The sequence below is a fragment of the Dasypus novemcinctus genome, chromosome 2 (assembly GCF_030445035.2).
Source record: "Dasypus novemcinctus isolate mDasNov1 chromosome 2, mDasNov1.1.hap2, whole genome shotgun sequence".
Classification (NCBI taxonomy): domain Eukaryota; kingdom Metazoa; phylum Chordata; class Mammalia; order Cingulata; family Dasypodidae; genus Dasypus; species Dasypus novemcinctus.
Genome location: NC_080674.1, coordinates 186,024,503 through 186,168,065, shown reverse-complemented (window position 1 = coordinate 186,168,065; position 143,563 = coordinate 186,024,503). Strand labels below are relative to the sequence as shown.

Here is a 143,563-nt window from a genome sequence, read left to right as displayed (position 1 = left end):
ACCAAATTTTGTAGTAAATGGAGGCAAAGAGCTTTGATCTGGATTTTGTCAAACATTAAAGATATTAAATAAAATTAGTGATATCCTATGTTTAACAAAACATAGGTCATAATTGAAATTCTGTGCTGATATGAAGGATAAACAAGAATTGAACCAAGTATTGAATTTTTTGAGGAAGTGCATTTTTTTCCCAGTGAAATTGTTGGACAGCTCATTATGACATCTTTATTTTTCATTTTACTTTTGCTGTACATTCATCAAGGGAAACATTTTTTTTGTACAAATATTCATTAACTTTAAAAAATGTCTCAAGGGCCTCTCAAAATACTTTGATATCAACATTACGCCTTTTTTGAAGTGTCTTTGCATCCATTTGCATGGTATTCCAGTTACTTTTGTTACATAATAAACCATCCCAAAATTTAATGACTTAAAGAAACAAAAATCATCTATTTGGCTCACAGATCTGCAATTTGGGCAGGGATTGGTGGGGAAGACTAGTCTCTGCTTCATGGAGCATCAGCTGGGGATATTTGCCTGGGGCTGGCTCATCCACTTCCAAGATTGCTCACTCGCCTGGCTGGCCAGTTGGTGTTGACTGGGAGCTGGGAGCTCAGCTGAGGGCTGAGAACTGGAGGCACGTCAGCTATTCTCCAGCCTGAGTCTGTCCATGTGAGCCTCTCCATGGGTTGGTTAGACTTGGGTGTCTGGGTTCCAATATTTAGCATCCCAAGAAAAGGAGGCAGACGCTTCATGGCCTGTTTTAATCTACTCTCAAAATCAAATAGTGTCACTTCTGTTATACTCTAATGGTCAACCATTCCCTAAGGTGGTCCAAATTCAAGGGGAGTGGACATAGACTCTACCTCTCGAGGGAGGAATGTCGAAGTATTTCAGGGCCATGTTTGAAAACCACCACAGTCCACTCTCTGGCTATAAATTATTTATGTTTTTCCCATGTGAAAAATACACTCACTCCTACTAATATGTCCCAAACTGTCATCTCATATGTCATCGGGTGCAGGCTCAATGTGTAGAATCTTGTTACTTAAGTCAGGTTCAGGTGTGGGTAAGTCTCCTTAGGTGCAGTTCCTTGGGCACGGATCCTTAAATACCATTCCTCTTCATCTAAAGACCAGTGAATAAAAGAGGCAAGTTATGTGCCCCTCCCCAACCCAACTGACAAGCACAGGAAAATTTCTATGTATACTTTCATTCAAAAAGGGAGAAAACAAGTCAGTCCCTTTCCATTACCTTGAAAACCCATATCCCGTATTAAGCAGTTGACGCTGAGACAGGAGATGTGACCCTATTTGACATTTGGCCCCAATATGGAAGTGTTTATTTTAGAGGTCCCATCTTTGTTTGGAATTCCTTGATATATTTGCTATTTTATGCACATCCAGTTAACCAAAGCTCAGAAGTTTCTCTTAAGACCAGCGTGCTCCCCAAGTCTTGGCCAAGTTGGTTGAATTTCCCCCAGTTCCCATCATGCCTATAGCAAAGATAAGGCAAATATCAAGATGATACGAATCTATCTTATGGAAGCAAAGGATGGGGAAAGTATGCTATTTATTACTTTGTTTTTAACTCTTTATTTGGAAAGAATTTCAAGCTTAAAGAAAAAAAAAGCAAGAATAGTACAAAGAACTCCAAAATACTCTTTACCCAGACTCAAGATGGAGAATTTCAACTAATCACCTCCCAATTCTAAAGGAGAATTTAAATAAGGAGAGAGGGAAAGATGTCTCAGAGAATACAAGACAAATTTGGGCTCATCTCCAAGTACAATTTGAGTATGACTCTTAAATCTATCTATGATAATGGGCATCTTTTGACAGCTATCCAGGAAACTTTCCCTTATTAATGGTAACAGGATCCCATATTGCCCTTGTGAAACCATCTCTCTCCATTTTCAGTCATTTCGTTTCCTTGGGGTTGACTCTAACATGATTCTCATGGACTTGGACTTAAAGTGGTTCAATCAGATATAATCTGTTAAAATTATGCTAAGAATTCTGGATCAAAGAGCTATTCTTTCCTGCTGGACATAAAAGTGGAAGCTCTGAGAGCTTCTAGAAGTCATCTTGGTGAAAAGAAAGCATGCACTCTGGAATAAAGTCAACACTGCAGAAGACAGAGTTAACAGAAGGAAAGAAACCAGATCCTTAGTGATAGCATTCAGATATTGGATCTAGCTTTTCCTGAAGCCTGAACTACCTCTGGTTTGTTTTTTTGTTCATTTGCTTTTGTTTTAGGACTTACTGGGGATTGAACCCAGGACCGTGAACATGGGAAGCAGACGCTCATCCACTGAGCTACATCCACTCCCCATTCCCCTGGGTTTTTAATACTCATCTGCCAACAAATTCCTTTTTATCACATAAAGTCAGTTTGAATGAGGGCCTCTGTTATTTGCAATCAAAGTTTGCTGTTAAACTTACTCAGTGCAGGTAGCCAGATAGGGTCTCAGGATATAGGGTCAAGGTAGATTCCAGTAATGAAAACAGGTCCCAATCTCAGGACTAGAAGAATGGTATGGTAGGTGATGAGCCACAGAAAAAGGGGCTGGATTTCTTTCAAACCTCCTACTTTTGTCCAGAATTAGGGCAGGACTATATCTGCAAAGAATGGCAGTCAAGGGGCCTCAGCTATGAGGAGATGAGGAGGGTAAATGTACTGATACCAGGAGAAAGCAGAGACCAGGCACGGAACAGCTGTATCTTGGAACAGAGATGGAGGCAGTGTCTGGACAATTTCATGTGTCAGTCAAGCAGGGGAGACTCAGGCTCTTAGGAACCGTGCCTGTCCCAGAAAAGTTCTTTTCTAGGCACAAAATGGTTGTAGAAGAGGCCACAAGGAGAGTAGTGATGCATAGGAACCTACAGGTACAATTTATTACTCATCTGTGATGATGATGTGATGGCAATGTTGATGATGAATGTGATGATAAGAATCATGCAGATGCTCACGAAGCTGGTAAATCCACCCCTACGCATATTTATCATAGATGTCTGTTGTTTTCACATGCATTCCTCCTTTTATCTTTACTGACTTTCCTTTGGACACTCTCTCCTCCCTATTCTTCTGTGTTATTTAGGTGGGGATGAGCTAACCTTGATTCCAGGGTTCCAGACACAGATAAACAACTCAACTTAGCCAACGGGAATATGGTATGCCCTTGTCAAGTGATTGGTTGAAGAGTGGGCATATGACCTAAAGTGAGTCAATGGGGGGCAGTCTTGATAATATCCAGAAAGAAGTATTCTCTCTCTGTTGGTAGAATATAAGCCTAGAGCTGTTGGTGGCCATTTCGTTACCTTGAAGGGAAGATGTGTCTGAAAATAAATCCATCCCAGCCAGAGGAAAGGGGAAAGAGAGAGAGACGGAGAGGGAGAGAGAGAGAGAGAGAGGGAGAGGAAGAGGGAGATTTATTTCTGATGGTGTTTGAGCACCTGGTTTTAGCTGTGCTTGAAGTTAAATCTACTTTTAAACTTCACTTATACTTTGAACCAATAAGTACCCCTCCCCCTCATCTTTTTAGCTTAAGCTGACATGAGATAGGTGCCTGCCACTTTCAATGAAAAGATTTCTAATTGTGTATATCCTAACACAATCCTCACAATTATCCTATTATATATATATATGTATATATGTCTATCTATCTATCTATCTATCTATCTATCTATCTATCTATCTATAATCCTTTTTTTCCACAGATTAAAAAACTAAGGCTCAGGTTGAAAAGCAACTGCCCAAAACCATGTAGTTAGTAAGGGGCCAAGCTCTGCCCAAATCAAGCCATTTTCTGGCTCCAGGTCCAGTGAGTTGTGCACTCTCTTCCCTGGTTGAATTCCACGCTCCTTTCCAGCTCTCAGATCCTCTCTCTCTGTCCTCACCACCTCGGAGTTGGACAGGAGCCTGGTCGGGGGCAGCAGGTAGTGGACCAGCTGCTGCCTGGGTCAGGAGCCCAGCATGTTCTCAAGGACACAGATGGGCTGGCAGCCTTGTGCATGGGCAGGGAGCCCGAGGCGGGGGTGGACACTGGATCCTGGAGAAAAAGCTCATTCAAGACTCACTGATGCCCAGCACTGGGCTGTGAGCCTCCAGGGCCAGGTTTGGCTCAACTCCTCTCTTTGAACCCAATGCCTAGTGTGGAATGTCTATTTGACTCGCTTCTCAAGGAGTTCCTAGGCAATTGGGAGGAGGCCCCCTTGGAGAGTGTGACTTTCTATTTGGATGTGTGTAGGGGTAAAGTATGGCAATCTCCACAAGATCCTTTTGAGTTCCCAGGATCTGTCACTGGCCTGGGCACAGAAGGGCAAGGAAAGTCTCATGGAATTGAGATGAATACATTTTTGTCTCTCAGATCCCCAGTGGTCACTAGACCCTCCCTTCCAGGATTATAATTCTTTGATTTTTGTAGTATTAATAAAATAACAAATGTCATTTTATAGATTAAAAAGAACATATTACTACTAATTACTATCACCAGGCACTTTACCTCGATTGTCTCATTCAACACTCATGATAGTCCATGACAAATGTATTATTATTTTTTTCCCACTTTCTGGATGAAGAAACGGATGCTCAGAGAGATTAAATCACATACCCAAAGCCGCACAGGACTCACATCAGCAGAGCTAGGAATTTTTACACAGATCTGGGTGGCTTCAAAGGCTTTGCCTCTTCTGCTGCCCATTATTAGATAGAGTCTCAAGGCAGAGGAAGTTTTCACCTGGTTCAAGGAGCTAGAAGAGCTCTGTTTGAGAAGGAGCCAGTGTCCATCCTTGTGCTGGTGACAGAAAGCTGTAAGAACATATGCTGTGAGTGGGTGCAAGGGAGGAGGGCATGGGGGAAGAGGAGGCTGGAGAAATGGGCAGGCAGCAGTCTGTGAAGGTCTTGAGGGTTAGGCGAAGGCATCTGGGCTTTATTCTATAGGCAATGAGGAGTAATTGGGGTTGAATCTGCATTGAAGATAGGAGATTTGGGCAGCTGACATGGAGGATGGATCAGAGAAGGATGGAGCCAGGGAGCCAAGAGAGGCGGTAGTCACTTGGGCGAGAGGAGATGAGCCTAAACTAACACGGGGAGGGCTGGAGATTGAATTGTGTCCCGCATCTTCAAGCGCTGGTTCTGTGGGGGTGAATCCATTTGTAAATAGGACCTGAGCATGTTATTATTAGTTAGGTCTGGGCTTATTTGTAAATGGGATCTCTGAAGTTCCTATTTAGAGGAGGCCAAATTGACTCAGGATGGACCTTAATCCATATGACTGGGTCTTTTAAGGCAGAGGAAATTCAGATGCAGTGAGTCAATAAAAGCCAGAAGCCAGAAGTAGCCAGAGAATGAAGCCAACCGCCCTGTGACAGAGGCAGAGCTGCAAGTCAAGAAACCTCCAAGGATTACATCAAGCTAGCCCCAGAATGCCACAGACTCTGGGAGAAAGCATGGCCTTGAGACCTTCGGTTTGGACTTCTAGCCTCCAAAACCATGAGACAATAAGTTCCTGTTGCTTAAGCCAACCTGTTTGGACTATTTATCATAGCAGCCCTGGCAAACTAAGATAGGGAGCTAAGGTAGGGATAGGGTGGACGGGGGCAGGTGCCAGACTTACCAATGGACTAGACACGGGGAAGGACAAAAAAGTCTTTCATGATGCTTAGGATTCTTTCTTGGTCAACTGGCCCAATTCAGTGAGATGGAGAAGACAAAAGCAGGAGCAGGTTTTGGGGGCAGGGAGATGACAGGTTTCTGTGTTGACCATTTGAGATTGTGCTGCCTGTGAGGTGTCCCAGAAGAATTCTGGAAGCCACAGACCTAATGAGGAATTCTCTTGCCCAGGTGCCTCTGCAGGCCCCTTACACACTCCTTCCTTGCCGCCCCCTTACAATATATGATCTTGCAACTTTCTATCACAGGTACGAGTCAGGAGACAAAAGACGAGAGCTCTGATGAGTGAGAGAAATGGTTGTGACTACAAGCTGCCCTTTTTGGGCACAGCAACCCTGCACACTGGTAGAGAGAGTCTCGTCAGTGCTATAGAATCTGGTGGTTAGAACTGCACTCCCTCCTCTTGGGAGAACAAGAGGGAATGGGGGGAAAGCCAGGGCGTGGACAGGTCTCCAGCCCACACAGATGCTGCTCGGGGACTCAGAAATATAAAGTAAATGTAGTGACGTTTTCTAGCTGGTTTCCATGTAACCATTTCACCGAATAAATGGCTCTTTTCATCTGTGAACCATTGCCTGATGCTGGTGGGTAGGCCGAACCCCAGGGAGCTCTCCAGTTGGGTTGACCCAAGTCTTACCCACCTGCCAGTTGAGTTGGGGCTCATAAGGGATCAGCTGTAATTGTTGGCACACAACAGCTCATTTTTATGGAGTCTTTCCAAAGCACTGAACTCACCTCTCTCTTTTTTGTGCCCACATTTCATTTGCTTGCATCATATGTCATTAAACAACATAATTACAATAACAAGTTCAGCACAAGTAAAGGAAAGAAAGCTCTATTTCTTTGAGAACTAAGTTGAACGCTTTGGAAATATTCCATAAAGGTCAGTTGCTAAAAAAAATATTTCTGTCCAGTCATGTGTGGGTGAGAGACCCATAAAGTATTACAGGGGAAAAAAGCATAAAACCCAGAAGGATTCTGTGTCTTGGTTGCTTTCTCTTGCTCTACTTTAAGGATGCCTGAAACATGAATCTCATGAATCTTAGACACAAGACGGCTGTAGTTTATGGGAAAATAAAAAAGCAAAAACTCACAACTCCATCAAGAGATCTATTCTTAAAAGTCTCAGAGGCCTCCATCCAAAAGTTGTCCTGATACCTGCACATTTACATGCTGTAAAGGTGAAAATTAGATGTTCAGGCAGGATGTTTCATTATTTAAAGCATTTCTTGCTTTAATGGACTTTTTTTGATTCTTCAATCAACTCCTGGCCCCAGATTATGTGGATTCAATTATAATCATCACACAGAGCAAAGAATGGATCAACAGTTTAATTAAGGGAAGCCAGGAAATGAGAGACCAAATTGTAGATATAAATTTAGCTATAGGTGTGGAGACAGTTATAGAGATATAAATACATGGTCATCATTCTACCATGCTTCCCTCATGAGAACTCTCCTCTGGGATGTTTTCCCCAAGAGCATTCACTCCCATTTTTACTCTTCTATCTTTCATTTCATATTACATGGTAGCTGTTTTCTTCAGGCTTTCGGCATCACCAACAGAGATAAGGCTTGACCAAATGGAAGGAGCCCAAAGCTTTGAGGTCACACGGACTTGGCTTTGATTCTCACTCCACCCCTTCCCGGCTGTGTGCCCTTGGGCAATTCTCATGACCTCTTTGAACTTAAACTGTGGCCTCAAATATATAAACCACCGAATAAATGGCTACTGATACGATTCTTGTTTCTTGGGGGACATCCTAATGTGTTGTAAATTTCTGTGGCTGCATGCTTTTCTCTGGAGAGCCCCAAGAGCAGGGACTGGGTCTTCCTCAACTTTGTATTCTTGGTGTCCCTCTCTCCCACCATCACGCTAAGGGTTTGTAGAATGAATAAACCACCTTGTCCTTTTTTTGATGTTGTTAGTAATTTTCCAATCATTCCCAGAGGTGAGGAGCTGCCGCCTGGAATGTTTTGGGCAGGAGGAGGTGAAGGAGAGAGGAGTCACAGAGGCGAGTGGGACAGGGGAAAGGGAGAAGGACGAGAGAGGGAGAGCAACTGGGAGAGTCAGGGCTGAGAAACGCCTTCCTCCCCTACGGACTCTATAGCTCCGGGCGTCCTGGTGGTAGGACGCTGCCCCGGGCAGGTGCCTGGGAGGCGGGGCCCGGCTGAGGGAGACAAAGTTCCTCTGTCAGCCAGAATGTCAGGGCACGTCAGTCACTGGAGCCCTCTGGCGGGGAATGAAGCTGGTGCCAGGAGCCCCCGGCGAGTCAAGGGCAGATGCACCGATGGGGCGGGAGAGGAGACCTGGAATTTCCGGCACACCCGCTGTGTTGCTGGCATGGAGCTGGGCACTCTGACACTCATCCTCATTTCCTGCGCATACCAGCCCTGAGGAGTGAGGCTGGTTACTGCCAAGTCTGAGAGGAGAAACCCAAGCCCAGAGAGGCTAAGCATTCCAGCCAAGGTCACACAGCTGGGGAAAGGGTGTGGCCGGGGTTTGAAAGCACTGATGTAGTGAGTTTTTACTGAGCCCTGTTCTAGGACCTCCAGGGCTAAGTATTGGGGTTTCTGAGACTCAAAACAAAGCAAACACAAACACACAGCTTTTGTACTCAAGGAGCCCATATTGGATGTGGAGTGGTGGACGTGTGCACCACCAGATCAGGAGCCTGTCCAGGAAGCAGCCACGAAAGGTACAGAAGAGCTCAGGGAAGGAGCGTTTTTCAACCTGCCTGGGCGGGTTTCACGAGGCGTCTTCCAGTTTATTCTGATGGGCAGAGCTGGCCAGGGCTGCAGGGTTGTGCTGAATGAACAAACGTTGGGACCCCTATCATGGAAAGTGCACTGGTTTGGAGAAAGGAACTGGAGCAAAGCTCAGACTCTATTTCCTGGCTATGGAATTTCGGTCAAGCCATGTCACCTCCCCGAGCCTCACTTTCCAGGACTGTGATAACGATCCGAGTAGGCCCCAAGTAGGCATTTGGGGAGATGGGAAACAGTCTTAACAGTTAACGGGTGCATCTCCTGTAGCAGTCTCTCTGTGTGGCAAGCCTCTGCTCGCACCATCCCATTTGAACTCTAGGTGGTAGAAGTTAAGTTATTGCTGTTGTTTTTCTTTAAAGATACTCTTTTTTTTTAAGAGCAGGAGCTGGGCTCTCCAGGGCGTGCCGGTGCATCCTCACTCACCCCACCTTAAACTATGTAAAAGGGCTTCATAGAAAGTGAAAGGAGAAAGGAAAACTATTGTTTCTTGGGCCACGATGTGCCAGGGCTGCTTCTTATGGCTCCCACATAACCCCCAACTGCCCCTGGGAAAAGGGGGCCCTGGACACTGCGCCTCCGAGAGGTTAGTTTACCTGTCTAAGGTCACACGGGGGAGCTGGGGTGTGGCCAGGTGTGCCCGACCCCCGAAAGGCCGGGGGTGATGCTTGCTAGATGATGAACATGGGGATCGGGGGTCCCGGGTGGGGTTGGGGGGTACAATCGAGCAACCCCCACCTGCGGTGTGACCCCTCAAGGGCCAGGCGCGAGGCTGCGCCTTCCGCCTCCCCAGGTCCCCGCTGACGCTGCTGTTTTGTTTTCCTTTCTGTATTTTCACTGATGTTTCAGCTCGGCTTTTCAGTCCCCAGGCGCTTTAATCGCCCAGGGCCCGCTTCCAAACGTGCTGCGCATAAATAAACAAATAGCTTCCACAACAAAGCCAGCTCAGCCAGGCCCCGGGGGCGGCTGCAGGGGGAAAAGCCGGGGTGCTGGGGGGCTGCGGCGACAGCCGGGGTTTGGAGCCCAGCCCGGCCTCCGTCCTGCCCTGTGACCGCCCACGGGCCTGCTCAACTCTCCCTGCTTCCATTTCCCCAGTGGGCAGTCCCAACGGAGAGCGCCACATCAAACAGTTCTGCAGAAACGCTTTGAAAACGGTGAGAAGGTGAGCGAGGCGGGGGGAGGAAGTGACAGCGATGACCTTTTACCCCTGTGGCAGCTTATTTCCACGACGTACCATTCGCTCCTTGCCAGGAGCCAGCAGGGCAGGGGGAGGCGCGGTTCCGGCCTCCGCCTGGTGACTTGGCAGCCGGCCCCGCAGTCACTCCACCCCCTGGAGGGAACCCACGAGGGCAGGTGCCTCAGGCTGCGCTTCCCCACCTGCCCTTCTCCAGGGGAGACTGTGCTCTTGGGAACAGGCCGTGCAGCCGGGAGAAGCTCCTGCCAGCTGGAGGGTAAACAAGGCGTGGTCGACTTGCAGTGGGAGGGGACTCACGTGTGCTCAGCAGACACCCCCGGGGACCAGGGCGTGGCCTCAGAGGGAAGGGCGCTGGGCCAGGCCCGCTGAGAAAAGAGCAGCCGCCACCCAGGACCTGGGAGCTGGGATCGTGCAGGGGCGGGGAGAGGCCCCAGGGGCGCTTCCCCGGGCTGGCGACTTTGGGCCTCAGCATCCTGGAGTCGTCACCCTCCTCTGCGCTGCCAGGACCCTGGGCTCTGGAGGCACGCACACCTGGGGTCCAGTCCCGTCCTCGTTGCCTCCTGTCTGTGACCTTGAGCTTCTCTTCCTTCCTGACGGCGATGCCTCACAGGCTGCTTGTGACAACTGAGCACATGGGTACACAGGGCTTGACTCACGCTCAGGGAATTCCAGCTGTTATTTGCGTTTGCCACAGCAGAGTCTGTACGTCTGTCCATCCATCCATCTGTCCTTCCCTCCATCCACGGGCCCATCTATCTGTTCTTCCCCTACCTTCGCTGAGCCCTGAGGATATTCCAGGTTCTACCGGTGCTGACCATCAGGATTTCGGAGATGAAAAACAAAACGCATGAAAATACAGCTCTTGTGCTCAAGGAGCCTGGGCCTGAGTTTGGGGTATGGGTGTGCGCGTCATCTCAGGGACCTGTCAGGAAAAACGGTCCAGAGGGCCGGGTGAAGAGACCACGTACAAGGAGACACGTTCAGGAGCTGACGCAGGTGCTGCAGCTGCAGGGAGGCTCTTCCCACCCCAAGCCTCAAGGGACACAGGGAAGGAGCAGTTCCCAGAACCCTGCGAGAGCCACCCTGCGGCTGTGGAGGGGGCTGCCCAGCAGCGCTGTGCCAAGACCCTGAGCCCCGCTCCTCTCTGTCCACTTCAGATCCTTAGCTGGTGCCCCGTATTACTGAGCCAACCAGACTGCAGAGGGCCAAGGAGCCGGCCTCTGGAGAGCAAGGTGGAGAGGAGTGGCCGTGGGCACAGCGCACAGAGACGGCTGCCGTCATCGGTGACCAGCCCTGCCTGGGGCCTGTGCTGTGGTGGAGGATGCCCAGGATTCGCAGCGATCCGGGACCGGGGGCCATCTAAATGCGGGCAGGATGGGATGGAGGTTTCCTGAAGAACGGGAGGGACATTGTGGGGTCAGTGGAGGAGGACCTTTCCAGGCAGAGGCAAAGCGGGTTTGGTCCGGAGAGACCTGCAGGAGCCCCGAGGTTATGGGCCAGGGCACGGCGTCTGGAGGGGGTGGTGGAGCGCGCGGCCTGAGGGGCGCTGTGGAAGAAGAGAGGAAAGGGGAAGGAGAGGGGAAAACAGGTCCAGGGAGGGATGGGGCCTGCTGGTGCTCCTAGAGCGAGCAGAAGGGGTGAGGTCAGATACCCCAGAGGAGCTCCTCTTCCCACTATCCTGGGCAGGCCCCTCCAGGACTGCGTTTCCCAGCCAGAGCCATTTTTGAAAAATTAATTTTTAATGACACGAGTTCAGCCCTGAATACATTCTCCTTGTCAAAAATGCAAGCACTACGATCCATCACTCCCAGTGCGCACCGCACCCGCTGCTGGGGCTCGGTGTGTCACTTTCCCTCCTGGTTCTCCATCGGGTGATCATGTCCCTCAGGGGACACTGGGCAATGTCTGGAGACATATTCGGTTATCACAATGGAAGTTGTGTGTGTGTGCGAGGGTGCTACTGGCATCTAGTGGGTAGAGGCCCGGGATACCGCTGAACGTGCGAGAATACACGAGCACAGCCTTCCGAACAGGACAGAGAGATCCCGCCCCACGTCAACAGTGCTAGAGCGGAGGAAAGCTGCTCCGAACTTGTTTCCTTATCATCCCCCTCAGGAGGTTAGACTTTTTTTTCCCTAATGCCTCCTCCACCCACATGTAGTATTTTAATACTGCAGATATACTGTATTTTAAAATTATTTTTATTAATGTTGATTAATATTTACTATTTTAAATATTTTAATGTTTATGTGCTGTACGCATACCTGTGCTTTAGACGTAAGAGGGGTGAGATATTTTAGCCCACCAAGGACCAATTTTCACCCCCTTGGGGGCGATAGCTGAGAACGCATGGCCCAGGCATTTTGCACAGGAACTGAATTGTGTGTGTGCATTTTGATATCAAAGATACTATGCTGGGTATAGAATTCTGCAAAGTAGTTTTCCAGTCAGGACAGTTTTTGTTTTCCACTCTATCCAGTATTCCATTTTTGGTGCTGACATTATGCGGGACCTACTAGTGAACACTTAGGCTATTTCCAGTACTTCTTCCTGAATACAAACAACGCTGTAATCAATTACATAATTAATTACAGGTTTGCATGCGGTTGTAACAATGCAGAGAGCCCATGTACCCTTTACCCAATGTCTCCAATGGTGATATCTTGCCTAAGTAGAGTACAATCAAGAGACAGAAAGATGCATTGTCAAAGATTCCCTCAGGTAGCCACTTTACAGCCACGCCCATTTCCTTCCTTGCCCCCATCCTTTCTTTAAACCCTGGCAATCACTAATCTGTTTTTTATTAATAAAATGTTGTCATTTCAAAAACAAAATGGAATGTACAGTCTGTAACTTTGGGGAATTGACTTTTTTTTCCATTCAGTAAAATTCTCTGGAGATTCAGCAGGTGGTTGAGTATAGCAGTAGTGTGATCCTTTTTACTGATGAGCAGTTTTCCATGGTATGGATATACACAGTGTATTTGGCATTATTTATGAATTCCAAAAATAGATATTGGATTATATTTGTAAACTGATCTGTTCCTCTGGGCATATTAGATTGTATTAGATTCAGAGGTTTTACTTTTACTTGATTAAATTATGATTAAGGCTTTGATTGGGTCATATCAGTAGGACATTGAATTTCCCCCCACTCCTTGGTGGGTGGGGACTCACAGAGAAAACCACACAGCAGAACAGAGAATGGAGTTTTGAGCTGGAGTCCTTGGAGAACACAGAGGATTAGAGATGGCTCTGTAGACTGCAGAGGCCCCGGGAAAAGAGAGAGCCTGACAGTCTATAGCTGACCTTGTGGAGAGACCAGACCAGCAGAGACCGGAGAGAAATGAGCCTCAGGAGAGTCCTGAGACTTATCCCAGCCTACAGCTGATATTGGAAGAAGCTGGGACCACGGAGCCTTAAGGGAAGAGGAAGGCTGAACCCTGGCAGACGTCGGCAGTCATCTCGCTCCAACACGTGGCAACAGGCTTTGGTGAGGGAAGGAACTTCTGCTTTATGGCCTAGTAACTGTAAGCTCCTACCCCAAAAGACATGGCAAAGGACAGAGTTGGAGCTTTTGAGGGAAGGTTTTTGAAGTTGGAGTTTGATGCTGAAGACTTAGGCTGGAGCCCCGGGAAGTTAGCATGCAGAGGAAAGACAGGCCAGCCCCAGGAAGGAAGGAACCTTGAACCCAGAGTAAAGCAAGCCCCAGGAACGTAGGAACCCAGGAAGCCTGAACCCTCGCAGACGTCGGCAGCCATCTTGCTCCAAAAAGACTTTGGTGAGGGAAGGAACTTATGCTTTATGGCCTGGTAGCTGTAAGCTTCTACCCAAAATAAATACCCTTTATAAAAACCAACCAATTTCTGGTATTTTGCAACAGCACCCCTTTGGCTGACTGATACATTACCCTTTTATAAAAGCCAACAGATTTCTGGTATTTTGTCTCAGCCCCCCTTTGGCTGCCTAATATGCACAGTTTATTTAATTGTTTGCCCATTGAGGACTATCTGGGATGTTTCTTGTTTGGGACTATTATGAATAAACATTCATGTACAGATTTTTACATGAACATAAGTTTGAACTTTTTGGGAATATTTGCCCAGAAGTGCAATTGCTGGGTCGTATTCTGGTTTTTGAAGAAATTAACAAACTGTCTTCTGGAGTGGCTGCCCCATATTTCATTAAGAGCGGCCCAGTTTCTCCCCATCCTCTCCAACATTTGGTGTTGTCACTATTTTTTCATTTTGCCATTCTGATAGGTGTTTAGTGACATCTCACTGTGGTTTTAATTTGCATTTTCCTAATGGCTAATGACGTCGCACATTGTTTCATGTGCTAATTTGCCATCTGTATATCCTCTTCAATGAAAAGGTCTCTTCATATCTTTTGCCCATTTTCTAATTGATTTGTTTATTGTTTTGCAGTTGAGTTTTAAAATATTTTCTAGATACTAGTCCTTTGTCAGATGTATGGTTTGAAAATATTTTTTTCTTCCAGTCTGAATCTTTTCTGTTTCATCTTGTTAACCAGTCTTTCAGGTCTTTCACATAGAAAAATTTTAATTTTAATGAGGTTCAATTTATCAATTCTTTTGATGGATTGTGCTCTTGGTGTCAAGTCTAAAAATTCTTTGCCTAGCCCTAGATCCTGAAGATTTTCTCCTATCTTTCTTTTAAAAAGTTTTATAGTTTTACATTTTACACGTAAGTTCATGATCCATTTTGACTTAATTTTTTGTATAAGATGTAAGGTTTAGGTTGAGGCTTTATTTTTCCCCCCACTGATGCCCAGTTGTTTCAGCAACATTTGTTGAAATCAATGTAATTGCTTTTGCACCTTTGTCAAAAATCTGATGGGCATATTTATGTGGGTCCATTTCTGTGTTCTCTATTCTTCTCCATTAATCTATGTGCTTATCCCTATTCCAATACCACAGGTATTGATTACCAGAAATCAGACAGATGGGTTCTTTCCACTTTGTTCTTTAAAAATGCTTTAGTTCTTCTGGTTCCTTTGCCTTTCCACATAAATTTTAGAAAAATCTTGTTTGGATTTTGATAGTAATTGTGCTAAACCTGCCAAGGTTTGGGAGAATTGACATCTTTGCTATGTTGAATGTTCTAATCCCTGAACAGTGTGTCTTTCCATTTATTTAGATTGTCTTTTGTCTTTTACTTTTTTCCTCAGTGTTTTGTAGTTTTAGCTTGTATACTTGTGCTAGTTTCCATGCTGCTAAAAAACGCCATGGAATGGGTTGGTTTCACAACAGGAATTTATTAGCTCATTGTTTCAGAGGCTGGAAGGCTTGCTTCCTCCTGGGGCCAGTTCCTCTGCTGGTCAGCAATCTTCGAATTTCCTTGGTTTTCCCCATCTCATGGCAATGCACCTAGTAGCATCCTCCTTTCCTTTTTGTGTTCCATTGACTTCCTGCTTCTGACTGCTTCCTGTGCTTCTCCTTAGGTCTACTTTCCCTTTCTTATAAGGACTTCAGCCATATTGGATTAAGCCCCCTGCTCATTCAGTTTAGACACACCTTAAACTATTAACATCTTCAAAGGTCCTATTAACACACGGGCTCACACCCACAGGGCCAGGCATTGTGACCAGAACTTGCGTTTTGTGGGAGACATGATTCAAACTCAATAGCACCTAAATATTTTTCTTTTTTGAATGAGTGTAAATGGTACTGTATTTTTAATTTTGGCATCCATAGGTGCATTGCTAGTCTATAGAAAGCAATTGATTTTTGTATGTTTATGCTGTATCCTGCAACCTTGCTAAACTCACTAATTAGTTCAAGGGAATTTTTTGGATAATTCCTTGGAATTTTCTACATGTACAATCATGTCATCTGTAAATACTGCAGCTTTATTTCTTCACTTCTAATTGGGAAGCTTTTTATTTCCTTTTATTCTCTTATTGCACTGGTTGTAACTTCCAGCACTGTTTTGAATAAGAGTGGTGAGATTAAACATCTTTGCCTGTTTCTGGTTTTAGGGGGAAAACATGCAACCTTCACTATTAAGTTTAATGTTAACTGTAGATTTTTTGTAGATTCTTTTATCAAACTGAGGAAGTTCCTCCTCATTCCCACTGTTCTGAGAGTTTTAGTCATCAATGGGAGTTGAATTTTGTCAAATGCTTTTTCTATCAGTTGAATGGTTGTGTGATTGTTCTTTTATAGCCTGTTAACATGATAGGTTACACTGACTGATTTTCAATATTGAAATAACTTTTAGCTATGGTGTATAACTCTTTTCATATATTGCTAATTCTATTTGCTAATATATTTTTTAAAGATTTTTGCCTTTATATCCATGAAGAATATTGGTCTGTAGCTTTGGTTTTTTTTATTTTTATTTTTTTATTTTGTACTGCCTTTGGTTTTGTTTTGTTTTGATATCAAGATAATACTACTCTCCTAAAATGATCTGAGACATGTCCCCTCCTTTTCTATTTTCTGGAAGAGATTGTGTAGAATTGGTGTTAGTTCTTTAAACATTTGATAGATTTCTCCACTGAAACCCTCAGGGCTCCTGGAGGCTTCTTTTGTGGGAATTTTTAAATTATGAATTCAATATCCTAAGTAGTTATAGGGCAATTCAAATTCTCTGTTCCATGTGTGGTGAGTTGTGGTAGTTTTTGTTTTTCGAGGATTTGATCTATTTCATGTAAGCTGTCAACTTTATATGTGTAAGTTGTTTGTAGTGTTCCATTATTATCTTTTGATATCCACTGGATCTATAGTGACATCTCAGTTTCATTCCTTATATTAGCAATTTGTGTCATTTCTTTTTTCTTTGTCACTCTTATCAAAGATTTGTCAACTTTATTAATATTTTCAAGGAACTAGCTCTTTCTTTCATTTATTTTCTCTGTTTTCAATTTCATTGATTTTTGCTTGTTTTTCCCCAAACACTCTCCCTTCCCCCATACCCCCAAACACTGGGTAACATCTAATCTACTTTCTATCTCTGTGGCTTTGTGATTTAGAGTCATCACTTATAAGGGATATGTGGCAGTTTGAGATTATTTATGAATACCAAAAAGAGAAAGATTAAGCTTGCAAACAAATCTGTTCCTCTGGCTGTGATTCCCTTTGATTGTGTTAAATTCTGTTGAGGGGCATTTGATTAGATTATCTGTTAAGATTGCTTTCCGGGCTTTTGATTTGGCTTCATCAGTATGGAGTTTCTACCCTCTTGCTGGGTCTGATATAAATGAACTGCAGGATCACTTAAGCTCAAAGCCTCAAGAGGCTGGGCCCATGAAGCTCAAGAAGAAAGGTTGACGTGTGGTGAGCTGGCCCATGCGCAGTGCTGCCGTGCACAAGGAGTGCTGTGCCACGCAGGGGTTCCCCTGTGTAGGGGTGCCCCACGTGCAAGGTGTGCGCCCCGCAAGGAGAGCCGCCCCGTGTGTAAAAAGCGCAGTTTGCCCAGGAGTGGTGCTGCACACACAGCGAGCTGACGCAGCAAGATGATGCAAAAAAAAGAGACGCAGATTCCCAGGGCAGCCTGATAACGCAAATGGATGCAGAAGAACATACAGTGAATGGACAGAGAGCAGATGGAGGTGGGAGGAAGGAAGAGAAATAAATAAAATAAACCTTAAAAAAAAAGAAGAAGAAGAAAGGGTGAGCCTGGACGGGAAGGTGAGACCAGCCAGAGACCAGAGCCCATCTTGCTTCGACATGCGGCAACTGACTTTGGTGAGAAAGCACCTCTTATGGTGCCTTGAATTGGACTTTTTATGGCCTTGGAACTGTATGTTTTCACCCAAATAAACTTCCTTTATAAATGTCAACAGATTTCTGGTACTTTGCATTAGCACCCCTTTGCCAGATTAATACATAATATCTTATAGTAACTGTCTTTATGTGCCTTGCTTATTTCACTGATCACGATGTTTTCAAGGTTCTTCCGTGTTGCATCATGTTTCATAACTTCACTCTTTCTTATGGCTAAATAGTATTGCAATGTGTGTGTGTTCCACACTTTGTTTATCCATTTATTTGCTGATGATATATAGTTGTTTCTACCTATCATCTCTTATGAATAATGCTGTTATAAACATTGGTATACAAGTATCTGTTTGAGAACCTGTTTTCACTTTCTTTGGGTGTCTAGCTAGAAGTCAAATTGTGGGGCCATATGGATAATTCAATATTTAACTTTTTGCGAAACCACCATGTTGCTTTCCACAGTGCTGCACCATTTTATATTCTCACCAACAATGCATTAGAGTTCCAATTTCTTCACATCCTCTCCAACACTTGTTGTTTTCCAATTAAAAAATTAACAACAGTCACCCTTGTGTGGGTGTGAAGTGATATCTCACTGTGGTTTTGTATTTTCGTTGCCCTAATGGCTAATGATGAACATCTTTTCATGTGCTTTTTGGACATTTGTATAGCTTAAAAAAAAAGTCTATTCAAGCCATTTACCCACTTTTAAACTGAGTTATTTGTGTGCTTTTTTTGTTTTGAGTTAAAGGAGTTCTTTGTATATTCTAGATATTAAGCCCTGATCCAAGATATGATTTGCAACTATTTTTTCCCATTCTGTAGTCTGTCCTTTCACTTTTTTTTATAAGATTTTATTTGTTTATTTCTCGCCCCCCTCCAGTTGTCTGTTCTCTTTGTCTCTTTTGCTGCGTCTTTCTTTGTCTGCTTCTGTTGTCAGCAGCACAGGAATCTGTGTTTCCCCCTGTTGCGTCATCTTGCTGCGTCAGCTCTCCATGTGTGCGGCACCATTCCTGGGCAGGCTGCACTCTTTTCGTGCTGGGCAGCTCTCCCTACAGGGCGCACCCCTTGCATGTGGGGCTGCCCCATGGGGGGGGACACCCCTGCGTGGCGTGGCACTCCCTGCGCGCATCAGCACTGCGCATGGGCCAGCTCCACAAGGCTCAAGGAGGCCCAGAGTTTGAACCGTGGACCTCCCATGTGATAGCCAGGCCAAGTCCGCCACCTGTCTTTTCACTTTTTGATGATTTCCTTTGATGCACAAGAGTTTTTAATTTTGACAAAATCAAATTTATCTATTTGTTGCATGTGCTTTTAGTTTATTCCTAAGGATTCATTGGCCAAAATTCAGGACAAATTTGCCCCTATATTGCCTTCTAAAGTAGTTTTAGCTCTTATGTATAGGTCCTTGATCCATTTGGGGTTGGTTTTTGTTTATGGAGTGAGGTTGGGATCTACCTTCTTTTTTTTGCGCATAGATATCTAGTTTTCTCTGCACCATTTCTTGAAGAGACTATTCTTTTCCCATTGCAGGTACTTAGCACCCTTATTGAAAACTAATTTGCCATAGATTTGTGGTTTATTTCTGGACTTTAAATTCTGTTCCATTGATTTATTTATCTTTATACCAGTAATCACTGTCTTGATTGCTGTAGCTTTGTAGTACAATTTGAAATCTAAAAATGTGAGTCTTCCAACTTTGTTCTTTTTCAAAATTGTATTGGTTATTCAGGGCCTTTTACAGTTCCTAATGAATTTGAGGCTTGTTTTTTCCATTTTGCACAAAAGACTGCTGGAATTTTTATGGGAGTCTATAGTTGCTTTGGATAATAGTGACACCTTCCTTTTTTTTTTTTAAGATTTATTTTATTTATTTATTTCTCCCCACCCCCTTGTTGGTTTGCATTTGCTGTGCCTATTTGTTGTGTGCTAGTCTTTTTTTATTTTAGGAGACACAGGGAACCAAACCCAGGATCTCTGATGTAGGGGGAAGTACCTAATCACTTGAGCCACCTCCAGTCCCTGCTTTGTTTTGTTTCTCATTATGCTTTCCTTGTGTCTCTTTTTGTATCGTCTTGTTGTGTCAGCTCTCTGCACCTGCCCCTCATGTCAGTTCACTCTCTTGCTCATCTTCTTTAGAAGTTACAGGAAACTGAACCTAGGACCTCCCATGTGGCAGGCAGGAGCCCAATCGCTTGAGCCACATCTGCTTCCTGATGTCTTAATATTATGTCTTCCAATGCTTGAACAAGGGATGCTTTTCCATTTTCTTAGGCATTCTTTAATTTCCTTCAGTAGTGTTTTACAGTTTTCAGTGTACAAGACTTTTATATCCTTAGTTAAATTTTTAAAAAAGATTTATTTATCCCCCCTCCCCCACCACCACTGTTTGCTCTCTGTGTCCATTTGCTGTGTGTTCTTTCTGTGTCTGCTTGTATTCTCATTAGGTGGCTCCAGGAACCAATCCTGGTACCTTCTGGAGTAGAAGAGAGGTGATCATTCTTTTGTGCCACCTCAGCTCCCTGTTCTGCTACGTCTTCTTATTGTCTCTCCTCTTCTTGGATCATTTGCTGCGCCAGCTCTCCATGACAGCTGGCACTCCCGCATGGGGCAGGCACTCCATGTGGGCCAGCTTGGGGCACAGGCCAGCTCGCCTTCACCAGGAGGCCCTGGGCATTGAACCCCGAACCTCCTGTATGGTAAACGGGAGCCCAACTGCTTTAGCCACATCTGTTTCCCTCCTTAGTTTATTCCTAGACATTTAATTCTTTTAGATACTGTGATAAATAGAATTGTTTTCTTAATTTCCTCTTCAGATTGTTCATTGCCAGTGAATAAGAACACAGTTGATTTTTGTTTTGATCTTGAACCCTTCCAGTTTGCTGGACTTTTTTATTAGCTCTCGTAGTTTTCTTATGGATCTGTTTTTATTTTTATTATTTCTTACCCTCTGCTTACTTTGGGTTTATGTTGCTCTTTTATTTTTAGGTTCTTGAGTTGGGAGTTTCAATTATTGATTTGGGACATTTTATCTTCTGAGGTATGCATTCAGTTCTGTAAATTTCCCTCTCAGCACAAATTTTGATATGTAGTATTTTTGTTTAAATTCAGTTCAATGTGTTTTTATTCCCCCTGAGGCTACCTCTTTGACTCATGGGTTATTTAGAGATATATGTATGTTTTAAAGTGTTTGGAGCTCTTCCTATTACCTTTCCTTTTTTGATTTCTATTTTTATTCCATTTTTGTCGGAGAACATTCTCTGTAATTTAGCTTTTTTTTTTTTTTTCAGTTTGTTGAGGTTTTTATCAATGAGGCTGTAGTCTACCTTAGTGTATGTTCCAACGGCATTGAAAATAATTTGTATTCTGCTGTTTTGGGGTAGAGTGTCTCATAAATATTGATTAGATTCTGCTGACTGGTGGTTTTGTTGACTTCTTTAACAATTTCTTGCCAATTTCTTCCTAGTTTTCTATAGGTTGTTGAGAGGAAGTGTTAAAGTCTCTAAATATAATGCTAGGTTTGTCTATTCCTCTTTTCGTTTATGTCAATTTTTGCTTCATATATTTTTCAGTTCTGCTGTTTGATGCATACATATTTAAAGTAGGGGGAAGGAGACTTGGCCCAGTGGTTAGGGCGTCCGTCTACCACATGGGAGGTCCGTGGTTCAAACCCCGGGCCTCCTTGACCCATGTGGAGCTGGCCCATGTGCAGTGCTGATGCGCACAAGGAGTGCCCTGCCACGCAGGGGTGTCCCCCGCATAGGGGAGCCCCACGCACAAGGAGTGCACCCATAAGGAGAGCCACTCAGCGCAAAAGAAAGTGCAGCCTGCCCAGGAATGGTGCTGCACACATGGAGGGCTGACACAGCAAGATGACACAACAAAATGAAATACAGATTCCTGGTGCTGCTGATAAGGACAGAAGCGGTCACAGAAGAACATACAGTGAACGGATACAGAGAGCAGACAACTGGCGGGGGTGGGGGGGGGAGAAATAAATAAAAAATAAATAAAAAAATAAATCTTAAAAAAAAAAATAAAGTAGGTCTATCTTCTCAGTGGATTGATTCTTTTGTTTTACATAATGCCCCTCTTTCTAGAGTAATATCTGTGCTCCGAAGCCTCCTTTATCTGATATTGATATAGTCATTCCTTCTTTTTTTGATGACACGTTTGCACACTATATCTTTTCTCATTTTTTGCATTTGGCCTGCCTGTATCACCATATATGAAGTGAGTTTCTTACAGACGACATACAGTTGTGTCAGTTTTTTTTTTGTCTGTTTTTTTACCCTACGCAAACTGGCCTTTATTGTTTACAGTGGGATTAAAGAGAGGAGGAGCTACAGCCACGCCAGCCCTGGGGCGTAGTCCAGAAACCCCTTCCCTCTGTCAGGCTTTTAATCTACTCTGTCAATTTCTGCCTTTTAATTGGTTTATTCAGAACATTTAAATTTAATGTAATCATTTATGTTTCAGGGATTAGGTCTGCCATTTTATCTTTTGTTTTCAGCTTATTTTGTTCTGTTTTTTGTTTCTCTGTTTTCTTTCTCTTGCCTTCCTTTGGGTTACTGGAACAGTTTTTAGAAATGCATTTTGATCTATCTATCGTATTTTTGAGTGCACCTCTTTATACAGCTCTTTTAATGTTTGCTCTGTTGTTGTATTAGGTGTATATTACTTATCACAATCTATTGGTATCTACTGAAATTATCATTTTACAGCTTGAGGCAATATTATTGCCTTAAATATTTCTTCTGCAAACATTTAGAACCACATCCCACAGTGCTTTAATTTTTGCTTCAACCATCAAATATAATTTAGGAAACTCAAGAGGAAAAGGAAAAGCTATTGTATTTACCCATATTTTGGCTTATTTTATTCTTTCTTCCTTCCTGGTGTTTCAAGATTCCTTTATTTCCTTTCTGTTTAGAAAACTTCCTTTAGTCATTCTCTTAGGGTAGTTCTACTGGTGACAAATTCTTAGTTTTTCTTATCTGAGACTGTCTTAATTTCCCCTTAATTCCTGAAGCATATTTTCACTGGCTATAGTGTTCTAGTTTGACAGCTCTTTTAGCACTTGAAAAGTGATTGCTACCTCCCTTTGGCCCCCATGGTTTCTGTTGAGAAATCTGCTGTTATTCAAATTGTTTTTCCCTAATGGGTGTCACTTCTCTCTCATACTGCTTTCTTTTTTTTTTTTAAAGATTTATTTTATTTTTATTTCTCTCCCCTCCCCCTCACCCCAGTTGTCTGTTCTCTGTGTCTATTTGCTGTATCTTCTTTGTCCTCTTCTGTTGTCAGCAGGGTGTCAGCGGCACTGGAATCTGTGTTTCTTTTTGATGCGTCATCTTGTTGCATCAGCTCTCCATGTGTGTGGCATCATTCCTGGTCAGGCTGCACTTTCTTTCACGCTGGGCAGTTCTCCTTATGGGGCACACTCCTTGTGCGTGGGGCTCCCCTATGCAGGGGACTCCCCTATGTGGGGGACACCCCTGCGTCGCAGGGCACTCCTTGTGTGCGTCAGCACTGCATATGGGCCAGCTCCACATGGGTCAAGGAGGCCCGGGGTTTGAACCGCGGACCTCCCATGTGGTAGACGGACGCCCTAACCACTGGGCCAAGTCTGCCGCTTCATACTGCTTTCAAGCACTGTCTTTAGTTTTCAGAAGTTTGACTATGATGGGTCTTGATGTGAATTTCTTTAGTTTTATATGATTTAGGGTTTGATCAGCTTTTTAAATCTGTAGGATTATGTCTCTTGCCAAATGTAGGAAGTTTTAAACCATTAGTTTTGTTTTTCAGCCTATCATTTTTCTCCTCTCCTTCGGGGACTCTGATGGCATGAACGTTAGATATTTGTGATAGTCTCTTATATCTGAGGCTCTGTCCATTATTTTTCAGTCTATTTTCTCTCTGTTGTTCACATTGGATCACTCCAATTCTTCTTGTTCTTTTTTTTTTTTTTTTAAAGATTTATTTATTGATTGATTTCTCTCCCCTCACCCCCCCAGTTGTCTGCTTTCTGTGTCCATTCGCTGTGTGTTCTTCTGTGACCGCTTCTATCCTTATCAACAGCACTGGGAATCTGTGTTTCTTTTTGTTGTGTCATCCTGTTGTGTCATCTCTCCGTGTGGGTGGCACCATTCTTGGGGAGGCTGCACTTTCTTTCACGCTGGGCCGCTCTCCCCATGGGGTGCACTCCTTGAGAGTGGGGCTCCCCTACGTCAGGGACACCCCTGCGTGGCACAGCACTCCTTGTGCGCATCAGCACTGCGCATGGACCAGCTCACCACACGGGTCAAGGAGGCCCGGGGTTTGAACTTTGGACCTCCCATGTGGTAGGCGGATGCCCTATCCATTGGGCCAAATCTGCTTCCCTATATTATCTTAGCATTGGAATAGGTTGATTGTCCTTTCTCAATTAGTTTGAGATCTTCTTGGTTCTTGGTATGATAAGTGAGTTGTATAGAAACTTAGACATTTTTGGCATTATTTTATGAGATTTTACATCTTATTTAAATCTTCCATTTTAGTTGGCTTCTTCTGAAACTGCTCTAGCCTGAGAGGATGGAGTGTCCTCTTGTTACTGTCAGATGAGGTAGAAGTCCACATTTCCCATTTGGCCTCCTTTGACAGCAAAAAAGGAAGATCTACTTCTGCAGAAACTTCTGCTGATATCACTCTGGCTGAGAGGGTAGGAGTGCCTTGATCCCACTCCCCACGTGGTCGCTCTGACACTGTAGGTTGGGGCTCATTACTGCCTGGTGGCGTGAAGGTCCCTGATACCTACTCAACCCTCTCGTTGTGGGGGTGGGGTGATCTTTTCAGCCCAGTCTAGGCTCCCCTTTGGCCTTTGCTGGTATGGGTAGGGGTGGGACGATAGTTTTCTGGAGTAGAGCAGTTAGTGTCTAAACATTTCTGACTTGCTAGGTTGCCCATTTCCTGTTCCTTTGACTAGAGAGCACAGGCTTTTTTCTTGGACCTTCTTTTTTTCTTCTGACCCATTGGCATTTCCAGGTTGCTGGTTTCTTAAGGTCCAAGTCTGGAATATATGAGGCTAAAAGAAAACCCAGGGCACTCACCATGGTGCTGTTTCTTGATCATTGGCCAGTCTGCCTTTTTCTCTCCAGAGTTATGTTTTATTTGTTTTATATAGAATGTCCAGGGTTTTTAGTTGTATTTTTGTGGAAGGAATATGGAAAAGTACATTTGCTCCATATTTCCAGAAGTGGAAGCCCGTTTTTATTATTCTATTTTAACATTGCTTCTTGTGCAAATATGGATATGTTTCTCTAGGGTGCATACTGAGAAGTGAAATGGTTTGGTCTTAGGCAATGAGTATTTTAAATTTTGAATTACCCTTCAAGAATCTGCGCCAATTTACATTTCCACCAGCAGGGTGTGAGTATACCCCTTTCCCCCACACTCTTGCAATATGTGTCATTGTCAACATTTAAAAATTTTACCAACTTGGATGAAAAAATGACATCTTGTTGTTTTACTTTGTGATTTCTTTGATTACTTGTGATGGCAAATATCTTTTTTTTCACGCACTTATTGACTGATTTCATGAAATATACACTCTAGTTGGGGAGAAAGACAATAAGCAAGCAAACAAATTAATGAGGAAATTGCAGAGAGTGAAAAGTGTTATGAAGAAAGTAAACCAGGGTAGTGGGTGAGGAGTTAGGGGAGTGAGAGGACAATTGTAGATGAGGTGGTCAGAGGAGGTGACATTTGAGTTGACACCCAAGGAATGAGAAGGAAGCAGCTGTGGGAAGATACAAAGACCTTGGATGTAGGACAAAGCTTAGCATGTGTGTTTAAGAGCTAGAAAGAAAACGAGGGGAGCTGGAGCAGACTGAGCCAGAAGGACAATGGCTAATAAGATGAGGTGAGGAGGAAGGCAGGGGCTAGGTGATGCTGGCAGGTCAGGATGAGAATTGGATTTCCTTTCTAATCACAATATAAAGCCATTGGAGAGTTTTGATTTGCATTTTAAATATCCTGATTTATATTTGTAAAAACTCAGACTGCCATGTAGAAGGAGGATTACGGCAGTGGAGTGGGCAAGTGGAAACAGGGAAACCAGTGAAGATGCAATAGATAAAAGACGATAGAGGCTTGAGTTGGGAGGTGACATGGCAGTGGATAGAAATGGGCAGATGACAGCGTTGGTGATGGATGGGAAGGAAGAAGCAGGAAAGGAGATAATCAACGATGATTCCCGGTAGTATCATCTCATTTAGGTCTTTTCCCTAAATGGAGTAGACCAGGAGAGGAGCAAGTTTTGAGGAAACCAGGAGTTATCAGTGTAAATGTCATAATCTCTGCAGGGCAGGGACAGATGGGCAAGGTGTCATCTGGGGACTTTGCTTCTCCACTCTCAGAAAGGTGCAGCAGCTGGAGGAAGCTGAGCTGGAATTGGGCTCTCAACTCTAGAGATGACCTGTCCTGCTTGCACATTTCACTGGGGCTGCCTGACTCTGTGCAGAAGATTCCAAGGGACTCTATGTAGGCCGCCAAGAAAATTAGAAACCAGACTTTCAACTGTCATTTAATCCAGAAGCAAAAATAAATTCTTAATTAGCCTTTTCTGTCTGCATACAACTAGAGTTCCTAAATGCAGGATGATGGGGCTGGCTGGGATGGGGAAAAGAGGACAGAGGGAGAAAGACCATCTTGTGCCATGTAGCACGTAGGGCGTTTCTCCTTTATAGCCGCACTTCTATCCCCCCTGACAACCTCCTGATGTCGGCGCTGTTATCCTCATTTCACAGAGGAAGGATGAGACTCCAAGAGACGAGACCAAGTCTCACGGCTTGTAGGCAGAAGAACCAGGAACAGAATCCTGCTCTTTTAACTCCAGAGCTTCTTGCTTTGTTTTTCCCTGTTTGTCATGTGCATGCCATAATATATGTCTTTAAATAAACTTTAATAGAAATCCAAACTCCCATCCTGTACTATAGACCAGATAATCAGTGTCAGTCATTACAGGAGCAGCCAACCCCGTGGTTTAAGGCAAAGGTCAAGCATTCTTGGGCCTTGCCGAAGTGTCCAAGGGGTCCCCTCCTTTGCTGGACATCAGTGCCCATTGGTCACCATGGAGAAGTTCCCATGCTTAGCTCCAGTGGCCCCTGTGAGCTATGGCGCTGGTGGTTTCTGTGTGGTTTCTATGCCACTCTTGGGGCTGGAGGAACTTGGCCAAGGTGGGAAACTTCTCCCCCTCCTCTCTTACTAACCTCAATCAAATTTTCCCTCCTCTTTAGGGAAGACTCATGATCATCAGGCAGCGGCTGCTGCCCAGCCTGCCTCTGCAGTCCCTGGAAGTCAGGGAGCACCAGGCTGCCAACGTGTTTGAGATGATGGCAGAGGAAAAAAACACAGGAAGCACAAAGCATCCTCCACTAGTATCTCCATCAAATATCCTGGCACACTTCTTCTCACCTGCCTTCCGTTGGGCCTGTCTCGGGTTCTGGGTGGAGCATGTCAAAACATATCAGCAGCCCACACTGAGAGCAGGCCAGGGGGTTTGTCTTTCATTAAAAAAAATTTTTTTTTATTATGGAAACTTCAGACTCACAGAAGTAGAGAAATAGTATAATAATCCCTCATGTATCTATCACTCTGGTTTCAACAACTCCCAGCCAATCTTGTTTAATGTATTCCTCCACCCACTCTCCCCCCTCCATGTATTTAGAAGCAAATCCCACACATCATATAATCTCATCCATAAATATTTCAGTTGGTATCGTTAAGAAAGAAGGACAGATAGAGGTTTAAAGGCAGAAAAACGTCCCATCTGAAAACCTTTGCTTATTTGGAAAGGGGAGACTGTGAACTTCTGGTGTGAGACGAGGGATTCTAAGCTATTTCTGGCCCCGTTAACAAGTCTCTCCACCTCCCATTTCCCTTTCCTCCCCAGCAAAGTGCAAAGGGGAGTGCCCACTTTGCAGAAGAGAACACTGAGAGCCAGAGAGGGGGCAGGGTTTGCTCAGGGTCATGAGACTTGGTAGTACCTGGGCTAGCCGTAGACAAATGAGTCACTTAGGCAGGCTAATAATTTGGATCCCTTAAATTCAGGATACTCTAAATGCTTGGCTAAAGTTTATTTAGAAGCCCAGTCTGTGTCCCGCACTGGGAAAAGTGGAAAAGGGAGCTCTGGTGGCAGCCTTAGCCTGTTCTCTACTCTGGCAATTCAGTTCTGATCTCGATTTGCACAACCCATGTGGCCAAACCGAAACCCTGCGTTTAACCATCCCACTCTCCTTGGAAGGCAGTTTAGCAAAACGTCTATTGTTATTCAAGTTTGCTTTGGGGGTTCTTACACTTTACTCCAAAGCAGATTATTCAGTGACTTCTCGCAACCCCATAGGGTTTTCTCCTTGGCAGGAAATGGGATGAACCAACCAGGGCTATTTCAGTTGCAAGTGACAGAGAACCCAACTCAGTGATGTCATCCGGAGAGAAATTTATTGGTTTTTGTAAGCCCAACTCATTCTACCTCAGGATTGGTTGGATTCAGAGGATATCTGTTGTTCTCCCACTCCTGCTTTTGCTTTCCCCAAAGTTGCCTCCCTGCTCAGGCAGGCTCTGCCCTCGTGGTGGCAAGATGGCGGCCGAGTTCCAGGCCTGAGTTCTCTCCTTTTAGCAACCTTCCAGAAGGGAGAGACTGTCTTTCCTCTCAATGGCTTATTTTGGGTCACGTGTCTGTGTCAGAGCCAATCAACATGGCCAGGGGTTGGGACATACTGTCTGGATTAGATCTGGGTCATCGGGGGGGGGGCAGGTCATCTCACCCAAACCCCGTGGAGTGAGACTAGAGGAGTTTTGGTTCCTCCGAGGAGAGTCAGTTGGCTGTTACTAAAGAATGGATGCTGAGCAGGCAAATAACAGATTCCGCTTCTCTCTTGGTTATATTCCCAGGGATATTTATGTGTCTCTTAGAGATTTGTGCCCTGGGCAATGGCCAGATGCTCTGCTCCTTTTTGCGGCCCTGTTAGGCCAGAGTTATAATTAAGACCAGGACTCTCAGCTCTTAGTCCAGTGCTCTTCACAGTCTCTCCCTCCCTCTTTCTACAGGTGTGGTTAACAGGCAGCTGCCCCTGCGCTTACCTGTGCAGAGCCACCTGGGGCAGGCCTGCCTCTCCTTCCTTGGGTTAAGAGGCAACCCTTAGCCTCAGCCTGAGAATTCAGAATTGGGGAGCTCTTCCTACTGGACCAGCCATCTAGTTCTCCGATGAACTTGAGCAACCCTCTCACGTCTCTGAGCCTCAGTTTTATATTTTAGGATGTGCGTAAGATGGAGCTAACAGCAATGTTCACCTCTCAGGCTGGGAGAGGCTGACCAAAACGAGCTTCATGGATTGTACGTGATTGTAAAATGGAAAAAAATATATATATTTTTACTATGCCTACCTGCTTCTTCCTCCCAGAAATGTTCTTGCTCGGTTCCCCCCCTCCTTCTCCCCCTCTCCCCCAGGGGAGCAGGAACTCATTCAGGGCTTTGATGGAGATGAGTGTTGATGGCTTGGAAGCGCTCAGAGCCGCCCACTCCTCCTCCCACCACTGAGCTGACAATTTCACATGACATCAATTCCTCTGACAGCCGTGTAAACAGATGGTGGTCCCTGCTGCCCCGGTGCTGGGGAGCGATACCATGGTAACCCGCTAAACTGTGACAGGTGCCAGGACGGTGGGAAACCCAGGACCTTCAGACACAGGCACACACACACAATTCGGGTGGCAGGCTGTGGGTTCAGCTCACACCCAGTTGGACCAAGCCTGGCTGGTGAGGCAACAAGGATGGGCTTGGGGGCAAGTCCTGCCCATTCCTAGCTGTGAGGCCATGACTGAATGACCTCCTCTCTCTGGACCCACGGGGGTCATCAGCCCCACTCCAGAGTAGCCAGGGTTCTGGACCTCAACGTGTCTAGGCTGAAGATGGGTACGTTGCTGGTGGTCGGCAAATGTTTGTTGAATGAATAAAGAAATGGGTGAAGAAGACTTGGGGGGATCAACTCTTTGGAAGCTGGTTGGAAACTGAGCCCCTTACAGATCCTGGATGGAAGAACGCAGGGTGTGCGAAGGGCATTTGAGAGTGCAAGAGGCTGAGATGGCAGCTTCCAAGGGCCACCCCAACTGCTTCTCTGACTAGTTGGGACCTAATACTTTGCAAGTGGTGGCAGCCTTCCTCCCCAAGACCCTCCTGAGAAGAGAGGATGAATTAGCAGCCGTCCCAGTGGAGACATGGTGAGCAGGCCAGGGAGGCTCAGGGCTCATAGAATTGCAGCTTTCCTTGACCCTGCCTCCTTGTCTCAGTTTCCCAAATTGCCCTCTCATCCCTCACGGGCTTGGATCTCTGCTTTGAACCATGATCTCTACCAGGCTCAGAGAGGTGCAGTGACTTGGCAAAGCCACACAGCCAGCCGTACAAACCACCATAGCACGGGCAGCCTCCCCCTTTCTGCAGCCAGGTTCCCGTGATTGAAGGATCCTCCTCGGCCTTGCACAAGCCCTGCACGCTCTGCTCTTTCCCTGCTGCCGCAGACCAGTCCCCACACTCTTTCCTCATTGTCCTCTTGTCCTACATACCTCGTGGCTGGGTTTGCTCCCTGCACCGGCAGGGAACATTACAAAGAAAGGAAGCAGAGCCCAAGGCTGTGGCCAGGCTCGCTCTGTCAGCCACTAGCTGAGATCTTGGGTAAGCCACGTCACCTTTGGAGGTCAGCGCCTGCACGGTCAAACGGGAAAGAAGATCTGGATGAATTAAATTAGACAGTATTTGCAAAGTGCTTGGAGGACTGTCTGGTATGTGGCAAACATTCAATAAATTATAGTACTAAAAGTCTTTGAAGGTACACTTTAGGTGGATTGTATGGCTTGTGAATATGGCTCAATAAAATTGCTTTAAAAAATAAAAATAAAAAAATAGTGATTTTTATTATCATGAAAAAGTGGTACCTCACTGCCCCCGCTTATTTCCACAAATAGCACTGGCTTCAAGCAAGTTACAGGGTAGCAAAAGCGCAAGCTTGGGAGAGAGCCGGGCATTGGTAAAGCTGCGTGACCTTGGACCAGCCACTCAACTCCCCTGAGCGTCTATAATATGAGGCTAATCATCTCCACCCTGCAGAAAGGATTCATTTCGTGGGGCACCTAGAGCAGGGCGTGACAGAGGAGGCACCGTACACGATGCTTATTCTCCAGGAGGAGGGTTGATTAGCGAGGGCCGCTGGCACCCAAGGCAGGGATTCCCGATCCGACATTCCTGCAGGGTGGACGTCGGGCCTCTGCTTGCAGGTGGACAGCTCTCTTAGAAGCTGCTCCTCCCTGGAGATCCGACTTGCCTCCTCGGGACTTCTTTGGGACCTTTACTCGTGCCCTCGGCGCCACCGGGACCTGATCCACATCTGCTCGTCCGGGGCAGGGCGGCCGGCTCGTCGGAGCCAACGGCCTAATGAAGCGTGCAGCCCGAGCAGCTGCCCCCGGCCTCCTCTCCCCCTCGCTCCTGAAGAGCTTGCTGCCTTGTTGGACCGGCGAGACGGTTTCAGAGCTGGCAGGCAGGCACGAGAGATCGTCCTTGGGCAGGCTGAGTGGGCCATCTGTCCTGGCGGGGGCCCAGGCTGGACCCGCGGTCGGGGGTGGGGACGCGGCTGAGCCCAGGATGGAGACCAGAGCGGGGCGGCGCCGTCGGGGAGACGGGGAGCCGAGTCCCGCTCCCCCAGGGCTGGCCGGGAGAGGCTTGGGAACAGTTCCCGCCTCACGGGGTTCTTCCGAGAATTAAGTGGCCAGAGGTGTCCTAATGCCCAGCCTGGTTCTGAGAATCTGCTAATAGTCATTATTTTCTAATCCGCAATCAGTGAATGGGTTAATCTGCTCCAGAGGGAAGCTTTGAACAAGCCAGGATCTTACACATTCATTACTCTTTCAGTTTCAAGTATTTTGCTTTTCTAAACAAATTATTTTATGCTTCTTTTAAAATTCATCAGCTTGGGGCAAGCTGGCTGCCTTAATAACCGCTCTAAGAAAATGTCGATAAGGCGCTGCCAATAACAGATCTTCGCTGGCAGGGAGGCAGCATCAGAACGGTTTCTGGTGACTTCCAAGCGCTTTCCACTTCTTGGTCTTCAGGAACGATCAGACACCTCCCGACCTTCTCGCATGGCTGTGTCAGCCACCCCAGTGTCGTTTGGTTTCAGCCTTCCCTCAGGGAGTCAGGGAAAAGGAGAGGACGGCAAGCAACGACACTGGAGAAAGAAGGAAACTAGCCATAAACCCACCCTGCTTGTGTTCCAGGTTCTGGGTAAAATTTAGGGCTTAAACTACTTACTTTTCTGACCTTTGTCCTCATGTCCATTGTGCATTATTATAATCACAGGCATGATTATAAAGAGGGCAGGACTCCTCAATCCTTCCTTTTCATTTTGGTCTAGAAATGAAAGAGAACTGAGAGAACTGAGAGCTTGCCACCCAGGAGAAGACTTGCCACCGGAGGAGGAGCCCTCAGGGAGGACTGGAGTCACCCAGCGTCTCCTGAAGACTTCCTTGGGGTGGTGCTCATTGCCTTGCAAATGGGCTCAGGATACGGGAAGGACTACTGAGGCAGCGCAGAGATATGAGCTCTGGAACTGCTGAGCTGCTGAGTGGCCGTGTGACTTTAGACAAGGTGCTTCCATTCTCTGGCCTCAGTTTCCCTGGTGTCAAATGGAGAGACTAGCTGAGAGTAATAATCTAGAAGCTATCATTACTTGGGTGTTTTTTTTTTTTTTAAAGATTTGTTTATTTATTTATTTCTCTCCCCTTCACCCCCACCCCGGTTGTCTGTTCTCTGTGTCTATTTTTGCTGTGTCTTCTTCTTTGTCCGCTTCTGTTGCTGTCAGCGGCATGGGAATCTGTGTTTCTTTTTGTTGCATCATCTTGCTGCATCAGCTCTCCGTGTGTGCTGCGCCATTCTTGGACAGGCTGCACTTTCTTTTGCGCTGGGCGGCTCTCCTTATGGGGCGCACTCCTTGCGCATGGGGCTCCCCTACATGGGGGACACCCCTGCGTGGCAGGGCACTCCTTGCGCGCATCAGCACTGCGCATGGGCCAGCTCCACACGGGTCGAGGAGGCCTGGGGACCTCCCATGTGGTAGACGGACACCCTAACCACTGGGCCAAGTCCGCTTCCCACTTGGGTGTTTTTATATGCACTAGATTCTGAGTTAAATGATCTCATTGGAAGCTCTCAACAACTCGAATGCTCATGGGAGAATCAGAGTGTCAAAGAAGATCGTATTAAATCTTAGGTTTTTTTGTGCATGTGAACCTTATTCTAGCCACACGTTTACAAGCTTGCAAACCATCAGACTCTTGGTAAAGGACAAAGACATTTCAATTACAGTGTCAGTTAGGATTAGCTTGCTGCCTAACCACACAAGGGCTGCATAAAAGTAGCCAGGAGCCAGCAGTTCAGAGCTGATGGAATTCTCTAGGAATTCATCAAGGACCCAGGTTCCTTCTGTCTTTATGCTCTAAGGCATGGAGCTCCCCATCTCCAAGGCCACCACTCATCCAAGAAGACTCCTGGAGTTCCAACCATGAGTGCCTCCTTTGAAGCAGAAGGAAGAGGGCGAGAGGAGGGGCAGAGAGGGGAGTGCTTCTGGCTGAGCCTGCTCCTTGTAAGTAGCCTTCCTGGAGTTCTCAGAATTCACTTTCCTTTGCACATCGTTGGCCAGAACTAAGTCCTGTGGCCACCCTTAGTCGCAAGGGGACGGTGGGCAATGCAGACTTTTAGCTGGGCATATTGCTACCCTGAATGAAAATCTGGGTTCTGTTCCCAAGGAAGAGGAGGGAAAGGGATGCCGGCTGCTACCTGGGTGTCCCTGCTGCAGGTGCCGGTCTGCAGAAGACTGTCTATATAATCAGAGCCACATCAAGTAGGCTGCTTTGAGGAAATAGTAAGGTCAGTCTTTGAACCTGGAACATAAAGTACCAATATATGTATAATAGGACTCCCCTGGTTGCACGTAAGAGCAACCCCACCTCCACCTGGTTTAAATAAGAAGGACATTGACCAGCCCCCATAGTCCACTTCCAGAAGTAGCGTTAGCCTCAGGGTTGGCTGATTCAGAAGATCAGCAGCATCGAGCCCAGTGTCCGTTCTCTGGAACTAGGTGTTGGCTTCATCCTCAGGCTGGACACAAGACGGTTACACTGACTTCAGGTATCATATCTGTGGCAGTTTGATATTGTTTATGAATTCCAAAAATAGATATTGTATTATGTTTGTAAATTGGTCTGTCCCTCAGGGCATATTAGATTATATTGGATTCAGAGGTTTCACTTTCACTTGATTAAATAATGATTAAGGCTTTGATTGGGCCATGCCAGTAGGACGTTGCATCCCTGCCTCCTTGGTGGGCAGAGACTCCTAGAGAAACCGCACTGCAGAGAAGGGAGGTGGGAGTTTTAAGCTGGAGCCTGAGAAGTAAACACTGGAGAGGAACACAGAGGAATAGAGATGGCTCCACAGGCATGGCAGAGGCCCCGGAAAGAGAGAGGAGACTTTTCCTGATAGTCTACAGCTGACCTTGTGGAGAGACCAGACCAGCAGAGCCCGGAGAGAAGCAAGCCCCAAGAGAGAGCTGAGACTTATCCCAGCCTACAGCTGATATTGGAAGGAGCTGGGACCACGGAGCCTTAAGGGGAGGAGGACCGGCAGCCATCTCGCTCCAACATGTGGCAGCAGACTTTGGTGAGGGAGATAACTTATGCTTTATGGCCTGGTATCTGTAAGCTCCTACCCCAAATAAATACCCTTTAGAGAAACCAATAGATTTCTGGTACTTGGCATTGGCACCCTTTTGGCTGACTAATACAATATCTAGACCTAATAATATCCAGGCAAAGAAAAGTGAACCTCGTTTCATGTGATTCTCTCTTAGGAGTTAGGAAAACTTTCTCCACACTCTCTCATGCCCCAGTGGTCAACACTGTACTTCTGGAAGCATCGCTGGAAGGGGCAAGTGGTGACTCTTAGAGCAAGGAGACCACCTCTGGAGCTAGGGTCAGCTTCCCTGGAGCTCATGGCTACATGCATGGGGTGTAGTAGATGTTTGAGCAAAATCAGGCTTCTCCTACTATGGGCCAAGAGGTGTTGGAAGCACGCTGCTGGGCAGTGATGGTGGATCGAATCGTGTCCCCCACAGACACATGTTCAAGTCCACGCTCCTGGTCCTGTGGGTATGAACCTATTTGCAAACAAGACCTTCAAAGATCCTATTGGATAAAGTCAAATCAAATCAGGGTGAGCCTTAATCCAATATGGCTCAGGTCCTTATAAGCAGAGGAAATTCAGATACGGCCATTAGTAGATGCCAGAGGAGGGAGAGGTCACCGCGTGATGGAGCCGCCACCAGAATGCGACAGACTTCAGAGAAAACATGGCACACCTTGACCTTGGACTTCTGGCCTGCAAACCTGTGAGCCAAACCAGTGTGTGGTATTTGTCATAGCAGCTCTGGCAAACTAAAGCAGCAGCCAGCAGTGTTCCCTACAGCCTAGGTGGTAAGTGTTATCATCTCTGGTTTTCAGCAAGGGAATTGAGGCTCAGAGGGGCAAAGTAACTTGTTCCATGTCACACAGCCAGTGAGTGGCAGAAATAGAGCCTACACCAGATCCTGCCTGAATCTGTCACCCACATTTTAAAGCACTGCTTTATACTAAGGGTCATCACAGATCTGACATGCTTAACATTTTGAAGGGGTCTCAGAAGTCATCTCTATCAGTGTTTCCCAAACTTCAGCCATTTGTCTGCTGCCTTTGTGGAACTTTTCTTGTAGTTGCTTTTATCTGCCCAGTGATTTGCTCAAGACTTTTATTTAGATAAAAATCACTATTTTTTATTAAACTAAATTCACTATTTCTACATAAACAATTGCATTTAAAATAGAAAGTAAGACACTGACATAAGTAGAAAACCTAGGATGTCAGAAACTCAAAGATAATGATAAAAATAAATAGAATGAAATAAAACATTGCTATTCTTTTTTAGGGAAGTGCCATTACCTGATGAAGGCTGACCTCAAAGCCTGCTCTAGCTCTGTTCTTAAAAATTATCAAGACTTAGAAAAGTGTTAAAGACTTACCAGCACCAAGCTGAAGATTTCTCCTTGATGAAATATAAGGGAATTAAAGAGAATGTGATAGAGCTTTGCATTCTTATTATGCAGTTCAATGTTGTATAAGACTCCTCCATGCACATCTAAAATAATTTCACACACCAGTCTTTGGGGAACATTAATTTAGATTGAACTCTGTATTGGTCAGCTACTGCTGTGTTACAAGCAACTACATAATCTCAGGAGCAGATAAGAATACACATTCATTCTCACAGAGCTGCAGGTCAGCGGGTTCTTGGCTGATCTATACTGGAACTAGTTGGACAACTCTGTTGTCCAGTTCAGAACACGGGTCAGCAAACTTTTTCTGTAAAAGACAAGAATGTAAATATATCAGGCTCTACAGACCAGACGATCTCTGTAAAATAGTGTTTGCTTCTGCTGCTGCAGTACAAAGGAAGCCACACACAATATATAAATGATGGAGCATGGCTGTGTTTCCATAAAACTTTATTGATGGACACCGACATTTGAATTTCAGATAATTTTCACATGCCATGAAATGTTATTCTTCTTTTGATCTTTTCAACCACTGGAGATGTAAAAACCACTCTTAACTCTCGGGCCATACCCAAATAGGTGGTGAGCTGGATTTGACCTGAGGGCCATAGTTCCTGGTCTAGAACAAAACTGTCACTGCCTTTGCCAGGTCTGACTTCATGGTGGTACCACCTGTGCAGTTCTCTGCAAGCCCAGGGTCCCACACCTGGAAGGACACCACACTTGGTTTAATGTTCTGCTGTAGCTGTCTTGATATTTTTTGAAGAAAAGGTCCCCACATTTTCATTTGGCAGTAGACTCTGCAAATCAGGCAGCCATCCCTGACCTCTGATGTGGAGAAACCTGGAGAATTATCTCCCAACAGCAGTCTCAATGATGCATGCAGAGGGGCAAGGGGGCAAGTGGAAACATCTGGGCATTTTAAGACCCAGAGTTGGGACAGCCTTACCATCACTTCTGTCTACACTCTCTTATCCAAAGCAAGCCAGATAGTCAAATCCAAAGCTAAGGTGGAGGGAAATATGCCCTTTTCATGGGAGGTGCTCCAAAGTCACATGACAGCGGGTTTGGATACAGGGTGAGGTGGAGAATAAGGGCCAGGAATGCAATCTCCCACAAACCCTCTGAGAGTGGGCTAATCATGCTGACTCTTTGACCCTCCAGTATCAAATAACTCATTACCTTTGGAGACAGCTCCTGGAGCTCTTGTCTGTAAGCTCTATCAGTCCCCTGTTCCATCAGGACAGGGAGGGGCAAGGACCAAAGTCTTGCGAATGTCCTCAGGTTGGTTTCAGGGGGCACAGATAGGCAAATGGACTTTGCTTCCCCCTCTAAAAGGAGAAAGCACATAACTGATTCCATCTGTGCAGATGCAAAGGGAATCCAAGTAGGTGGCATTTCAAATATATGAGCCAGCACGCCAATCTCCTCCCACCAGACTCAGCAGCTCTCGTTCCTGGAAGAAACCTCTTGGGGATCTCAATACCTTGGATAGCACCTTTCCATGGCAAAACTGAAGAAGAAAAATGTCTGGCTCATAGTCTACTTAGGAATTCTTTCTAGGATTTAAACACATTTGACTAAACAGAGTGAGTCCACAAACATATACCTGACCAGACCACTCTCCTGTTTAAAATCCTTCCCTGCCTCTCTTCTGCCAGCCAGTCCTTGGCGTCACACTATGATTATATATGACCTGGGCCCAACCAAAGTCTTCATTTCCTGCCACAGCCTGTCAATCACCTGTCACACTCTTTCCTGGACACAGGGGCCATCTTCCACGTATCACAGACCTGCAGGACACAAGTGAAATAAGCCCACTCAAGTGCTTTTGACAAAAGAAGCAAAAATTGTTAGCACATGTAAGTGAAAAGCCAAAGGTGGAGTGGCTTCAAGGATGTAGAGATGCATAAATAGTGCCTTCTAGAACGTGCTTTCTTCTATGTTGGCTCTATTCTCAGGCAGGCCTTCTGCTGATGGTGGCCACTAGCAGCTCCAGGGGGATGCAAGAGCCTCTTTCCCAGGGGTTCCAGTAACTGTCCCAGGGCAGACTCTCATTGGCTGATTTGGGTCATGTGTCCATTACTAAACCAATGACTGTGAGGATTAGAATGTGCTGATTGGCTAGCCTGGATCATATACTCACCTCTTCATCTAGGAAAGTGGGGTTAGTTTCAGTTAAACCACAGGGACCAGAGGAAAATCAAGGTGTGGTTAACAAAAGAAGGGGAAACAGAGGCTGGGAAGCCGAGACAACAGATGTCCCCCCCTCCTGGTTCCTCGGTCTGAAATGCCCCCCTCTTCTTTTCTACTTGGCCAGCTCCCCATCATCCTCCTAGCTGTGCCTTTGGTGTCACCCCACTTCCAGACCCCCCCACTCTACCCCAAAGTCAGACACCCCTTTCTCGCTGCATCCTTCCCATCACACTGCACTATGGGGCCAGTAGTTTCTTGGGGCCACCTGCCTCTGGACTATGTTGATGGACTTGGCTAAAATCCTCAGTTTCAGAGCCTGGACCAGTTCTGCATCTGTCCTGAATACTGCCTGCCCTTGACTTTCCTCCCCTATGGCCTTCAGTTCCTGCATCCACGTGTGTCATCTGAGGTTGGCCTCTTGTCTGCTCCTGTATATTCCTTGGTGCCCTCGCCATATCCCACCATAAAGCCATCACACTTGTGATGTGAGTTTAATAGCTTTACTGAAAAAACAGATGGTAACAGAGGCATCACATGGCTTGCAGCACAGCCTTCCACAATTACGCTGGTACCCCCCACTTCCAAGAACACTCTTGCCCATAGTGTAGCCCCTGCCCTGGACCCAGCCTTGAGGGAAGTGGACACCAATCCCCTATCCCTCCTTTGACTCCTCCTACTCCCTTGCAAGGCGAATACCTACCAGGCCAGTGCACAATTACCCTTCCCTGCTTGCCCCCCATCCCATCCCCACCCCCATTCTGGCGGATAATTTAACATTGTTGCGATTCCAGGGGTCTGTCCCATCTTGAGCTCTTTGAAGGCAGGGCTTTGTCTTGGTCATCTTCCTGTCTCCATTGCCTAAGACAGGGCTTGCACAGAATAGGTGCTTAGTGGATGCTGAGCTCAAAAACTCGCTGCAACAAAAAGGCTGCAATGAAAGAGAAATCAGCCAGAATTTCTTTGGCTCTGCGGGAAGTACAGAGTGTGGGTGAGTGATGATTTCAGCAGAAATGCCACAGGACTCGTGGATTCTCAATTATTTATGGGGCTAAGGAGACGTGTTCTTCCCGGGGCTGTGCAATATATTCTGAGAATGTCATAGCCAGATGTGAGTGATTTTGTGCCTTGGAGTCTCTGCATTCCTACTTGGAGATGCTAGGGAGGGGGGCTTTTAGCCTCTTTTTGTGGCATTGATGGACCATCTGTTTGGGAGCCCAGTCCTACTGCTACCCAGTCCCTGGGTCTCATGTGCTGGCAAGGACAGCTCTGTGAGAGCAGGATTCCTCTGGGGTGGGTTCCAGTCTCACTTTATCCCAGGTTGCTCTGTGACTCCTCCCTGGGCTGCCAATTCCTCCTCTGTTAAATGGAGATGGGATTCAGGGAAGTAGTGACCTGTGTGGGCTCACATGGTAGGTGATGGCTGGATGGTGGCTCCCCATCAGATCCAAGATGGCGAGCCCCATGCTCTGTCCTGGCTGAGCAGGGTCCAGCTGGCCCCTGTGTGACCTTGGGATCCTTGCATCTTCCATCAGGTGTAGACTTTCTGGATGGAACTTTCAAAAAGATTTATAAAGGATTTGCTTTTCCCTTGAACCATAGGTAGAGGTTATATCACTATCGGCAAGGGCCTTCTTCTTATTTATGTAAGGAAGAGTCTAAGGGTTTTCAGGAAAGACTGTTAGTGCTTTACTCAAGAAAAGAAGCTGTGCTGGTTCCAGGGACATGCGAGCACTGGAGAGACTGTGCAGGTCCTGGGGACACAGGATGTGCCGGTCCTTAGGACATGTGCAGGCTCTGCAGTTAGGCAGTCCTGAAGTTTCATCTTTTGCTTGGAGAGCCCAGGAGTGGCTGGGGATGGAACAGCCGCTGTAACTTCATCCCCTGGTGCTGGCCCTGATTTTCACGGTGGTATTTCAATTTGGATACTTTTAATGTTGCTCATATGATGATCACAGAGCCATCCCAGGGTCTGGTAGTCTATAGGTGCTTAACAAATACTTGTTAAATGATGTAGGTGCTAAGCAGGTTGCCTTGGCCTTGGGGTGAGATGGACCTCAATTCAAATTTTTTGTGTGTGTGGCTGGGTCTCATTGGGTAATGAGACCAATTTCTCATTACCAATCTCATTACCAATACTCATGACCAATTTCTTAATTTGTGAAAACTGGCACCATACCACCTCCTGCGCCAAGATTTTTGAGGATAAAAGCAAATAACCCCAGCCTTGGAAGCACCTAGCATATTCTTAGCTCTCACCCAAGCTGGTTTCTCCCTGAATGCCCAGTTGCCTTCTCCAAAATTTCAGAGGTCTCCACTTTCCTCTTTATTCTTCCCCGAATAAATAATTTTCCCCTTAAGTACTGCCTTCTAGATAAAGAAAAGTCTCTTATTTAATTTGATTGTTTTCCTGTTTGTTTAATTACTACCATTAAAATGTTAATGCTTCCTTGTATTTTTTCACGGCAAATGTGATATGTTAGCTCCATTTCGGGTTACCGTATTTGTCAAGTTTCCACTGTTGCAAGTATCAGAGACTGGATTCAAATTGGTTTAAGGAAAGGGGGAAATTTATTGCTGTATGTAGCTAAATATTCTAGGAATTCCCTTTAGCAAAAGACAAGGCTGGCTCCAGACACTCAGAAGGCATCGTCAGGATTCAGGGTCCATTGGCTCTGGTCGCCTTCTCTGTCACCCTCACTAGTGGGCAGAGAAGACTGCTGCCACCATCCTCCCCTCTTAACAGCCCCACTGAACGAGCTTTCCCTTCCCACCATAGACTCTTGGGATGTGGTTCCAAATCCTGCAGCCGAGGGACAGTGACATGCTGAGCAGCCAGGCCATGTGGCCGCATCTGGAGCTGGGGAAGTGGGGGGGTTCAGTCCCTTCTAAACCTCATGAACTGAGGAGGCAAGGGGTGGTTTTCAAAAAGAAATCAGGGCACGGTTCTGCTATCTGAGGCCTGGGAAATGGAAGTCGTTTCTGTAGTAGTTCATTATTTATTATTATTATTATTTATGATCTATTTCGCAGGTGAAGAAACCAACCTGTGCCTGCAAGTGTTCTATTAGCAGTAACTCAAAGCCCTCTGATATATTTATTTTCCCAAGAAAATGGGGTTGAAGTACCAAATAGTCATTGTCTAAAGCCCTTCAGGAACCAGGTTGCTTGTGCTGACTTAAGGATTTCTTCAAGGCCATATTCAGGACCTAAGCTGGTGATGGAAGAGGTGCTTGACCTGGGGAGTGGACTGGGCGTGCCAAGGAAGGACAAGGCTCAGCCCCTGTCACGGCCTCATCAAGGAGACTCTCGGCGACGTGTGCAAGTCAAAGCCCCATCCTGGGCCTTTGTCCTCTCATCTGTGAAAACCCCATTGAAAGAGCTTTCCCTTCCCATCACAGAATCTCGGGCTGTGGTTCCAAATCCTGCAGTCAAGGGACTGTGACACGTGCGATGGTGTGAAGCTGTATGTCCCCACGAAATCCTGAAGGTCATCCATTCCTTTGGGTGTGGACCCACTGCGAGAAGGATCTTTCAGTGAGTAGGATTTTAGTTAAGATGTGACCCATCTCATTCAGGGAGGGTCTTAATCCTCTTACTGGAGTCCTTTATAAGAGAATGAAATTCAGACAAAAAAAGAGAGAAAGCCACGGAAGCAAGAAACTGGACTCAACGAAACCTGGAAGAAAAGGGAGAGACCAGCAGATGCCGCCATGTGCCTGGCCATGTGACAGAGGAGCCCAGGATCGCCGGCAGCCAGTCTTCAGGAAGAGGGTATCATCTTGATGATGCCTTGATTTGGATATTTTCCTGGCCTCAGAACTGTGGTTTATAAGCTAATAAATCCCCACTGTGAGAGTCAACCCCATTTCTGCGGTATTACTTTCGGCAACCTAGCAGATTAGAACAGGAAGCAAGTAACTTCATCCTCCCAGAGATGGTTTTTCGATGAGATGCTTAGCAGGTGTCAGTGAATGCAGAGTTGACTCTGAGCAAACCGCTTCAACTCTAGGGGCCCAAGCATCTTAGGGAGGTAAAAGGCAACTGATGGTTGCCCGGGTCGGGCATGTAGCAGGCTGTCATGAGCATTTGGAGACGGAGATGGGAGAGGACACAGTCAATGGTAAATATCTAACCCATGCCCAGGATTTTCATCAATGTGACCTCACTGTTATTCTATTAGCTTGCCAGGGTCGCTGTAACAAATTACCACCAACTCAGTGGCTTAAATCACAGAAATTACCCTCTCACAGTTCTGGAGACTGTAAGTCCCACATCAAGGTGCCAGCAGGGCTGTGCTCCCCCCGAAGTCTCTAGGGGGGAATCCTCCCTGGCTTCTCCCATTTTCCGCTCTTCCCACGGTCCCTGGCTCATGGCTGCATCCCTCCAATTTCTGCCTCCGTCTTCACCCAGCCTTCTCCCCTGTGTCTCTATTCGTCCTCTCCTTTCTCTCACAAGGACATGTTTTGGGCTCACTCTAAATCCAGCATGAACTCATCTTGAGATCCTTCACTATATCTGCAAACACTGTATTTCCAAATAAGGCCCCTTCACAGGGACTGGGGGTTGGGGCTTAGACTTATCTTTCGAGGGGATGTATGATTCCTCCCAATGCAGTCACTAGTCCCCTACTTTCCAGGTGAGGAAATGGAGGGTCAGCGAGGCAGAGCACTTCTCCAAGACCACAGAGCTGAGGGGCACAGCCAAGCTTTGAGCCCGGGCCCTTGCCATTGTTCCAGATGCGTCCCGGGGAACTGGGCGGCAGTGCCCATATGCAACCCCCACCCACCACAGCTTGGTAAGAGACCACTCCTAAGCCCTCCTTTTTGGCTCTTGCTACCTGGAATTGTAATGGTCTATTTACGCATCCATCTCTCTGTGGGCCTTGGAGTCCCCGGCCGCTGGTATGCTGCTGGGTGCTGAGATGGTGCCTAGTAAATAAAAAAACAACAGCATGGTAAAAAGGGAGTTTCCAGGATCATGCCTGTTCTCCCTGCTGGACCTTGAGCAGGGTCCTGAACCTCCCTGAGCCTCTGTTTTCCCATCTGTAAAATGGGTACCTTCTTTGCGGTGCCTTCTGGATCAGAAGCACTGTATGAATAGTAGCTAATGTTGTTCGAGGGCCAACTCAGTTCATTTCCATCTTTGGAGGCAGACCCCAGACTCACCCACATTTTACAGATAAGTGACTGAGACCAAGAAGTGAACGGTTTGCGCCAAATCACCCCGTTGGAACCAACAAAATGCACAGTAGAAACTCAGTATGTGGCACCTATAATAACAACAATAAATACCCATGGAATGACTGGGTGGGAAAGCACCTGCCACCATTGGTACCTCGACCCTCACAGAACACTAAGCTTGGCTGGGCTGCACCCCGAGAGCCGGTTACTGAGCTGTGGCTGGTTGGGGAGGAGAGCCTGGCTCCTGCCCCAGGACAGCTGCTGAGGTCTGGAGGAAGTATCTGGAAAGGGGGTGTGGTGATGTGGGGCAGGATGGAGGTCTCACCCAGCCCACCCTGAGAAGCCACCGGGCTGCTAACGTTTGATGATCTGATCTGGAGAAATTGCCGTGCCCCTTCCTCCAGCCTGACTTTTCATCACATCCTCCTCTCGACAGCTGGAGGAGGCGCTGTGGAGCCGCGTCTGCTCCCTCAGGAGCAGCCCCTGGGGGGTGACGCTGCCGGGACAGTGACATTGTGCACTCATGCTGAGGAGGGGCTGACGGAGGTGCCGCGAGAGCTGGTGGGAGGAGAGTGGGCGTGGGGGTCTGGCAGCCTTGGGCTCAAATTCCTGCCTGATCTTCACTGGCTGTGTGACCTTGGCCAAGTCACACACCCTTTCTGAAGATGGGAACAGCCTCCCCTGTCTTGAGGGGTGGAGTAAATGAGGTGTCAGTAAAAGTCCCTGGCACCCAGGAGGTGCTCAGGAAAGCTCTCTCCAGCCTTCCCTCTCTCCCTCCCTCCCTCCCTCCCTCTGTCAGACGTGCACTGAGAGCCTGGGAGGGGCAAGAGGTAGCGGTGGGATCTTAGGTTCTTTGGACGCCTGGAAGAGCAGGGGGTGTCTGGAGTTGGACACCAGGGTCTAGTGTTGATCCTGCCATGATCTCCCTTCCCTGAGGCTCCGCTTCTCTGTCTGGGCTCAGTCCTAATTACCAGCCTGGCCTCTCCCCAGACTGCAGGCTCTGGAGGTGGGTGACCTTTGGGAGATGGGGGGGCGGGGCTGGCCTGACCCCAACGCCCCACGTGCCACCCCTTCCACCAGCTGCCTCCTGGATGACGAACTCTTCGGACTCAAGGGAAGGAGGACGTCTGCGGGTGGGGGCACATCCTCAGGGCTGGCTTCGGGCCTGGCTGCCTCCAGATTCCCTACCAATGGCGCCAGGAGCCTGGTCTGTTTTCACTACTCAATCCTGCTTTCCCCACGTGCCATCTCAGAGGGTTCTCCCAAGACGTTCTTGGGTGGAATGCTTGATTGGCTACAGCCGGATCATGGGCCAACACTGGGATTAAGAAGGAGCAGAGGTATTTCAGTAAGGAAAATTGGGATGTAGTTACCAGAAGAGGAAAGGTGGATTTAAGGCAAGCAAAAGCAGGGACGCATGTGTAGTGTGGTTTGAGCATCTGCTTCCCATGTACAAGGCCCCAGGGTCAATCCCCAGTACCTCCTAAAAACAACAACAAAAAAACAATAATCCTTGGAGAGTGGCTGTAGCTCAATGGTTGAGCACCTGCCTCCCAAGTACAAGGTCCTGGGTTCATTCCCTGGTACCTCCTAAATAAAAAAGCAGATGTTCATAGCAGGGGCCTGACCCTCCCCTGGGCTTCCCGCTGACGGCCGCTATCATCTCTCTTGCTGACTTCTGAATGTTGGTTTCCCTGCCACCGTGCTCTGGTCACCTGCACAGAAGCCCGTTCTCTTGTTGACACAACTGGCGGTGGCTGCTGGTTTTAGTGACCACCTGTGGTAGGCAGAACAGCGACCCCCTAAGAAGTCGACATCCTGATCCTGGATCCTGCGAATGTGTCACCTCATATGGCAAAAGGGACTTTGCTGATATGATTAAGTTAAATATCTTGAGATGGGAAAATTGCCCTGGATTATTCAGGTGGTCCCAATGTAATCACCAGTGTCCTTAAAAATGAAAGAGGGAGTCAGGAGAAGCAGAGCCAGACAAGGAGACATGATGCCGGAAGGCTGGAGTGAGGCTGGCTGGGGCTCACGAGCCAAGGAATGTGGGCGGCCTCCAGGAGTTGGAAAAGGCAAGGAAACGGATTTTCCCCCTGAGCCTCCAGAAGGGATCCAGCCCTGCCAACACCTTGATTTTAGCCTCGTGAGACCCGTTTTGGACTTCTGGCTTCCAGAACTGTAAGATAATGAATTTGCATTGTTTTGGCCCACTAAGTTTGTGACCACTTGTTACAGCAGCCATAGGAAGCTAATACCTGCTATCTCATGTTCTGGCTCTCTTCTTCCCCACTGGCCTCCCTCCCATCACCCAAAGATAGAACCATCTCCCAGGGACTCACCCCTGAAGGACCGTTAGGATGCAGATCTTGTTTCCCCAGCTAGCTCCATCCCACCAGGCAGGTGGGACGACACTGCCTGCAACGGACTCCAAACTTTCCTCCTCCATCTGGACCACTGTTGCACATCTTGCCGGTCTTCATCTCCTCTGGGAAGCCTTCTATCAACACTTTATATGGCCCCCTTTCCTGTACACTCCCCATCAGCCTGAATCACATGTTTCTTTGCTCTCTCCATTAGGCTGTGAACTCATGATGGACATAGACAGGGTCTGATTCATCTCTCTAGTGCTGTTTCCCAGCACACTGTAGATGCTAAGTAAATACTTGTTGAATGAAGGAATGACAATGGATGCCTCCCTAGGCTTGCTGGGAGGAATTGAAGAGAAATACCCCAAAGATGAGCATTGGACCTCCCTCCTCATGGCTGGCTGTGCACCCCAAATTACTTTCTCTCCCTCCTGCCTCCCCACGAGTTAGGCGTGGGCATGGGCTGAGTTCTGAGTTGTGGTCCACGGCGTGTGGGCAGAAGGGAGAGGTTTCATTTGGGGCCAAGGCTTTTAAAGGAACATGTGTCCCTCTCCTTGTTTCCTTCCCTTCCTGGGACTGGAAGGAGCTGAAAACAAAGGCTGGCGGAAGCAGCTACAGGTGGTGGAAACGCGGCTCCTGAATCACCATCAAGAGAGAACCCTCTCTGACGTGGGATACAGGCTCAGGACCGTGACGGGAAGAAGAAACAGGATTCTGATGTGTTGGTTCCTTATTTCATTTGGATCCATTTATTGCAGCAGCTTGCCCTGCTCTAATAGAGAAACTGGTACCTTGAAGGGAGGGTGTTGCCATGACAACAAACCTACACCACGTGGCCTGGCCCTAGGGACCGGGCAGTGGGTGGAGAGGACACACAGACCACAGCAGGAGCGTTGGGGGCTCCGGGTAGGCAGTTGCAAATCATCCAGTGAGCTGGTGTACTCGGCCGACTTGAAGGAAAGACAGAGGGCTGTGGAACCTGAAGCTCCAGGGCAAGCGGTACAGAGTGTGCATTTTTGTTGCTTATAGCAAGATATCACAAGAAAGACAGGAGCTGAGCAAGCACCGCCCAGTTTGCAAGCAGAAATTAAAGGAAGTAAAGAGGGTTCAGAAATGTGAGGAGTCTCCAGTTTGGTTGGATTTTGGGACTTGGATGATGAATAGTAGGAGCAAGAAATAAACTTCTGTTGTGTTTGAGTGCTCCAATACCTTTGGGTCTATTTTGATTGCATCTAGCGTTCCCCTAACAACATGGCCTGGGCAGGGACCCCTTTTGGGTATACCTGGGACTGCTCACAGACACTTTGGCTGTTTCTCGGGTGGCAGGGATGGGCCACGCTAAGCCCCCCTTTTCCTGCATGGTTCATCCCAGATCTGTGGCACAGGGTTTCCAGCAGAAGGCTGGAGTTGGAGGGCTGCAGGATTCCCAATGAGCCTCTCCACAACATCCAGAGAGAGAGAAAAGGGCTCTGTTTGCTCCTCAGATGAAAGTCCTGGACTTCTGCCACTGAAACAAGAACCAAATCATGGGTCACCAAAGGCAGGGGCAAAAAGCAACTACTTGCTCATAAAACCTGGCCTTTGTCAGTCCTACTGTGTCCAGCATCCTTGCACATCCGTGAGCTCACTTGATGCTTCTGCCCAATCGACCAGGAAGGTGCTAACTCACCTTTTTTTTTTTTTTCGGGTAAAAACCAATGGAAGCTTAAAGAAGATTAGCGGCCTCTCTGGGGCCACAGCGCTCAGCAGCGAGGGAGCCAACTGGAGCCCAGCTTCCCTGGCTCTAGAAACGTGTCGTTGAATGCTCTAAAAACGTGTCGTTGAATGCTCTAAAAACGTGTCGTTGAATGCTCTAGAAACGTGTCGTTGAATGCTCTCTAAGTGCCGGGCCTCTGCTGTGGACGGGTCTGCTTTTCACGGAGTGAGCCTGAGTGTGTGCGAGCACATGTGAGTGTGCGTGTGGGGGAGAGCATGAGCGTTTGAAAGTGTGTGTTTGAGTGTGTGTTTGAATATATGTATGTGTGAGTGTGTAAGTGCGTGTGCATGAGAGAGCATGTGGAAGTTTGAATGTGAGTGGGTGTGTGTGAGTGCTTCAGGGTGTGTGTGTGGGAGTGTGTACAAGTGGGGGCGGTTGTGAATGTGAGTGTTTGAGTCTGAATACATGTTCGAATGTATATATGGTGAGTGCTCGAGCGTGCGTGTTTGAGGGTGCGTGAGTGTGCTTGAGGGTGTGTGGGTTGTGGGTAATGTTTGTGTGAGTGTTCGAGTGTGTATGTGTGAGCATTTGCATGCGTGTGAGTGTGCATGAGTGCGTGAGGGTGTGGTGGGTGATGACTGAGTCCGTGCAACTCCGTGGCCTCAGGGGCGCCGTGCACCAGGCGTCCTTGTAGGGCGAGCACTGCTGGACAGAGGGACCCCTGAGGGCAGGTGTGCTGGCCCAGGAAACGTCCTCACCGCGGCCCAGAGACGCCAACGGCTTACACGAGGGGCACAGCAAGTGGCTAGCAAGAGGAGACGCAGACCCAGGGCTTCTTTTGCCTGCACGAAGGGCTTTCCGCTCCCACGCCCAGGCTGCCCTGCCTCCCGGAGCCCTCCGCTGCCTCTCCCCGGCTGTGAAGGAGGACTCTGGGCCGTTTCCTCCCCCAGCCCCACCGCCCCTCGCTCCACGCTGCAGAGCTGGACCCGTGGGACAGAGTGGGTGGGGTTAAGGGCGTGGGGTCCCAGCCCCGACTTGCGGCATCAGACTGTGGCGAGAGCACGGGCTCCCTGCCCCTGCGCCTCGCCTGCATTGGCGGGGGGGGGGGGGGGGGGGGCGCGTCCTGGGCTGTCCGTCACGTGCCTTGCCTTCTCCAGCTTGGGCCAGAGGTGGGGCTGTCTCACTCCAGGACTTTGGAATCTTCGGGAGAGAACCCTGAGACGCCCTGTGTCGCCGCTTTGGCGACCTGGCGGAGAGTAGAGCAGTCCCCCTCGCTCTGGGTAGCTCTGACGGACCCTGGGGCCTCTGCGGAGCTCAGTCCTCCTGCTCACGCTTCATTTTTGTGAGCTACGTGACGTCCTTTCTGTAACTCGAGTCAGCTTCTGGGGCTTGCAGTCGAAGACTCCTGACTGATGCAAACAGAAACCCAAGTGGGTAGTGGGGGGAAAAAAAGTCTTTCCCAAAGCCTCTCTCGAAGCAATGCAGTGCACACTTGCTGAACACGGACGGTGTGTGGGCAGGGCAAGGGGACGACAGAGGCTCGGGGCTGGTGCCCCAGCAGCTGGGGAGCACATGGTTTCAGATGTAATCAACTCCCAACTGCTAATTCAGTCGGCACCCAGAAGGGTTTGCTTCTGCTTCCTCACATTTCCTTTAGAAATCACATTGTTTATGAAAATGTTCTTTCGTGAATTATAGCAAATGTACCACACTAATGTGAGCTGCTAATAATAGGGTGGTACATGGGAACTCTGTATTTTATGCATGATAAAAAATTTTTAACAATCAAATTGTTCACGACGCTTTAATCGAGATCAGATTAGAGCTTTCCCCAACCTTTTTATGGGATCGACATTCTCATCAGCTCCCCCCTTAAGCTAAACTGGCGTGAGGGTGACCTCGTTGGGAGAGCAGTGCCCTGAGAGCACTGGTTAGATGCATGAACCAATACCCAGCCTGTGTTGGGCAGTTTACCGTTTGCAGAGAGCGCCAGAGGCGTCACGACCAACCTGCCAGTGCCAGGACAGTGGCTCAGAGACGGGAAGGAACTTGCCTAAATTCACACAGCCAGAAAGGAAGTGGTCGAGCTGGGGTTGGAACCCGGACCCGGCTGACTCCGTGGCCCTGGTTCTCTTTAGTTAACGTCACCAACGAGCGGCCAGAACTCTGAATTTCAGGATGGGGAAGGGAGAGTCGCACGCGGGCTGCAAGAGGGGCGGAGGGGCGCGCTGCGCACGTGCACCCGCGGGCAGGGCGTTCGTGGTCCTGCACCGCCCCCTGGTGGGCGCCCCGCGCGTGGCCTCCCGGGCTCCGGGCCGTTCAGCCGGGAGTTTCTTCTGGCTGGTCGCTGGCAGCGCCAGGTGACTTAGCGCAGCCCCAGGCTTGGCCACTTGAAAAGGTGAGGCCTTCTAGCACAGGTCACAGATATCCGTGTATTTGCTTGTTTGCGGCGGAAGAGCGTCCATTCATTCCTTCGATCGTTTTGCCTCCAGAAGCACCGGTACTCCCCAGGCTCTGCGCTCAGGTTGCCCAGAGTCTCGTGGGAGAGCCAGACCCACCCACGGGGCTCACTCTGCAGGGAGACGTGGCTGCTCTGCAGCCAAGCCCGGGGCATCGCCGGGAATGAGGGGAGAAGGCAGTGAAAGGCTTCCCAAGAAAGGTAACGGGTGGGGTGAGCCTCGCAGGAGAGCTGGCATCAGCTGGCTTTCTTCATCTGCCTTGACGCTGAATGACCCTAAGGCTCCGAGGCCCTAACTCACACGGCCCTTCCACTTTGCCTTCATCATTTGGATTCTTTTCCTTCAGGAGACCCACCCCAATTTGTGTTGGCTCCAGAGCCTCCAACAAGCCTGGCTCTGCCCCTGAAACCAAGGAAGAGCAAAGAGGAGGAGGACGCGAAAGAACGTGGAGCGGGCTGAGCCAGGTACAGGGTGTGTGCGCTGGGGAAGGCTGGGGAAGCAGCCGCAGGTTGACTGGGCTACAAGCGTGGGCTTTGTCCGGAGGACGACAGAGCCCCATGAAAAGGTTCTGAGCAGGGGGGTGGCCAGGCCATTTCTGCGTGAGGGATTCCTACGGAACAAAGGGCTTTAGTTCGGGACTACTCTCAGTTTAGGGCAAGAGGGACCCCTGCTGGTTCCGGTGGTTTAGAAGCTCCAGGCCTGGCCCAGCAGCTGGACCACATCCCAGGGGGCGAGGGGAATTCCAGCCAGACCCCACCCCATGGGCGGGGTGTCCCCAGCCAGGCCACTCCTCCTGGGCGGGGCATCCCCAGCCAGGCCACTCCTCCTGGGCGGGGCATCCCCAGCCAGGCCACTCCTCCTGGGCGGGGCGTCCATGGGGCCAGGAGCTTGGGCCCTTCTGGAGCCTACTTCCCGCCCCTTCTAGATCATGCCCTTGGGATGGGACACTGGTATCCCTTGGCCAAAAGCCATTAAAGCCAGATTCCAGGCTCAATGGAGGCCTTGGCTCCAAGTTCAGTCTATAGGCGGCGGATCATGCAGTCCTATATGTGGGCTAGGATGGGTGTTTGTGGGGTGTGGAGAGGGGATTGAGGGTGGCTGGGGAAATGGAGAACGGGGAGGCAGGTGTAGGGGCTGCTCTGGCCTCCCTTAGTTGACCCTCCCTCTTTCCCCGGTTGTTTCATGAGCTCGTCCATTGTGCCTGCCCGAGGGCTGAGCTCGCCCTCCTACCTGGGCTGGGTTCCTGGACCAGATGTGCTCGGCAGGCACAGAAAGTGCCGGGTATGGGCCGGTCCTGCAGGCCGGCCTGGCATCCAGAGGCCGGGGCTCATGCAGACATGGAAGGCTCTTCTGAATGGACAGGGCAGTGAGCCATGCCCGGCCAACACCGGACCAGACCTGGAAGGCACAGCCCCAGGGCCGACGGTACCTGGCGGAGAAACCCACGGGGGAGAAGAGATCCCCGGGTCGACCCTCGGTGATGTAGGGCAGGAGAGGGGTCAGAGGTTTCAGAGGCAGGGCTGGGGCAAAAACCCCAGGGGAGAGCCCACCCTCCGGGCTGGGGGAGCTCTGCCCGGGGACACCCGGCCTACCCCTGGCCATCTGGTCTCTGGGATACCTGCCAGACCTCCTGTTCCTGGAGAATGGGGTTCCCACCCTGTCTGCAGTCCCAGGAGGTGGGAGGCGCCCAGAGGCGGGGAGGAAGCGCTTCTCGGGCCCAGCCTGGTAATTAGATCCTTCAATTGCAATTACTTTTGCAATTAGCTCAGCTGGTAATTGGAACTGGAGGTGGTAATTTCTGTCCTTCACAGAAGCGCCCTCTGAAATGAGTTTTCATCTGTCCAGGGTGGAGGAGGATACTCTGGGGAGCGCCGGGCCCTTGGGTGGGAGCTGTGGGGGTCACAGAAGCATTTGGGTTCTGCTGGGACCCCCGAGGTGGGACATTTTGGGTACCGTGAGGAGGTGCATTGTATTTTGTGGGCTTCGCAGGAAAATGCAGGAGACCTCTCTCTGGGATATGAGGGGCCTGTGATGACCACATCCCATAAAACGACCTAAAAATTATATGTCAAGCAAACTGGGGCAGGACAGCCCTTAGTAAGGCACACCTTCCTGCTCTGGTATAAGCCCCCTTCCACTAGTGGGCCTGGAGACTTGCCTCCAACCAGGAGAATATAGCAAAGACGATAGGACGTCACGGCTGTGATTATGTGACAACAGATTGTAACTTTGGTTTCGCTGGCAAACTCCATTGCCTCTCCATTGGCACTTAAAAAAAGGTCTCTCTCTTTTTTTAAATGAGTGTGGTAAACAATTCAAAGATGACAAAGTAGTACCTTTCTGAATATAAGAGGGTATATAGAAAAAAACAGGAAAAAGTTTTTCTCCTGGCTTTGATCTCTACCTCCTCAGCCTCCTAGAGGCAACCACTGGTTCCTGTTTGTGTTTTCTTAAGAATGATTCCACATCCACATCCACATGTGCATTATAATTCTCCTTCTTCCGCCCCCCCACCCCCATGGCAGCATGCAGCTTGCTTTGTTTGCTTCACGATATGAACTGGAGGTTCTTTTTTGGTACATAAAAATGATTTCCATTCTTCCTAAAGGCTGTAGATGCTTCCATTGAATGAGGCAGTGGTGTGCTGGTAAACTAGCGCTCCCCTCAAAAAAAAAAAACACTCTATTTGTAGTATTTGCCAATTTTTATTTATTTTTTACCTTTCAAAGTGTATCTTGGCAATTTATCACATATCTCTTCCTTTTTTTTCTTTTCTTTTTTTTAAAATTAAAGTTAATAGATCACAAGGAATGTTACATTAAAAAGCATAAAAAAACAAAAAACATAAGAGGTTCCCTTATAACCCACTCCCTACCCCCATCACATCATTTTTGTAAATTGTATTTTTTTGAAGATATAGACATCACACAAAAAAAGTTACACTAAAAATTGTGAGAGGTTCCTGTATATTACCCACCCCCCCCCACCCCACTCCTCCCACACCAACAACCTCCCTCATCATTGCAGTGCACTCATCACACTCAGTGAACACATTTTGGGGCACTGCTGCACTACACAGATAATAGTTTACCCTGTAGTTCACACTCTCCCCCAGGACATTCAGTGGGTTACGGCAGGATATATAAAGTCCAGCATCTGACCCTGCAATATCATTAAGGACATCTCAAAATCCCAAAAATGCCCGCACATCACATCTCTTATACCCTCTCCCTGCCCTCAGCAACTACTGTGGCCACTTTCTCCACCTTGATGCTAAAATTTCTTTTTATTACCTGTCACAATAGTTTTATAGTAGAATATCAGTAAGTCCACTCTAGTCCTTATTTTATTCCTCCATTCTGTGGACCCTGGGATGGTGATATCCTCTCTACTTCTAGATCAAGAGGGGGCTTAGATTCCATATGGATGATGGATGCAATTTCTCTGCTTACAGTTGTAGGCACTCTTGATTCCCTGGTGTGATGGTTGACCATCTTCACCTCCCTGTTAGCTGACCTGGGTAAGACCAATGAACCAGAGAGTAGGAGCCGCCACTCTGCTGAGGCTCAGGGCCCAGCTGGCACATGGGCAGTTCAGAGATTCCAGTCTCCTGAGTATGGACCATCCCTAGCGCCAACCATAGGTTCAGTAAAAGTGACAGAAGAGGCATATGTAGAAAAGTCACATCTGAGTCTAGCTCCGTCACACTCAGAAGCACAAATTCCAAAGTAGGGCCCTCTGACATGGCATGGAGCTCCAAATCCATCTGCCATGACTATATACCCTGTGGATCTCCGTAGCTTTCAGTAGAACCAGTACCTAGGGTTGTATCTACTTTGGTTTTTTCTGGGGTCCTGCTGAGGTGTGCATAAGCGCAACCCCTCTGATGACCTCCCAACTCTTTTGGAAGACTCCTAGCCATATCAACTCATTTGTCTTTGCCATTTCCCCCTTTTATTCAAGGTCAAAGTGCAGTTTTTAACACTTGATCCAACATGTAGACTGAGATATTCTGCTGGTCTGAGTTGACCCTTTTATTCTAGGTTTCTTTCTAGTTGCTTCTCCAGTCAGTGATTGGTAGTAATCCCTCAGCACCAGGGAGGCTCATCCCCAGGAGTCATGTCCCATGTTGGGGGGAAGGGAATGCTTTTACATACTGAGTTTTTTGCCAAAATTTTAACATAATATTTCTTTCTTTCTTTCTCCTTCTCCTCCTCCTTCTCCTTTTCAGATACTCCCCAGCCTCCTCTCTCCTCATTTCCCTGGTAACGTCCAGTCTCTTTCTTTCTCTTCAAATTTGATATTTCTAGTCATCTCTTATAAGTGATATCATACAATTTTTGTCCTTGTATATTTTCTAATTTCACTGAGCATAATGTTTCCAAGATTCTTCCATATTGTAGCATGTCTCATTACTTCATTCTCTTTTATGGCCAAATAATATTTCATTGTGTGTTGGTACCATATTTTGTTTATCCATTCATTTTGTTCATGAACACTTGGGTTGATTCCACCAATTGGCGATTATGAATAATGCTGCTATCTATACAGGTGTGCAAGAATCTGTTTGAGAACTTGTTTTCACTTTCTTGGAAAAGTGGAATTGCCAGATCATATGATAATTCTGTTTAAAAAATTTTGAGGAACTGCCGTATTGCTTTCCACTGTGGCTGCACCTTTTTATATTACCACCAACAATGCCCTAGATTGCCAATGAGTGCCACCAATTCTCCTTATGTGCTCCAACACTTGTTTCCTGTTTTTCAGTTGTAGATATCTTTGTGGGTATAAAGTGGTATTTCCTTTTGGTTTTGATTGCATTTTTCTAATGACTAACGATGTTGAGCATCTTTTCATGTGCCAATGGCCATTTGGATATCTTCTTTGGAGAAATGTTATTCAGATCTTTTGCCCAGTTTTTGATTGGGTTTTTTTTTTTTTTTTTTGTATCTTTTTGTTGTTTCATTATAAGTTTCTTAATATACTCTTGATATTAAACCCTTATTTGATATATGGTTTGAAACTATTTTCTCCCATTCTGTAAGCTGTCTTTTCACTTTTTTGATAATTTCCTTTGATACAGAGATGTTTTTGATTTTGATGAAATCAAATTCATCTGTTTCTTTTGTTGCTTGTGCTTTTGGTGTCATTTTTAAGAATCTGTTGCCAAATCCTAGGTTATGAAGATTTTCCCCTATGTTATTTTCTAAAAATTTTATAGTTTTAACTCTTATATTGAAGTCCTTAGTCCATTTTGAGTTGATTTTTGTATATGGTGTGAGATAAGGATCTAATTTCATTCTCCTGCATGTGGATATCTACTTTTCGAAGCACATTTCTTGAAGGGACTACTCCTTCTTCACTGCATGTACTTTGTACCCTTGTCAAGAATCAGTTGACCATAGATATACGGGTCTATTTCTGAACTTTCAATTCTGTTCCATTGGTCTGTTGGTCATTACTTATAATAGTACCATGCTGTTTTGATTACTTTCGCTTTGTAGTACAATTTTTAATTGGGAAATGTGAGTCCTTCAATTTCGTTCATTTTCAAGACTGTTTTGGCTAGTTAGTGCAATTCCATATGAATTTGAGGATTGGGTTTTTCTTTTTGTGAAAAAAGCTACTGCTAGTTTGATAGGGGTTGCACTGAATTTGTGTACTGTTTTGGATAATATTGACATATATTAACAATATTAACTCTTCCAACCCATGAACATAGGATATCCTGTCATTTATTTAGGTCTTCTTTAATTTCTTTCAGCAGTATTTTGTAGTTTTCAGTGTACAAGTCATTTGTATCCCTGGTTAAATTTATTCCTAGAAATTTTATTTTTTGAGATGTTATTGTAAATGGAATTGCTTTCTTACTCCATTTCAGATTGTTTGTTGCTATTGTATAGGAGCACAATTGATTTTTGCATGTTGATCATGTCTCCTGCCACTTTGCTGAACTGACTTATTAGCTCTAATAGTTTTCTTGTGAATTCCTTTGCATTTTCTATATATAAGACCATGTCTTCTGCAAACAGAGATAATTTTACTTCTTCCTTTCCAATTTAGATACATTTTATGTCTTCTTTTTTTACCTAATTGATCTGGTAAAACCTTGTATTCCAGTTCAACATTGAGTAGTAGTGGTGAAAGTGGGTTTTCTTAATACATTCCTAATCCTAGGGGGAAAGCTTTCAAGCTTTCACTGTTGAGTATGATGTTAGCTCTGAATTTTTCATAAATGAACTTTATCATGTTGAGAAAGTTTCCTTCTATTACTTTTCTGAGTTTTTTTTAAAAAATCACAAAACGGGTGCTGGATTTTGTCAAATGCCTTTTTTGAGTCTATTGAGACAGTCAGGTGTTTTTTCCTTCATTCTATTTATATAATTTATTACATTAATTGGTTTTTGTATGGTGACCCAATCTTGCATTCGTGGGATAATTCGCATTTGGTCATGGTGTATAATCATTTTGATATGCTGTTGATTTGCTAGTGTTTTTGTAGGATTTTTGCATCCATTTTCAAAAGGGAAATTGGTCTGCAATTTTCTTTTCTTTTGATGTCTTTACCAGGCATTGCTTTCAGAATAAAGCTGGACTCATAGAATGATTAGGTAGAGGTTCCTCCTATTGAATTCTGTGGAAGAGTTTGAGAAAGATTTATGTTCATTCTTCATATGTTTGGTAGAATTCACTGGTGAAGCCTTCTGATCCTAGACTTTTCTTTGGTGGATTTTTTTATTATTGATTCATTCTCTGTACTTGTTATATGTTTTCTATTTCTGCTAGAGTCAGTTTGGTAAGTGGGTATTTCTAGGGATTTTTCCATTTCTTCAAGGTTATCTACTTTGTTGGTGTATTGTTGTTCATAATAGTCTCTTATAGTCCCTTTTATTTCTAAGGTCAGTAGTGATATCACATTTTCCTTTTTTATTTTAGTTATTTGCATCTTTTCCCTTTTATTCTTGTCAGTGGTTTGTCAATTTTATTGATATTTTCAAAAAACTAACTTTTGTTTTGTTTCATTTTCTCAGTTGTTTTTCTCTTCTCTGTTTCATTTATCTCTGCCCTAATCTTAATTATTTCTTTTCTTCTGCTAACTTTGGGTTAACTTTGTTCTTCCTTTTCTAGTTCTTCAAGACAAAGTTAGATTATTAATTTGAGACCTTCCTTATTTTTTAATATAGACATTCATAGTTATAAATTTTCCTATGAGCCCTTTCTTCACTGCTTTTTATTCATGTCTAAGTGTTTTCCAATTTCTCTTGTCCTTTCTTTAATCTATTGGTTGTATAAGAGTGTGGTTTAATTTCCACATATCTGTACATTTTCCAGTTTTCCTTCTGTTATTGATTTCGGTTTCATTGTGTCCAGCAAAGTTAATTTGTATGATTTCAATACTCTTAAATGTATTGAGACTTGTTTTTTTTTTTTAAATAAATTATTTATTTATTTTTAAAAATTACATTAAAAAAATATGAGGTCCCATTCAACCCCACCGCCCCCACCCCCCACTCCCCCCACAGCAACACTCTCTCCCATCATCGTGACACATCCATTGCACCTGGTAAGTACGTCTCTGAGTATCGCTGCACCCCTAGTCAATGGTCCACATCATAGCCCACACTCTCCCACGTTCCATCCAGTGGGCCCTGGGGGGATCTACAATGTCCCGTAATTGTCCGTGAAGCACCACCCAGGACATCTCCTCGTCCCGAAAACGCCGATTGAGACTTCTTTTGCACCCTAACATATGGTCTATCCTGGAGAATGTTCCATGTGCTCTTGAAAAGAATGTACATTCTGCTGTTGTTGAGTGGACTATTTTATATATGTCTATTAGCTCTAGTTGGTTTATAGTGTTGTTTAGGTCTTCTATTTCCTTATTGATTTTCTGTGTTGATGTCCTATCCAGTATTGAAAGTGATGTACTGAAATCTCCAGCTATTATTGTGTAACTGTCTATTGCTCCCTTCAATTCTGTTAATGTGTACTTCATATATTTTGGCACCCTATTGTTAGGAGCATATATGTTTATACTTGTTAAGCCTTCTTGTAAAATTGGCCCTTTTTGGATATATGATGTCCTTATTTGCCTCTTGTAACAGTTTTCGAATTCAAGTCTATTTTGTCTGATAGTAATATAGTCACCCCAGCTCTCTCTTGGTTTCTATTTGCATGAAATATTTTCCCATCCTTTCACTTTCAACCAGAAACTGTTGCTTCCCAGAGGGCCAAGACTGAGGCCAACTTCTATGCTGGTCCCTCAGGGATCCCTTAGACTGACCTTGACCCTCAGCCTCAATGTTTGGAGGAGGAGCTTTCCTCGGCCAGCCCTGACCCAAGCCATCCACTCGGAAAATCTGGGCTATGTTGCCACAGCCATAGCTCTTTCTGCAGCCACTGCTGTGGGACTGAGGAACAGGGGCTGGTCTCTGGGTCATACTTCTGCTTACAAAATCTGAACTCTTAGAGCCTTTCCCTTCCTCTGAGTCTCTTGTAGTTGTTTTAGACGTCCATTTTGGTTTCAGGGTTACCATCCAGTTAATTCCAGTCCCTTTTTCCAGTTCATTCATTTTTCTAGTGGAGTGGGTGATTTGTAAAACTCCCTGCTTTATCAGTTTGTGCCTGCGTTCTCTTAGCTTACACATTTTGGTGAAGCAAACTGCCCATGTGGGAAAGTCCCACATGGCAAAAAATTGCCGCTATCTGAGAGCCCGTGAGAACTGGGGCTCTCAGTCCAACAGCCTATGAGGAACAGAATGCAGCTAGCACCAGTGAGCAAGCACCCCCCACTCCCCTGTACCCCCCCGTACTCCCCTGCACCCTCCACCATATCCCTGCACCCCTCACACCCTCCCCACCCCCCATTCCCCACCACCACACCAGGGCCAGCAGAACTGTTGCTTAAGCCCACTGCTTTCCACACAGAGTTTATTTCTAAATCAAAGTTGCCAGGTGCCCTTGACTAGGAGATTCTATGTCTGCACCCTGGGAGCAAAGGAGGCTGGGTAATACATCTACATTGGGCAGGGGTGCTTCTTGATAGAGGAAGCTAGTAAAAAGTAGAGAGGCTGCTCACTAGATTGACAGCTGCCTGCCATGGCAATAAATATATGACCTGACAAGCTTAGCAGAAAAACAAAATCAACAGTCTCAATCAGCAAAGCACAAAAATGAAATGTTTACAGTTTTTCTTATAACCCGTATCACTCCAGACCGCTGGTTTGGAGGAAGAAGGACCAAATTGATCTTGCCAAACAAAGGGTTTTCAACCCTTCCAGTTTTTTAAAAGTCACATTCAATTTAAATTTTGGGTAAATATTTAAGCAACCCCAAGAATATCACTATGACGGCTGTTGCAGTTTACCATCTCCTGCTCAGGACTTCTCCTTTCTCACTGGTTTGCCACCTTCCATTCTCTAGCTTTTGCCTCTATGTTGCAAAAATGGAGGAGGAAGAGGTGGAGGGGGAGGAGAAGGAGGAAGTTGCTTTCAGAATATAAAAGGAAAAGTACCAAATCAAAATCAATAAATGTTTATATTTAAACATGTTCTACAAGCAGTAATAGTATGCCAGCTGGTGAAACGCAGTTGCAATAGAGGCATTTAAGGCAAGAACTGGGAACATTTTAATATGTTGATGAAACAAGGAATAAAATCCTCCCTAATTAAGGTGTCTATAAAGAAAGACCCTTCATCAAACACCAAACTACAAGATTTTTTAAACCGGAAAAGTTTTACTCTTTTTACTTGGTCAGATGTAAAATAGTTACTGATTTTAAAATAAATCAAAGCACATATTTATAAAATAAATACTTCAAAATATTATAAAATACTTATTAGATACCAGTATTAGTCAGGGATCTCCAGAGTATATATATATACACATACTCACACACACACACATACACATGCACATATATATACATATAAAATGAGATTTGAGATTTGAGATTTGTTGTAGGAATTGGCTCACATGGCCACGGGGATTGGCAAGGCTAAATTTCCCAGGGCAGGCTGCCAGCTGGGAATGACAATGAAGGTTTTAATGAATTTCCCGAGGAGAAGCTGGCTGGTTGAAGTAGAGATGGAAATTCTTCTTTCCGCCTGCTGAAATCATCTGTTCTCCCTTTAAGGCCTGCAGCTGACTGGAGAAGACTTCTCTCTTTGCACAGGGCACTCTCCTTAGTCGAATGAAGATGCAATCAGTCAGAGTTACAATCAGCTGACGCTTTAAATCCATGAAATACCCTCACGGTAACAATCAAGCCAGTGCTTGCTTGACCAAACAGCTGGGCATCATAACCCAGCCAAGCAGGCCATTGAACTTGGCCATCACAGAACCTAACAGGAGCTGAGCACATTGTCTCGTTCGATCCTGACTTGGTCCTATGAGCACATACTAATCGTCACCCCCCTATTGCAGATGGGAAAGGAGGTGGGACTAAGCACGTAACAGGGCCCAAGCTCCCCCTCAGTGACCTGCAGAACCAGAATTCAGATCTCAAGGGTCTGAGGTGGAGAAAAGAGGGAAGTCTTCCTAGCAAAAGCGTCAAGGCCTACCGTTTGCATATTTTCAATCGCCTCCTACCTTGGGTCAACCTAGAATTTGACTTTGTAAACCATTATATGCTGGGCCTTACTACCCATGGCTGTCAAAATGATTTCGGTCATTTTTGTGACTGAAGCAGGAAATTTCTTGTGACTCAAGCAGGAAATGCTTTATTTTACTTAAATTGCCTTCCGTGGCGGACTGAAAATTGATATATCTAGATTATCGAAATGAAAATTAAGATCTTCTAAAAAACAATTTGCACGATGGAATCCCTGTTGAGAACTCTTCTTTGCCCTGGGGGTTACTGTGGTTAACAACTGTGAAGACAGATCAAAACCGACCCGAAAGAGCTCGTTTTTCAGCTCCTTCATCTTTCTTAGTGCCAAGCCCCCATAGCTGGCAGCAATGACGCCAGCCCGGCTAGAGGATGTTGTCGCTAGGGTGGTAGAAGGCGACTCCTGCAAGTTTGGTGGGTTGTGCAGAAGGGGAGCTGTGGCTCTTGTTTTCCAGATGGACTGCTGATGAGAAGACCCCAGCCCATCCTTGTGCCCCTGAAGCCTGAGTACGGGACCACAGCAAGAGGAGGTCGTGTCTTGGTGATACAGGGACTCAAGAGAGGGGACAAATTGTACCCACCTTCTCCCACCAGATCCTAGGGGAGCACGCTGGGCTTGGCAGGGGGACCTGGGCTTCTGTGGCTTAGAACAGATCTCATCTCAGAGGTAGGGCAGGCGGGACTGGCTAGTGTCCCTGAGAGAATGCCTCGAGTACCTTCACATCATGTCCCTTTCACATTTGGTGACACCGGTGAGCAGAGAACAGAACGTGCCTTCTCCTTTCGTCCCGAGGGACTTCTGACCTCAGAAGTAGTGGCTCCCGGGAGCATCTCACACTGAAAGCAATTTTTATATCATCATAGGACTTGAGCTGAATTAGGACTGACAAGTTACACTTTGTAGACCTTTAAAACACTGTAGTTTGTAGATATTTAACTAAGCATTTATTCATTTATTTTATTTTATTTTTTTAAAAGATTTATTTTATGTATTTCTCTCCCCTTTCCCCCCCCCCCGCCGCCCCAGTTGTCTGTTCTCTGTGTCCATTTGCTGCGTGTTCTTCTTTGTCTGCTTCTGTTGTTGTCAGTGGCATCGGGAATCTGTGTTTCTTTTTTGTTGTTATTGTTGCATCATCTTGCTGCATCAGCTCTCCGTGTGGGCGGCGCCATTCCTGGGCAGGCTGCACTTTTTTCATGCTGGGCGGCTCTCCTTATGGGGTGCACTCCTTGTGCATGGGGCTCCCCTATGTGGGGACACCCCTGCATGGCAGGGCACTCCTTGCACGCATCAGCACTGTGCATGGGCCAGCTCCACACGGGTCAAGGAGGCCCGGGGTTTGAACCGTGGACCTCCCATGTGGGAGGCGGATGCCCTATCCACTGGGCCAAGTCTGCTTTCCCCATTTATTCATTTTTAAATGTGCATTTTCCTTTTCACATTTTGGAGACTCCTAATTTTTTTCCCGTCCCAAATATCCTTGTAGGCCTCTGAAAAGCTTGTGTTTCTAGTGTCTAATTGGTAGGCCTTGCCAGCAAGGGGCATCCCTGCTCACTGGCTGTGGTTAGTAACCCAAGATTTTGTCAAAGCATAATTTTCAAAACAATTAAAATTATGGCCCAGACAAGTGTACAGTCAACGCATGGCGAAGATTAATTTAATGCGTTGACGAGGGAATGAGCAGGTTTGTTGTGGTGGTTTGCAGTTCTGTTCCCCAGAAAAACACGCTCTTACACCTAATCCACTCCTGAAGGTGTGAGCCCTCGTAAACAGGACATTTCCATGAGGATACGTCAGCTAAGGTGTGGCCCAGGATGGCTCTTAATCCTGTTACTGACGGCCTCGTAAGGAAGGTCACAGAGACAGAGACACTGCCAGAGGGAGGAGCCGGAAGCTGAAAGTCAACCCAACCTGGAAGAGAAGGAGAGGCCAGGAGAGCCCGCCATGCATTGCCATGTGACGGGGGAACCAGGACCAAGGGTGGCTGGCAGCCAGCCCAGGATGCCAGTCTTTGGGAAGGAAGCATCACCTCAACAACGCCTTGATTTGGGCTTCTCCTAGTCCCCAAACTGTGAGCCAATACATTCCCATTGCTTAAGCCATTCTATTGCACGGTATTTGCTTGAGCAAAGAGGAAGCTAACATAGTGGTAGAGTTGGTTAAAAGAAGTATTTGAAGGAAAGAATGTTGAACTATGATTGCTAAATTATACTGAAAAACTGGTCAATGTCCTAGGGGACAAGAAGCCATAACATCTGGATTTATCTTTTCTACTGGACAGAAATTATCAGCATTTCTTCCACAGGGCCAAAAGACAACCATTTGCAATTTATTAATCATCTGCAAGTTAACATGTAACCTTGCAGAATTTGGGCGCTAATCAACAGCATATCGATTTAAGCAAAGCAAAGGTACATTCCTCTGGAGAATCAGGTGATCCTTGGGTGGGCCTGCCAGATACACACCAGCATGACCCTAAAAGGGCATGCCCTCACCCTTGAACTTTATTTCTAAGTTTTGGATGAATTTTCTGAACAATGAAAAGAAAGAGAAAGGCTTTTCTGAAGTAAGTCCTTGCTAAGGTCAAGGCAGGACCTAGACATGTGGGTGCTGCAGGCAGGTAAATAACTTGGCTCCCCTTTAATCTATGTCTTTTAATCTTTGTTCAATGTTTATTTAGCAGGGTCAGGGGGAAACCTGATTTTCTGTTACTAAAAATCATATTTGGAAACTAAGTCATCTCCATGGTCATGGAGAAGTCAGTATTCTGAAAATTTTCAGCAAAACATTTCCCTCCCTTTTTTTGGTGTGTGGTTCTTGTTCCTTCTTTAGGTTTCTTTGGAGGATTACCCAAATGAAATAACGTATGGGGAGGCAGAGTAAAGAGTTTTAATTTCAGATAATAAATTACTTTTATTGGCAAATAGCACAATGACATGAATTATGGAGTTTCTGAATTTTAGCAGATACCCTGTTGACTCTAAGCTTGCTCTGTGTGTGTTGCAAAATGTGAAGGCTAGGCAAGTCCAAAGGCACAGAAAGGTGGTTGGTGTTTGCCAGGGGCTGGAGGGAGGGCAAAATGGGGAGTGACTGTTCATGGATACAGGTTTCTTTTGGAGGTGATGAAAATGTTCTGGAGTTAGTGGTGATGGCTATACAATCTTACACTATACTAAAACCACTGAACTGTACACTTTTAAAGAGTGCATTTTATGGTATATGAATTATATATCAATAATAATAATAATATTAATATCCAGAGACCAGCAAGAGATGTTTTTTAAAATTTCCATAGGAGGGCACTGTTTGCTTTGTTGCAAGTGTGGGACTTAATGCACATTTTGCCAATTATGGAAGAAAAATGGCCCTGGAAACCTAATTAACATCTTTTTGGCTTATTTCTATATTTCAGGGCGTCCTACCCTACCTGGCTGACCCAAACCATAATTCACCTTGGACTAGGCCTATGTTTACTGATATGTTTCATAGGAGACTTAGGCTTCAAGAAACGAGATGATCCTCCCCCCTCCAAACTTAATATGTAATAGTTTAAACTGTTTCAAACCACTGGAAACACCTACTCAGATCTACCCCGTGTTTTAGCATTTTTTGCTGAGTGGAAACTGGATCTTCTCATTGGACATTTTTATCTTGTTGTTTCTGTCATTGTGAGGCAGCCATTTTCTGGGGGATGAAAGTAATAAGAAACTTTACCTCAAGCAGTTGTCACTACTGTTCATTGAATGCTTGCTATGTGTCCAACAGGTGCTTCCCCGCCCCCATCATCTCTTTTAGTTCTTTCACAACCTGCAAGGTAGGTTTTATCAATCTTTTTTAAATATCTTTTTATTTTTTTGGTCTTTATTTTTTAATGTTAGAAACTCCATCATTCATGTCATTGTGCTATTTGCCAATAAAAGTAATTTATTATCTGAAATTAAAACTCTTTACTCTGCCTCCCCATACATGCTCCTGAAGGCTACGGAGACACACAGGTTCTATGGTCATGGCAGATGTCTCTGGAATTCAGTGCCTTGTCAGTGGGCCCTACTCTGGAATCTGTGCTCCTGAGTGTGATGGAGTTGGACTCAGATATGACCTTTCTACACATGCCTCTTCTGTCACTTTTGCTGAACCTGTGGTTTGCACTGACTGGGGTTGGTGTATACTCAGGAGACTTGAATCTCTGCCCATGTGCCAGCTGGCCCTGAGCCTCAGCAGAATTGCAGCACTTATTCTCCAGTTCGTTGGACTTACTCAGATCACTTAACAGGAAGGTGAAGATAGTCAACCGCCTCACCAGTGAAACAAGAGTGCCTATAACTGCAAGCAGGAGAATAGCATCCATCAGCCATGTGGGTTCTAAGTCCCCTCTCGATTTAGAGGTGGAGTGGACATTACCATCTCAGGGTCTACAGGATGGAGGAATAAAATATGGGTTAGAGTGGACTTCCTGGTATTCTACTATAGAACTATTGTGACTCTAGCAATGGAAGAAATTGTATCATTGATGTGGAGACAGTGGCCATGGTAGTTGCTGAGGGCAGGGAGAGGGAAGAAGAGGTGTGATGTGGGGGCATTTTCAGGACTTGGAGTTGTCCTAAATGATGTTGCAGGGACAGATGCTGGACATTATATATCCTGCCATAACCCACCTGAATGGACTGAGGGAGAGTGTAAACTACAATATATACTATAATCCATGTGGTGCAGTAGTGCTCCAAAATGTATTCACCAAATGCAATGAATGTGCCACAGTGATGAAAGAGGTTGCTGATGTGGGAGGAGTGGGGGTGGTGGTGGGTTGTGACGTATATGGGAACCTCTTATATTTTTTAATGTAACACTTTTTGTGATCTATGTATCTTAAAAAAAAAAGACAATTAAAAAATAACTAAATTAAAAAAAAGAATTTTATAGGCATGATCCCATTTAACCCTTCCAACAACTCTGTTGGGTGCTGGTATTACCCCTCATTTTATAGATGAAGAATCTGATGTGCAAGGAGGTGAAGTGACTTGTTCACACAGCTGGAATTCAAACCCAGTCAGACACCATGAGCCACTCACTATGGAATGCCTTTGAGAGCATTGAGGTAGTCATTGATTTAACCAAGGAGGTAAAGGACTGGTATATGGAGAATTAAAAACATCCCTGAAAGAAATTAAAGAAGACCTAAATAAATGAAAAGATGGCCTATGTTCATGGGTTGGTAAATTTAGCATCATTAGGATATCAATACTACTGAAAGAGATTTGTAGAGTCAGTGCAATCCTGATCAAAATTCCAGCTCCCTTCTTTGCAGAAATAGAAAAACCAGCCATCATATTCATATGGAAGGACAAGGGACTCTGAATAGATAAAACCATCTTGGAAAAGCAAAACAAAATTGGAGGATGTGCACTTCCTGATTTGAAAATGTATTTCAAAGCTTATATCAAAAGTGTGGTAATGACACAAGGACAGACATTTTGACCAATGGAATAGAATTAAAAACTTAGAAATAAACCCACACATCTATGGTCAGTTGATTTTTGACAAGGGGGCAAAGTCTATTCAATGGGGAAAGAATTTTCCCAAAATTGGAAAATTGGATATTCATATGCAAAGGAATTAAGTTGGATTCCTATTTCACACCATATACAAAACTTAATTAAAATAGATAAATGATTTAAATATAAGAACTAAAACCATAAATATCTTAGAAGAAATCATAGGGAAACAATTTTAGGACATTGTATTAAGCTATGGATTTCTAGACTTTACACCAAAAGCACAAGTAACAGAAGAATAAATAAATTGGACTTCATCAAAATTAAAACTTTGGTGCATTGAAGCACACTATCAAGAAAGTGAAAAAAAAAAACCTACAGAATGGGAGAAAATACCTGGAAATCATATATCCGATAAGGGTTTAATATCCAGAATATAAGAAGAACTTTTACAACTCAACAACCAAAAGACAGCCCAATTAAAAATGGGCAAAGGACTTCAATAGATATTTCCCCAAAGAAGATACACAAATGACCAATAAGCACATGAAAAGATGCTCAGCATAATAAGTCACTAGGGAAATGCAAATTTAAATCATAATGAGATACCACTGTATACCCACTAAGATGGCTTTTAATACAAAATGGAAAATATGTGTTGGTGAGAATGTGAAGAAGTGGGACATTCGTGCACTGATGGGGGAATAGTAAAATGGTGCAGTCACTGTGGAAAACATTTTAGCAGTTCTTCAGAAAGTTAGATATAGAATTACCATATAACCTCGCAATCCCACTTCTTGGCATATGCCCCTAAAAATTGAAAGCAGGAACTTGAACAGATATTCCTATACCAATGTTCATATGTGCATATTAACAATATGCACCCAATATGCAACCCAAGTGTCTATCAACTGATGGATGCATAAACAAAATGTGACATACACAGATGATGGAATATTAAAAAGGAACGAAGTCCTGAAGCATGCGACAACATCGATGGACTTTGAGGACATGATGCTAAGTGAAACAAGCCCAACACAAAGGGACAGATATTGTATGATCTCACTTTTATAAAATAACTAGGAAATGAAAATTCATGGAGACACAAAATAGACGACAGGTTACCAAAGGCAGCAGAAGTGGAAATGGGGAGTTACTACTTAATGGGTGCAGAGTTTCTGTTCAGGGCGATGGAGAAGTTTTGGTCATGGAGGGTGGTCACAGTAGCTCAACGTGGTGAACATAACGGACTCTCTGAATTGTATACCTGAAAGTGCTTAAAATGTCAAATTTTATGTTGTATACATGTCACCAGAATAAAATTAGAAAAACAAACACCTTTCATTGGTGTCTTTGGGATCCCTTGAGCATAAGCCATGAATTTTTCTCCTGACCTGGTTTCGTATTTGCACCTCATGCACCTACTCTCTATTGTGGGCTTCCTCCACTGGCGTATTTTCCATCTTAAGGAGGTCTTTTTCTCCCACTTCACAAAAGTATCTCTGAATCTGAGAACTTCAGAGACAATCCATTCCGTGAACTAACTGAGCACCTACTAAGTACCTGGCTGTCCCAGGTGAGCAGGCTGAAGGTTTGGTCCTTCCCATCCATCCTCTCATTTCTAATGTGCTGTTTGAAGATGAAACCTAGCTTTCAGAGAACTTTTTTACTTCTTAAATGCAATTTTCAATTTGGCCCTCACCCCAGCACTTTATCATGACTCCATTTCTAAATCAAGATTTTGCATGATGAAGTCTGGGGGTATTTCCTTACCAGGAAGTGAAAAAAATAAGACCAAGAGGCAGCATCTCTTCTGATAGCTTTATTGGAACATGATGATAACACAGAGCATGAATTTGATGGTCCCCCCAAATATGCTCCTCCTCTGGGCAGCAAGTACCTCACTCCTACAGCCAGTAGAGACCCCAGGAGGTCTCTTGAAGGGTGGGGGCAGCTCAGAAGCAGCCTTGAAGAAGTCCCTACAGTGGAAGCTAGAGTGTGGTCATCTCGGGTGGGAGTCCAGACTGGTGGAGCCTGGGAGGAGCCAGGCCAGTCTGCAGCCAAGGTCTGATGCCTCCAGCCACCCAGCCATGACTTAGAGACCCACCTGCCTCAGGCTCCTGGAGAACGTCCAATTTAGAGGATTCCGGGGCGCCTACCACCAGAATCCAGCCAAGGGGGTCACTGGGGGGGGGGGGGGGGGAAATGATGCCTCCAGGTTTATTGGCAGATAAGCTACTTAGAATATCTGTTGTCCACTCTCTGCATTCTTTATTTTCTCTGTTCATTCATCCAACCAGTATCTCTTAAGGTCCTACTATGTGCCAGGTCCTGTTTTAGGAGTAGACACACAATGGTCAACAGAAACGGAGGACCTATGGCCTCAAGAACGGGAGAAGCAGCAGTCAAGAAATCCTACAACTGACTGTAAAATTTCAACCGTGACAGTGGCTTCCAAGGAAAGTTCTGAGGACGTGTGTGGCGGGCGGGCTGACCTAGAATGAAGGGTCAGGGAAGACTTCTTTAGCTGAGATCTCACAGTTAGCTAGCCAAGAGGGCAGGAAGAGCATGTCAAGCTCTGGAAAGAGACATGTGCAAGGCCTGGAAGCTGGAAGGAACACAGTGAGCAAAACAAACCAAAATGGAAAGACCAGTAGCCTTGGAGGGGAGAGGAGCAGGGGGAGGGAGGCATGTGGTGTAGAAAGAAGCTAGAGGGACAGACAGGAGCCAACCACGCAGGCCAACGGGCAATGGCTTTATCCGTGTGTACGACATGATCGATCCTGCAGTTTGGAAAGCCCACAGTGGCTGTTGGGTGGGGGGTGGAAGGGATGGGGATAGAGGCAAGTGGGGAATGTGGAAACATGTCGGGAGGCTGTTTCAATTGTCCTGGTGGAGAGGACAGCTGTGGGGCCGAGGCGATGACCGTGCAGATGGAGGAAAGCAAGCAGAGGGCGAATACTTGCTGGAGCTAGGACTCCAGCGGTTTGAGCCCGGGGAGTGAGAAGAAGGGAGATGGCGTGGTTGCTGCCCCCGCCCTCGAATGTGGGTGGCGGGGCTCTCGCCTGAGACAGCTGGCCCTGGGGGAGAGCTGATGTGGAATTAAGGAGGAGTACATTTGAGGCATCTTTGCAACACTCAGGTGGAGATGTGGGCAATGGGGGTGTGTGTCCAGAACTCCCAGAAGGAGCCTGGGCTGCAGTTATAACTCTGTGATTCATCTGCTGTGCTTCAAAACCGAGGCCACGGATTCAGCTGAGGTCACAGGAGAGAGCATGGAGCGAGGAGAGAAGGCCCAGGCCTCAGCCCCATGAGCGGCCACATCTGGTGGCCGGGGAGAGAGCAGGCCAGGTGCCTAAGGCTTGGAGGGATGGGGAGGAGGGAGAGCAGGAGGGACCCGGGGAGCCAGAGGAAGAGCGGGTCTCCGGGAGGGGGGGGTGTCCCGCAAGGAAAGGCGCCCCTTGGGAAGGCGCTGGGGCGGTGATGTCCTTTGACGCGCTCATCTCTCTGGGCCCTCTCCACCCCTCCCTCCTTGGGTCTCGTCAGCAATCCTGTAAAGAGGAAAGGGATGAGACCCCCGCCTCGGCTGGAGGACTGAAGGGCTGCTGGAAGGGATCCCGTGCTTTGCGCAAGGCCGTGGCGCGCGCAGCCGGCAGAGGGCGCTGCGGCGACGAGGCCGCCCTGCCAGTCCCCGGCGTGCGGGCACCCTGCCCGGCACCCCACGCGCAGGCGCACGCCCCCCGGCAAGTCAGGGCCTCCCCAGTCCCTGCTGATGCAGAGCACCAGCGGGGATCAGTACCGCTGCGCGAAGGGATCCCAGGCTCCAGGCGACTAAGCCTTGCTGGGCGGAGGGTAGGCCTCTTGACCTCTGTCTCGAGAGGAGGGGTCGTGTAGTGTAGGGTCAAGGCCCAGCTTTTCACCCATTCATTCATTCATTCATTCATGCAATAAATATTTCTGAGGGCCGCCTTTGTGCCAGGCACACTTTCCAGCTGGGTGGCTCGGGCAGGTCCTGTACTTCCCTGAGCCTCAGTTTCCATCTCCGTAAAGCTGGGATGGTGACCCTCGGCACACGCGCTTGGAGGATCACGGGAGTTCATGCAGGCGAGGTGTCTGGCACATAGTAGGTGTTCACTAAAGGTTAATTCCCTTCCCTTCCCGTCATCCTCGGAAGCCCCGAGGGAGTGGGAGAGAAGGCTTCACAGCGAGGCCTGTCCTCAGAGGACGCGCGCCCTCCCGCACGCACACAGGGCGCACGGGCACGCACCCCCGCACGCCCCGCGGTCCCCGCTCAGGACTCCCCGCCGGCGCCAGCGCGAGCGCGCAACCCGCGGGGCCCCGCGCGGCGGCGCCGGGGCGGTCCTGGCTCCCCCGGGAGTCCTGAGCACGGCCCGGTGCGCGAGCACTCGGCCTCCCCTGCGTGAACCGGGAGTCCCCAGGTCAAGCCGGGCTCTGTCCTCAGTGGCGCTGCGTCTCAGCGGCTTAGGAGCCAGGTCCTCGGGCCCCAGGAGCAGGAGGTGCGGGGTCCTGGGGCTGCGCCCGCCTTGGTTCTGCGCCCCGTCTAGGGCCCCTCGGAGGGCAGCGTCCTCAGCGCTTCCAGGGGCGGCGGCCTCAGGGCAGCCTCCGTCTGCTCGCCCAAGGGCGCGCCCGCGCGCCTCTGAAGGAAGCGGGGCCCCCACAGGCTCTTGCAGCAGCTCAGGAGGTCGCTGGCGCAGGCGGAGCAGGGCAGCGCCGGCTTCCTGGGGAGACACAAACACAGGTCAGGGCTCCTGAGCAAACGCAGGGGGCCAGGGTCTAGCCTCTTACTTCTGCTTTTCTTAAGCCAGACTTTGGGCAGGGTTGGGGTGGGGAGAGTTGGAGGAGGAACGCCTTCTGCCTCCCAGAGAAGTCCCCGTGCAGCGGGACTTATTCCCTCAAACCCCATGGTGGAGCATCCAGGAGACTTGTTTTCAAGTCCCAGCTCTGCTTCTAACATGCTGTGTGCCCTTGGTCAAGACACTTAACCTCTCTGAATTATACATGGACATGCAGTAAGTACAAACGTATCCCCCCCCATCACCTGGCACACAGTAGGAGCCTGATTAATGTTTGCTATTTCTGAATCTGAATGAAATGATTTCTGAGCATCTACATGTGCCTCGCAGGAGATGGGGGAAAGTTGCGAAGATTTATTCAGCTTGGCATTGAAATCAACTCTGAACCTATCTGTCTTCCCATAAGAAAGGATACCCCTTGAAGGACAGGCGCTTGCCTTTCAGCCCCTGCAACTGTGGCTGGCACACAGTAGGCGTTTATTAGTGTCTGCTGGTTCAAGCTGTCTGAAGGATAGATCAGGGAAGGCAAGTTCGCCAAACCTCTGAGTAGGGAAGTTGTTTTTTTTTTTTTTTTTTAACAAAGTACTTAACATACAATTCAGAAAGGAGAGCATTTCCCTTACCCTCAGCAGGATGTGGGTGGCAGGCTCGCCCAGCTTTTCCCTTCAGCTCCTCTCAATGAGTTAGAATTCCTTTATCATTTCGATTTCGAGCCTCATTAGGTCAAGAGAACAGCTCAGTTTGGTGACCCCATGTCTCCAACACCTCTCTGCCATCTGCTGATCTCCCTTTTTAACAAAGAGAGAGCAGGGGGTAGGCTGGGAGCTTTTATTAGGCAACAGTATCCAGCTAGACTTTGAAGCTATTTTTCTGTTCCATCATAACTGTCAATAAGTACTTTCTGTTTCTCACAAGTGATGCGGTTTTCCATGTATGGTAATGATTATAGTATTCTCTCTCTTTTTTTTTTTTAGGTACTGGGGCCGGGGATTGAACCCTTGACCTCGTATGTGGGAAGCTGGTGCTCAGCCACTGAGCCACAGAGGCTCCCCTGAATTGGTTTTCTAGTTTGTTTTTAGGAGGCACCAGAGATCGAACCCAGGACCTCATATGTGGGAAGCAGGTGCTCAACTGCTTGAGCATCATCCCTCCATCTAATAACACTTTCTAATAACATTTTCTAATAACATTTTCTAATAACACCAATTGATTTCAGTTTAAGAGACCTAAGTCCATTTGATGCAGGTGAGATTTGCAGTTTGGGAAATGTGTTAAACTACAAATCACTGGACCATCCCCACTCGCCCTTGGTCCAAACTCAGGAGGAGCCCAGCGTTGTCCGGTGGCTCCGCTGGGAGATCCGCAGCTCAAGGACAGCCCCAAATCTGGGCTCAGCTCCGTCTCGGGCCACGAAGTCCCCTGCCCAGCGCTAGGCATGGAGGAACCAAGCTTGGGGCTCCCTCTTCCCTTTGCGTAAAGAGGGGGAAGGGCGCTGGGCTTCCCTGGGAGTCTGTCAGTGGGGGGCGGCGGGAGCTGTTAAAATCAGCCCTGAACCTGACTTTGTGAGGCTCGGCTGAGCAAGGTCACGGGCAGCCCTCACAGAGCGGGTGCCACCCGGCTCCGCGGTTCCTGGGGGCCCACGAGCCGCCCTCGCCCTCCCTGTAGATGTGACCAGCTCCCCTCTCCCCAGGGAACTCCCAGCCGGCCCCTGGACCTCAAGGTCATACCCTTGGGCACTCGAGAGGCTTCGGGCGTCCTTTTCCATGTTAGCACTGCACATATTTGACCAGGCAGGCAGATAGCTGCTGTTTGCTTTACATTTGAGACGGAGCCCATGGCTCTGATAAAGAGATTTGCCCTGAAATTATCAAAAAGCTAGTTCCAGATAGGAAAGGACTACCTCCTTCCCCCAACGGGCTTTAAAAAGCCCTTAAAGAATATTACCGTGGAAATATTACATATTTCTAGTACAAAATCCAGAAAATACAGGCGACCAAAAAGAAGACAGCAAGCATCTCACGTGCCTCCGTCTGGTCGATGAAAATTAGGCCTGCGCCTTTTTGTCGGGGCAGAGGCAAAGGGACATGCTTTTCCACCGGGGCTGCTACGACGGTACGATGTACGCTGTGAGCTGCTGGGGGCCACCAGGGCACTGTGACTGAGAGTGGAGTCAGCACGGTGGAAGCTGGCCTGAAAGCTGGGGAAAGGCACATTTCTGATGACACTGTTTGTGCATTTAGACCTGGCCACGCTTGAAGCCACTCTCGGGGTTTTCAGTTTCCTGAACCCATCAGCTGCCCCCCCCCCCCCCGCAGCCTATTTTAAGTGGGATTTCTGCCATTTGCAGGCAAGTGTCCGGACTAAAATACACAGCTAAATAAATGCTTTTGGCATCTGAATTTCGTCTTTTCCACACTGAGGGTGCCCTGCCACCAGGGGACGGGTTCCAGTTTCAGTGCTGTCTGTAGGGGACGCTGTACTCAGATCCTTGTGGATCCTGGATCCCCAAATGCAGGGGGGACCTCTTGTCCCAAAGGTCCATGTGCCCTACATTCTGGGAACTGTGTCCTTTATGAGGTGTGTGCGTGCGTGTGTATGCACGTGTGAGTGGGTGTGGAGGGGCGTATGCGATCATGTGTGAGTGCATGTATCGGTGAGGCCATGTGTGTGAACATGCGGGCAAGCCAAAGTGCACGCGCACGAGTGCCTGTGTGTGCACACACATGCGTGCGCCGGGTGCGTGGGCATAATGAGGGGGCACAGCAGTCATATCTGGCTCTGGGCATCAGGGAGGCTCCAGGGAGCGGGGAGCATCTGAGCTGGGCTGGAGCGGCGGGTGGGCATCTGACAGGGGTGCTCCGGGAGGTGGGGAATGTCGTTCAGTCCCAGGAACAGCACGCGCCGTAGGCTGTGCTCTGAGTTCAGCTGGAGAAAGAGGGGCACGAGGGGGCTTGGGAGGAGAGGAGAGGGGCCGGACTACAACGGTCTTGACTGAGGAGTTTGTGTACGATCTGGCAGGCACTGGAAGGCTCTTGAAGGATTTTGGACCCGGAGAGTGTCAGGAATTGACCAAGGACTGGTCTCAGCCCGGGGCCTGATACCAACAATAGTACAGCATGGGTCAGTGAGAGAGTGCCTGGCCCCGGGACAGCAGGTGCCTGAGGGGGGAGCTGGGAAGGAGAACTGAAGCTGCAGGTGAGAGGGTCTGGGTGATCTCCTGGGCGGCCTCTTTAAGGCCCTCAGGTGAAGAGACACGTGCTTCAGCTCATGCAGCCCTCCCAGCAACCCTGCCAGAGGGGGAAAGTGACCTGCCCAAGGTCACACAGCTGGTGGGTTGGAGGACGGGGGCTCCGCGCCCAGCCTGCTAGGTGCCAAGTCCAACCCTCTGTACCCCAGGCCCGGCTTTATCCTCACACCAACCCTGTGGGGCTGGGTGTCATGATTCTCCCTATTTTATGGAGGAGCAAACCAGAGAGGTTAGGTAACTTGCTGGCAGTCACACAGCCAGTTAGTGGTGCTGGGTATATGTTTCAGTACCTGGGGCACATGGAGTGAAGGAGAAGTCAAGGTGTGAGGGGCCCAACCTGCGTCTCAACCGCACCTCAAGCCTCCACGTTGTCCACCTCCGGCTGCCAAAGTAGGCTTGCAGAGCCATAGAATGCCGAGCATACTCTCGGGTCGGCCACGTAGCCGAGATTTCATTTAAGTTTCACGGCATCTACACAGACCCACAGTCCTGTCTCTAACAGACGAGGAAGCCGAGGCCCAAAGATCTTCAGTCTCTTACCCAAGGACTCCCTGGCGTAGTAAGTGGTGGAGCCCGGTGGGAGCCCGGGTCTCCCCTTTGCAGCTGGGGAGCCCCCCGCCCGCCCTCCTCTTACCACGGGCAGAGCAGCTCATCCCCTCCCATCCCTGGGAGGCAGGCGGCGGGCACGCTCATTTGCTAGAAGGGGATACCGAGGCTCAGAGAGGCCTGCTGTTTGCCCGAGGTCAGCCGGCAGGGAGCGGCAGAGCGGGGAATCGATCCGGACCTGCAGGGTGCTGCACCTGTGCGTCAGCTCTCCGCGTCCCCACGCCAGGCTTTTTGGGGTGAGCTCTTATTTACTCTCCGGTTTTGGAACAGCTCAGGTCTTGGAGGAGGGATGAGGTCTCGCCACTCAGGCAGCCCTTCAAACGCTCCTCTCCCCTCTTCTCCCGCCCTCGGCTCATCCTTTAAAGGGCGGTGGCCCCTTCTCTTTGTGGGCCACCCTCTCCTCTGGCCGCCCGCCCTCGGCGGCGCCCAGGACCCTCGTGCTGAAGGGGCTTTGAGGACGTGACACCCTCCGATGGGACCCGAGGCAGGGAAGCCCCTCCGGTTTGTCTAGAAAGCAAAGTGCCGACTGTAACAAAAGGCTTAAAATATCCCTCCCCTTCAGCCCGTCGTCCTGTTTCTGGAAATTCAATTTCCAAGGAAATGGGAGAGAGACAAAGTGTTCTCTGTAGGAAGATGTTCATCTTAGGATTGCTTATAATAGTTTAAAAATAAACAAACGAAAAGAACCCCAAATGTGGAAACTCCGGCAAGGTATAACAATAGAAAAACACTTGAGTCCATTGTGGAGCTCCCCCATCCCCCCACACTCGCCCCAGCAAACAGCCATGCACCTGCATTTATGAGGTCTCACTCTGTGTCAGGCCCTGTTCTAGGGGCTTTAGATTCATTCTCTGCTTTAAACCTTTTGAAGTGGGTACTAACTGTACCCCCATTTTACGGATGGAACAACTGAGGCTCAGAGAGGTTAAGTAACATGCCCAAGGGCAACCAGCTAGAAGGTGGCAGGGCAGGGATTCGAACCCAGGCAGTCTGACTCACTCCAGCAGGCTCAGTTATGATCAGAGAACTAGCAGCTACCAGTTACTTTCACCAGGTGGTTGCCAAGGGTGGGTTAATGTGCCGTGTGGCGTGTGGGTACTTCTCGCGTGGAGTGGGATGCTATTTTGAGGTACGGAGGGGCCGCAGTTGCTTCTCGCCCGTGCTTGTGTCACCATCGCTGCCCTCCACCATCCAGGCTGCAGCTGCGGGCGTCGGGCAGAGGCAGGTTTTTAAGCCCGGAGCAGAAACTGTGGTTTCCAAGAGCCTGTAACAGCAGCTTCCTACCACCCCGGGAGGAAGCGGGAACCATTTGGGGGAAGGGGGACAGGAGGGTGAGAGTTAGATGTCACCGTGGTCCTGGCTCCCGGCCCCTCCTTTGGGGTCAAGACCCGGCTGGGAGGTGACGTGCAGGAGGAGTTTGGGGGTCCCAAAGCACGGGGGCTCGTGCTCTGCTTCCTGCAGGGAACCCCGGGACAGGCTGCCTTGGCGGGTGCCAGTGGGGAGGCCTCCTGCATCCCCCCGTACCCCAATTTCTCTGCCCCAAAGCGTGGGTAGGAGATCCCTAAAATCCCCCTGGACCAAGAGTGAGCCCCAGAAACGGGCCTACGTGGGGGGCCAGGGGCCTGCAGCAGAGGCCAAGGCCCATGGAGGATGAGGCTGAGTGTCCGCGTGCCAGGGAGCACCCAGGGGCCGGCCAGGCGCGGCGGGTGTGTCCCGGGCCCGCCTCCCGCAGGGAGAGAAGCCAGGCAGACCTGGGTCAGCCTGAGAGCTGGGGCGGGGGAGTGGGGCACACTCGGAATTCACTGGGCTCAACTTCCAAAGTCACGAAAGCCCGGCAGGAGATGCTGATGGCTGGGGCTGGGATGGGACAAAGCTCGAAACTGGAAATGACCGAGCTCCCCTGACACGGCGAACTTAAGTTTTCCCTCCATCCGTGACTCGTGACCCGGGAGCTACCCGAGCGGAGGGAAACACGGAATCTCACACCTGGGCCTCCTCAGGCCTGTGCTCTAAACTTCCCCGTGTACCTGCAAGAACTCGAGTGATCCTTTCCCCTGCCTTGGAAGGCAGGTGCTGTAACTGTCAGCCCCATTTTCAGGGGAAGACACAGGGTTTTAGAGAGGGGAAGTAACAAGCCCAAGATCCCTCCACCAGCATACCAGGGAGGTGTACAGAAGTGAGGCTAAACAGCTTCCTGATTCTTGTGAGGGCTCTCCCCAGGGCCTTTGCACATGTCCCTGTGCCTAGAATAACATCATCCAGCCCTCAGCGTGGAGAACTTGACTTGAGCAATGCAGCGGAGCCCGAGACTCCTGCCCTTCAAGGAGGCTTCCCCTGGATTCCCAGGCTGAAGCAGGGACCCTCTCGGCCCTGCAGCGTCCCCGCTTCACCTTCTTCTGAGCGCGCATCAAACGTCGCCCTGCCCCCCTGGCCCCTCCGCTAGGCCCTGCACCTTCTCTGGAAAGTGCCGCTGGCGAATGCCGAGTGCATGGCTGTAGGAATGGAAGGCTCGCAGCCCCTGAAAGCGAGCGAAGGACCGCTTGGGAAACAACGTGGACTGGAAGACAAGAGTGAGATGGTTAAGGCCTTGGTGTTAAGATAGCATCTGCTCAAGGACAGAGAGAGCCAGGGAGTGCAGCGCCGTGGCTCCCGGGACTGGCAAGTTTGCCGTGGACGTGGGGTTTCTCTTTGACTTCCAGTTGTCTGTTCGGTCTCACCGCTAGTGAAGTCTTTATAATTATTCTGTGCGCCTCCAGGGAGTGTGGGAAGGGCAAGCTCCTTGAGTCCTCCGGGCTTGGGGACTGCTCGGCCACCCACCCCGGGGCCTGCCTCCGTGTCACTGACTTGGGATGGCCCACCCTACCGGACGCAACTTTCCTGCTTTCATCAGAATCAGGAAAAGCAGACGCAGCCAGTGGTCTTCTAACGGCACCACCTGCCAAATTTTTGGCAGTTGCCTCAATGGTCCCTTCTCATCTCTGGGCAGGGAGGGGTGGCTCCTTACACCCCAAGAGAGCCTCAGGGATGGTGTGTACCCTGCAGTGGATATGGGGGTGCCTGCCCAGGAGGTTTCAGGCACACTCCATTCTTGCTCCCTGATGCTCCAGCCCCAAACAGCTGCTGCGGGTTTAATGAGCACCCCTGGGGCCCATCTCTGTTTCTTCAGGGGAGCCAGTGACAGTCACCAGAAGATTTAGCTCCCTTTTACAGATGAGGAAATTGGGGCTCAGAGAGGGACAGGATCGTCTCGACATCACACAGCTGCAGTGGCAGAAGCAGTGAGAAACCCAGGTCCCTGGCCTGCCAAGAGGGCACTCTCTCATCAGACCCACCCGTATACCTCCCCTGTACCCACTGCCCCTGGCCCCTGCCCTGGCAGCTTCCAGTCGTGACAAATACACAGTTTACTGAATTTGCTGCCCCAGGCAGAGAGTGATTCATTATTATGAAAAACACGTTCCTCCCTGCCCTTGCCAGAAGATTCTTGACACAAACACAGTTGGGTGTTTGGCATAATTTCTCTCCTTTGTTAAGCATTCGTGTACAGTATTGGAATGGTCTCTCGAGACTGATCCAAGCTTCCCATTTTCAGACGAGGGATCTGAGGCTCAGGGTCAGAGCCCGCCCCGGGCAGTTCTGTGACACAGCTGAGACCGAGTCCTCAGAGTCTGCCCTGGCCTTTTTAGCTGCCCCTTTACCAAGCGGTCGGGGAAGAGAGGAAAGCTACCACTTGCTAACTCTAGGCCCTGTGCCTTATGGAGGCTCTAGCTAAACCTCACCACAATCCTCCTGGAGCAGATGAGCAAACCGAGCCTCAGACAGGGCCTGCCCCTGCCCAAGGTAACAGGGCCCGCCCCTGCCCAAGGTCACAGGGCCAGCCCCTGCCCAAGGTCATAGGGCCCGCCCCTGCCCAAGGTCACAGGGCCAGCAAGTACCGGGTCTGAGATCCGAGCCCGTTTCTTTCCCCTCTGCCAGGGCTTGGCAAACTATATAGCCGGCGGGTCAGATCCAGCCCACAACCTGTTTTTGTTGAAATGGTTGGAAAAATAAAAACTAAAAAAGAAGAGGGAAGCGGATGTGGCTCAACTGATAGAGCGTCCACCTAACATATGGAGGGTCCAGGGTTCAAATCCAGGGCCTCCTGGCCCACGTGGTGAGCTGGCCCATGTGCAGTGCTGATGCGCGCAAGGAGAGCCGTGCCACGCAGGGGTGTCCCATGCGTAGGGGAGCCCCACACACAAGGAGTGCGCCCCGCAAGGAGAGCCGCCCAGCGTGAAAAAAGTGCAGCCTGCCCAGGAATGGTACTGCACACACGGAGAGCTGACACAACAAGATGACGCAACAAGAAGAAACACAGATTCCCAGTGCTGCCGAGAATGCAAGTGGACATAGAAGAACACATGAATGGACACAAAAGAGCAGACAGCGGAGAGGGGAGGGGGTAAGGGGAGAGAAATAAATAAAAAATAAATCTTTAAAAAAAAAAGCTAAAAAGAGTAGCATTTCGTGACGTGTGAAAATTTCGGGAATTTCAAAGTCCAGTGTCCATAAACAGAGTTTTATTAGAACCAGCCACCTCCATTCATCCACACACTGTCTACGACTGCTCTGGCAGAGTTGAGCTGTGGACACAGACCCTGTGGCTGCAAAGGCTCACGTCTTTACTCCGCGGCCCTGAGCAGAAAGCGGAACCCTGCCCTGGACCTCGGGCAGGAGGGAGGACCTCGGGCCCCTGGGACCGCCGAGGACACAGCCTGCGTCCCGGAGCTCTCCACTCAGGGTCTAAACCCTTTCAGGAGCTGCCAGAGTCCAGGTACCTGGGGAAGGAGAAACAAAGGAAAGAAGACAGAGAACACTGAAAAGGAACAGAAGAGGGAAGTGGCCGTGGCTCAGACGCCTGGCCCCCCTCTACCATATGGGAGGCCCTGGGTTCGAGTCCCGGGGCCTCCTTGTGAAGGCAGGCTCGCCCGTGCCTGCAGAGAGCTGGTACAGCAAGATGATGCAACGAAGGGACACAGGCAGACACAGAAGAATGCGCAGCGAACGGCCATAGAGAGCAGACAGCGAAAAACAAGCCGCAAGGTGGGGAAATAAATATATAATAAATCTTAAAAAAAAAAAAAGGAATGGAAGAAGGAAGAAAAGGTCAAAAAGAATGACAGACCCTTGCAAATATGCTTCGTGAAAGAAACCAGGCACAAAAGACCACATAATAGATGAACTGTCCAGACTAGGCAAATCCACAGAGACAGGAAGTTCCTTAGCGGCTGCCGGGGGCTGGGGGAGAAGGGGGAGGGCGGAGGGTTGGGGTGTGATGGCTAAAAGGTTCAGGGATCTCTTTCTCGGGGTGATGAAACTGTTCTGAAACGGATGGTGGTGACGTTCGCCTAACTCGGCGGCTACAGTCCAAACCACCGACTTGTACAGCTAAGGGAGAACCGCGCGGGGTGTGAAGTGTATCGCCGTGACGCTGTGACGCTACGGAAAGAGAAAAGGAGAGAAAAGAGACAGAAGCAGAGGACGGAAAGAGAGAAAAAGATGGACAGTGCAGAAAGAAAACTCACACTCGTCGCGTGCTAAGCCCTGGGCTGAGCGCCGGGGACCTCGATGTCCTTTTATCCTCGGGACACCTCTGCAGAGCGCACAGCTTGTCAAACCTCAGCGCCCTGAGAGCCGGGAGCGGCGGTGGCCGGACCCAGAGGGCTGAGACGGAAAGGAGCAGAGCAGCGGGGGCTGTGGGGTCGAGCTGCTCTGAGGGGCATCGCAGAGGCACTGCTAAACACCACTTAGGAAGGGCCGAAATAAATTTGCAATGAACGTTAGACTAGTCCAGAGCCCCCAGTGATAGACGCCACGAGGACTGGGCCCTCGAAGGGGTCAATGCTGGGAAGCGTCACCTAGGAGCAGCAGCTCCTCCTGCAGAAGCTCGAGCGTGAATCAGAAACGGGCTTTTCACCCCGGCTGGTGTCACAGCCGCAGCTTCCCGTCAGGACTCGGGGTGGGAGCTGGCCCAGCCCCTGCCCTCCCCCAGGCTCCCAGGCAGGGGCCACAGCACGTTTTTGGGAACTCTGGCTTCTAACGCCGACTCTGGAGCTTCCTTTGTGCGCTGGGTTGCACAAGTCGTTTCACTTTCCGGGCTGCCTGTAAGGGCGCCGGGGGTGGGTGGGGGGCCCAGCTGTCTCTCGGAGTCTCTCTCCCCCTCTGAGACTGAGAGTGTCGCGGGGTCTGTGGCGAGTCCTGCCCCCAGGCCGCGATCTGGAGGAAAGGGCACTGGGATGCCAACGCTAGAACAGAGAAGTGGGAATTTCTTGGCTCTCTCTAGGTTCCGAGAACTTCCCCTTGTTTGAAATTCTCTTTCCTTGCCTCTTAAATGGGGCTGGTATTCTTCATTTCTCAGGGCTCTCGGAGGCCTTGAAGGAGGCACTCACCCCTTCATTTCGTCATTCATTCATTATGGGTCCGCAGGAGGCGGGCACTGTGCTCGGTACTCGGGGGACGTGGAAGGGGTGCCGTGAGAGGTGGAGGGAGGCAATCCAGAGGGGCAGGAAAAGGGCTGGGGAGGGAAGAGGGGGGCTGAAGGGAGGGTGGTGGGCAGAGAGGTGTGGGAAGAGGGTCCTGGCTGAGGGAAGGACACCACGAGGGCTGGACAGCGGGATGGGGGAAGGGCTGGGGCAGGGGTAGAAGCCAGGGCAGTGCAGGGCCTGGAGGCCTGGAGGAGGACTTGATTCCAAGGGCAATGGGAGGGGCAGTCTGCTGGGCGAGAGGACGCCTGTGAGCGGGGCTGGTCGGGGGCTGACGGGAGAGTCAGGGGCCGTGCGGGAGGGGAGCCGGCCGGCCTCCGTTGGCGCCTCTTCTGGGACTCTTTCCAGCGCCACCCAGGACTCCCGACCTCCAGGCGCCTGGGAGAACGGCAGGTGCAGGCGCAGGGGCTCTGGAGGAACGAGGAAGTGCCGTGCCCTACAGCAGGCCATTGATACACAAGGTGCTTATGGATACTATCTTCTCGCCTTGGGAGATTATGGGAGCAAAGGAATGGGCGGGAAAAGGCCACAAAGGGCTCTGGAGGGCGCCCAAAGGAATGGGGTTCTACTCCCAGCCCCTCCCTAGCTTGTCTCGGACAGGTCACTTGCCTCCCCGTGCCTCAGTTTCCCCACATGGTACCTGTGAGTCTAGCCCTGAGATGATGGCCCAAGACAGGACAAATTCAAGTCCATGCAGCCTCGTGGATTTGGAGTCAGATGGCCTGAATCTGAGCTCGGCGAAGCACCAGCCCCTGGGGCCTTAGGCCTTTCCAGGAGCAGGTTGCTGCTCCAGGGAACACACTTGGAGAACCTCGGCCCGGCATAGAATTCCTGGGAGGGGGCTTGACTTATGGCTCGACCCCAAGCAGCGCCTGGTAAATGCTGCTGATTGAATGAACCCCGAGGGGTTGGTGCTGGCTGGGGCCGAGGGTGGTGGAGGGTGGGCAGGGTCTGCGGGTGGAGGCAGGAGGTGGGCAGAAGGGGGACACGGCCTCTGGATGCTGGCCGAGGAGCGGGGGCCGCGTGCGGCGGGTGAAAGGAAGCAGTGGAGGTGTCCGTGGAGGGGGCGACCCGCTGAGGGTCATGCTTTGGAAATCTCAACTTTGAGGGGCGGAGGAGAGGGGGGGCATTGGGGAAGGTGTGTGGGGAGAGGACCCGAGAGGGGAGACCCGCAGGGGAGAGAGGATGGGGGCGCGGGATGAAAGTGGAGCAATAGGGGTCTGGGGGGGCGCCAGAGCCTCAGTGGCTCCTTGGTTGGCTGCGGGGCACGGAGGCTTGGCCAGCTCGGCCACTCTCTCTCGAGACCCTGGAGGCTCCCCTTGGCTGACCGCAGCCCCTGCCCCGCCCAGGCAGGCCAGGCAGAAACCCCTCCCGTGGCGGCGATAAGGGCTCTGCACCAGCGCCGGTTCTTGTCCCCAGATGAGAGCAGCAAGGACATGCTATCGGTGAGCGGCGAGGCTGGAGCTGACCTTGTCTCGAGTCGCACGAGCCGCAACGGTCTCGGCGGGGCAATGGAAAGGACAACTTCCCTGCGTGCCCTGCACGGGCTCTGTCCCCAGGGAATTGATCTACATCTTGCTTGGGTCCTGTTTGGCCTGGACACCACCTGGAGGTAGACTCCTGGGGCACCCTCCTCTCTTGCGGGTCCTGTGCCCTGCAGGACACAGGGTTCCCACGCCTGTTGTTTGTCGTAGTGGTTGCTGCCTTCCAGATCTGGCGCTCTTCTCTTTTCCTTGCCCCTGGGCTAGTTCCCCGGCCCCCACTCTTACATTCCTGCCTCTCAGTCCTAGTCCCAAACAAAGCCCCCACCCGCCTACTTACCCCACCCTTGCTGACAGCCCTCTTGTCTTTCCCTAAAGCCTACGACACACGATGCCCAAATCCTTAGCCTGACATTCTCAGTCCTGCCCGAGTCTACCCGGCTGCCGTTCCCACAGGACTCGAGCTCCCCGAAGGTAAGAGCTGATGCCCAGTAGGTGCTCAATAAACACCCAACCCGCCTGGGCTTCTCATTTAGCCCCACAAACAGCCCCATCATGTGAATGAGCTGCTTGGAGTGCTGTCCTGAACGGTGACCGCTACAACCAGTCAGTGGCAGAACTGGGGACTCGTGACTGTAAGAAAAAAAACAAGGCCCGAAGTCCTGGAGCCGGGAGACCTCCATTCAGCTCCCTGCATGGTGTCCCCGGCCAAGTTACTAAAGCTCTCTGAGACTTAACGTGCTCCTTTTAAAAGGCAGGTCGCACGCTCTGTCTACGGGGGGCTGTTGTGACGATCAAAGGAGACGATGTTTGCAAAGTGCTCCTAAAGATTCTCAGCACGTAAACCAGCAGCACAGAATCACAGCCATCTTCACGGACATGACAACAGCCCTTCCAGCCCCTGTCCTGGGACCTCCCCCCATGCGGCCGTCCGGGGCCCTACCTGTCCGCCGTGCACTGCGGGGCCGTCACTTCCGACTCGCTCCACACCTTCAGCCTCAGCGGCTTCTTTTCCAGCTGCCTGGCTGCTTGGCTTGGGCCCCTGGACAGCTGAGAGCGGGCGTATCTTGGAGAAGTCCTGGGGGAGCCTCGGCCGTGCGCTCTGCAGCGGAAGAGCTGCTGGTACGCGGTCCGGAAGTCCCTGTTGAGCGCGGCGTACAGGATGGGGTTCAGGGCCGAGTTGGCGTAGCCCAGCCAGAGGACGACGGCCTCGAAGACCTCGTTGACGGCGTCGTCCCCTCTCAGGCCGCGGTACACGAACACGGTGAAGTAGGGGAACCAGCAGACGATGAAGGCGCCCATCACCGCGGCCAGCGCCACCGTGGCCTTGTGCTCCCTGAGGGTGGTGGCCTTCCAGCAGCTGGCGTGGCTGATGCGCTTGGCCTGGTCGCGGGCGATCTTGAAGATGCGGTAATAGGTGATGCACATGATGAGCAGGGGCAGGTAGAAGGTGACCAGCCCGTCCACCAGGCCGTACACTTCGTTGACCTGGACCTTGCACTTGAGGTGGTCCTGGCGGGTCTCGTTCCTGCTGTTCCACCCCAGGTGGATGGACAAGAAGGACAGGGTGATGGAGATGACCCAGATCAGCACCAGGGAGACGGCCACCCGCCCGGGGGTGACCAGCACGGGGTAGTGCAGCGGGTCGGTCACGGCGCAGTACCGGTCCAGGCTGATCATGAAGAGGGTGAGGATGGACGCGGTGCAGAGCATCACGTCCAGGCTGGTGTAGATGTTGCAGAAGACCCTGCCGAAGCTCCACGTGCAGTTGAGCTGGTAGATGGCGGAGAAGGGCAGCACCAGGAGGCCCAGGAGCAGGTCGGTGATGGCCAGGGACATGATGAAGCAGTTGGTGAGGCTGCGGAGCCGGCGGTTCAAGCCCACGGCCAGGCAGACGACCACGTTGCCGGCGATGGTGATGGAGATGAGGACGGTGAGGGTCACGCTGACGGGGATCATGACCGTGGAGTCCAAGCAGGGGGAAGAGGCTGTGCTGTTGGGCGCCATCTCGGGGCCCCGCGGTGCTTCTTCCCTTGACCGCCAAGGGCCGATAATGCAGAAACGAGGCTCCAGGTTCCCAGCCGAGCCTAAAAGAAAGCGTCCCGACCTGGGGAGTCTTCGATGGCTGGCCCAATGCTGGCTTTCTGGGAATAAATAAAGCAGTCTCCTAGGAGGTGGCGGCATGAACACAAATGAAGAAGAGGTGAAGGCAAGGCTTTGAAGCCAAGTTCATGGTTCAAACTCCAGTCCTCAGACTTGCCAGTGTAAAGCCGGCTTCCCCCCGGGCCTGGGATGGGTCTCCAGGCTCCATGGTTTGTGTAGATACAGAGAGGTGGGGACGCACAAACGAAGGAGGCTTCGGTTTTACGCCGGAGGGGTCATGTGGTGACGTGGCTGCATCCTTCTCCCTAGCTGGCGCCTGCTCCCGTTTGTGAGCAGGGACCAAGGATGGGCGCCTCCCCTCTGGGGCCACCGGAGAGCTGGGAGTGCAACAGTCGAACGCTGAGCCCTTCGAAACCAAACCAAGAGCAAAACAAGATTAGCCCTACTAGCCTTTGACCTGGTGTCTTCTTGCAAGACATCAGGAAGTTCCTGGGCCGTTCTGGATGCCCTGGGAAGGACTGGGACAATCTGGAGACATGGGGAAGGGAGGCAGGCTGGATGCAAGGGGCTCGAACACCGTGTCTTGCGCAGCACATTCGGAGGGGCTAGGAATGTTTATACCCGGAAAAGAAAAATCTAGACGTAGACCCTGAGCTCCGTGAGAACTGGGCCATGTCTGCGGTTCACTGCTGCTTCCCAGGGCCTGGTTCAGCAGGTAAGTATTAAGCACTTGATGAATAAATGATAAAATAAATGAATGAGGGAAACGGACTTTGGCCCAGTGGTTAGGGCGTCCGTCTACCACATGGGAGGCCCGCGGTTCAAACCCTGGGCCTCCTTGACCCGAGTGGAGCTGGCCATGCGCAGCGCTGATGCGCGCAAGGAGTGCCCTGCCACGCAAGGGTGTCCCCCGCGTGGGGGAGCCCCACGCGCAAGGAGTGCGCCCGTGAGGAGAGCCGCCCAGCGTGAAAGAAAGAGCAGCCTGCCCAGGAATGGCGCCGCCCACACTTCCCGTGCCGCTGACGACAACAGAAGCGGACAAAGAAACAAGACGCAGCAAATAGACACCAAGAACAGACAACCAGGGGAGGGCGGGGAGTTAAATAAATAAATAAATCTTTAAAAAAAAAAAAGAATGAATAAATAAACATAATGACTTTGTGCTTGTGAAAACACTTAGAGCAGACTCAGGTCTTGTCATTTTACAAAATGTCATCGGCCTCTAAACCAGGGGCTGGTAAACGGTCACCGTTGTCAGGACAGAGCTAGAGAGTAAATACTTTCTACTTTGCAGGTCACAGGGTCTCTGGGGCAGTCTCTCAACCCGGCTGATCTCGGACACAGGCAAAATGCAAATGCGTGATTGTGGCTGTGGGTCAATACAACTTGATTAATTTCAATCTCTTATAACTGTCCTGTGTCACAAAATGATTCCCCCCACAACCATTTAAAAATGTAGACAGCATTCTTAGCTTGTGGGCTGTGTGACACAAGGCCAGACTTGGCGAGTGGATCGTAGTTCACCACCCGTTTCCCCACTTCTATTTTAAACACATCACCAACCCAGGGTCCACAGGATGGAGGAATAAAATATGGATTGGAGTGGACTTACTGGTATTCTATTCATGAACTACTGTGACTAGTAATGGAAGAAACTGTAGCACTGATGTGGAGAAAGTGGCCATGGTGGTTGCTGAGGGCAGGAAGAGGGAAGAAGAGATGAGATGTGGGGGCATTTTGGGGACTTGGAATAGTCCTAAATGATATTGTGGGAATAGATGCAGGACATTGTATATCCTGCCATAACCCACTGAATGGACTGGGGAGAGTGTAAACTACAATGTAAACTATAATCCATGCGGTACAGCAATGCTCCAGAATGCGTTCACCAAATGCAATGAATGTGCCACAATGATGAAAGAGGTTGTTGATGTGGGAGGAGTGGGGTGGGGTATGTGGGAACCTCTTATATATATATATATTTTTTTTCTTTTAAGATTTATTATTATTATTTTTTAAAGATTTATTTATTTATTTAATCCCGCCCCCCCCCCCCCGGTTGTCTGTTCTCTGTGTCTATTTGCTGCGTGTTCCTCTTTGTCCGCTTCTGTTGTTGTCAGCGGCACGGGAATCTGTGTTTCTTTTTGTTGCATCATCTTGCTGTGTCAGCTCTCCGTGTGTGCGGCACCATTCCTGGGCAGGCTGCACTTTCTTTCACACTGGGCAGCTCTCCTTACGGGGCGCGCTCCTTGCGTGTGGGGCTCCCCTACGCGGGGAACACCCCTGCATGGCAGGGCACTCCTTGCGCACATCAGCACTGCGCATGGGCCGGGTCAAGGAGGCCCGGGGCTTGAACCACGGACCTCCCATGTGGTAGGCGGACGCCCTAACCACTGGGCCAAGTCCACTTCCCTCTTATATTTTTTAATGTAATATTTTTTGTGATCTATGTATATTTTTTAAAAAGACAATTTAATAATAATAAAAAGTACACACATTCCCCAATCTCCTTTTTCTTAGTTAGCAGCACGTGGGGAACCCCATGGGGTCAGTGGGATAGCTCACTTTTTCTACTGACCGGAACACCCATGGGGCCAACGCGGTGGTTTGTTCCATCCTGCCCCTGTCCCAGGCATTCAGGGGAGGGAGGGAAGAGGGAGAGAGGCAGGAAGGGATGGAGGGAGGAGGAAAGAAGGAAGGGAGGGAGGGAGGAAAGCAGAAGCTTCGTTTAATCCTCCCTCCTCCCCTCCCTTGCTCCCTCTCTCCCTCCCTCTATCTCCCTCCTCCCTGCCTCCAACACTCTTCAATAAAATAGCTGACACACAGGTCTTGGTCAGATGAGAACTCCTGCCACCAGATCTTCTCAGAGACTGCCTCCTGGGGTGAGAGCCCGGGACTCTGAGGGGAAAACCCTTCCTGCACCCTTTCCCCTCCAACCGATCCAGCTCTTCCAGAGAGCAACCCGCAGGTCAGGATCCGCTGAGGTCGGGGAGTGCGTGGAAACTGCGGCCTCAGTGGAACTCCTCGCGGAAGCCAGCTCATCTCCCCGTGGCGAGAAGTCAAGCCCCTCCCGGGCTCCTGTCTGGGGCGGTTTTACAACCTGAAGAGGAGAAGCTTCCTTTCATCAGCACCACTGTGTTGACAGAAGGGTCTCGGTCCAACCACCTTCTGCCGTTCCAGCTGGCTCCACCGCCCGGCCGCAGGAGCTGGGCCTCGGGGTATTATTTTTAGAAGATCTTTTCATTACACAAATAGCCCAAACAGCATGGATCTCACTGTCACATTTAATTAACGTTGGAGCGCGGAGCAGCAAGGGTGATCTTTTTTGAGACTTCCTATTTCTGCTCAGAATTTTCTCCGAGTTTCCCTAACAGCCACGTGTAGTATTTTGGCATTGGGCTGCCTTTTTAGCTAATGTTTGGGATTTTCAAACCCTTCCTTCCTCCCTTTCTTCCTCTCTCCCTCTCTCCTTTCCTTCCCTCCTTCCTTCCCTCCTTCCCTCCTTCCCTCCTTCCCTCCTTCCTTCTTTCCTTGCTTCTTTCCCTCCCTTCCTCCCCCTTCCTTCCTTCCTTCTTTCCTTTCCCTTCTTCCTTCCTTCCCTCCCTCCCTCTCTCCTCTTCCCCTGCCCTTTCTATTCAACCAATATTTCTTGAGAACCTACAATGTACCAACTGCTGAGTCAGGTGCCATGGGTAAAATGATGAGCTGTGGCTCCTTTCTTCGTGGAGCTTTCAAAGAACCACTTCTGTTGTATTTTCATTTTCAAGCCCAGCTTCCAGAAACACCAAGTGACCTTTTGTGAAGACAGGGGCTTTTGCATGGAGCTCATGTCACCCTTTAGATTGTGGGTGGAATGCTTGCCCTATGACTGCCATTTTACCATCCGTGGGCAAACTTTCACGGTTCTTCTTTGCCTATAAGATCATCTTTGTCATCATCATCATCATCTTCATCACAGCTAAGATACAAAGCACTTTCTTAAACTTTCAAACTCCAAAGCAATACCCGGCTCATTTTAAAAAACCAAAGAGTATCAAGAGTCTTAGTCTGCCACGGCTGCTATGACAAAAACCACACACTGGTTGGCTTAACCACAGGAATTAATGGTCTCCTGGCTTTGGAGGCTTGACGCCCCACCTCCCTCTCTCACCACCCCCACCCCCTTGTGTCTGCCCCTCTGGTTTCTGCTGACTTCCTGAGTGCCTGGCTGCGTCTCAATTTCTTCCGCTCTTACGAACTCCAGTCATTTTGGATTAAGGTCCGTGTCATGCAGTTAGGCTATGCCATTAACTAATAACTGCATTTTCAAAATGCTACTTACAAATGGGTTCACACCCAAAGGACTGGGGTAGGGGCTAGAACGTGTCTTTGTGGGGGACGTGATTCAACTGCCATACCAAGGAATACAGAAAAAGTCAACCATTGGGCCATTGCAAACCCCAAGCCTTCATGCCCAGGAAGTGACAACTGTTGACAGCTGGGTGTAATGGAGTGAATTCGTCAGGGTTCTCCAAGGAAACAGAACTGACAGACCATATCTGTAAATATTATGAGATTTTGTAAAAATTGTCTCATGTAGGACGCACAAGTCCAAATCCCATACGGCAGGCTGCAGGCTCTGATAAGGTTTCCAATGAATTCCCCAGGGAGAAGCTGGCTGGCAAAGCAGAGACGGGAATTCTTCTGACTGCTGAGATCATCCCTTCTCCTTTAAGGGCCTTCAGCTGATGGGATGAGACATCTCTCATTGCTGAAGGCAATCTACTCTCCTAATTTGATTGTAGATGTAATCAGCCATAGGTGCAATCAACCTACTGATGATTTAAGTCTACAGAATGTTCTCACAGTAATAATTAGGCCGGTGCTCCCTTGGCCAAATGATTGGACACCATCACATGGACAAGTTGACACATCTTGGGAAGCTTCCACACTTTCTCTTTGCCTCCGCATATACATAGGTACACACAGGTCAGTTTCATACGCCTTCTATACATTACTCAGCCACTTCCTTCCTTCATTCCTGTTAACATTTCTAATATATAATGGGCCCCCTCTTGGTCACTTGGATCTAACTCATTCTTTGGGGAATCTAGCTTGTGGCAACATAACCACTATCATGAGAGGATATGTGGACAGAGATGTCTGTGTCAGCAGGTTTGCACATGGCAAAAAATGGGAAGTCACCTGAGCAGCCACCAACATGGAAATGGCTGCATAAATTATGGGACGTCTATACAGAAGGAGAGCTCTGGGCAAAGTGATTATTACATATAATATATATACCCTGATTTAATCCTTTCACCAACCCCATGTGTGAGGGAAATAATCATTGTCATTTAACAGTTGAGAGTGATCAGAGCAAAGTCACATCACATCCTAGTAAGCAGCAGAGGCTGCATTCAAACCGAGTCCAAAATCCTGCAGCCTGACTTTCAAGCCTTTACTTTCTTTTTGTATTATTATTTTCTTTTTTAGAAAAGCTGTGGATTTACAGAACAATGATGCATAAAATACAGGATTCCCATATACCTCCCTATTAGTAACACCTTTCATTGGTGTGGTACATTTGTTACAACTGATGAAAGCATATTTTTATAATTGTATCATACTATAAATTATAGCCCATGGTTTAACTTAGGGGTCACTGTTTCTGTAATGCATTCCCATGGATTTAAAAAAACATTCATTCTGTTACCATACATACACCCTAACAGTTTCCCTCTTAATGACATATTTCAGTGCTGTTAATTACATTCACCATGTTGTGCTACCTTGACCACCATCCATTACCAAAATATTTCCATCATTCCAAACAGGAATCCTGTACACTTTAAGCCTTAAATTCCCATTTCCTGGGAAGTGGATGTGACTCAAGCAATTGGGCTCCTGTCTACCATACAGGAGGTCCAGGGTTCGATGCCCAGGGCCTCCTGGTGAGGGCGAGCTGGCCTGCGTGATGAGCTGGCCCACATGGAGTGCTGACCCACGTGGAGTGCCGCCCTGTGCAGGGGTGCCAGCCCACGTGGAGAGCTAATGCAGCAAGATGATGCAACAAAAAGAGACACAGTGGAGAGAGAATAAGAGACCTAGCAGACCAGGGAGCTGAGGTGGTGCAAGAGAGTAATCGCCTTTCTCCCACTCTGGAAGGTCCCAGGATCAGTTCCCAGAGCCACTTAATAAGAATACAAGCAGACACAGAAGAACACACAGCGAATGGACCCAGAGAGCAGACGAGGGAGGGGGAAAAGTAAATAAACACATCTTTTTAAAAAAAATTCCCATTTCCTACCCCCAGCCCATCCCCTGGTAACCTATATTCTAGATTCTGACTCTATTAGGTTGCTTATTCTAATTATTTCATATCCGTGAGATGATATAATATTTATCCTTATGTGTTTGGCTTATTTTAACCCTTCTTTAATTAGACTCCACCCAGTATTTCCAAATGGGTCCCATCAAATACCTTTATTTATGTATTTATTTATAAGTTTGATTCTTTTTTTTTTTAAAGGTTTATTTATTTATTTCTCTCCCCTTCCCACCCCGCCCCAGCTGTCTGTTCTCTGTGTCTATTTGCTGCGTGTTCTTCTTTGTCCACTTCTGTTGTTGTCAGCGGCAAGGGAATCTGTGTTTCTTCTTGTTGTGTCATACTGCTGCGTCAGCTCTCCATGTGTGCAGCACCATTCCTGGGCAGGCTGCACTTTCTTTCGCGCTGGGCGGCTCTCCTTACAGGGCGCACTCCTTGCACGTGGGGCTCCCCTACGCGGGGGACACCCCTGCGTGGCAGGGCACTCCTTACACGCATCAGCACTGCGCGTGGGCCAGCTCCACACGGTTCAAGGAGGCCCGGGGTTTGAACCGCGGACCTCCCATGTGGTAGCCGGACGCCCTAACCACTGGGCCAAGTCTGCTTCCCTCAAATACCTTTAAATTTGCCCCGCCCCCTATTTCACCAATAAAGGGAACGGAGTATTTCTTGAAATGCAGAGTTTCCTTCCTCTCCTGCCTTTGCCCTTGCTGTCTTCTTCACCTGTGTTCCAGCCTTCCTTGGAGTCACCTCAGCCACTCTCGTTTCAAGGTTCAGCTCAAGTGCTTTTATCTTCTTGAAGCCTTCTTAGTACACCTTTGTACCTGCTGCCACATATATATGTTTGTCCTCCAGCTAGACTGGGGGGGGCTGGTTCTTGCTTACCTCTATCCATCCATCTGTCCATCCATTCATCCATCCATCCATCCATCCTTCCATCCACCCTCCCATCTATCCATCCATCCCTCTGACCATCCATCCATCATCCACCCATTCACCCACCCACCCACCTGTCCATCCTTCCAGCCATCCATCCCTCCAACCATCCATCTATCCATCCAATCACCCATCCATCCATCCACCCATCTATCCATCCATCCACTGAACAAACACTTCTCATTGTCTATAACTGCATACACAGCCTGTGTGTATGTGAGTACATATGTGTGCTCATATCTGTTTGCCTTTATGTGCATGACTTCTCCACCTCGGCAGCTTAAGATGTACTCACTTTAGGGTCCAAAGTGTCTGGTGGGAATACTTGAAAGCACATGTGAGAGTGGGTCTATTTTCCCCAACTCTTTATGATGGAAAATTTCAATCACTTGCAGAAGGTTGAAAAAACAATGCAGTGAACATTGAATCCACTCAGACTAAACGGCTGTCTGCTTTACCTTTCATTCTTTCTCTCTCTCTTTCTCTCTCACTCTCTTTCTCTCTCTCAGTCTGTGTGGAATTCATTTTAAAAAGGCTCCAACCATTTCTTTCCCGTCCTGTGGACTGACTGTGGCTGTTTTGTTTGCGCAGTTGACGCCGCTTCCTCTGACATTGTCTCGTTTCTGCCTTAACAGCATTTGAAAAGGCACTTTCTGGAGAACTTGCTCATGAGGAGAACCTTCCCTCCTTTCCACTTACCCTCCCCACGGGGGCTTCTGCCCTTTACTTCCAACCGTCTTCAAGCGACTGCCGCCAGAACAAGGAGCAGCCGCCAGCCCAGTCGCCTCATTCCGCGCCTCTCTGAGGCTGTCTGTGGCCAATGCGCCCTCCAGAGCGGGTGCAGCTGAGGCCTCGACGCATCTGACAGACACCCACTCAGCCCCCCTCTGCGCAGCACCGTCCTGGGCTGTGTGTAGGAAGTCCCATTACTAGCCTTGGTTATGTCTAATTGGCTCTTTGTGATCTGCTCCTGTCTTCCCTCTTTGGCCTCAACGCCATCCTTGGTTGACTCTTGTAGATTAAAGAGCCAAACACAGGCCCCTCCCTCCATCTCCTCCAGCACACCCCCTCCTACCTGAAGCCCTCCAGGATAGCCCCTAACCAGGCAGGGGCTGTCCCTGTGCCAACACCTCTGTGCCATGTGCCCTGTATTGTCCGCTATGAGTTCAACTGTGTTTCCCAAAAAGATCTGTTCAAGTCCTAAGCCCTGGTACCTGTGAAGGGGACCTTATTTGGAAAGAGGGTCTTTGCAGATGTCATCAGCTTTAGATGAGTTCACACTTAGCTAGAGTGGGCCCTAAACCAATATGACTGGTATCTTGATAAAAAGAAGAGAGGGACAGTGACACAGACAGAGAGGGGGAGGGGAAGGCAGAGGCAGAGACTGAAGTGATCCTGCCACAAGCCAAGGAACACCTGGGGCCCCCAGAAGTGGGAAGAGGCAAGGAAGATTCTTCCCTGGAACCTTCAGAGGGAGCATGGCCCTGATACCTTGGTTTTGGAGTTCTGGCCTCCAGAGCGGCGAGGAACTACATTTCCATTGCTTTAAGCCACCTGGTTTGTTACGACAGCCCATGAGACTAACAGAGTCCTAGGCCAGCACTTTGAGAAACATAACTCCATGGCAGTTAATCCCTCCTTGTTCCAAAAGGAGCGTCTCCAGGGACAGCGGAGGGCAAGACAGACCCAGCCACACTCTCTTGAAGCTGCTTGAAGGTCTCTCTTGACCCTGTGCCTTTGCATATGCTGTTCCACTGCCTGGAATGCCCTTCCATGCCTGGTGAGCTCTTGCTCTTCCTTCTAGCCCTGGCCTCCTCTGCCACCAACTCTGGAAAGTCTTCCAGAGGTAGCGGCTCCATCATCTGTCATCTCCATCTCCCACTCACATCCACCTCTGGCGGAGGTCTTCTGGGGTGGGCAGGAAGGAGGGGCTCTTGAACGCCACCGGGTAGAGTTCTGCGTTTTCAGGGGTCCTGGAGAGCTCTCCCCCCAGCAGGGTCCTTGGCGATTCCCTGTCAGAACGCGCCTCCCCCAGAACTGAGTCACGGTGAGATGCGGAACACCAGGTCCCTCCTCCAGCCTTCCAGGGGCTCCGAGAGCTGAGGGGCCTCTCACCAGAGGTGGGGGCCCTGGAGGCCGGGTTAGGGCTGCCCGATGTCACAGCCTCCTTCTCGGCTCCTCACCCACTGCCTCAGGTTCCTGGCTGCCAAAACACATTGCAATGGGTTGTCTTAAGCAATGGGAATTGATTGGCTGATGGTTTTGAGATTAAGAGAAAATCCAGATCAGAGCGTCATCGAGGCGATACTTTCTGCCAGAAGACTGCGGCGTCCTGGGCTGGCTGCCGGCCACCCTTGGTCCCTGGCTCTTCTTTCACATGACAGTGCACGTGGTGGCCTCTCCTGGCTTTTCCCCGTGGCTTTCTCTCTGTGTTCTGAATTTCAGGATTAGGATTAAGACCCATCCTGATTCAGCAGAAGCAAACCTTAACTGAAGCAACCTCATCAAACGGTCCTATTCATAAGGGCCCACAGGAGTGGATGAGGGGTGAGAACGTGTCGTTCTGGGGTGATGTAGCTCCGAGCCACCAGACCCACAAGTCCCACAAGATACGATGCTTCTGGTATATTTTGCTTGCCTGCCACCTTCATTTTTCTTTTTTTTTTTTTTTTTAAATTTTTTTATTTTTTATTGACTTTGTAATAATATTACATTAAAAATATATATGTGAGGTCCCATTCAACCCCATCCCCCCACCCCCCCCTCTCCCCCCCCCAACAACACTCGTTCCCATCATCATGACACATCCATTGGATTTGGTAAGTACATCTTTGGGCACCTCTGCACCTCATATACATTGGTTCACATCATAGCCCATACTCTCCTCCATTTTTCTAAGTTCCAACAGAGTTCTCCGAGGGATGAGGCCATCTAGAAAAGGAAACGGTCTGCGGCCTCGGGTCTCCTCCCGTCCAGTTTTATCAAATTGGAGCTCAACAGTTTCTTTTCCCTTTTTAGTGGGAAGTGAAATGAAGTTCTGCTTTTGCGGCTTACAGGCCTAAAAACAGGACCATCTGGGGAAATGGCAAGTGCACAAGCTGCCAGAAATTTGGGGCATCAGTTAAAGCTAGTTTGATTAGATTTCTCACGCTGCCTGAATGAAGAATCTGACATTTCAGGCAAGAATAGATAATAGGAAGAAAAAATGACATTTACCGAGCAACGACTACATGCTAAGCATTTCTCAGGCGAGCCACGCTACAACCCAATGAAGCAGCTGACTTGATCCTTGTCCTACAAAAACTGAAACTCAGATCAGTGAAGGGAGCCCCGGGGTGCTGGAAGCAAGGACTCTGCCACTGAACAGACTTGAGTTATAATTCTAGTGCCGTCATTTAATAGCATGGGACCTGGGGCAAGTTGCTGCACCTCTCTGAGCCTCCCTTTCCCCATTTGTAAAGTGGGGATGGAAGTACCTCTTCCATCGCTTGGTTGGTATGAAGATGAAGAAAGCAGAGGCATGGAAAATGCCTCGCCCAGTCTTTAGTATCACAGAGGCTCAGAGAATGCTGTTTTCATCATTGCCTAAGCCACAGGGCCAGAAAACAGCATTCCTGCACGCGGCATCCTTTTCCAGAGCTCCTCTGGGGGGGGGGCGGCAGAGAGCAAGAGAGACACAACCACACTCTTGAAGCTGCTATAAAAGTGAAGGAGGCAAACACGAAGGAATTGACCGTAGAGTTGCCTACTTAATTCCAGCTGTGCTGAGCCTTCCCTAAAGGGGCGGGCAGGTCAGGCAGCCACAAGAGCATGCAATGGGGGGAGGAATCTGCCCTCGCCTTGGGGATCCAGAGACTTCCCCAGGGAGGTGATGACGGAGTTGAGAGCCAGGCAGTTAGGCGGGAAGTAACTGCGCGAAAAGGAAGAGAACAGCTCCTGCCAAGACTGGGAGGTGGCAGAGGGGCGATGGCAAGAGCGAGGGGAAGCCTCTGGGGGCTGTGAGCAGAGGGGCGAGCGAGGGGAAGGCGGGAGGGGGGGCTCTGCTGGGCCTGTCCTTCCGCCGTGCCTCAGGAGTGGGGTCATGGTGGCCAGGGGCGGCTGGGAGCAGGCGGGCTGCCCATCCCGTCGAAAGCCTCCGGTTCTCGCCGCAGGTAATGGGGAGGGGGGGTCGCTGGGCTCCTGAGAGGCAAGTTCCTCATTTCCACGAGGCACACGTTTTCAGCACTTTTTTCCCTACAACCGGCCACTTTGGATGTTCTGTGTCATTTGTGCTGAGGGCATCAGAAAGCGGCCACAGCATCCGCCCACAAGGAGCTCTCCACCTGGCCGGGAGCCCAAAAAGAGCCAGAGAAGTGGGGACCCGGATGGAGGCCACAGAGGGTGGGGAGGGAAACGGCCCGGGCTTCCCAGCGGGCCCTCGCTTCCCTGCCACGGACGTGCTGACTGAATGCAGCGCTGTTTAAGAGAGACTGTCTGCTAGGAGCGTTGAATCTAGACTCTGACGGCCCACCATGTGCTGGGGGCTTTGGCTCTAGCCTCCGACAGCCCACTATGCGCTAGGAGCTTCGGCTCTAGCCTCTGACGGCCTACTATGTGCTAGGAATTTGACTCTTGCCTCTGACAGCCCACTATGTGCTAGGAGCTTGACTCTAGCCTCTGATGGCCCACTATGCACTGGGAGCTTTGACTCTAGCCTCTGATGGCCCACTATGCGCTGGGAGCTTTGACTCTAGCCTCTGACGGCCCACTATGTGCTTGGAGCTTTGCCTCCATCCTGCGAACAACTCTGTTAGCCCATTTTATAGGTGAAGACAGCTGGGTCCCTTCTACAGAAGCCTGAGAGAGGGCCTGTGGATACCAGCAAAAATGACATGGCAGGTCCCAGCCCTCCAGGCAGTTGGGGCACAGCCAAGTGATGGGGTGATTACTGCCCTGGGGGTGGGGGTGCGGCCAGGGGCCGGGGAGAGGAACGCGGTTTGACTCCGTGGGATGCTGGGCGACAGCTGGGCGTGAGTGTGCTTGTGCGCACGTGCGTGTGTTGTGCAGGAGACATTGTACTGGGCCTAGAAGAATCCATTAACATTAAAAACACTCAGAGTGCTGACCCGGCAGTTGCCCTTCTATGAATTAGTCTTTTGATTCCCAGGACAGAGAATCAGAGGACAGCAGAACGTAGTAGCAAAGGCTGGAAACAATGTTGTAAGGGCGCACAAGAGAAAAAAGAAAGTCATCAGAAACTGACACCAGATCTGACTTCAGATCTGTCTTCAGATCTGTCTGGGCTGGTATGAGATAGTCTCCAGCAGTGTGCAGAGTGTGCCCTTAAAGAGTGGGGACAGATGTGCACGTGCAGATGCAGCCAGGGTGTTCCCATCTCCCGCACGGAGACCGGCTCAGGAAACCAGCAGCCCCACAGATAGTCTGGCAGGTGAAGCAGGGAGGGGAATGCCAGGCAGAGGGGACAATGTGCAAGGGAGTGGAAGCTGGGCAATCAGGCCTAGTTTAGGAGCAGGGCATAGCTGCATGGTTGACAAAGGCTCCAAGCTAGGGTGGGCGCTTGGTCCACTCAGTTCTGGAATCCTCGGATAAGAAGCCCTCCACTCCCAAGCTCACGGTGCTCAGGGACTGCCTCTACCTCTGGGAGATGATAAAAATGCACAAAGCTTTTGGAATCAGTCAGCCCTGGCCAAGCTACTCTAAAGCAACCCCTGCTGCTAGAATGAAGATGACAATGTGGAAAGCAGATGTGGCTCAGGCAACGGGGCTCCTGCCTACCACAGGGGAGGCCCCTGGTTCGGTTCCCAGTACCTCCGAAAGCAGACAGCGAGCTGGAGCCTTGGACAGGAGTGGCAAACTGATGCAACAAGAGACACGAGAAGGAAAAAAAAAAAACCATAATGAGAGACACACAAGGCAGGGAGCAGAGGTTCCCACTGCCTCCTAAAGAAGACAGTGAGCTGACACAACAGGTAGCGCAGTGAGCTCATGCAACAAGGTGATGCAACAAGAGACATGGAGAAGAAAAACAGAACGAGAGACACAACAAAGCAGGCAGCAGAGGTGGCTCCAGCGATTAGGCACCTGCCTCCCACTTTGGAGGTCCTGGGTTTGGCTCCTGGTGCCTCCTAAAGAAACAAGGAGGAAGACAAACAGACACAGTAAGTGCAAACAACGAGGGGGTGAGGAGAAATAAATAAAATAAATCTTAAAAAAAAAAAAAAGATGACAACGTTTGCCATGCCTTGCATGGTCTCGCTTCCGCTAACCTCTCCAGCTGATTCTCAGGAAGCAAATGTATCTGGGGATGGAGGGTTAAGGAGTTTGGACTTAGCAGATCTGGGAGCCTAGATCTCTTAATCCCAGTCAGCTAACAATCAATAAAGTGACGCTCATTGCTAATTAGCACATATAGATGGCTTGCAGCCTGCCAGATCTGAGACTCTGTACACATGGTCTCATATCATCTTTACCAAGACACCCTGAGACAAGTGATTTTTACTTTCCCCTTTTTCCAAAGGCAGGAGCTTGTCCAAAGGCTCGTCACCAGGCTATGGAAAAGTCAGGATTTGAACCCAGGTTGGCTGACTCCATGTCTCTGTTCTTGGTCACCAGGTATTTACTTGACTTTTCAGATAGAGAAAGAAATCATCCTTTGGGCTTTCAAAAGAGATAGCGTGATTGCCGGTGCACTTGCAGATCAGAACACTTCCGTCATCGCAAAGTCATTCAAGCGTGACTTTCATCTTTATGGTGGCAGATCTCTATCTCCTCCCCCGCCGTGGGCTGGCGTTTGGTAAAGGCCCCAGAGAGCGGGAAAAGGCTTCTTGCTGAGGTTTCGGTTCATTAGAGAGAAAAGCCCTGGCTTTCCTGTAGGTCTGAGCTTTGGTCCCTCCCTTTCACTCTGCTGAGTGACGAGGGTCCCAAAGCCAGGGCTGTGTTTTGCTTCTGTCCCCAAGCACGTCGTGTTCCATGAAGTGCAGCTCCCTTGGCTGTGGGGACATGGGTGTGTGTGAGGTCTCTGCACAGCCTGGAAGGTGACTGGCTCCTGATGCTGCCTGGAATTTGGGGGCAGGTTCTGCAACTGCTGCTGTTGGCACAGGTTGGGAATGCCCCCACCCACCCCCGGACAGGTATCCAGGTGTGATCAAAGTGAGCAATTTATCATAAATGAATGCAATAGCGGCACACCGGGGGGGGGGGGGGGGGGCGGGGTAGGAGCCTGGACCAGCAGCTAGGACACTGACTGCTTCCATTTACTGAGTGCCTACTGTGTGCCAGCCACATTACCAACTCTGCAAGGCAGAGATGATTCTTAACAGGCCTACTTCAGAGATATTGAGGACTCAGTTTCAGACCGCTGCAACAAAGTGATATCACAATAAAGCGAGTCACATGGGGCTTTTTGGTTTCCCAGTGCATAGAAAAGCTACATTTACACTATACTGTTGTCTGTTAAGAGTTCAATAGCATTATGTCTAACAGAACAATGTACTTACCATCATTTAAAAAGACTTTATTGCTAAAAAAAAACGCAACCCATCATCTGAGCCTTCAGAGACTTGTAATCTTTCTCCTGGTGGAAGGTCTTGCCTGCATGTTGATGGCCACAACTGGTGGCTGCTGAAGGCTGGGAAGACTAGGGCAATTTCTTAGAATAAAACAACAATGAAGTTGGCTTCATCAACTGAATCTTCCTTTCCTGAAATGTTTCTCTGTAGCATGCAATGCTGTTTGATAGCATTTCACCCACAGTGGAACTTCTTTCAGAATTGGAGTCAATCTTCTCAAACCCTCCAGCTGCTTTATCAGCTAAATTGATGGAATATTCTAAATCCTTTGTTGTCATTTCAACAATGTTCACCGCATGTTCACAAGGAGAAAATTCCATCTCAAGAAACCACTCTCTTTGCTCAACCATAAGAAATGACTCCTAATGCATTAGTCTCATCATGAGATGGCGGTAATTCAGTTATATCTTCAGGCTCCACTTCTAATTCTAGTTCTCTTGCTATTTCCACCATGTCTGCAGTTACTTCCTCCATGGTATTATAACTCCTCAAAGTCATCCATGAGGGCTGGAATCAACTTCTTCCAACTCCTGTTCATGTTGATAATTTTACCTCCTCCCATGAATCACAAATGTTCTTAGTGGCATCTAGAATGGTGACTCCTTTCCAGAAGGATTTCAACTGACTTAACCCAGATCCATCAGAGGAATCACTATCCATGGCAGCTATATAGGCTTGCAAAATGTATTCTTAAATCATAAGACTTGAAAGTCAAAATGAGCCCCTGACCTATGGGCTACAGAATGGATGCTGTGTTAGCAGGTATGAAAACAACATTCATCTTGTACATCTCCATCAGAGCTCTTTGGTGACCAGGTGCATTGTCGAAGAGCAGGAATATCTTGAAAGAAATCTTTTTTTCAGAGCAATAGATCTCAAGAATGGGCTTCAAATGTTCATTAAACCATGTTGTAAACTGTTGTGCTGTCATCCAGACTTTGCTGTCCCATTAATAGAGCACAGGTGTAGATTTAGCAGCATTCTTAAGGGCCCTAAGATTTTCAGAATGGTAAATAAGCATTTGTTTTACAGGCTGCCTTAGTCCCCACCAAGAGAATCAGCCTGTCCTTTGAAGCTCTGAAGCCAGGCATTGACTTCTCCTCTCTAGCTATGACAGTCTTAGACAGCGTCTTCTTCTAATGGATGGCTATTTGTTAACATTGGAAATTGGTTGTTCAGTTCAGCCACCTTCATCAAGGATTTTAGCTAGATCCTGTGGATAACTTCCTGCAGCTGTCACTTCACCTTGCACTTTTATGTTATGGCCACGGCTTCTTTCCTAAAACCTCATAAACCAACCTCTGCTAGCTTCAGATGTTTCTTCTACGGCCTCCTCACCTCTCTCAGCCTTCCTAGAATTGAAGGGAGTTAGGGCCTTGCTCTGGATTAGGCTTTGGCTTAAAGGAATATTGTGGCTGGTTTGATCTTCTATCCAGACCACTAACACTTCCTCCATACCAGCAAAAAGGCTGTTTCGCTTTCTTATCATTTGTGTGTTCAGCGGAGTAGCACTTTCAATTCCTTCGAGAACATTTCCTTTGCATCCACAACTTGGCTCACTGTTTGACATGCCTTCCTTACTGAGCTGCTAGCTTTTGATTTAAAGTAACAGACGTACAACTCTTCTTTTACTTGAAATCTTGAAATCTCAGAGACCATTGTAAGGCTATTAGCTGGCCTAATTTTAATATTGTTGTGTCTCAGAATAGGGGGCCCAAGGAGAAGGAGAGAGATGGGGAGACGGCTGGTCAGTGCGGGCAGTCAGGACACACATTTATCGGTGAAGTTTGCCATCTCATATGGGCGTGGTTCATAGTGCCCCCAAATAATTACCATGGTAACAGCTAAGATCACAGATCACAAATCACCACAACACATATGATAACAGTGAAAAAGTCTGCAATATTTTGAAAATTGCCAAAATGTGCCACAGAGGCACAAGCCGGGCGCACGTTGCTGGAAAAATGGTGCCGGCAGACTTGCTCGATGCAGGGTTGCCACAAACCTTCAACTGGTAAAAACGGCTATCTGCGAAGTGCGATAAAGCAAAGCGCGATTCAACGAGCTGTGCCTGTATTCCCATTGGACAAATAATGAAACTGAGGTTCAGAGAGGTTAAGTCACTCAGCAGCATTCCAGAGCCACTATGTCCCCAGAAGGCGTGACCCTAGTCCAGCACAGTCGCTGGCTCCTGGGGGCCTGGCTCTCGCTGGGCTGTTTTGCCAGCAGGACTCCATTCTGTTGGTCTGGTCTCTGGTGTGGGTAGATGTGGGAACTGCGTGGGCACAAATCAGGAAGTGAGGGACGGGGTGGGGTGGGGTGGGGTCCCTGATTCTCTTTTCTGCCATGCTCCTCCCCCCGCTTTCAGCCATCTAGTCACTCAGGCTAAACACGTAGCATCACGTTTGATTCCTGGCTTTCCTTCATCCCCGACATCCACTCCATCAGCAAGCTGCCACCTGCCTAGTCCAAGCTATCGTCATCTCTCGCCCCGACATTGTGCGCTTACAGCTCGCTAATCCCGTCCGGTCATGCCCTTCCCCTCGGTTCACGAGGCCCTACGGGGTCTGCGCCCCCCCCCCCCCTCTTTTACCTCCCTCTGCCGCCGTTGGGATGCTTGCCCAAACTGCCCCTGCTTTAGGGTGGCATATGCCACGCTCGTTCCTCCGTGGGCCTTTGCATGCGACCTGCCCCCGATCTGGACATTCACCACATCTCAGTGTACATCTCACCCCTTCAGAGAGGTCCTCCCTGGCCCCCCAAAGCAGCTCCCTTCACCCGCCCTTGTATCCCCAAGTCTAGTCTTCCTTGTAGCACATCGTTCCTGGTATATTTTTCTTGTTCCCTTATTTCTCCTCCACTTGTCTCTCCCCACCAGAATGCGAGCTGCCTGAGGGCCAAGGCTTATTCTGCCTTGCTCCCCGACTGGCACTTTTGGGGCTCCATGGATATTTATTGCATTTGCTAAATGTTTATTGAAAATAACCATAATAATCATATATTATTCCACTTAGAGGCACTTGGAAGGTGCCCAATGATGTCCCAAGTACTTTATATACTTTATCCCATTGTATCCCCTCGATAACCTTATCACATGGATACAGTTATGTGTCTCTACTTTACAGATGAGGAAATTGAGCTGTATGGGTGTTTTGTGACTTGGCCAGGATCCGCCTCCAGCAGAGAGCTGGCAAGTGGAAGAAGGCCTGGGGTTAGAATGGGGTAACTGGGAATTCTGCCTTAGCTCTTCTGGGGGAGCTTAGACCCTGGCTTGTAAATGTTTGCTGGGGCAAAGCTGCCCAGGGGCCCGGAGCTGGGGTGGAAAGAAACCGAGCTGGGGATTTGGACCTTGGGTTTGAGTCCCTGTATGAGTCTGCCAGGCTGCATTACCTCCAACAAGGTTCATATCCTCTTTGCACCTCAGTTTCCTCAGCAGTAAGTTGAAGAGATGGTTTAGACTATCTCAGGGATTTCTTCCAGCAACTATATATATGGGGATGGGGTAGGAGAGGATTCATAACCCCTCAAAATGATAAAAATTGGAGGGTTCTAGGTAGAAACGAAACACAGTGGTCACTGGTATTCAAGAACCCTTTCTGGCACCATCCCAGAGAGCTGGTCATCTGACTTTTTCTTGCATACCTCCAGTGATGGGGGGACTCACTATCTTACACGCTATTTTGCCCATCAGTCACAGTCATTTTAGAATCTTTAAAGGGCACTACACAATGTTTCTTTTGGAGACCATATCCCACTGCATAACAGATACATTGCAATATATGCACCTTCCACTATAAATATAGTTTGTGTATAATTTGTTACAATAATGAACTGCTGTTGACTAGCCATAGGATAGCCATAATGTTACATTTACAGAGATTCAATGAACTCTTTATTACCTGAAATTGTATGCTTTTCTTTTCGTATTTTGGATCTAAGTCTTTTCTGTGTCAGTTTGAAGGCATTTTTGTAGGTCCCTGAAAAGATTTGGATCCCTGGAGAACACGTCCAAGCCGCTTCTTCCAGGCAGTCCTTCAGGGCTTCCTGTCCTCCTGAGTCTTCCCTTCTCAACACTAAATGGCTCACCCTCCCCTGGGCTCATCACCGCCAGCCTCACGGCCATCCTCATTGCCCGCATCACCACCATTCTTGCATCATCACCATCACTGCCATCGTCACGGCCATCCTCATCCCCATCGCCACCACCCTGACCGCCATCCTCTCCATCACTTCCACGGCCACCTGCAGCAGCAGGAGCTGCGTGGATGGGGCCTGGAGCTGCCCTGCCCATCCCGTCCTTCCTCTCTTTTCTCCTCTCCCCCAATTCTCTTCCCGTGATGAGGTTTTGCCCTTCTACCAAGGTCGTTTGCTCTTACAGGCAAAACATGCTGCAGCCTGCCAGGTCACCTGAAAGATATTACAGCAGCAGCAAACAGTTAACCCTCGCCAAGTACACATACATGCACTGGTTATCTTTTTTTTTTAATTAGAAAAAAATTTAATTTTTATATTTGCTATGCAGAATAAATTCCTCTACAAGGAAAAACCTTATCAGACCGAGTCAATATACAAAATTCAATATATTATGTTTTTCACACAATTTTAATCTTCTCTACCTTCCCCTGCTTTCCAAGGCCCCTACACAGGCCCCTTACCTTATTTCAAGCCCGGCCGGAGAACTCTGCCATTCTTACCTCATTTTGCAAAAGTGGCACTGAGAGGCCAAGTGCTTAGGCTGAGGACAAACAGCTGGTCAAAGGATGAGTTGGGAAGAGCCCAAACTCTCTGGCTTCCAATTCCCTACAGTTTACGTTTTGTCCCACTCTGCCTATGTTTGCCAAATCCACATAAAGCCAGTTCTATTTTTTTCCCTGAATGTTTTCCTTTATAATGATCGAGTTTATTGCAAAAGGAAATGTTTTATCACTACAGTAAATGGAATATCAGGATGACTTTCCCTCAAATAGGCCACTTAAAAATAAGCGCAGTGAAAACAAAAAGGGGAGTTAAATTTTATGTAATTACTACCGCCTGAAGAGCCCAGCCCAAATCTCTTTTTTAAAAAGTATTTTACTTTGAAATTATTTCAAATTTACAGGAAAGTTGCAAAAGTAATAGCGACAAAGTTCAAAACTGTTAGTACACACTTATTGTTTATGTATGTTCATATATAAATGATATAAAAATAACAATAATAGGGTGGGTTGGGGAAAAATATTTTGTTAGTAGTAATATTGTGAGGATGCTCTTTAATCATTAGTTAAAAATGTTTCACAACAATGCAAGGTTTTGGTGGTAGGGTGAAGTGTGAGAACCCTGTATATTGTTATATATGTTTGTTTTCTAAGTTCACAACTATTACTATACACTTATTGTTTATGCATGTTCATGTGCGAGTGATATGCTTCAATAAATTTTTAAAAAAAGTAATAGTGACAATGTAGAGAACTTCAATGTACCCTCCCATCCAAATACGCAGATTTACGAACTATTAGCATTTTGCCACATTTGTTATCTATCTGTATGCATTTAATTGTCATTGTCTCTTTAGTTTCACTCTTTAAAAATTGTGGCAACAAATGTACAACCTAACAATTCCCATCTCAAACCTCCCAAACAGACCATTCAGTGGCACTAAATGCATTCACGATGTTGTGCTACCCTTACCACCATCTGTTACCAAAACTTTTCCTTCATCCCAAACAGAAAACCCTGTCTGACGGTTAGACTATTGTGTCAACTCGACCAGGTAATTGTGCCAAATTGTTTGGTCAAGCAGGCACTGGGCTAACTGTAATACAAGGGCATTTATGGACTTCAGTCACCATCGACTTTACTGCAGTGGTAAATCATAGATAGCTGCTTACAGTTACATCAGTCAGGGAGATTGCCATCAGCAAGGAGTGACGCTTAACCCAATCAGTTGAAAGCCTTAAAAGGGGAAGTGATTCCAGCATTGAGAAAGAATTTCTCAGCTGTCTTTGGACAGTCAACGCTTCCCAGAACTCGTCAAGAACCTTCATTCAAATCTCATTGGAGCCCCTGGCTGCAGCCTGCCTGCGGAACCTGGACTTGTGCATCCCCACGGCTGTGTGAGAGACTCACAGAATCGTGTACTCTTGACAGATATCTCTTGTGGATTCTGTTTCCCTGCAGAACCCTAATACACCTTGCTTTATTTTTTTTTTAAAGAGAAAGATAGTGGCATGTGTTAGGGAGCTGCTAAAGCTGTGTTAGCTGCACACTGATACTTGGACATACAGAGGAATGTATGAAGGAGGCCTGAAAAGGGAACCTTCTCACTGAATGATGTTTGTTGCGCTCTGTCTCATTGACCACCCAAGCCCATCTGAGGAGCCGCAGGGCTGCCTGGCCCAACTTGGGGGAATATTTTACTCATCTCAGAATGAGTAAAAGGCAACCAGGCAGCCCTGGGTGTGGATGCTGGCTCCACAGCACCTTCCCTTGGTTGACTGGCATCCAACTCCTTGAGGCTCAGCTTCATATCCGTAAACGCACACAGTACCTCGTAGTGCTGGGAAGATAGAATGTGAGTCAAGGGATAGTGCCAGAGGGAAGTGGATTTGACTCGACTGATGGGGCATCTGCCTACCACATGGGAGGTCCACAGTTCAAACCCAGGGTCTCCTGACCTGTGTGGAGCTGGCCCACGCGCAGTGCTGATGTATGCAAGGAGTGCCGTGCCATGCAGGGGTGTCCCCTGCATAGGGGAGCCCCATGCAGAATGACTGCACCCTGTAAGGAGAGGCGCCCAGCGCGAAAGAAAGTGCAGCCTGCCCAGGAGAGCTGATGCAGCAAGATGATGCAATGAAAAGAGACACAGATTCTCAGTGCTGCTGACAAGAATCCAAGTGGACACAGAAGAGCACACACAGCAAATGGACACAAAGAGTAGACAGTGAGGTGGGGGGAGAGAAACAAATAAAAAATAAATCTTAAAAAAAATAAAAAGGGGATCGTGCTAGAAACATCATGGTTCCTTAATAAATGTGACTCTTCTCCCCGCAGCCAGTCTCTGGACTTCCCTTGGAAACCCTGGACCTCAAGTCCCTCCTTTGCTGCAAGAGAAGGCAGCCGAGGATGGGGAGAAGCAACGAGTGCTCCAAGAAAACACACATCTCCATTTGGAATGGTCTGTGTGCTGGGCATGGCGCGCGGCAAGCTCTGGACGGTCTGCAAGGCCCAGAAGGGACCACACTTGGGTCTGAAGGCAGAAGAAGGGTGAGGAAGCCAGGGTGAGGCCCGGCACGGGAGGTGGCAGGGTACCTGCCGAGCTGGAACCCCATCCTAGAAACAGGATGCCCCCAGTCTCTCAAAGAAGAAGGTATGGAAGGTTCTGCAAAGAGAACGAGGTTCCCTGAGAGATCAGGCAGAATGAGCGTATTTCAAAACTCTCCTGCTTAAACCTTATCCCCTGCTCTGCTGGGAACTTGGATGGTCCAGCCCCTGGTGGGCTTTTTTTTTTAGAATTACCCCCAAACTCGTCTTATGCAGAGGCTCTTGGCCACACCAGCCTTCTTCCCTTCCCCCAAAGCATCAACTCATCCCCAACGCCCCCAACCTCTCAAAAAAAGTCACACTCCGGTTCTACATTTCCATCCCCTGCTTTTGCTGCATGGTATTATTGTACTTGTAATTAAACCCCATTGATTCCTTGGTTCTCTGTCAGCCCCTGCCAGGGAGCGTACACTCCAGGACAGGCAGGCCCATGTCTGTTTGCTCACCCTTGAACGTAGATGAGGCTCGGCCAGCATTCTTTGCAGGCCCAAGTCCAAGCAGGGCTTGGCAAAGTGAATCGCAGCTGGCTGGGACAGCTGTCCGCCTGGAAGGGATTTTTGCCCTCCCTGATGTGGCCTGTCTCTGGCTAGCAGGGGAATTAAACCTGCAATCAATTGTAGAGACTTTTCCAAGGGTCCCTGGTGAGCTCAAGGGTCTGAGAGGCTTTGCTCCAGGCAGGTGGATGCATTTGCAGTCTGACTGTTGCAATGTTCTCAGGCTCACAGCCGGGCAGGAAGGACTCTGTGCACGTGTGTGGGGTCATAGACTAGTGGGCTTGAGGACAGGAAGTAACCACTACAGTGGTGTAGTGGTGACAGAATGTGCAGGAATCCCAGAAGTACAGCCAGCTGCCTCTACTAGATTACCTCCAAAGACGGGGAGATCATTTCTTTTCCTTGTGACCACAATGAGAAACAATGATTCTCACGGGGAGGGCGAACTTCAGTGATCCATGCTTATAGGGTTATCGGAAACTCCCTGGGTGCCTCAGTTTGCTTACTGGGGAAACTGAGATCATCAAAGCTTGCTCCCGAGATGGGTTGGGAAGATTTAATGAGAAAGAGCTCAGGGAAGCAGTCACGTCTGGCCTTTACCTGACATCTCCAGGGCAGGGAAAGAGCTGGCCCACTGCATCGCGGGCAGCCCTCTTAGCAATGCCCACCCCCCTCCCTCCGTGCTGAGCCTGAGCTCGTGGGCCTGCAGACCCCTCCTGGCGGTCCAGCTCGGCAACCTGGGCCCACACAGAGCTCGTGGGCTCCCTTGGCCCACTCTGCTCCACGTCGGAGCCCCTGTTCCACCAGCTCATTATGCTTCGGCATTTGCTGGCGGCCGTGCTCACGTGGCCCCTGAGCTGTTCAGACCCCTTCTGGCCCCGCGAGTTCAGTTGAGAACTCAGTGGGGACCCAGCGCTATGGCCTTTTGCTGTAGGTCATGTCAAACCCTGCCCTCCTTTACCAACCTGTGCAGACCAGGGTTTCTAATCTGTCGGAGCAGGTGCGTGTGCTGTGTCTGTGGGTGCGGGGGAGAGAGCGATGCTGGGCGCTGTCATAACCGAGGATGTACAGCCCTGTGTAGAGCAAGGCAGTAGTAGGAACCTCACCTATTTTTCAAATGTATGCCAGCAGAGAGGAACTCAGTGGCCATAACCACTACGGAATGTTATTTGGTTCAAACCAAGGATATGGGGAAAAAGAAAATAAAACATCATTTTAAAAAATGAGGCTACTTCATGCAAAAATCCAGAGTTTCAGTTTCTCTTGAAAAAAGAGCTCTGGCCCACGTACCCACCTGCCCCCTTGGGGTGGGGGCCCAGCGGGGGCTGCTTCTCCCGACAGACACAGGCCGTCTGGGGAGAGCTTCCCTGAGGGAGGGGACGCAGACAGGGGCCTGCGAGGAGGGCAGGGCAGGGGAGAGGTGAGTGGGAGCTGGAGGATGGCATGGGGGTGAGCGCTGATGAATTACACACAACATCAGCATTTATTAAGCTCCTACTGAGTGCTGGAGCTGTGTATTTGCCTATTTACTCATCAAAACAATCACATCGTGCAAGACTGTTCTACTCCAGCCACGAGGATTTGAAAGCAGAGAGACCACCCTCTCCTGCTGTTGGTGCCCCCCTCTTCCCAGCTGCCCGGAAAATGCCACCTTCAGGGAAACGGAAGTGGCTCAACCAACTGGGCTCCCGTCTACCATATGGGAGGTCCAGGATTGGATGCCCAGGCCTCCTGGTGAGGGCAGGCTGGTCCATGTGGCAAGCTGGCCCGCGTGGAGTGCTGGCCCGCGTGGAGTGCCGGCCCACGCTGGAATGCCACCCCGTGCAGGAGCGCCCCCCTGCATGGGAATGCAGCCCAGAGAGGGAAAGCTCCCCGCGCAGGAGTCGCGGCCATCGCTGACGGCTGGTGCAGCACGATGACGCAACTAGAGACCCAGCGGAGAGAAAATAAGAAGATGTAGCAGAAGAGGGAGTTGAGGTGGCGCAAGAGAGTAATTGCCTCTCTCCCACTCCAGAAGGTCCCGGGTCGCTTCCCAGAGCCGCCTAATGAGAATACACGCAGACACAGAACACACCGCAAATGGACACAGAGAGCAGACAACGGAGGAATGAGGAGGGGGGGGGGGGAATAAATAAAATAAATCTTAAAAAAAAAAAAAAAAGAAAGAAAACGCCACCTTCAGACGCCAGCACCTTTCATGTCCTGCCTGGCAGCAGGGACCCCAGGAGGCTGACGTCAGCTGTTCCATTCATTCCTGAGGCTCCTCTCTCCTCCAGCCCGTACCCCCTTCAGGTGATTTACCTCCCTAACAGCTTTTCAGCCTGTTCCCTTCGACCCAGCCACCATGCCTGGCCGCCAGCACTGCCCACTCGGATGACAACCGCGGCGCCCTGATCAGGCTGCCCGTCGCCTGCTCTGTCCTCAGCCCTGCCTGCCTCCGTGCTGTCTGGAGAAAGAACATTTTAGAAAATGCAGTGATTGCCTCTATCCTCAGTCTAAAATCCTTCTGTGGCTCCTGCTGCCAAAGGACCAAAATGACCAAGCTCCTCAGCCCGGCAGGGCGGGTTTTTCATGACATGAGCCCTGGGATTCCTCTGTTACCTCTTTCCGCTGCTCCTGGGGCCAAACCCAAAAGCTCCAAATGCCCTGAGCACGCCTGGCGATTCGGCAGTTCCGGGCCTTTACACAAGCTCTTTCTCCATCTGGAATACCCAACACCCTTTGTCCATCTGCTGCACTCCCACAAACTTCCAAATCCAGCTCCGTGAATCTTTCCCTGATTCCCTGGGGCAGTGGGTGGTCCTCGCCTCTCCGCAGTTTGCACAAGGCTGAGGGCTGCGATCCCACTGCAGATCGCTTAGATCTGCATCCTCAGCAGGGATCACATTTACCCACCTCTGTGTCTTCAACGCACTGTCCGGGGAGCGGCAGGGTCCTGTGGAGTGTTTGTTGAATGACTGAATGTGAAAATGAATGGTACTGAAGTTAGAGGTTTATACTCCCGGGGAAGGCGAGCGATTCAGGAGCTTACAGCGGCCAAGATGTGGGTGGGGGTCCTTGCTGGGGCTGGAGGCATTTCTGATCCTGCAGGCTGTGCCTGGGCGCTGGGCACCAGGTCAAAGCTACTGCTCTCTCCTGAAGACTGTCCCCCGGGGCTGGGGACAATGAGCCATGCTACCTGCTCAGGTGTGTGACTAACTCAGCACCCACTGCCTTTCTCTCACTGCAACGGTACCTGCAAAGCCTACCTCCTGGCAGCTCTGTAACTAGGGAGCTCAAAGGAGGGCAGGCTTGGAAAGGCCTATGATCAGCCAGTCACACTCGCTCTGTTTTTTTTAAAATGGGACCATATCAACATCTCATTTTCTCATCCTTAGTGCATGCATCTGATGCCAAAGAAATTCAAGTCATTTCACAAACTCAGAAGTTGTGCAACTACCTGAAATTTCCATTTTTAATGTCAGGTTTTATGTAATGCTAGTTCAAATCCATTTCTCTACAATTACACAATTTCTCTACCACGGATCTTCTGGAATTATTTTAGTCATCCCTATCATGTGACTCTGCCAAAGAACTTGAATTGAAACAAACAAAATTTCAAATGATCAACTTTTAGATGAATGGGATAAGAAATAAAGCTGCCGGCGGGGGCTGCGACACTCCAGCAAGACACTTCGTGGAGATGTTTCTTCGGACAGAGCAGTAGTTGTGAGGTGTTAGAACCTTAGAGAACCAGGGCACAACAAGAGTGCAGTAAAAGAAGTTTCTGCAGCAGCTTAAGCCTCCCACAGGCTGAAGCCTCTGATGGATGCCAGGAGAAGCACTTGCAAATGGAATGGGTCTCCAGTATGTCCAGCTCATTGAGCTTTCAGAAATAAAGACCCAAGACAGATCGTGATTATATAGACCTGTCTTGGCTCTGGTTGCCTTATGTCTGAAGGTTTAATAACCATCCAGATGCCAAGGTGGAGAACACACAAACGCGCTGTGGTCATCGGAGGGCAGACGATAAGAGCCCCGGCTGGTCGGGCTACGGCAGCCCTGTGTGATGTTTCTTTCTACAGAGGCTGAGTAGAACAGCCTTGCCAAAGAGACCAGAGCAAGAAAGAGACAGTGCAGGAAGACAGAAGCAGTCTACTCCACTTATTACCTGCTAACCTGACTTCTAAGGAGTATATAGTATTAACAGGATTTCACTGTTGTGCATGTGTTATTTTTTAAAAATCAATTTATTATTTTATTTATTTTAAGGATGCACCGGGGATTGAACCCAGGACCTTGTACATGTGAAGCAGGCGCTCAACCACGGAGCTCCACCTGCTCCTGTGTGTGTGTGTATGTGTGTGCTTTGCAGTGTTGCTCCAGAGCTGCTCCAATTCTTATTCTTTTGATGTCATCCCGGCTGCCTGTGGTAGCATATTAGGAATGCCACCAGTGGTGGGAGATGCTAGTCCCACCGCTTCATTAATCAATTCACACGGCGACGTGTCACCTCTGAGCGGCTTCTTGGGGAGCAGGTGCACCAGGAACCCCAGCAGCACCGGGTCCAAGGTGCCAGGTGGCTCCCCCGGCCCCGTGTACCCCTGTGAGGAGCACTGCATGCAGCCGCCCATGGGAGACCGCGGCGGGAGGCTCACGTGTCCCTGCAGCTGCCACCCTTGGCCAGCCCGGCCCCCACCGCCCCCACCCCCCGTGGTTTTCGAATGAAGCAGCTGAGGCTCAGAGAAGGGCAGCAGCTAGACCAGGGTCACACAGTGAGGGAAAGGGGTGGTCATCAGACAGAAATGGCGCTCAGCGGAAACCCTGAGATATGCTGGCGAGGACCTGGGGTGGGCGATGTGGGGGGAGCGGGGAAGGCTTCTTGGGGCCACCACGGGGCTGCTATGCAAATAGCCAGTCAGGAGGAGGAACAGGCAAGCACAAAGGATTTGAAGAAGAGCAGGATGAGGTGGCCCATTTTTTTTTTTTTAATCTTTTACTACCTTTTTTTTTTTTTAAAGATATATAGATCACACAATATGTTACATTAAAAAATATAAGAGGTTCCCATACTTTTACTGAACCTGTGGTTGGTGCTGGGGTTGGGGAATGCTCAGGAGACTTGACTCTCTGGACTGCGCATAAGCCAGCTGGGCCCTGAGCCTCAGCAGAGTGACAACAACTACTCTCCGGTTGACTGGTCAGCAACGGGGAGGTGAGGATGGTCAACCACCACACCAGGGAACCGAGAGAGTCTACAACTGCAAGCAGGAGAATCCCAGCCATCAGCCATGTGAGATCTAAGCCCGCTCTCGATTTAGAGGTAGAGTGGACATCACCATCCCAGGGTCCTCAGGGTAGAGGAACAAAATATGCATTAGAGAGGGTTCTACTCTTGAGGCTAGTGAAGTTAGTACAGAGTGAGAGAAAAAGGGGGGTAATGGAGAGACTGCCCCATCAGGGGCTTTGTGGGGAATTTGCATTTAATTCTAAATAAAGAAGTGGTACAAGGAAATTTAAAAAGAGGGCACTTATCTGAAGACATTTCTCCAAAGAAGATAGACAAGCGGCCAACAAGCACAGATAAAGATGCACAAGTAGCCACCAGGGAAATGTGAATCAAAATGTGATGAGACATTACTTCACACTGGCTAGGAGGGCTATATTTTAAAAAGACAGTAACAAACATTGACAAGGATGTGGAGAAATTGGAACCCTCCAGCTCTGCTGGTGGGAATGTAAAATGGGGGAGCCGCTGCAGAAAACAGCCTGGCAGTTCTGCAAAAGGTTAAACACCGAGTTATCATACAACCCTGCAATTCCACTACTAGGTATATTATCCAAGAGAAATGAAAACATATTTCTGCATAAAAACTTCTACACAGATGTTCCAAGTGGTGTTATTCACAACAACCCAAAGTGGAAATAACCCGTGTTCATCAACAGATGAATGGATAAATAAAACGCACTAAATCCATACAACGGAATATTACTCGGCAGTAAAAAGGAAGTTCTGATACCTGCTACAGCATGGATGACCTTGGAAACATTGTGCTAAGTGAAAGAAGCCAGACATAAAAGTCTAGCTTTTATATGATACCATTTATCTGAAATATCCAGAAGAGGCAAATTCACAGAAACAGAAAATAGATTAGTGGGAGGCGTAGCTGTGGGGAAATGATTGACAGCTAATGGGCGTGAGGGTTCTCTTTCGGAGTGATGCAAATGTTATGCAATTGGAGAGTGGTGATGGTTGCATAACTCTGCATATGCACTGGATTGTACACATTAAATGGGTGATTGCATGGTATGTGAATTATAGTCTCAGCAAAGCTGCTAAAGTAAAACCTGTGCATGGTTTACAGTAGACTATAAATACGTGGGGAGACCTTTGTGTCTTACCGGTGCCGATCCCTGCTCAGGAATGCTCTTTCCTTCTAACCCCGGGTTCCAGGCCCCGGCACCATCGGCCCTTTGGGTGGGGTAACCCCTCTAGCGGGCTGCCGAGCAGCATCCCCAGTTTCTACTCACCAGGTGCCAGCCTTCCCCCACTTCCTCCCATCCCCGTTGTGACATCCAAAAATGTCTCCAGGCACTGCCAGATACCCCCTGGGGCCTGTGTGTGCAAAACTGTTCCCAGTTCAGAATGACCATTCTGATGTCATTCACCTGGCTAATTCCCTCTTATCCTTCTCGAACCATGGCAAACATCACCTATTCTAGGCAGCCTTTACCCCACATCCTGTTTCTTGGACATCCCCTATCAAAGCCCGGAGGACACTGCTGGCACTTCACTCCCCCCCTCTATCTGAACATCTGTGAGCTCCGTGTTGAGACAGCACCTCATATACTGTGGTCCCCAGTCCCCAGCACCCAGCCTCGCCCCTGGGAGGCCTCACTGTTAAGCTACTTCTTCACCTGTGACACGAGGAGATAGATGCATTGCTTCCCACAGGGTTTCTGTGATAGGTGCTCAACTGTTGGCTGATTCAGTCTGTGGAAGCTTCCGGACTCGGGATTTATTTTTTATTTAAATGGCATCCATTCATTCATTCCTTTGGATGTTAAGCCTGGGTTTGAATCCTGCGAGATGTTGGGCAGGTGACTCTCAGTTTCCTCTCGGTACAGCGGGGATAACAGTATTATCTATTCCAGTGGATTCTGTGAGCACATGGTAAGAATACGCAAGTGTTAGCTGTTATTGCCGTTACGAATTTTGTATTCTTTCTTTCTCCAAAGGGGGCTGCCAGCCCTCAATACAGAGGTGCCCCTGTTATCCACAGGGGGTGCATGTGCCAGCCCCAGTGCTGGGGGGTGGGAGGCGGTGCTTCCACTGTCCCTATCTCCAAGGAACCCTTGGGGAGGAAGAGACCTGCAAACGATTGTGATTCCCAGAAGATTTCTGGTTTAAATGAACTCTTGAAGGATGTGGAGGAAGGAGGCTGTCAGCAAAGGAGAATGTTGCAGGCAAGAGAAACTGCATTTGAGGAGGGCGAATGGTGGGGAAGAACAGGGTTGAGTCACCGAGCTGGGTGTAGATGGGGGGGGGGGATGGATAGCTGGAGGTGATGAGACTGAGCAGGACCAGATGGCCACAAGCTCTGTAAGCCAGTCTAAGGACTTTGGAGTTGACCCATTTGGGGATGGGGAGCCACTGAGTACTTTTGAGCAGGGGAGCAGTAGTCTCAGATCTGTTTTAGCAAATGGACATTGGGATGAAGGATGTGTCAGAACTGGTGAGGATGAGACATTTTATTGCTGGGCCCCCTTGGGGACAATTCAATCTCTGCCACCGGCCTGGTGGCCCTTAGTGACGGATTTAACTGAACCATACAGGGCCTTCTTTCAATCAGGCACCCCCCCTCCCTGTTCTCAGCAAGATCATGACACTAGAAGCCAAACACTTCTATAGCCACTACTTATTAAAGCATGTGCTCATTGAATCAAATCTGGAAAGTCCAGAAAACAGTAAAAGTCAGGAAACAAATCTTCCATGAACCCACCCACCCGCAGGAAAACACGTATCATTCTTTTGGCCCGTAGCCTTCTGGTCTTTTTTCTAAGCTTTTGCCACAAATTTGCCATATATATATTTCACATCTACACGTACACATAGAGATATATAATTTTAACATAAGCCTGTCCCCATTCATTAAAAAGTCTTCATTTCTAATAGCTACACAGCTGTCCCATAATTGACCTAATTGATCCCCTAGTGTCGGACCTTCAAATTCTCCCTGATGGTGGCATTTGAAAGAGTCTTTACTCATAGCCTCCTCATTTCCTTCCGATGAACTCCTTGTCTTCTTTTAAAACGTTTTTGGTGAAGGAACTTCTCTAGCCTGCCAGGACGACCATTTTCCCACCACCAGGGATTACTTTCCGGAGGCTGAGTTAAATCCTTGGGATTGTAACATAATCTTGTTTCCCCTTTTTTAGGGCGTTGGAAGAGACGGATCACAGCTGGCTTTGCTTTCCCCTCAGACATACCGGCTGGAAAGTCCGTTCAGTTAGTCATGCACTGAGAAGGGAGAATGTAAAGTGCCGGTGAATCAGCTAAGGCCAAGTTCAATGGGATAAGGTTAACCGAGTCAAGGTGGTGAAGGAGGAAACCAAGATGGTGGGCTGGGCGCGCGTCAGCCCAATACCTACTTCCTGACGTGGTAGCGGCTAACACCTTCCTTCCTTCCAGACCTCTAGATAAGACACTTGGCAAAGATGCCCTACACCTACTGCCAGCTCTCCACTCACTTTCTGCTGTGATTCTGCAGCAGCAGTTCCGACGACATGTAGAACAACAACAAGAATAAAAAACGTGCCAATTGCGCACCCTCTAGGAGCCAGCCCCCGTGTGAGGCGTCTCACAAGGCTGATACTTGGGGACACCACGGTACCCTTGGAAGCTCTAGGATTTGGGTGGACCTGGGAAGCAATCCCAGCTCAGGCACTTCCCATGGGTGTGACCGGGTGGAAAGCACTTTACCTCTGCAAGCCCTGGTTTCCTCACTGGTGAACTGGGGTTTGACGGCACCAGCTTTCCGGGGTGGCATGACACCTAAAGGCGACACACTGGCCTGCCCGCGGTAGGTGCTTGAGAAGCGTTCTTTTCTCATTATTTTCCATTCTCCTTATAGCTCAGGGTCGGAAAAGTCAATAATTATCACCTATCCAATTGCCTTGGATAACATCCAGTGACAGGGAGCTCATTACTTCCAATTTAGGACTTCATAAGTTTGTATTACACATGAGAAAACCGAGGTTCACAGAGGTTAAGCCAGAAATCATTACAGGACGCGATATCATCAGAGAGATGTCATCTCTTAGAGAACCGCTATTCTGGGGTGATTGGTGGGGCTTCTGCCCCCCCCCCCCCCCCCCCCCCCCCGCCAAATCCCCCCGGGGTCTTGCTTCATGGCCAGCCAAGGTCACCACCCTGCTTCACCCACTGGCCATCTATGGCAAAGGAGACCACGAGGAACCTGTGCATACAAATAAGGTCTAAGGAGTCAACTGGCGGTAGGACCCTAGCGCCACCAGAGTTAGGGGAACACAGCTGCGTTAGGCACAACGCAGGGCTGGCAATTTCCTGCTCCACCTCCGTGGAGCACCTGCTCCACTTCCCCACTTCAAAGGGGGAAGGGGGCTCTAGCGCACCCCTTTTCATGAGGGAGGAAACTTGAGGCTCACATGCTCAAGGTCACAGCGCTGCTGGGATTCCCGGCGAGCGGGGGCCGCCTGCTGCTCGCGCCGCCAGCGAATCCTTCTCTAGGCGCTGGCGGGGAAGACGCCCGCGGGCGGAGAGCGGGTGCGTCCTGCCTCCTGGGCATGGGGCAGCAGCCCCGGAGGGCGGACAGGCAGCCCGGCTCCCTGAGGAGCTCGAGCTCCCAGCGGCTTTCCTCAGCAGGGAAAGTCGCTCCGCGCCCCGACGGTCATATCCCCGCAGAAAATGCCACTGTCCAGCCCCGGGGCAAAAACTGGGACTTTTTCAGGGCGCGTGGACTTTCCAAATCCACCCCCGAGCGGGCAGAAGGGACGTAAACCAGGCTCCCCGCCCCAGCACTGCCGCGGCCAGGGGCCGCATCCCAGGACCCCCGCAGGTCACAGAGAAAACCGAGCCTCGAAGGCGGAGGGACTTGCCCAAGGTCAGGTGCAGCCCGCGAGCGGCGGGGCCGGGGCTCCAACTCCGGGACGCGGCCGCGACGGCCGCCCGGGGCGAGGGGGCAGCCGCCCGGGGCGCCCCCGGCAGCGCCCGCCGGGACCCCAGCCCGAGCCAAGGCCCCGCGGGGAGGCGGTGGCCGCCTTACCTGGGGCCGCTGCCGCCGGGTGTGGCTGCGCGCCGGGTTCTCCTCGGCGCCCGCGCCCGCTTCGCTGCGCGCAGGGATGGAGCGGGCGGCGCGCACGGCCCCGCGCCTCGCACTCACTTCCTCGTCTCCGCCCCAGCTCGCTCCCACCCCCTTCCTCCTTTCACTCTCAACCCCTCCTTCCCGTCCCTTCCTTCCCACTCCGAGCCTCGCTCTCTCTCCAGCCCTGCCCCGCTCGTGCACAGCGCGTGCACACACCCAGGTTTTTCCTCCACGCTCACCTCACGTCTCCTTTCCCCCAGACCTGTCCTGCTCCCCTGAGACACTAACCGCCTTCCTCTTGGTCTCTGCCATGCCCTGCCCTCCCTTCTCACGCCTGCCCTGCTCCCCCTCTCACGGGACTGGAACCCCACTCTCCCCTAGGCTAGGCGCAACCTGGCCTGGTGCCGCGGGTCCGGCTTGGGGGGACCCTTGGCGGACATGAAGGGGAGCCCCGGCCGTGGCCCAGCACTCGCCTCTGGCTGTGAGTGAAGGGCCTGCCCCGGGGTCTAGACCCAAGGAATCAGCTGAAATCCTTCACTTGGGGCACCCAGGATCTCGCCATCTTGAAAAAGGGTTTAAAAAAGAAAAAAAGTGAAAGACTGTAGCAGTTTGATATAAGTGATGAATTCCAGAAAAGAAATATTGGATTATGCTTGCAATCTGATCTGTACCTGGGCATGACTGAGTTATGATTAGGGCGTTGGCCTGGCAAAGAACAGAGGGCTTTTAATGTTGGAGTTTTGATTTTGGAGTTTGATGTTGAAGACTTAAACTGGAGTCCTGGGAAGTAAGCTCACAGAGGAAAGAGAAGCCAGACCAGGAAGGAAGGAACCTTGAACCCAGAGGAAAGCAAGCCCCAGGAACGCAGGAACCCAGGAAGCCTGAGCCCTCGCAGACGTCGGCAGCCATCTTGCTCCAAATAGACTTTGGTGAGGGAAGGAACTTATGCTTTATGGCCTGGTATCTGTAATCTCCTACCCCAAATACCCTTTATTAAAACCAACCAATTTCTGGTATTTTGTATGAGCACCCCTTTGGCTGACTAATACAAAGACCTAGGTGTTGTTTTTTTTAATTGTATTTTTTTGAAGATACATAGATCACAAAAAAAGTTACATTAAAAAATAGAGGCTCCCATATACCCCACCCCCCACTCCTCCCACATCAACAACCTCTTTCATCATTGTGGCACATTCATTGCATTTGGTGAATACGTTTTGGAGCACTGCTGCACCACATGGTTTGTAGTTTACACTGTAGTTTACACTGTCCGCCAGTCCATTCAGTAGGTTATGGCAGGATATATAATGTCCAGCATCTGTCTCTGCAATATCATTTAGGACAGCTCCAAGTCCCGAAAATGCCCCCACATCACATCTCTTCTTCCTTCTCCCTGCCCTCAGCAACTACCATGCCACTTTTTTTTCAGTGCTACAGTTTCTTCCATTACTAGTCACAATAGTTCTATGGTAGAATACCAGTAGGTCCACTCTAGTCCATATTATATTGCTCCATCCTGTGGTCCCTGGGATGGTGATGTCCACTCCACCTCTATATCCAGAGGGGGCTTAGATCCCACATGGTTGATGGATGCGATTCTCCTGCTTGCAGCTGTAGACTCTCTCGGCTCCCTGGTATGGTGGTTGACCATCCTCACCTCCCTGTCAGCTGACCTGGGTATGTCCAATGAACTGGAGAGTAGGTGTTACAACTCTGCTGAGGCTCAGGGCCCAGCTGGCACATGGCCAGTCCAGAAACTGAAGTCTCCTGAGCATACACCAACCCCAGTGCCAACCACAGGTTCAGCAAAAGTGACAGAAGAGGCATAGAAAGGTCACATCTGAGTCCAACTCCATCGCACTCAGGAGCACAAATTCCAAAGCAGGGCCCACTGACAGGGCACTGAACTCCAGAGCCACCTGCTATGACGGTAGAAACTGTGTGTCTCTGTAGCCCCCAGGAACACCAGTACATGGGGTTGTATCTACTTTGGCTGTCTCTGGGGTCCTGCTGAGGCGTGCATAAGCACGACCCCTCTGATGACCTCCTGACTTGAAAGATCTAGTTTTGAGGGAAAAACCTGAATGATTCTGATTCTAGAAATAGAGGGCCTGAGGCTAAAGGGTCCATAGAAATCAATTAGTCCAGGGGTTAATAAATAAATAAATACCACTACTAATAAAAAGTCATTGGATTCGTTCTGGTCGATGGAGGGCCTGGAGGGAGAGAAGAGGGGAGGAGGGCGCTGGGAAAAGGAATTTTTCACACGAAAGCCTTTTTTTAGGTTGAGAGCATAATGTCCACCTTCCAGATGAAAAAAATTGAGGCTCAGATGGGAAAACTCATCTCCTAAGTATCAAGAGTGCCAGGCAAACACCAGCCTCAGTGCCTTGGGTGGGAGGGAACCCGGGGCAGCCAGTCCAGTGTAGGGGAGGCTGACCTGGGCTGCTCCTGCCTCTTCGGGGAAACTGAGAGAGAGGTTTCTGCAGAAGGTTGGCTAAGGAGAGCCCAGGTCATTGCCAAAAATGTAAATCTCTACCCATCCCCACCCCCCCGCCCAGCTTAAAATCCTCCCATGACAGCCTCTTATAAATCAAAATAAAATCCAGACTCCTTATCACTCCTGGGAGCCCCTATACAGCCTGGCCGCTGTCCCCCTCTCTGATCTCCTCTCCTACTGCTCTCCGCCTCTGTCGGGGGGCCTCAGTTTCCAGAAGAGGCCGAGCTGGACCGCAGCACAGGCCTGCCACCCGGGCTAGCAAGGCTCTGCCCTCACGTCTTTCCACAGCGGCTCCTTCCCCATTTAGGTGTCAGCGCCAATGGCAGGCGGCCATCCCTGCCCAACTCATCGAACGCTGTCACCTCCTTCCCCCAGCGTTTGTCACACCGCTCTCTCCAATTATTATCCACTTGTCCCTCTGCTTCTTGTCAATTTGCCTCACCAGAATGTGCCCTCCGAGGGAGAGAGACCTTGTCTGTCTTGTCTCCCTGTGTCCGCCGGAGACTGGTTCAGCACCTGATGCTTAGTAGGTGCTCAATAGATCTTTGAATGAGTCAGCGAGCAGATGCTATCATGAAGAGGTTTAGCAAAAGGTAAAGTCGATTGATCCTGTTGGGGAAAAAAAAAAGAGAATAGTCTTCAGGGAAAAGGTTGCTTAAGAGGCAGACCTTAAAAGGAAAGCAGCATTTCGCAAGGTGGAGAAGAGGGGAAGGGACTTCCAGGCAGAACACAGCCGGGAGTCTAGCAGGGAGGCAGGAAACAGCCCTGGGACATCCAGGAAATGCCTCATGGTTTAGCAGGGGAGCGCTCGGGTGGGGCGGTGAGGCTGGAGGGGCGCAGGGTCAGCTCGTGGAGGCTCTGAGCACGTGGGTGGGAGTTTGCACCGGATCTGGCGAGCATTGGGGCCCGTGGCAGGGGGGCGGCTGAAGAAGCTGGCATGTGAGTCCTGGAAAAGAGAATCCTCCACGGCCTTTGTCTCTGCAAAGGGTTCTCTGGGTAGAGGGAGAGGACGAGGGAGCAGCACTTGGATCAAAGAGAGACAGAGAATGAGACCCATTCTAGCTCAGTAAACGATGTCTTTTTTGGAGGAGCCCAGGCTTCGTGACGAGTGGGATGACTGCCCATCATCTTCAGCGCCCCTCCCAGGGGATGGATTATACATCTGTGACTTGTTTGGCCACTGATGTGTTGATGGAAATGGTTCGTGTCACTTCTGAACAGAAGCCAACGGGTCAGCCTACGTTTGCCACGCCCCTACCCTCTCGGCCTGATGCTGTGCCAGGCGCAGTTCCCTGGAGAGGATGCGCCTTCGCTGCAGCCGGCGCACGCGGACATGTCATCTGAGTGAGAAATAAATTTGCTCATAAGCCATTAAGGTTTGGAGTCGTTTGATTTGCCTGGACAATCATGTTTCCCTTGGTCCTCACTGCTGATTCATTCCGCGGTTCGATCAAAGCAGGTTCTGACACTTGCAGCGGCGAAGGACCTTTCCACGACAGCCACAGAGAGCAGCCCAGGCCCCTTAGCGATGTGACAGCTCCTCCTATCAAGAGGGGGGTCTACTTCTCTTCCTTTGAATCTGGGGGAGGCTGGTGACTTGTTTTGACAAATGGGATGGGGTCAAAGTGACGGCTGGTGGGTTCGAGTCTGACCCTTTGCGGACCTCGCAGCTTCAGCTGTCACCCTCTTGGAAAGACGTCCTGAGGCCCCTGTGCTGTGAAGACGTCTGGGCTGAAAGAGCACGTGGAGAGGAAGCCCAGGGTCCCAGGCCAGCTCTTGGCAGGTTGAACACATCCCACCCCCAGCTGACTGCAGCCCCTTGAGTGAGCTCGGGTGAGACTAGCAGGACCACAGCCAACCTGTGGGATCTAGAGAAGGGACAAATTCTTGTTGTTTTAAGGCACTAAATTTTAGGGTGGTCTGTTAGGGTCCTTGGTGAGTTAGTTCCTGTGTCTGAGCCCATTTTCTTGGCTGTAAAATGGGTACAGCAATATTGTCTGCCTCAGAGAGTTTTGATCAGGCTCAGAACTTTTTTCAAAAAAAAGGATTTAAAATTCACTCCTTCAACAAAATGTTTCTTTCTTTTTTTTTTTTAAAGATTTATTTATTTATTTCTCTCCCCTTCACCCCCCCACCCCCACCCCGGTTGTCTGTTCTCTGTGTCTATTTGCTGCGTCTTCTTTGTCAGCTTCTGTTGATGTCAGCGGCATAGGAGTCTGTATTTCTTTTTGTTGTGTCATCTTGTTGTGTCAGCTCTGTGTGTGCGGTGCCATTCCTGGGCAGGCTGCACTTTCTTTCGCGCTGGGCTGCTCTCCTTACGGGGCGCACTCCTTGCGCTTGGGGCTCCCCCCATGTGGGGGACACCCCTGCGTGGCAGGGCACTCCTTGCGCACATCAGCACTGCGCGTGGGCCAGCTCCACACGGGTCAAGGAGGCCCGGGGCTTGAACCGCGGACCTCCCATGCGGTAGACGGACGCCCTAACCACTGGGCCAAGTCCGCCGCCAACAAAATGTTTCTTGAACACCTGCTCTATGTCAGGCACCGGGTTGACTCCGACATACAGCGATGAACGTGATAAACAAGAATCTTTAGAGAAGGAGCAAGACTATAAAGAAGCCAGATAATTTTAGCTAAAGGTTTACACGATGAAGAAAGCAAAACAGGATCACATGCTTGAGAGTGACCACCCGGTGAAGTACTTGGTTTAAGAGAGTCAGGGAAGGTTTTTTCTGAGCGTGTGACATTTAAACTGAGTCTGGCCATGAAGATAACTGGAAGCAGCATCCCCCGTGAAGGGAATTTACTGTGCAAATGGCCTGTGGTAGGGACAAGCTTAGCCCCCCCCTGGAACAAGGAGAAGGTAAGTATGGCTGAGAACAACGAGGGAGAGCAACAGGAAGTGGAGACAGGGCCAGCGCAGGGTCTCGTAGGCAGATGGATTTCATCCTAAATTCTACCTGCAGTGGGGAGCCGCTGGTTTTAATAGAGAAGTGCTATTCTTCACATGCTGTAGACAGTTATTCCTGGAAGCAGCTCACGGTCGGCCACCCAGCCGATCAGGATGGCATTTGCACCCCCTCCAGCTCTAAAAGCATAAAGCTCAGCACCAGATGTGAAAACCTTTAAAGCTGGTAAGCACTGTCATCGTACAAGGACCCAAAATTATTCCTAATAAACAGAATTTAGGCTCCCTACCCCCACGGCCCCTGACTCCCTTCCAAGAGGATTTTGAGATCCGATGGCCCAAAATACCTCACGGCTCTGAATATGCATTAAGAGCCAACTTTCAAAGGAAGCCGGAAGAAGAGTCTCATTCTGAGGAAACCTAAACCACTATTTGACCAGAATAGAAAAAACGTGCTTTTCTTTGGAATGAGTAATCTCTGCCCAGTCTGACAGCTTGAAATCAGGAGGGAAAGAAAAAAAAAAAAAAGCAACTGTTAAGATAATGAATGTCCTGGCTTGGTGATAACATTTATCAAAGGGGCTATGGAAAATTCCAGTGAAAAACCACTGGTTTCGTCACCGTTGTTTCTCACCTCGTCCTGGGCTCGGGTGGCAGCTCTGGTGGTCTGCGCTGGAGCCCCTGAGGCTTGTGGGATGTACAGGAGGCAGAATTTCCTGCTTGTCACCTGCTCCGAGTCTTGAGGGACACCTTGGTAAGGTCTCAGGGATGGGAGTTTCCCACAGGCATGAAGCGGGCTCCTGCCCGACCAGTGCTTCTCAGGAGATCCCAGACTCGGTGATCTTCCCGGTGTCTGAGATTGCTTCAGATCTGGCTCACGAGGCAGGAAGGAACCCAGTTTGCAGACTGCGTGCCACCTTCCGCTTGCTGCGCTGAAGCTTTCCCTGCAGTCCTTTATGATAACTCTCATCGCCGCCTCGTGAGGCGGTACAGTGCAATTCGGTTCTGACACCAACTGCCAATGACATCAACAATTTCCATCACCGACTCTCCCGTGAATCTGACTCAACTACCTGGAGTCAGGCTGGACTCCAGAGATTAACGGCAATCTTCCACAAGAATCCGAGATGGCCCTTCAGGCACCCGGGCTTGGGAGCTGCGGTGGTTTGGAGCTGTATATACCCCAGAAAAAAATGTCCTTAAACTTAAGCATTCCTGGAGGTGTGAACCCACTGACCACTGGCCCTTCTGGTAAGCTTCCTTCAGTGAAGGTGCGGTCCATTTCGGTCAGAATGGGGCTTAATCCTAGGACTTGTGCCCTTTATAAGCTGAAGGAAATTTAGTCAGAGAGAGAAAGAGAGAGATAACCTCAGAGGGAGCAGCCAGAAGCTGAGCCCCAGTGAAACAAAGAAGAGAAGAGAGAGGCCAGAAGATGCTGCCCTGTGCTTGGCCACGGGACAAGCCAAGGACCAAGACAGCGGGGCAGCCAGTCCCAGAACGCCCAGTCTTTAGGAAGGAAACATTGCTCTGATGACGCCTTGATTTGGATTTTCTCTTAGCCTCAAAGCGGTGAGCTGATACCTTCCCATTGTTTAAGCCTACCCCTTGCGTGCTATTTGCTTGAGCGGCCCAGGACATTAAAACAGGGGCCCGGCCACCTGCACTTCTGACCAGCTGGCTACAAATTTGGGGGTTCCCACTACCCCATCAAGGCTTAATAATTGGCTCATAGAACTCAGAAAAGTGCTAAACCTACCAATATAGTCATATTTTATTCCAAAAGGATACAAATCAGAAGAGAGGCATAGGGTAAGGTGTGGGAGGGTCTCAAAGGCAAGCTTCCGTGTTTTTTGGATGTGGAGTCAGAAGGCGTCACCCACTTGGCACATCAATGTGTATTGTCCATCAGGGACAATCACTGGGGCTGCAGTGCCCTGGAGTTTTCACTGGGGTTTTATTAGGTAGGCATGATAGACGGAATCAATGCCCATGTGGTTGAACTCAATCTGCAGATCTTTCCCCTCCCAGGAGGCCAGGGAGGTGAAGCTGCTGCGACTGATGTGACTCAAAGCTCTGGGTCATCTCAGTAGCATAAACTATTCCAGTGTGCTCTGGAGTCCGCCACTCGTATCATGGAAAATTCCAAAGATTTATCTCCCAGGAACCTAAAGATAAAAGCCAGCCGAGTTCGTCATGATGCTACCAGAAGATACAATAATTATTTCCCTGGGGTTACAGATGAGGAAACGGAAGCTTGGAAAGTGAGAGGAAACCAGCTCCCACGGCTAGGTGGAGGACTCACACGACCAGCTCCAGTGCCCCTGGTTGTAACCGGTCTGCTTTCCAGGCTCACTCCACGAGCCTGGAGTGTGGAATGAGGCGCGCAGCCTGGGGAGGAGAGCGAGCCGGGAGGTGGCCTCCGTGCTGGTCCTGGAAACTTCAGTGGGCCTTTGTTAATGGGTAGCAGGGCTGAGGAAAATTCCAAGCAGAGAAGGATGAAAGTGCGAGGTGTGGCCAGGGAAGAAAGTAGTTTGGTGAGGCTGGGGCGAGGACTGCAGAAATGGAGGGGCAGTGGTATTGCCATGCAATGGACGCAGAGATGGGTTGTGTAATTCACATCACTGGAGAGTCTATTTGCATGTGGTTGAAAAGGGAAATTTTTGGTTGTGTGCTACTAGAATTTTAAAAAATTATAGGACTGTACAACAGACGGGGATCCCTAATGTAAACCAAGGACAATAGCCAACATGTACAAGTATAATCATATTCTTTCATCAGTTGTAATAAATGTACCACACTAATATAAGGTGTTAATAATAGGGGGGTATGTGGAAACTCTGTATTTTCTGCGTGATTTTTCCGTAAACACAGAAGTTCTTTAATAAAAAAAGGAGAGAGAGCCTAAAAGGCTTTGAATGTTATGCTAAGGATCCCAGACTGCATTCTGGCAGCAAAGCAAGAGGGGTCAGCGAGAAAGGTGACGTGTATTTGAGAGACAGAAAATGGCAGAACATTTAGGACCCACTGGCTGGTTGAGATGTAGGAGAAGGATGAGATTCTTAGGGACTTCCTGATGATAAGAACAGGAATGTCCCAAACTGGCTCAAGTGTGCAGGGTTTTATGGAAATGAAACTCGGTGAGCCCCTGGAACAAATTATAGGGCAAACATCTTGGTCTCTTGGGCTCTGGAAAATCTTCAGACAACCTCTCTTTCTATCTTCTTCTCCTTTTGGGAAGATTCATGGCCCTTGTTTCTGATCCTCATAATTTTAGCTTCCATGGCATTTCTAGCCAAGCTCTGCTTGAGCCTCATGGTGCAAAACTCAAAGGTGGGATCTATTATCACCATGCAACAGGGAGAAAAGGAGAGGCTCAGGGGAGAGGTAGAAGAATGTCAAACTCTGCTGCCTAGACTGTTGATGCTGTTGATGTACTACCTGTGGCCATTTGATATTATTTATGAATTCCAAAAAGAGGTAGTGATTATACTTGTAAACTGGTCTGTTCCTCTGGGCATGATATCCTTTGATTAATTTAAATCCAAAGGCTTTACATTTACATGAGTAAATCAAGATTAGGGCTTTGATTCGACCATGTCATTAGAGCTTGCAGGGCTGAGTCCCCTCCCCCTTGGTGGGCTGTATAAAAGACATTCACTCAAGGAGAACAACCAAGTAGATTCACAGAGAAGATACACGGAGGAAGAGGGACGGTGCCATAGACAAGGCAGAGGCCCTGGGAAGAGAGATGAGCCATTCTCCTGATAGTTTACAGCTGACCTTGTGAATACCAGAGCAGCTGAGCATGGAAAGAAATGAGCCCTGGGAAGAGAGATGAGCCCTATGCCTGCCTATAGCTGAGATCAGAAGAAGCTGGACCCATAGACCCCTAAGAGGGAAGAGGAGGGCTGAACCCTTGCCGATGTCGCCTGCCATCTTGCTCCAACAAGGGGCAACAGAGTTTGGTAAGGAAGTAACCTTGAGTTGGACTCCTTAGGACCTTGCAACTGTAAACTTTTACACCAGATAAAAACCCTGTATAAAAGCCAACAGATTTCTGGTACTTTGCATCAGCACCCCTTTGGCTAAGGGAAACTATGAGAGATGAGGGAAGAGATTTGCTAAACCTCCAAGAGAAAGGTAAGGAAGGGAAGTACCACTTCTTGAATGCTTCCTATGAGCCAGGTAGGCACAGGTAACTTCTCAGCCTCACAATAATCTCATGGGTCACGTGTTGTGCTATCCCCATTTTTTTACAGGCTCAGAGAGGGAAGTGACTGGTCCAGGGCCAAACAACAGGGAAGTAGCAGAGTAGGAACTAATACCCATCTCCTAAAGCCAAGATGGGAGAGAACATTTGGCACAATCAAAGGGCGTGTTGACAGACCCAGGTGGCTCAGAACTGGGAAGTCGAGTCAGAGAACAATAGCCTAGAAAAGAAGGAGAGGGCAGGTCCAGGTTTCACGCTGGGCTGAGGCCCTGGGACCTTGGCTGAGGCTTCAGAGCCCTGTGAGACAGGGAGCTTGGAGGTGAGAGGCAGCCGGGGGAGACCTGGGCAGCTTGAATCGGCTGCAGCCAGGCCTGGTGGGCACTTTCACTGCCCACTGTGGTAGGGTGAATTATGTACCCCCAACAAAAGGCTGTTCTTCACTTTAACTGGCGTTCCTGTGTGAACGCATGTGTAAAAGGACCTCTTGAAGATGTTATTTTTACATCGCATGTGCCCCAGCTGAATCAGGGTGGGTCTTAATCCACATCACTGCAGGGCTTACAAAGAGAAGAAGTGGGAAGCCAGAAATCAGAGAAAGCCACACGGAGGAGCCAGAAGTCAGTGGAAACTGGAAGAGCAGACCCAGGGAGGGAGGCATGGCCAGGGGATGGGAGGTGGAGAGGCAAGCCAAGGAAGCGCCAAGGATGGCGGCTCGCCCTTGATTTTGAATGTCTAGCCTTCCTAACCTTGGGCTCTTAAATTCCTGTTGTTCAACCAACCCACCGCGTGGTATTTGTCATAGCAGCCCGGCAAACTAAGACGTCCATCTGCAATGATTTCTGACCCCCTCCACTCTTGCCCTTCACTCACTCCAAAGGCTGGAAAGTCAGACGCTCGTTTCCCAACCTAAGTATTGTCATGTGACCCAGTTGGCCAATGAGACAATGGGGAAATCTTCTGCTGGTGGGGGTGAGAAATTTCTCTCCTATAGTAGAAAAGAGGGACATGAGACACACTCTTTCCTGCTGCCCTGACTCTCTGCCCCAGCTGCTTCCTTCTTTTGCTCCTGCAGCTGATGCAGCCAAGTTGTGACCACGAGGGAAAGACTGAGAGGAAACATGGACTCAGAACCCATATCAGGGAGGACTCCTGTACCCACCCTGGAAACGCCTACTGTGCACCTTTTTCGCTTGTGAGATAACAAAACATCCTACGGTTAAGCCACTATGACTCAGCCCAACACATCCCGATTCAAGGAGGAAATAAATGAATGTGCCTAAACGATGATCCCACCCCAAGCTTCTGCCCTCCACGGCTACGAGGACCAATTTTTCTCTGTTGGAACATTCTTTCCCTCCACCTGCTTCCCTGCCAAGCTCCTATGGGAGGTCAGGTTCACGTTCCCAGGCGGGATCACACACCTTAGCCCTGTGTATATTCACCTTCACAGCACACATCGCAGGGTCTTCAAATGGCCTCTTACCCCAAGACAGGTGCTCTGTGAGGGCCAAAAGGAAAGGGGGGGAGCGATGTCTGTGGATGCCTCCACTTTCCTCTCTCATTGGCCAGAACTATCCCATGGCCACCTCTAGATGCAAGGGTGGCTTACAAAGTGAAAAATCTCACACTGCCAGCTTCTACAGCGGAGGGCAGGGAAGGGAGAAGAGGGCTGGAAACGAAAATGTTGGCTCGGCTACTAAGCAGTATCTGCCCAGATGATCAAATATTTCATTAAGTTCTTTGATGTTTTAACCATGGTATTATTTTCATTTTTCTCTAAATGGAAATATTTTCTCTTTTTTTCCTATTCTAAAAGCTTGTTGTCAAAATCAAAACCACATGGATCATAAAGTGATCTTATTCCCCCAGAGAAAACCTTATAAACAATTAGATCTCTGTATCATTCCAGACTTTTATCCATGCTTAAAAATGCTTTGAGGCACTTATTTGTAAAAATGGGATCTTATCACACATATGATTTTTGTCATCTACTTTTTGACATAAGACATTTCCTCAGATTTAGACAGAGATATAACAATGCTTTTATCTGTGGCATAATCTCTGTATGAGTTTCCATGGCTGTGCAACACATGACCACAAACTTAGTGGCTTAAAACAACAGCCAGGGCAGTGGATGTAGCTCGAGTGGTTGAGCGCCTGCTTCCCTTGTATGAGGTCCCAGGTTCGATCCCCGGTACCTCCTAAAAACAAACAAATGAAAAAATCACCTCTCACTGGGAAGCGGATGTAGCTCGGTGATTGAGCTGCTTCCCATGTACAAAGTTCTGGGTTCAATCCCCAGTACCTCTTTAAAAAAAAAAACAAACTAAAAACACCCATTTATTACCTTGTACTTTTGGTGGGTCTGGAATCTGCTGTAGGGACACTCACGAGATTACAAACACGTATCCGCCAGGGTTGGGTTCTCTTCTGAAGGCTTGACAGGGAAAGGATCCGCCTCCAGGCTCACTTAGATAGTTGTCGACAGGATTCAGTTCCTTTTGGGTTGTTGGACTGATAGCCTCATTCTTTAAGGGTTGTGGGCCAGAAGCTTCCTTCAGCTCCTTGCTGTGTAGGCCTCCCCAACCCGGCGGCTCACCTCATCAACGCCCTCCAGGGAAGGAATCTGCTAGCAAGGTGGAAGCTGGGATCTTTGATTACCTAATCACAGACTCGAAGTGGAGGCCTTCCGTTGGTTAGAAAGCCTGAGCGGCCCCACCCACACTCCAGAGGAGGGCATTGTACAGTGCTGTGACTTTTGGGAGGCAGGGGCCCTGGGGTCATCGCAGAGTCTGTCTGCCACCTAACGATCATCCTATTGATGAACCGTAACTCTTTCCACAATATAAACAATGCCATCATCCTTGGACTTAGCTTCTTCATGAACTGGTCCAAGAATTTTCTTTGGAAAAATTTTCAAAGTGAAATTTCTAGGTCTAAGGGCAAAAATAGATACATGGGGAAGAGCTCTCCCAAATGCTTGACCAAATGTAGAAATGTTCAACAGCAGAGTGACACTGTTGATCCTTTCCACCACCCTAAACACTGAGCCTCCAACATTCTGCTAAATGGCTTTCAATGCGATAGGTAAAAAGGGGGGTCCCTGTGCTTTAGTTTGCAGTTCTTTGTTTCTCTGTAGGGTTGAGTATATTTTCATGTTATCAGCTTCTTGTTTTGGGCAGGACTTTTGGTCACAGGAAGAAAAACTCATTTGGACTAACATAAGTTAAAAAAAAAAAAGGAAATGGTGTTTTTTTGTAATTACCTAGGTCAACTCCAGAAAAAAAATCACCGCCTGGCCTTCTGGGAGGGGGAATGCCATCCATCCGATTCCCAGCAGTCATTCCCTTTCTGATCCCTCTCTGGGGACGTCGGACGCCTTATCGCTGCCTCCCTCAGCCCATCTGCTCCACTTTCTTCTCCTCCATACTGGTCAGCTTCTCTGCTCATTCAGAGGAGTAAACTTCCTCGGAGAGTCCTTTAAGTTTTCCAAGTAAAATGTATCTTATGAAAAATTGAATTAATGTAGATGTGTATAAAGTCGGATGTAAAAGTGTAATCCCCACCCCAATTGACAGAGGCATGGACAATTAACAATTTGTTGTGTGTCCTTCTAGGTTTTTTGCCTTATGGGTGATGATAATGATATGATGATGGTAACTACCAGCTACTGAGCATTTAATGTGTTCCTAGCACTGTTCTAAGAGTATTACATGTTTTCAAACTCCTTAGAACATTTGAGGAAGCTGCAATTATTCCTCGTTTTACAAGTGAAGAAACTGAAGCAGAGAGAGGTTAAGTAATTTGCCCAATTTTGCTAATATTGTCAGAGCCAGGGTTCAAACCCAGGCAATTTAAATCTTCACACACATATACACTCCACAAATATAAATTTTCAAAAATAGAGTTTTCTAAAAATTAAAAGTTAATATCACACTGTTAACTTTCTGCATTATTTTCTGTATGTAAATGTTTACCCTATTCTTTTTTTTTTGAGGTTCCAGGAACAGTGATTGAAACCAGGACCTCATTTGTGGGAAGCTGGCTCTCAACCACTGAGCCACATTGGCTCCCCTGAGTTGGGTCCTTCATTTGTTTTGCTTTTTGTTTGTTTGTTTCGTTTGCTTGTTTTTTTAGGAGGCACCGGGAACCAAACCTGGGTCCTCCCTTGTGGGAAGCAGGCCCTCGACTGCTTGGGCTACATCTGCTCCCCTTCCCCTTCTTTTTTTTTTCAAACACATTAAATTTTATTGATACATATTTAATAAAACATACAATTCATCCAAAATGTACAATCAATGGCATTTGGTATAATCACATAGCTGTGCATTTATCACTGTACCCCATTCTTTTTCATTGCTTCATGGTATTCCTTCCTAGAACTGAACTATACTTTTTTTAAAATCCAGTCTTCTCTTGATGGACATGCACTTGTTCCAGTCCCTCATAACTGTCTGGCTTGAGGCTTTGATGTGACAGCACTGGCTCTGGCCTTGTCCTGAAATGACCTTTCAGCTCAGCGCCCCACCAGCTGATCATACGCTCGGTAACTCATCTCTTCATTCAAGTTTTCCAGGGAGAGGATCTAACGGGCCCCAGGCCAGTAAATGAGTGTTTATGGCATCCCCTTCCAGAGGCTGGAGGGAAGGCAGGCTCTTCAAAAGGGGCAGCGGTGGGCAATCAGCTTGCCCAACACCCTTCCAGACCTGCCTGTTTACATCCTTCACCCACGTATCTATTAGGGTGCTCTCCTCCTAACTGACTTAAAAGGGCAAGCTTTGTCTGTCATAGATTATGGCAAATAGGTTTTCTCAGTGTGTCCCTTGCCTCCCTGCCTTGTACTGGAGAGGTGTTTTGCATTTCAATGTGGTTTGATCTATTGATCCATCTTTTCCTCATCATCACCCACCCTCAGGCCATGCTGGGAAAAGTCTTTCTCAAATCAAGATTAAACAGGTTTGTGGGCTTTTTTTACGTTTACATATTGAATCCATTCCAAATCTGTTTTTAAAATCAAGCTAGTTGCTTCTCACATAATTGTCTGTAATTGGTTGACTAAGCCATCCTTGTGCCACTGACCTGAGGGGCCTTGATGCCCCGCACGGGGCTGAATGTATGAATTGGACGGACCTGGAGTCTGGGCTCTGCTCTGCCTCTTGCTGTGTGGTGTCCCGCACATGGGCTGATGTTTGCTCCTTTGTAAAATGGAAATCGCCGGGTGTCCTGACTCACACGGTTGCCGTGGAACGAAGTGATGCAGCACATGCGAAGCATCCAATAAACATCCTCACGATTTCTCCTTCCTAAACTGCCACTCGATTTCAAGAGCCTAGGCCTGAGCTCTCACTGCTTCCCTCTGTCTGCCTCTGTCCAAGAATCACATCATCTACACCCCCTACCTTTGTAGCACATTTTATTATCCACTACACTGGAAGCCGCTTGAGGACAGGGACGATGTCTGTATCCTTGCAACTGGCACATAGTAGATGCTCAATAAAGAGCCAACGGAAGAATGAATGAGCAGCGTGAACTCCCTCCTTACGCTATTTCTTGCACATTTTCTTGGCAACTCTTGAGCATTTTTTCTTCCAAATTAATTTCAAGTAACTTGTCACGGTCTTCTTCCAAGTACTAATGGGATTTTTATTGGCATTACAACAAATTAATGGGGTAATTTGAGGAAAACCAGCTCTATAACCCCAGGAATATGATCTGCATTCTATTTACTCAGCGCATCATGGATGTGTTTTGCAAAGCTGCATCGTTGCCTTGTTATGGGCCTGGTCTGTTTGCCTCTAAATGGGTATTTTGCCATTTTTCTTTCTCTATTTTTTCTTTAAACATTTTATTTTGAAAATAAATAGTTGCAAAAATAATACAAAACCCAAATAGAGAACTCAAACATAGCCCCTTCCTAGATACACCAATTTTAATATTTTACCTCATTTGTCATATCATTCTTTCTGTCTGCTTACCCATCCATCCAGCCATCCCTTTCTCTTTCTCTCTCTTTTATCTCTCTCTCTATCATCTATCCAGCCTCTCATCTGCCTGCCTACCTATCTGTCCATCTGTTTCTATTTTCTAAACATTTCAGAATAGGTTGTATACGTCATGCTCTTGAACACAACACTTTCATGGGTATTTTCTAAAAACATGACTACTCGCTTACGGAACCACCTTAAGTACCGTTATCAAGTTTAAGAAATCTAACATATTTTTCTTAAGATTTTATTTATTTATTTATTTATCTCCCCTCCCCCCCCACCCTGGTTGTCTGTTCTCTGTGTCTATTTGCTGCGTCTTCTTTGTCCGCTTCTGTTGTCGTCAGTGGCACGGGAATCTGTGTCTCATTTTTGTTGCGTCATCTTGCTGTGTCAGCTCTCCGTGTGGGCAGCGCCATTCCCGGGCAGGCTGCACTTTCTTGCACGCTGGGCGGCTCTTCTTTTGGGGAGCACTCCTTGCGCGTGGGGCTCCCCTACGCGGGAGACACCCCTGCGTGGCAGGGCACTCCTTGCGCGTATCAGCACTGCGCATGGGCCAGCTCCACACGGGTCAAGGAGGCCCGGGGTTTGAACCTTGGACCTCCCATGAGGTAGACGGATGCCCTAACCACTGAGCCAAGTCCGCTGCTGAGAAATCTAACATTGATATAAATCTTATAGTCTATATCCCAATTTTCCTGTGTCTCAGAAATGTCCTTTTGGATATTATTAGATACAGTCCAGTGCCATGTTTTGCATTTAACTGTCACTTTCTCTTTAGTTGCTCTTTTTTTTTTTTAATTGTGGAAACCTATAGACAACAGAAACTTTCTCACTCAAACCCTCCCAAGCATGCAATTGAGTGGGTTTTATCACACAATGCTTGTTACCTTCACCACCATCCATTACCAGAACTTTCCCATCACCCCAAATTTCTTTTTTTTGTTTTGTTTTTACACTTTTGTTTTTCCCTCCCTCCCTCCCTCACTCCCTCCCTCCTTCCTTCTTATTTTTTGTCCATTTCTTGCTTTTTTGAAAGGCGTCTCCTCTCTGGATCTTGGGTTGGACTCCTGCCTGCTGGTTTCAGTAGCTAAGAGCACTGGCTTTGGAGTCCAGCAGTCCTGGGTGTGAATCCATGTGATACGTATGTGATCTTGAGAAATCACCTAACCACCCTGGTTCTCAGTTTCCTTGTCTGTGACTGAGAAGAACTATTACCTGCTCCAAGGGCTTGTTGGGAACATCGAATAAAACATCGCAGGGAAGCAGATGTGATAGAGCGTCCGTCTACCATATGGAGGGTCCAGGATTCGATCCCCAGGGCCTCCTGGCCCATGTGGTGAGCTGACCCATGGGCAGTGCTGCCGCGCGCAAGGAGTGCCATGCCATGCAGGGGTGCCCCCAAGTAGGGGTGCCCCATGTGCAAGGAGTGCACCCCGCAAGGAAAGCCGCCCTGCATGAAGGAAGCGTAGCTGCCCAGGAGTGGTGCCGCACATACGGAGAGCTGACATAGCAAGATGACACAACCAAAAGAGACACAGATTCCCAGTGCCGCTGGATAATGCAAGCGGACGTAGAAGAACACACAGCAAATGGACACAGCAGACAACAGGGGGAAGGGGAGAGAAATAAATAAATCTTAAAAAAACAGAACAAAACGAAACATCACAGACAAAGCTTATAGGATGGTGCCCGGTATGGTACAAATATGCAATTATGCAAAGAATGTCTGCTGTTATGACTACTTAATAATATTACTGACAAATATTTTATTGCTCCAAGCAATATATTAATACCGGCTGTTTTATAAATACTTTTCACAAAAAATATTTCTACCCCCCTCACCCTGACAGCCAAGAGACCTTACTCTGCTAAACATGGATGTTGTACTCAGGCTAATGTCTTTTCCGATTCCTGAAGGTGATGCCGATGTCGGGTGTGGAGGTGACGGAAGAGAATAAAATTGTTTTGCCTTCGACTAGAGGGAGACGGGGAGGGGGGATCAGAAAACCTCGGGAATATGGGGGGCGGTAAGAGATTGTTGGAAAGAAAGGCGAGGGAAGAGGGAGGGAAGAGAGAGGAGAAATGACAAACGGGATGGGGGATCTGGGGGGGAAATCCCCAACCTCTTCCTCCTCCAACCCCACTCTGCTCACTTTCATTGCCAAGTTCTGAGACCCCCGCCCCCAGCCCCGCCCCAGACCTCTGCTGGGCCTCTCCGTGGGGGCCCTTGAGACTCGAAGCGGAGCAGCTGGGCTGCACGGGGAACGGCGGCTTCCCGCAGGGCGTCTGTGCAGGCTGCACCAGGTGCCGTGCAGGGCCCGGCTTCCCAGGCCGGCGGAGGTCGGAGGCTACTGGGCAGTGATGGGCCTTCCGTCCCTTCCCCAGGGGAGGCTGCAGGAGGGGAAGGGGACTGGCGCCCGGGTGCTGGGACCCGGCCTGGCCCCAGGGCCCCTGTCCTGGGTGGACGTAAAGCCGCTACAAGGTGTGGGTATGCGTGTTGGGGGAGCCTGGCCCCCTGCCCCACCACCCCTGCCTTCCCCAGCTGCCTGCTCTGCAGGCTCCACAGCGCCCCCCACCCACTCTGGTGGGATTCACTAGAGCCGGGAGAATGTAAACGGCCCCCTCTGAAGTTCAGCAGCGAGTCCCTCTTCTAACCCAGTGCACTTCCTAACACGGCCTGTTAATGAATTTATCCTCTCGTCGCTGGCTACCAAAGGAGTTCCCCGGCACAGCCCCTGCAGGGCAAGCGCACGGGAGGAGGTCCTGGCAGGAAACAGATGCACGCTCACGCTGGCTCATTCGAGGGGGGCGCCGCAGAAGAGGTGAGGGCGCAGGGATGCCGCAGAGGACAGAGCAGGGCCCTCCACGCCACAGTCGGGCACCCTGACCCTGCGGGCTGAGGAGGCAAGGGGAGCGGGTGGGGTCCAGCACGCGGGCACAGGGAGGGCTGCTCGGAAACCCTGGCCCGGCAGGGGCCGTGAACTTGACGGAGCAGCAGGGCCCTGCAGACTCCAGCCTGACTCTTCCAGCCCGCCTGGCAGTGCCCCGCTGGCTGAGCACAACAGGAAGGCGGGCGCACCCGAGCTCTCGCGTACAGCCGGCCCTTGGGACCGAGAGAGGACCCGGAGGGACAAAGCGGGGCCACCAACCGCACACGGCCGGGAAGCCGCGCAGTCTGCCGGGGATCCTGGTGCACACGCAGCGCTGCCTGCATGCCCGGCTCTGTTCCAAGACGTCACTTGCATTAACTTGTTTAATCCCTGCCGTTACTCTAGGAGGCCGGGTGCTCTTTTACCCACAGGGAAACTAAAGCCCAGAGGGGTTAAGCACTTGCCCCCAGGTCAACCAGCAGCTGAGAGGCAGAGCTGAGCCCTGGCTCCAGGCTCCCTGGCCCCGAGTCTGAGGTCCAAACAACGGCCCGGCACCACTTGTGAGAGTTGGTGGGGGGGGGGGGGGACTTGCCTCCCGTAAAGTCCCGCCCGGTGGCTGACCCCCAGCGTGGCAATGCCTCGTGAAATGCGCTGGGGTGGGATGGAGCCAAGCCCTGAGGCGGGACCCGCTCCTAGAAAGGGTCCTGCTCAAGAGCTCTCTTCAGAGGTGGGCCCCTGGGGAGGGCGTCCAGGCAAATGGAAAGAAGGCTCGGGCTGCCTGCGTCGGGCGCGGTGGTCGGCCCGCGTTGAAATCTGCGTTTCGGCTCCCGTGTCCCCAGCGAGCGTCCCCAGCCGGCCCTCACGGGGAGGCACCCTGTATCTCGGGGCGAGAATCCCTGCTCGCCGCTTGCCAGCCGGTGACCTTGCACAGTGGCTCACCGCCTCTCCTGCCCCGTAAGTGGGGAGCCACACTAGCACCCACCTCACGGGACGCTTGGGAGGAAGGACTACGGGCGCTTGGGACAATTCCTGGCCCGTTGTGAGCTCTGTCAAGGGTCCGCTCTTTTGGCCACAGGTGTTGTTATTAGACCCAGGTCAGCCCACTGGTCCTAGCTGTGGAGCGGCTCCTCCACCCTGCCTTCTCGGGCTGCACGTCAGGAGCCACCTGGGCCGTTTTCTTTGTTTGGATGTGAATGGCAAGGAACACTGAAAGCCAGGAAACATTTCTCAAGGGGAAGTTTGGCGAATTTGAGAAGGTCTGGAAACTGGTTTTGGAGGAGTAAAAGGAGGTAGGAAACCCTGGACAGAACAAAGCCAGGAAAGCTGATTGCACATGTGATGTGCGAGGACCTCAGCCTTGGGTAGGGTTGGGCACATAGTAGATGCTCATTTAAGGCTTGCTTAATGAAGAAATGAATGAATGAGCACGTGTCCTTTCCAACCCTGCATTTATAACTTTGAGATTTCTGCGTGCTCTGTTACTGCATCCACCTTCACAGCCCAGGTGTTTATTTACTCCCTCCATACCTTTTTTGAGCTCCTACTGTGTACTGTGCCCTGGACACTGGAAGTTCAGACATTGAGGACTGGTTCCTTGGGTTTACATGGCTCACAGCCTAGAGAGGCAAACCTGGAAACAGGAACCAAGAGGGAAGAGACCTAAAGGGCAGAGGGCAGGGGAGAGAGTGGGGGGTGTGGGTGGAGGGGTGCCAAGGATCGGCCTGGATGTTCTTGGCTTCCCTGTATAAATGAACCCTTGATGAAATGATTTGCATTTATTATCCAAGTTCACTGGCCATTATTTTCCATGGAAAACAGGAGCTTAAAACATAATAGGCTTCCAAACACATGCCAAACTGATTCTCCTGAAAACTTCTTTTAAAATCCCCTCAGAAACTGAACCTGGTGTCTAGCTTTCTGGAAATTTCTTTTTTTTTTTTCGCATTCTAATTCTGGCACCATGTCTTGCTGATCAGAAAAGCATGAGCTTCTCTCTGATTCTGCCCTATCTCAGCTCCAGAGCGCTGGGGTTTCTGTTCTAATCCTCAGCCTAAATTCTCCCAGCTCAAGTAATACACTGCCCCCCAACCAAGTGCCCTCAGATTCAGCATGCGTCTTCAAAACAGATATGGAGAGAAAATGTCATATTTTGGATAGTTACTAAAAACCCAAAAGTGTGCAAAGCACGTTACTTATGTAAGTAAGTTCATTTAACCATGAATGCAATGGTGCAAAAGGACTTGCGGTTTCAGACTGAATTTTAAATTATTATAACTAGGCTCAAACACATCTTTATTAATCAAAATATGAACCAATACAATCAACACGTTTGCCAATAAGAAATAAGCTTGTTTATCCCTGTCGTGTAAAAAATCTGTGCTTCAGAATTCGATGAACTCTTGGAAAGCATTTCTGCATCCTGTTGGTTGTGGAAGCAGGTTTTGGGCAAACAGTTGTCGAGATGCTTGAAGAAGTGGTAGTCGGTTGGTGAGAGGTCAGGTGACTATGGCGGATGACGCAAAACTCCGTAGACCAATTCCTTCAACTTTTGAACATTGGTTGTGTGATGCGGTCAGACATTGCTGTGGAGAAGAATTGGGCCCTTTCTGTCGACCAACGCCAGCTGCAGGCGTTGCAGTTTTGGTGCATCTCATCCATTTGCTGAGCATACTTCTCAGATGTAATGGTTTCACCGAGATTCAGAAAGCTGTAGTGGATCACAGCGGCAGCAGACCACCAAACAGGGACCGTGACCTTTTTTGGGTGCAAGTTTGGCTTTGGGAAGTGCTTGGAGCTTCTTCTTGGTCCAGCATTTGAGCTGGTCATCTTTGGTCAGCTCACGAGGCACCAACTTCTCGAGCCTTTTCACCTTGCCAATTTACTTCAAATGCCGAAAGACCATAGAAGGGTCTACATTGAGTCCTTCAGCAACTTCTTGCAGAGTTTAAGAGAATCAGCTTCTCCATTGGTCATTGTCAACTTGTGATGGCCGGTCACTATGCTCCATCTTCAAGGCTCTCGTCTCCTTTGCAAAACTTCTTGAACCACCTCTGCACTGTATGTTTGTTAGCAGTTCCTGGCCAAATGTGTTGTTGATGTTGCAACAACATCTCTGCTGCTTTATGACCCATTTTGAACTCAAATAAGAAAATTGCTTGAATTTCCTTTTTGTCTAACATCATTTCCATAGTCTAAAACAAATATAAAATAAACAGCAATAAGTCATTAGCAATAAAACATAAAGCAAGAAATGCACATTAAGATGATGTATAGCATAACCACATTTATTTAAGAATGTATGTCAATATCAAAGGGCAAATTTCAATCATGCAAAACCACAATTACTTTAGCACCAACCTAATACATAGGTTATCATCTTTGATTTACAGGTGAAAAAAACTTGGGCTAAGTCTTTCTAAGGTGAGGGCCCTTCCTTATTCCTTATCACATATCAGGGAGCCACATACAATTGCTGAGACTGTGCACTGCACAACTCCAGGAAATAACATTTCTATACTCCGAATTTGGTGGTAAGAGCCAGTGCCAGGATTTGAACCAAGGTCTCTCCAGCTCCACAGCCAATGCTCTTTTGATGGAGAAGAGCCGTGAGGAACCTCAGAGAGTATTTTGCCCAGAAATTGTAAACTGGGGGTGTGGGGATAGGGGATGAGGGTCAGATCCAGTCTGTTTGGTTTGTGGGGCATATTCAGTCAATATTATTTACAAATTAGAAGACTTCACCTGAAGGTCCAGATTTCTGTCTTCTGATAAATGAAACACTGCCCCCTTCTCACAAGGCAGCATCTGGCTGCAAGTGCTGGCGTCATCCCTTTGGCGAGGGCTGAAGTCTCTCCTTGACTGAAGTGCTCTCAAATCCCTTGGGTCTCCTACCCCACGCATGTCCATCACCCCCCTGGCCTCTGTGGGCATTTGGACTTCGGCACTCTTGCTGCAGGTATCCAATGCACTTGACTTCTAGACACTCACCTGGCAAAATGTGCCTCCAAGCCATTGCTCAGGTTGGGTCCTCTACTTGGAATGTCCTCCCTTTCTTGACCCGAGAATCTCCTACTCATCCTATCCATCAACTGTCAGACTTCAGAGGAGGCTTTCATCAGTGCCTCCAATTGCTTTTCACCCAGCGTGGTGATGAGTCATTTCCTCGTACCTCACCGAGTGATGGATTTCTCGAGGACACAGGGAATGTGCCTTTCTTCGCCAGTGCCCAGAATGGTGCCTGGCCTAGAATGAACACAAAACAGTGTGTTCCGTTCTTTTCCCCCTTCCCTCTGCTCCCTCTATTTGGAAAAACTGAAGCTCAGAGAGGAAAATGACTTGTCCCAGAGCACACAGCCCAAACCATTTACAGAAGAAAGAGCCACTGGCAACCATGCATTTCCCACCCCCAGGTTTTACAGAATGGCTGGCTGAGGGGAGAAGTAGCTTGTTCAAAGCCCCACAGTTGGTCTCCTAACATTATTATTATTATCATTATTACTATTTATTCCTCTCCCTTTCCCTGCCCTCCCCCCTCCCCCCTCCTCCAGTTGTCTGCTCTCTGTGTCCATTCTGTGTGTGTGTTCTTCTGTGTCTGCTTATATTCTTGTCAGCAGCACTGGGAATCTGTGTCTCCTTCTGTTGCATCATCTTACTGTGTCAGCTCTCCATGTGTGTGGCACCACTCCTGGACAGGCTGTTTTTTTTCTCATGCTGGACAGCTCTCCTTACAGGGCACACTCTTTGCGCATGGGGCTTGCCTTTGCTGGGGACACCCCTGTGTGGCACGGCACTCCTTGTGTGCATCAGCACTGCGCATGGGCCAGCTCACCGCATGGGTTAGGAGGCCCTGAGTTTGAACCCTGGACCTTCCATGTGGTAGGCGGATGCTCTATCCATTGAGCCAAACCACTTCCCAGTATCCTAACTGGTTATGGAGTGGTCCTTCCCAACACCACATGGGTGTGGAGTCCTGGGTGCCATGCTTCTTGTGTTCTATTTCCTAGCAGAGCCAGGGGTTTCCCTGGATTTCCAGAATGTCTACTGGTGTGGCTGGTGTCAGCACTGGAGTTGGGGATTTCTTGACGTTCCTCTTCTCTCCCTGAGCTAAAAGATGGACTTCCAGCTCAATCTATTTTAGAGTTGCTGACAGGAGGGTAGAGGAAAAGACCAGTCTCAGGGTTGGAGTGTCACCCAAGGCCAACCACATTGCTGTCCTTTTTTGGTCTCTTGCTGGTTCTGGTCCCAGGACCTTAAAGCAGAGCTGGACTCGCCCACGTGAAGGCTATTCATAGACCCTGAGGGGGCCTGGCTCGCAGGCAGCCAGCCAAGCTCCACGCTGCTCCCACCCTCCTTAAGCCGTCTGCAGCTGCCTTCTAGAGCCCTATGTCTTTGACTTTTACAACAGTCAGGATGTGCTCCAGACGGCAATTTTCACTATTCTTCTTGTTTTCTCTCCTTTGGCGATGAAGTGTTTTCGGGTCCCCATCTGATTTGGTTAACCACGCATTGAGCTGTTACAGAGCTTTTGAGTTGGGCTTAGAGTCCAGTGGGGGGCAGAAAATAAGCAGGTAGTTACAATAAAGCAAATAAATAATACAAATAAGTACCATAAAGCAAAATGGTTACAAAATGAGATGAGATAAGGGAACATACGCCAGGGAGAACACTGGGAACAAATGGAAGTGACACAAATGTTGCCACTCAAATGCTGTGCCGCTCTAGAAGGATGCTTAAGATGTGCTTTCCTCAATGGCCACCAACCAAAGACCATTTAGAACAGATCTGGATTCCAAAGCTAGGTTTTTTTGGCTCACTGCGGCAAGGGATAATGCACCTCAGGGAATCAATGGAGCGTGCCAGTAAGGAGGGTTGGAAGGGTTTCATAGAGGATTTGTGCTTGACTTGGGTGATTCGAAGGAGGAGTTAATGAAACAGTCTATGGATTGGATGCTGTTTGGGGGTTGGAACAACTTAGCGATGGTGTGCCTTGAGGTATTTGAGCTTGGAGGTAGTGAAAAAGCCACAGTCATTCATGTTAGTCAGTGGAGGGCTTCCCAGCCTCACCCCTTTTGGCTACAGAATGGCCTTGTTGCTGACTCACCTGAAACAGATGCAGGACCTTGCCTGAGCCCTGTGTCATTGGGACTCAGTTTGCATTCTGTGAATATTGTTTATGTTCAGATGGGAGCATCACGGTCTGGCTGCCAGCAAAGCCATCTTTCCACTTTTTACTCGTTGATAATAGGAAAGAACTTTGGTTTCAGATTTTAGGAAGAGTAGATAGATAGATGTGCATTTTGGGATATATATACATATTTTTCTATACATATTTTTTCATGTATAGTTTTATATGTCAATATATAAAAATATAATACAGGTATAAAATATCAAAGTATATAAATATATACATCTGTATATATTTCTTTACTTTCTTTGTATATAAAATGAAGTAACTAATTTATGAGTAGTGCTTTTTTGTGTGTGGTTGGAAGCCCCTTGTTATATGCAAAGTCCTTGGGAGAGGGTAAACACTTTAAAAAAGAAAAGACAGTGTACCCAGATCTTCTGGGAAGAAAGATACTGAAGTCCTCTATCCCTGCTCTCTGATATTTAAAATTCACAAATCTCATTGGGATGTCCCTGACCTGGATCCATTAGTAATCCCCAAAGAAGAATTCATCCTTTGGGAAAGGGTAGTCTTAGTTCATGGGAAGAGCCAAGTTCATTTGGGTCTGAGGTCAGAAGTCCCTTGGGACCCAGCCCATCTGGCTTGGGGAAGTGCTTCAGAAAGAACGGCTGTGTATGAGAATGTGGCCCAAGAGTGCTGAAATGTAGAGTCCATTGCTAGCGTGGGCCAGCAAGGACTGTGCAAGACCCATGTTCAACAGCGACACCTGGTGGCAATCACAGATGCAACACACTGGTAGGAGCTTAGAGCTTCCATTTCTCTCTTCCCCTGGCATTCAAAAGCTCCACCTTGGGGAGTGGAAGTAGTCCAAGTGGTTGAGCGCCTGCTACCCATGTATGAGGGCCTGGGTTCATCCTCAGTACCTCCCCCCAAAATAAAAAAGCACACACACACACAAACCCAACTCTCACTGGGGGGCAGATGGGGCTCAGTGGTTGAGTGCCTGCTTCCCATGTGCAAGGTTTTGGGTTCAATCCCTGGTACCTCCAAAAAAAAAAAAACCCCAAGCTGATGAAGTAATTAGTGCCAAGTGTAATAACAGAAAAGTATGGCCCAAAAGTCCAGGCAGCCTTCAGCAAGAAGACGCCATGGAGATACCAAGCAAATAGGTGTGATCAGCCCTAGCTTTCCCAAATAAGCAAGACCCTTTGTGAGCCAGCCCGGCCCGACCCCTCTGACTTCATCTCTTTGCTCTTGGTGTCTTCCTCTCTCTTCCAGCCACACTCGTATCCCTGCTGTTTCAGGAACATGCTAAGCTCTTTCCTTCCTCAGGGCCCTTGCACTGGCTGCTCTCTTGCCCTGAAATGCTCTTCCCAGAGCTCTTTATAGGGCTGGATCCTTCTCATCACCCTCCAAATGAGTAGTCCCTGTGCCCTCGGTCACTCTCTATCCCTCTACCCTGTTTTATTTTCTTTAGAGCCTATGGCACTTTCTGAAATGATCTTCATATTTTATTGCCCATTTATTGTTTCTCGTTCCCCTAGAATGCAGCTCCGTATTTACCTCTCTTGTATGAGCTCAATAACCATGGGTAGAATACATGGGGACTGCTTTAACCCTTTCACTGAAGGCCAGTTCACAGCTGCCCGTGACCGTGAGAGACCCGGAGCACAGGGGAGGCTGCAGCCGTGAACGCGGAGTCAATTTCTCTCTGCCATT

The 143,563-nt window shown here is 48.9% G+C and overlaps 1 protein-coding gene across 1 annotated transcript; it reads right to left on the bottom strand.

Annotated features, from left to right (window-relative positions):
* Positions 1–67,352: 67,352 nt before the first annotated feature.
* Positions 67,353–117,327, bottom strand: HRH2 (histamine receptor H2). The gene is made up of 3 exons (XM_004449008.4): positions 117,205–117,327; positions 83,158–84,723; positions 67,353–70,284 (listed from the first exon to the last, which is right to left on the bottom strand). Exons 2-3 carry the CDS (start codon positions 84,396–84,398, stop codon positions 70,107–70,109), a joined length of 1,419 nt encoding a protein of 472 aa, XP_004449065.2. The 5' UTR covers positions 84,399–84,723; positions 117,205–117,327; the 3' UTR covers positions 67,353–70,106.
* Between the last annotated feature and the right edge of the window lie 26,236 nt (positions 117,328–143,563).

Bases quoted from the DNA above. Each gene is read 5' to 3' on its own strand.
- HRH2 (XM_004449008.4), bottom strand. From the start codon at position 84,398: ATGCCGCCACCTCCTAGGAGACTGCTTTATTTATTCCCAGAAAGCCAG. The intron at 70,285-83,157 runs GTAGGGCCCCGG...GTGTCTCCCCAG, and splicing joins CCGCAGTGCACGGCGGACAG to GAAGCCGGCGCTGCCCTGCT.